This window comes from Acanthochromis polyacanthus, chromosome 6, assembly GCF_021347895.1.
Source record: "Acanthochromis polyacanthus isolate Apoly-LR-REF ecotype Palm Island chromosome 6, KAUST_Apoly_ChrSc, whole genome shotgun sequence".
NCBI lineage: Eukaryota > Metazoa > Chordata > Actinopteri > Pomacentridae > Acanthochromis > Acanthochromis polyacanthus.
In genome coordinates this window covers 1,341,758-1,460,494 of record NC_067118.1, presented here as the reverse complement: position 1 = coordinate 1,460,494, position 118,737 = coordinate 1,341,758, and the positions used below count along the sequence as shown (strand labels likewise).

General features: G+C 39.6%; 3 protein-coding genes and 1 long non-coding RNA gene across 16 annotated transcripts; 1 reads left to right on the top strand and 3 right to left on the bottom strand.

Moving 5' to 3' along the window:
* Positions 1–2,840: 2,840 nt before the first annotated feature.
* LOC127534458 (uncharacterized) lies at positions 2,841–3,775 on the bottom strand. The gene is made up of 3 exons (XR_007942646.1): positions 3,668–3,775; positions 3,440–3,469; positions 2,841–3,208 (listed from the first exon to the last, which is right to left on the bottom strand). It is a non-coding gene; the product is annotated as an uncharacterized LOC127534458 (long non-coding RNA).
* A 17,589-nt stretch (positions 3,776–21,364) lies between these two features.
* LOC127534455 (NACHT, LRR and PYD domains-containing protein 12-like) lies at positions 21,365–103,361 on the bottom strand. Of its 10 annotated transcripts, XM_051949666.1 has the most exons (13): positions 103,241–103,361; positions 101,338–101,444; positions 101,110–101,139; positions 100,735–100,878; positions 97,166–97,238; positions 96,780–97,005; positions 94,832–96,626; positions 79,223–79,396; positions 75,552–75,725; positions 73,905–74,078; positions 24,230–24,403; positions 23,450–23,623; positions 21,365–22,352 (listed from the first exon to the last, which is right to left on the bottom strand). In XM_051949666.1, the coding sequence occupies exons 3-13, from the start codon at positions 101,115–101,117 to the stop codon at positions 22,343–22,345; spliced, it is 3,126 nt and encodes a 1,041-aa protein (XP_051805626.1). In that variant the 5' UTR covers positions 101,118–101,139; positions 101,338–101,444; positions 103,241–103,361; the 3' UTR covers positions 21,365–22,342. The 10 variants fall into 10 exon arrangements, with proteins under 10 accessions (XP_051805626.1, XP_051805630.1, XP_051805627.1 ...); XM_051949670.1 differs by lacking the exons at positions 23,450–23,623; positions 24,230–24,403 and adding an exon at positions 73,138–73,311; XM_051949667.1 differs by lacking the exons at positions 24,230–24,403; positions 73,905–74,078; positions 75,552–75,725 and adding exons at positions 25,695–25,868; positions 30,759–30,932.
* On the top strand, positions 37,630–43,763 carry LOC127534457 (uncharacterized). Of its 3 annotated transcripts, XR_007942645.1 has the most exons (9): positions 37,827–38,254; positions 39,138–39,756; positions 39,977–40,377; positions 40,446–40,522; positions 40,596–40,773; positions 40,882–40,955; positions 41,491–41,606; positions 41,908–42,032; positions 42,705–43,763. XR_007942645.1 is itself a non-coding variant. In XM_051949678.1 (8 exons), the coding sequence occupies exons 6-8, from the start codon at positions 41,497–41,499 to the stop codon at positions 43,646–43,648; spliced, it is 1,179 nt and encodes a 392-aa protein (XP_051805638.1). In that variant the 5' UTR covers positions 37,630–38,254; positions 39,138–39,756; positions 39,977–40,522; positions 40,596–40,773; positions 40,882–40,955; positions 41,491–41,496; the 3' UTR covers positions 43,649–43,763. The 3 variants fall into 3 exon arrangements, 2 of the variants coding, with proteins under 2 accessions (XP_051805638.1, XP_051805639.1); XM_051949678.1 differs by having other exon boundaries at positions 37,630–38,254; positions 39,977–40,522; XM_051949679.1 differs by lacking the exons at positions 39,138–39,756; positions 39,977–40,377 and having other exon boundaries at positions 37,630–38,254.
* Positions 43,811–46,461, bottom strand: LOC127534456 (probable ATP-dependent DNA helicase RecS). Of its 2 annotated transcripts, XM_051949676.1 has the most exons (3): positions 45,812–46,461; positions 45,434–45,513; positions 43,811–45,088 (listed from the first exon to the last, which is right to left on the bottom strand). In XM_051949676.1, the coding sequence occupies exons 1-3, from the start codon at positions 46,273–46,275 to the stop codon at positions 43,878–43,880; spliced, it is 1,755 nt and encodes a 584-aa protein (XP_051805636.1). In that variant the 5' UTR covers positions 46,276–46,461; the 3' UTR covers positions 43,811–43,877. The 2 variants fall into 2 exon arrangements, with proteins under 2 accessions (XP_051805636.1, XP_051805637.1); XM_051949677.1 differs by lacking the exon at positions 45,812–46,461 and having other exon boundaries at positions 45,434–45,750.
* Positions 103,362–118,737: the final 15,376 nt, after the last annotated feature.

The following is a 118,737-nucleotide window of genomic DNA, read 5'->3' as shown; positions in this document are numbered from 1 at the left end:
AAATAACCTGAGTTGAGCACAGTGATCTACATGGTGACAGATAGGCAGAAAACAACTATGTGTAGAAAGACAATATAAAATATAATAGACAATATAAATGTATAGACAATATAAAACTAGTGAAGCAGCTGGGTGTGCGGTGCTCAGACGGGTGTTTGACCAAAAATGACCTTGAAAAGAGTAAACTAGGTGTTCTAATGTCAGATTTGTCCGAGATGAAAACCAGTGATGTTTTTCTACATGCATTCTTTTCTATGAGCAGCACATGTTGTTGTGCTCTGCATTTCACGAGAGGATCACAGTAAATCATGTTCATGCAATGATGAGAAGTTAAAATAATTTTCCTGTTTAATTTTCATTTCATTTTGAGGCCTTACTTCTACTTCAGCCATTTAATTGAAATAAATTGCTTTTTCCTTCTCGGTCCAGTATCTTCCTGCCTCCACCTGAACTCTGATTCATCAGGTTTTCTGTGTCTCTCTTTGTCCATCTCCTCTTTTCTCTTTTCTTTTAAATAATCAGCTACAGACCACTTCATTTTTTCAAACACACATCAACTAACAGCTTGTTTAATGCAACCAGGCATGGACAGACTGACCAGCAATTAAAGTTATATAAAGTATTACAGCAACACAAACACAGCTTCATGATCATCATTCACTTGCCCAATGCAACTGTTGAAATTTCAAATTCACACTTTAAAATAAATGTTTGTCACATTTTGGTCTTAGTCTGAGCCCTGGATTTACTTGACAGGATTTTATAGATACCTCCAACTCCCTCATTATTCTGATAAAAATGTTGAAGGATAAGAAATCTATGAGGATAACACAAATGTTCACCAGAACCAACAATACAAAACTTTCCACTGAGATTCTTGGACAACAATACAGGTAGACAGTGGAACTAAGAGGCCACTCAACCAGTGATGTAAAGGCTAAATGGAAAAATAATTGAGGATTGTGATCGCCCCTGAAAAGTGGACAAATAGGATTAAAAGAAAAATCACAACTACTGCTTCACATACATGAAAGGATTTCTCATGGAAAAACTGCATCAGATATTTTATAACTCCTAATCAAAAGTCCAACCAGACTGGCACTCAACCCAAATGCTGGAGAGGATGTGTCCTCTGTGAAGCAGACCAGACACATATTCTGATGCTCAGTTCTTAAACCCTTCTGGGACAGTGTTCATGTCTCTGTCTGACAAGTCCTCTGTCACCAGATTCAGTTCACTTGCATGTCATTTTATTTATGGAACATGAACCTGAATTCATCTAAAAGTGACAAATATCTTCTCCAGCTCTTTATGGCAGCGAGTAAAAAGGCTGTAACAAGGCGATGGCTCTGTAGGGAACCTTCTACTATCAACCAATGGGCAGATAGGATCACAAATATCCAGAGTACAGAACATATGACTTTCAGTTTAAGACTTCAGAAAGACAAATACGATGATCTGTGGGAAAAATGGGACACGTAGCTCACAATGAGGAGATAATCTGCTTTGTTTTGATAAATGATCTCTGAAAACAATATTCTCATGTTATAGTTTGTAGTGTTATGCTCTGATCCTCTCAACTGTTTCTGTCAATAATACTGTTATATGCTTTATAAATGTGTGTATTTGTGTTTTCTGTTGCAAATTTCTGAAAAAAAATTCTTTGAAAAAAATAGAAAAACAAAGTTTAAAAAAAACAGCACAATAAAGTGAAGTCTTTGCTGCTTTTCTTTCATCAGAAACTGAACATTGTGATGCTTTTGGTCAAACAGAACATGGACATATTGAAGTTTCACAGACTTATTAATGCACTAAATCAATCATCTGATCAATGGATAATGAAAATGTTTCTGATCTGTCACACTGCATGTGATGACATCAGCTCCTAGTGACCTCATTAACATGTGACTGGAGAGAGAACCAATCAGAGTGAGCTACACTCCAAACAATATGTTTCACTTTGACAAGAGAAAAGTCTTTAAGGACGACGACTGCAGCTGAACCATTAAAAGATTTCTGATTAAAATCGTAATTTGAAATCACAGTTAGCAAATCATGAATACTGCATTTTAGGATCTGAGTTTAAACTGTGTGTCAGTGGTTTTACAGATTCCTGCTGCTGTTACAGTCACAGTTTGATGCTGTCTCATGATGGAGCTTCATCACTTGTTTGAAATCTTTTACACACTAAACATTAAACTGAAGCTTGAATTCAACAATTGCATCACAAATCAAATCAATCAAACAAATGTCCACCAGAAAAAAATGAAAAAGACATTTACCACAAACCCTACAGCCCTAATGAGGACTAATCAATAAGTTAATCAATCTTATCTCAGAGAAACTGCCCCAAAACTAATCAGATCAGAGCTGCTGATGTGAAGCAGCATCATCCAGGACCAACTCCCCCACACTGGGTATGAATTAATGACCATAGAATCAGTTACTGGATGAAAACCTGGAAATAACAGCAGGTTCCTGTTAGCAGCTAATGATGAGCTGCTAATCCTGCATCAGAACACACCAACATGTGCAGCAGCTGAGCTTCAACTTCCAGCCTCTGAGCTGCTGCACAGACGGCCTGGAACTGAGGCCTCCTCTGAAACACAACACCAGTTTACAGAGAAATAAAGTCCAAACTTCTTCCCTCTGGCTTTAAGTTCACTGACCACAGCACAACTTCTTCACTTTGTCAATGCAACAATCCCTAACCAGCATCCACAAACCTCCATGAAGACAAATGTCTCTCCAGGACATCACAGCAGCGTTCACTGTTTGGTATTTGTCCTCCTCCATCCAGCAGCACCTGAAACCTGAGTACAGCTTCCTGTCTACTCTGTTTGAGCCAAAGCACAAAGACGCCACCTGCTGGATCAGCTGGTGTCCTGCAGCTGCTTCACCACAGAACCACAGCATCCATTCTTTCCTCTCTGACAGGAACATTTCCATGGATGTGACAAAGACTCAGCATGTGTTTGAGGATCCATTCATGAAGACAATAAAACTGATTCACTGACATTTTATACAGTTACAGCATTTATATATCAATTACCTCTGAGCAGCAGGAGCTCCATCTCCTTTAAAGTGAATTAAAAAACCCTTTGAGTCATCGCTCTTAAAGGACACACAGCTGGGTGCAGGTCCAGGTCCAGGTCCTGGTCCTGGTCCTGGTCCTGGTTCTGGTCCTGGTCCTGGGTTCTGATGGATCCTGGTACACAGACATGAAAACCAGCAGCTCAGTAAGTGCAGCACAAACCAGCAGCTTGACAACAACCAACACAGCTGGAAGTTGAAGCAGCACCAACACCAAGTCATAAATCAGAGTCCAGACTAGCATCCTGCTGGAGCTGCTGTCAGGATGCAGCTTCATCATTAAATCTCTTTATTGGACTCCATCCAGAGTTCACACACAACTGTGAGGCTCAGCTGACTGTCATACCTTTCCATGTTGGTGAAAACCTGCAGCCACCTGAGGACACAAACACACAAAGTTCAGCCGTCAGTCTTCAGTCTCAGTCAAACACACAGCTGACTGGATCTGAACATTTCATTCTGCTTCTCAATCAACTCATCCCAGACCAGCGACCCACCAGCTGATTGTGGACGTCCACAGCAGCAGACAAACGGCAGCTTGTTGCTGACAAACACAAATCAAAGGTCCACTTACTCAACTTGTTGCAGTCCAACAGCTTTCTGCTCCTCTCCTGAGCTCCACCGTCGTCCTTCTTCAGCTCTGCAGGAACCAAACAGCTCAAAGCACAAACCAGTCTGAACCTGCACAGATCAGAGGTCAGCTCTTTATCCTTCTCATATCAGACACACAATCAACCCTCCCAGTCAGATCAGCTTTATTTCAATACAAGTACAGTCAGACTCAATAATCATCTTGATAATGAACCTGAAAGCTGAACTTAAAACTCGTTTCAAAGCCTCACTTTGAGTCTCTCACACCCAACTGGAAAACACAAAAACCAGTTGTGTTGGTTGTTGTATTCTGAGTTTTTATCTGAGTTCTCAGAGTTCTCAGCTGATTGACTTCAGATAAAGTCCTGACTTTAACATCCATGTAGACTCTGAGAATGAAGCCTCAACTCTGCATTCAGTTCACTGTTAGACTCTAAATCTAATCTTTTAATCACAGCCTCCATCTTGTTCTGACATCCAAACTCAACATCTCATCGTTTTTCCCCAAAACCCTCTTTTGTCTCATCCTATTTTTATTAAGGTCTGAATTTACAGTGATGGACTTCTGGGTCCAAACAGAATCAGAATACTAGAAGTTTGTCAGTGAAAAGAAAACTTGGAATTGAAATATGTCTCATAAAACAACTTGTGTTGGCAGTGAAAGAAAAATGTTTGTGAGAAAAGTTCAACTGAAAGATAAAACACAGATATTCACAATTATTTCTGTTTTTTTATTCTGATGATTTTCAATGAGAATTTTCTGATTTATTCCTTCAAATCTGTGTTTTATTGTTGTTTTATCTTGATGCCAGTGTTGTCTGTTATCAGTTGTGTTTTCTTTTTCAATATTAAATTTGATCTGAAACAACAAACTATAACGTCTCTGTTGTGGCTCCAGACTACAGAACATTTGGTAAGAAGTTTCATTACAGTAAAAGTGTTTATCTGATCATGTAGAAACTACATTGAAGGAAATATTCCATTAATATTTACTTCAGAGCCAGTTTCTCTGTATAAATTCACCTCATTATGTAAAGTGTGAACATAAAACTGAATAAAATGTCTGTAAATAAAACTGAATGAATGTTGCTGGTGGAGGTAGAAAGTCTGAAGAACTGTGAGCTGACAGGTTGCTTTGCATTAGAACAAAACTCCCACATCATCAGAACTGCTCACATCTTTGGATTTATGACAAGTTCTAGGAATATTTTAAAGGAAATGTCTCCCAGTTTCTATCCATCTGCAGCTGCTTTTATCTGGTCAAACACACAACTGAATGTCTGTACTGACAGCAAAGGTTTGTCTTTGAGGAATTTAATGTTTCTTAGAACTCAGTAACTGTGACCAAAGACGTGTTTGTAATTTATAGAGTAATTAGCCCTGACATCATCATTAGAAGCTTTTAAACAGGATGTTTATGATGGTTAGGCTGCATGTTTTTAGCATGTCTGATATCTGAGTTTAGACTCTAATTAAAATCAATATTTTTATGTTTCTGTAATGGTTAATCCACCAGTATGTCCAAGTTCTTTCATCAAAATGACATCTTTGATGCTAAATATAACTATTGTTGTTAGCCATGAATTTTCAGATTTAATGCTTTAAAAAAGAAGTAGTAAAGCACATTATTATTCTGTGATTAAGATGCCAAATTATAGATATTTTCTTGCATTCCTGAACAGAAAAACTAGATTTAGTGGTTGTATCTTATTTTGCAGTCATTTCTGACTTCTGACTGAAATTTGGTCATAAAAACGTGAATTCAGTTTGAAATTCCTCCCTTCTGTTCAACATGGTGAAGTGTAAAGTGAATTATTCAAGTAAATTATGAATATTACACATAGAATACTGCAGTAAATAATGAATGTTACAGGTCAATACTGCAGTAAATCCATAGGTAAACTATGCACATGTACTATGGATAAAATACTGCAATGAAAACAGAATACTACAGGTAGAATACTGCAGAAAATGATGAATCCTAAAAGTAAAATACTGCAGTAGATGATGGATACTACAGGTAAAATACAACAGTAAATAATGATTTTTAAGGTAAATACTGCAGTAAATCAGGAATACTACAGAAATAATCCTGCAGTAAAAGATGACTTTTACAGGTGGAAATTTACAGAACATGATGTGGATTACAGGTTGAATTTAGCAGAAAATGATGAATATCACAGGCAGAAAATTGTTGAGAATGATGAACAATACAGGTAGAAAGTGCAGAAAATGATGAATATAACAGGTGGAATAATGAAGAAAAGGAAGAATTTTACAGGTAAAATTCTGCAGTGTAAGATGGAAAATACAGGTAATTACTGCAGTAAACTATGAAATTTTCATTTAGAATACTGCAGTCAGTGATAAATATTACAGGTAGAATACTGCAGTAAATGAATAATTCAGGTGAAAATTTGAGGAAAATCATGAATATTACAGGTTGATATTCTGTAGAAAATAGTGACTTTTACAGGTGAATAGTGCAGAAAATGAAGAATAATAGAGGTGAGAATTCTGCAGAAAATAATGTCTATTACAAATAAATTCTGCAGAAAATTATGAATATTACAGGTAAATACTGCAGAAAATGATGAATAGTACAAGTGGAATAGTGCAGAAAATGAATGTTAAAGGTTAAATTATGCAGATAATGATGAATATTGGAGGTAGAATTCTGAAGAAAATGATGAACGCTACAAGTAAAATTCCACAGTAAGAGACAGAAAATACTGGTAAATACTGGAGCAAATGGTGGATACTGTAGGTACAATACTGCAGTAAATGAAGAACATTATACATTATGCAGAAAAAAGTGAGGAAGACTTTCATGTTGAGGCTCTGATGCTTTAATGCTGCTTCTCTTCTTTCTTCTCTGACAAACCAGGAACTGCTCACTTCTCTTAATGATGGTCCCTCCTACAAACTCAGCTCTACACTCCTCCCCTCTTCTTTAACCTCTTTATTCTAGCGCAGAGTCAAAGTTCAGCTGTCCGTCTATACACACCACTTTCTATAGAGCTCATTAATGGGAAGAAAAGCTGATAAGAAGCCATTATTGTGGCCTGCAAACATTCACAAACACCTAAAATGTGCCACAAACACTGGAGGGTAGATGACTGGAGGAAGGTACTCTGGACAGAAGTTTGAACTCTTCGGTCAGCATCATGGTGTTTATGTTCACAGAAAAGCTGGAGAATGTTTTGATGCTGGAAGCACTGACCCACAGTGAAACACAGTGGAGATTCATTGTGGTATGGAGTTCCTTTTGTGGGCGAATTAGTTCAAATGGATGATTATTATGAACAAGAAGGTCGACTACAACATCTTGGTGCATCATGGAATCCTTTCTGGATTGAACCTGATTGATTGTGAATGCAAATACGAGGAAGACAACGACCCCAAGAAGACTTCAAAGCTGAGCAGAGACTACTGGACCAAGAAAAGGAAACTGGTGTTCTGGAAGTGATGGACCAGCCAAGTAATCGTCTAGACTGGAATCCTACTGAACAGATCTGGGATTTATTGAATTATAAAATAGATCACACAAAAGTTTCATGCAAGCAAGTCTCTGGGAACAGACAGAAACTATCTGGAACTCAGTAACAAAAGAGAGTGTGGAAAAGTCCTTAAAAACAATGGAAGCAAGAATGTAAGCTGTTATCAGGGCCAAAGGAAGTTATTGAAAATATGAAGATTTAAGATTACCATAAGGACTGTTTAGTTGATCCATTTTGTTACTTGCCTAATAAATAACAATATAATTTTCAGTTTGAAACAAGTTTTTGACAGATTTCTAAATATTTATGTATTTTCTTGTGTTAATGACAGATGGTCTAATAAACTTGTTGAGTGCTGTTTATCACGTCAGTCTGGAGTTTACAGTGAATCCTAAAAATGTAAATCTGCCAGGAGTGCTGTATCACTACATGAACAACAGCCAGATTTAAATCAGGTTCAATCAGTTTGCTTGTTTTTACCTTGTATTCGTATATTCATATCATAAATCAGTGTCTATAGGACTCCTGATAATCTGTCCGTGAACAATGTTACAGCTGCTGTATTGAGCTGAATGAAAGCTCCTAAATCTGGACTCATTTTTCAACTACAAGCTACAAAAGACTTCATAGTGATTTCAGAAAAGATGCAACAAAACCTCAGAATTATCTGGAGCAGTTCATCATTTCACATGTGACAGCTGGAAGACTGTAAAGGAAGAACAGCCAGAATCCCAAACAGCAGCAGCACACACTCATTTTTCTTTATGACTGAAGATGAACAAAGACAAAGTCAAAAATAAAAGATCACATTCAGTCACAACAGTGTGATAAAACACCACATGATTATATTTAGGGTTCATGTGGATTTAAAAGTACTGAATGTTTGAACTGTTTGGTTTAAAACTCCATTTTCTAAACAACCTCAGTGTCCGATCAACAATAATAAAGTTGAAGCTTCTGCTGTCTTCTGCTGCTGCAGTCAGTCAGCTCATTTAGTTCAAATATCACTGATTTCTACTAAAAGTCATCATCATACTCACTCTGTGTAGAAATTCAGTGACTCAAATCATTTCTGCATAAACACTTCAAACTCAAATGTCAGAGCCTTGATTTGAATTCAGTCCGTTGATTTTCCTGAGACACAGATCAAGAGCTGAAAGCAGCAACAATGATCAGCAAGAAAACCACGACTCAGCAATCTTCCAGTGTGCTTAAAAAGAATCATTATTTCTGGACACTTTGTTTTAGTTTGTGATAGAAAAGTAGCAGCAGCTTACCTTTAATGAGTCAGAAGATTTGAATGAATATATTCCTCAGATCACAAGACTTTCATCAGATGGACTAAACCGTTTGGTGCAATAAAGATGTTTTCCTGAACTGTGCACTAAATGTTTATTACAGGTCAAAGTCCTGCTCTATAAAGCTGTAAAACAATTCAGAGTGATGATACGTGACTCAGTCTGAAACTGGAATCATTCAAGGGAACCAGAAAAACATTTATTTATATGAATGCTGCAGTAATGTGTCTCTGGCTGTGGAAATGATAAACCTTGTGTCGTCCTGCTGGTCAAAATTAACCTGTTTTAAAGTTTGAAAATGTGAAGAAAAAAAACATATAAAAAAGTTTTAGTGGAAAAAAAGAAATGTTAAAAAGGTTTCTTTAGAACATTCATAAAAAAAAATCAACCAAAATCCAGCGAATTTCGCTGGATTTTGGTTGATTTTTTTGTGAATGTTCTGAAAGCAAATATTAGAAATTTTACTGATATTGATATAATCCCCTTAGATATTTTGAGGATTTTTTGGAAGATTTTTTTTTTGCCATATTTGGGGTATTTTTTTTAAAAAACAAACTTTTAAGGAATTATTGGAATTTTCTTCCTGAAGGTTTTGCAAAGTTTCAGAAATTTGAATGATTTTTTTGCTGAATTTTTGATTTTTTTTTTTCAGACAGGAAACAGTATTTTTTGGTGCCTGTAAATGAGGACAACAGGAGGGTTAAACCAAGGGTGAACTGTGATTATCATGTGTCCAATAAAGCTGTTCTCAATCACATATTTTCTGTTTCTGTTGTCAGAACAAGTATGAGACTAAAATGCAGCTCATTAAAACTCCATGTTAAGCAGCAGTCAGGTCAGAGTCAGTTCAAGCTGGAGCTCTGCTAAAATACTGATTTTATAACCACAGTTAACATAGTTTGGTAAAATCTTTTGCCATCAGTGGTCTTGACATGCGGTGATGTTTCTGTTGATGCATGTTAGGGCTGGATCAGACACACTGGGTCCTTCTTTCCAGAGAAAATGTGTCCTGTGATGTAGATGAAGTCCTGTGCCCTGACTCAGTACGGAAAAATGATGCTGTGGCAGCGTAATGCACTTCTTTTCTTTGGACTTCATTTGTAAATTTTTGTGCTTTTCAGTTTTTCTCCATTGCTAAGACACATTCCTGGAAAGCTGCTCTCCTTTTCCCTAAACTGTGAACACAAAACCCAATTTTCAAGCTACATTCACAAAACCTCTGACTCTTCTTGCAAAACCAAACTTTCACCCCAAAACAGTTCAATCTGTGCTCAAAACTGAACTTTTCTGTCAAATCATGCCTCAAGTCAATCTAAATTAAATACTCTACTGAGTAGTCACTAAACACTACTTAGAAAAAAGGAAAACACAACGCTCAGGACATGAAGCTGTAGAAATAAATGTTTATTTAGGCTAAATGCATGTTGCAAAACTAAATACCTGGGCATTTGTAACACTTGTACATAGAAAAAAGAATTTGCAAAAAAACAGAAATCCTGTGCATTTACATGTAGCACTTGTATGTAAAAATAAAGCACAAAAATTTACAAATGAAGTACAAAGAACAGAAGTGCATTACTCTGCCACAGCATCATTTCTCTGTACTGGGTCAGGCCACAGGACTTCATCTACATCACAGGACACATTTTCTCTGGACAGGCAACGGAGGAAAAACCCCTGTCATGCCGTATCCATGCTCCTCTTCTTAGATTTCTATCCATTGTAGTGCCTCACAAACCAGTGCTCTGGCTTATATGTACCCTCACATCATTAGCCACAAGTGTGATCAGTTTTGAGTTGTTGTGTTCAACCGGTGACGCCTGAGCTTTAACTGTGTTTGACTTTTGCCACCTGTGCTCACCATTATGCAACACAGGTGCATCACAATGACAATGTGTTGACAAGGTGTGTCTAAACAGGTGAAAAGGGCTTATGGTTTAGCCAAAAGAGTGACTGATTCAATAAGTGGGTTCAGGCAACTGAGAATTTGGTTCAGACAATAGAGTTTAGTGTTTTAGCAATTGAGAAAAATTGTATTTTTACGTACAAGTGCTACATGTAAATGCAAAGCATTTCTGTTTTTTGCAAATTCTTTTTCTATGTACAAGTGTTACAAATGCCCAGGTATTTAGTTTTGCAACATGCATTTAGCCTAAATAACCATTTATTTCTACCGCTTCATGTCCTGAGCGTTGTGTTTTCCTTTTTTCTATGTCGTGTTTAGTGACTGCTCAGTATTTAATTTCGATTGACTTGAGGCATGATTTGACAGCAAAGTTCAGTTTTGAGCACAGATTGAACTGTTTTGGGGTGAAAGTTTGGTTTTGCAAGAAGAGTCAGAGGTTTTGTGAATGAAGCTTGAAAACTGGATTTTGTGTTCACAGTTTAGGGAAAAGGAGAGCAGCTGTCCAGGAATGTGTCTTAGCAATGGAGAAAAACTGTAAAGATGTTTTCCTGAACTGTGCACTAAATGTTTATTACAGGTCAAAGTCCTGCTCTATAAAGCTGTAAAACAATTCAGAGTGATGATACGTGACTCAGTCTGAAACTGGAATCATTCAAGAGAACCAGAAAAACATTTATTTATATGAATGCTGCAGTAATGTGTCTCTAGCTGTGTAAAGATGAAACCTTGAGTTGTCCTGCAGGTCAAAATTAACTCATTTTAAAGCTTGAAAATGTGGGGGGGAACACATTTTCACAGTGAAACTTCTGATGTCCACATTTTCAACATTTTTGGGAAATCTTTGAACATTTTTTGGTGAAAAAAATTGTTAAAAATGTTTCTTAGAACATTCACATAAAAATCAAATGAATTTCGCTGGATTTTGTTTGATTTTTTAGTGAATGTTCTAAAAGAAAATATTATATATGGAATCATTTTAGATATTTTTAGGATTTTTTTGGACATTTTTTTTGCCATATTTGGGGGATTTTTTAAAAATAAAACTTTTAAGGAATTATTGGAATTTTGTTCCTGAAGGTTTTGCATGTGTTCAGAAATATTGGATGAATTTTATTGCTGAATTTTTGGATTTTTTTTTCAGACAGGAAACAATATTTTTTGGTGCCTGTAAATGAGGACAACAGGAGGGTTAAACCAAGGGTGAACTGTGATTATCATGTGTCCAATAAAGCTGTTCTCAGTCACATATTTTCTGTTTCTGTTGTCAGAACAAGTATGAGACTAAAATGCAGCTCATTAAAACTCCATGTTAAGCAGCAGTCAGGTCAGAGTCAGTTCAAGCTGGAGCTCTGCTAAAATACTGATTTTATAACCACAGCGTCTGAAACTCACAGTACACATTAGTTCAAGTTCTCTCTGTTAGACATGCTCCCAGAAACACATTGAACAGATAAACCAACTAACATTTCACAAAACTGAAGCAAATATGGCCACAAACATCCAAACAGACTTTAAAATCAAACAAACTCAATAAAATCTACCCAGTCAAACAGAAAAAGACGACTGAGCTCTGAATAAACACAAATCAGTAAAACTCACTGTCAGAACAAGATGGAGGCTGTGATTAAAAGATTAGATTTAGAGTCTAACAGTGAACTGAATGCAGAGTTGAGGCTTCATTCTCAGAGTCTACATGGATGTTAAAGTCAGGACTTTATCTGAAGTCAATCAGCTGAGAACTCTGAGAACTCAGATAAAAACTCAGAATACAACAACCAACACAACTGGTTTTTGTGTTTTCCAGTTGGGTGTGAGAGACTCAAAGTGAGGCTTTGAAACGAGTTCTAAGTTCAGCTTTCAGGTTAATTATTAAGATGATTATTGAGTCTGACTGTACTTGTATTGAAATAAAGCTGATCTGACTGGGAGGGTTGATTGTGTGTCTGATATGAGAAGGATAAAGAGCTGACCTCTGATCTGTGCATCACAAACCCCTACAAGGCCTCCTTCAGGGACCAAAACTGGAGAAAGAGCTCAGTAAATATGAACTTCATTAGTGTTTGTGAAAGCAGCTGATTGAACAAACTAAACTCCTCCTCTTCATCTTCATCTTCTTCATGAAGTGCAGTCAAGTGTCTGAGATCAGAGAGGACAGACAGATCAGTTCTCCTCCTGTGGAAACATCTTCACTTCACTCCTCCTTTAACACTGAAACATGAAAACGCTGCACTTTCCCTGTAGAAACTCCTGCATTCAAACTAGAGCACAGACGACAGCCACAACACTGTCTGGGATCAAAGTGTTCAACAACAAGAATGGCAGAAAAAACAGCTGGACTCTGTTTAACTTGGTGTTATTATGAATGAAGCCTGCAGGGGGCAGAGTAGGACTGAAATCAGACACAAAGCCACAATAAAAACAACTCATCCACATGCTGATCACATATTTAGCAGGTTTTCTACATATTTATGGAACATTTTCTATCACTGATAATAAATGATGCTGGAATCAGATGTGAACTGATGTTAAAACAAGGATCAGTTTTCCATGAATTCTAGATGGAACCAGAAGAACAACAAGCTGCCACTGCTGCACATGGACTCACTTCTGAACTCTCACATTCATCATTGACCTTTTTCTGGGCTTTTGTGGAGAAATCAGTCCAGCACATCTTCTAGAATTAAACATTTGTTAGTGAAGTTGTTGCACGTCATTAAACCTGTGAACTCCAAGCAGCAGTTTGTGTCTAGTTTTTGGTCCCGTCATGTTTTTCTTCACTGTGGTTCATTTTTCAATCTAAAGTCCTGCAGCTCTTTGGAAACAGAACAACATGAAGAAGGAGAGAGAACTCAGAAATGTTATCTTTGCAGAATGACAGTTATGATAGAAAATCATTAAAAAGACAAAAATGAAAGTTGAATTTATTTATTTTCAAAAAAAATGAGAAGAAAACAGGAACCAAACATTTTCCACGTGTCCACAGGTGTTACCAACACCAGAGAAAAAGTGGTGACTCTACATAGCAGACATATTGAACCATTTACATGTTGAATTTCCATATTCCTGACATTTAAATGTCACAGTTTTAATCTCACATTTGGTTCATTTTCCCCACAGATGTTCACATCACACATGATCAGTTCTCAGACTGTTTAAAGTCTAGAATTCAGCTTCAGTCTGTTTTCTACCGTTGTGTGGCTCTGAAATGGTGACATTTTGTTGACTTTTATTTCTACATTTTCTTCAAATAGAACACGTCTTTCTGAGCTGCTGACAGGTTTTGGAGTCCTGATAGTAAAAAAGGTTTTTGTCTGCAGAACTGCTCATGTTTAAACCTGCAGTGGAACCTTTGCCTCCCCCTTCTGGCAGTGACAGTAATTACACCAACACTTCACTTTCTTGCACATTTGAGGCACTTCAGCTTCAGGGAGGAATGAACATTTGTGCATTTTTCTTTCGTGTTTATACTGATGTTACAGAAGCCTGTGTTGTCCTGTACATGTTTAAAGTTGTAAAACATGAGGTGAATATCTGTAAAACGCCCCCTGCAGGTTAAAAGCTCAAACTGCTGCCTGCTCTGTGACTGTAAATCTACTTCATTGTCCTTGTTTGACCTTAAACGGCTGAATAAACCTTGTTGTTGCTGTTTCTCAGTTTAAAACTGATGCATTCTTTGGGATCTCCAAGCGTCTCCGTCACAGGAGTGTGGTTCTCCTCTTCCGTTCTCATATATATAAAACCAGATTATACAGTGTGCAGGAAAACATGCAGTATGTATGCATACTATAAGAATTAGTACCTACTGTATACTGCAGTATGCACTTAAAGTAAACAGAACAAGGATGTAATTGATCCTACAATCTAAATAAACACCAACTCATCATTTCATTCATTCAACACTGGAAACTCATTCAATTCTATTTTATTTTATTTTATTTGTATAGCACTAATTACAGATCAAATTGTCTCAAGACGCTTTACAGAACCCATATGCCTGAACCCCCAGAGCAAACTCTAAGGCGACAGTGGTCAGAAAAAATTCCCTTTGAACAGGAAACCTTGAAAGCAGAACCCAGCTCTTTATATGGGAGGACCCATCTGCTGCTGTCCAGCAGGTTGAGAGGACAGAAGAGGTAGAGAGGTAGAAGGAAGGGGAGATGGAGGGACGGAGAAGAGGAAGGTGGAGAACAAGGAACATATAACACACAATGGGACACATGCATGATCAGATAGATCAGTGGTTCCCAACCTGGGGTCCACGTCCCCATAAGGAGGACGCCAGAGATCTTTGTCTGCTCTGAGGCTGTGAGCTTAGAAACATTAGATTTTCACATTCTGGATCCAATCAGAGGAACACAATCACAAGTCCACCTATAAAACATTGTTCAAACACTTTTTTTGTTGCTCTTTCCTCAAAAATCCTTTGCTCCTTCGATGGCCACATCCAGACCTCCTTTGTCCACGCTTTCTTCAGGTTGGCTCGCTGCCTCATCCTGATTCATTATTTTTGTGTGCAGTGAGAAAATTACTGACGGGAACGACGTCTGAAAAACGCAAAACTGGTGAAGATTGATCAGTACCTAAAAACAACTCCGGCTACACCTCCAGAGTTCCCTTAAATTTGGTTTAGTGAAGGACAAGACAGAATTGTGTTATTTATGGTGAAATGCTTGCAAATGACAGCATGAAGCCAAGAAATGACAGCGACATCAGGAAACAAAACACAGTTTGGTAAAGTTGGAAAGATATTCATGGTGGGGGGGTGTTGGTTCCACAGGAGAAGCAACTGATGACTGAAGGCTCTGCCTGCCATTCTACTTTTAGAAATTCTGGGAACAACAAGTAAGCCTGCAGTCTGAGAGTTCTGCTGGGATAATATGCTGCTATCAGCTCTTTGAGAGAAATGCTCAGTTTATACAACAATTTAAAAAAGGAAATATTGTTACATAAAAAAGATACATCTAGCAGAAAAAAAGGTAATCCACTTTAATACTATTCAGTTCAAACAACAATGCCTACTCAACTTACCAATAACTTCTATAAAGAAGAACACAATCACTTAGCATTTGTTTGAAGGAAAGAAAGTCTATACAGCTGAAGATAAATAAGAAAAACAACAAACACAACTAACACAGCGGTCCAGCTATTTAACAGTTACCACTCTAGACACTATACATCCAGCTAAGGACTTTAACAAGCAAGACAAATGAAATCCTCTTCTGCTGGTGGGCCTTGAACACACATTTAGTGGAAGCACCTCAAACAAACATCACACTGAATGTGAAAGACACAGAATGTAGGTTTGAAAAAAGACGTCTTTAAGAAGCTCTACATCGTTATTGTTGTGTTATTGTTGTCATCAATTCAACAATTATTACTTCAAGTGGAGCCAAGGTAGAAATCCAACAGTAGTCCTAGGTATAAGAGAAGAATCTAACATCAGCATTAAAGACAATTCCCATGATCAAAAGAGTATTCCATTTCAGATTTAGAGATGACTGTTACTGACTCATGTTCCTGTTCCCCACAAAAGTGACATCTGTCTGTCAGCTCATCTGGTAAAAAACAAAGAGGACAGAAAAAATAAGAGCATGTGTGATGTTGTCATGCATCCAAACTTTCTTCATATTTAGGTAGTATTTACTAGAACTGTAACATTTGACAGGATTTTTATGGACAAGTCTATGAAATACCAAAATATCTCCGCGCAGTTTCCAGGAGAAGAGTAACAGTGATTTCCACTCTGTGTCTGTTTATCACCTCTTTTGTGGCAGAAAAACTTGTGTCTTCCTTTTGCAAGAGACATTGTGCAAACAGAAAAAGACATTTGAACAGAACGTTAAGCTGTGCCTCTTAGTAATTATGAGCTTATCTGTCACCATATAGAGATATTAACCTGCTGGAAGTTCACAACTTCTGACTTTTAGACATCTGAAAAAAGTGCAATATTATTTGTCTTGGTTCAAAAAAGGACAGTCGTGTTCCAGTTTCTAAATGTGAGGATGATGACATTGCTCTGCAAAGCAAACATACTTTCAGTGCAAAGACTCCACACCATGTACTGTCACATTGTTTTGTGTGTTGTACAGTACCGCATGTCCACCTTGAACAATTACAGCCTTTTTTTCTCATGAAAGCCCAACAGAAATAAAAGAATCATTTCTACATTGATCTTCCATAAATGTGTAGCAGTTTTGCAGCGATAGTTGACATGTCTGTTAGCATGCTTTTAAAACAAGGAGCCTCACCTTGTTGTGTCCAAACATTTTTTAATGGCTTCCTTCAACTCCCCCAGAGAATCCAAGTACAAGGATTGTTTTCTTGTGGGTAGATGACCTACAAGTATGTTTCCATGAAAAAAACAATCAGACATTATTTCTTCACCTGCTCTATTTTATACCAAGTACTGCATTAGTAGATTGACTCTTTATGTTTTATTGATATTTTTAACTGAAAGTGTCCAGTGATTTTCCAGAATAATGTCATACTCCAGGGGTTTAATCTAACATTGAATGGAATAATAAAATAGAATCATTTGATCCAATTATGAATTGCACATTAAAAATCAATTAGAAATATGGATTCCTACAACGAAACAGTTTCAAGCACAATATCTCCTGACATATGAAACATAAAGATTTACAATACATGGATTTGAAATACTGAAAGCATTAGCTTTCCTTTTAGCTTTGACATTTCAAATCTATTGAAATGTGAGTGAAAATCCATAACATTCATCATACCAATGCATACCTTGATTCTTTGAGTCCTTTTCTGCCACATTGCAGTCACAGCTAATGAATCAATGAATGCTGCTTTTGCAGGATTCTGCTGATTGTGTTCACACACTATGACAGCCAAATATGCACTGATTACCTGGAAGAACAATTCAAGCACATAAGATCAGACTTTTTGACTCTAAAAATACATTGACTGTTTCAAAGATGACTTGTAAAGCTGTAAAACCGATCTATCTATAGAGCAAAAATAAAGTTCAATAATATTAGAGCTGCTTTTCCAGCTCCATGTCAGGACCAACTCTGTTAATGTCCCAGTAATATCATTTGGATGCCCCAGTTTTGGAGAGGAGGGCATGGACTTCTTTTCCTGCCCAAGCATCCTTAACATCTATCAGAATAATAAGAAAATGATGAAGAAAATTAAGTGAGGGGAAAAAAGCAAGTGACAGAGAAAATGTTCCATTTGTCTGTCAGAGCTTGGGTATATGTTGGTGTTTCTGCTGGCTGTAATGGCCGTATGGAATTTGGGTGGACTGTGGCTGCTGGGACAGCTGCTGGGGCAACTTATCATTTTATTCAACAAACTGCATGAATGAATACTGCCTTGTATGTTGATTTAGAAGAACATTGAGGACTAACTACTTGTGATACAAAAAATGCACTCACAGCATCTTTTCTGTCATTTTTGTACTGAGATAAATATTTCTGAGGTTTCTATGGATTTAAAAACATTTTTGCCTTCTTGGACTGAACTCACCTTGATGGAATGAATTCTGTGCTTTTTAATAGAGTCACTGCTTACCTGAACACTGGGAAACCTGATGATGACATATTATGCTTGAGTAGCGCTTTTTAAAAAAGCACATGTACACTTAATACCATGAGGATTTTTTATTATAGAATTTGAGCAAAATAAAAAAAGAACTTAGGAGAAACTGTTTTTTCTTCCATGACCCTATTCCATAGTAATTCCATGTGGTTTCAGTTTAGGGCTGACTTACCCACTTGTTGATATCCACTGACATCCCCGCTCAATAAAACCTTTTGGAGATAGCATCTCTCATTTCTGTCTGGACACAGTCTGCCCCAGTGGGACTTGCATGAAAATCCACAAAGGTTTCATTGGCCTCATTAGCCCCACACACCACTTTGGTTTTCAGTGCTTTTGCAGTACCCTTGTGTCGCCAATAATAAAGCTCTCTTCCTAAATAATGAGAGGAAAAGGAGCAGTATTTCACAAACTGCTGCTCTTAAATGCATGATCCATACTGGATGGTATGCGTTATTATATGATACGCTTTCAGATAATGCTTGAAAAAAAGCCTTCATGTCAGTCTGACTGCAGAGATTACAAAGGTTTGATCTTGCAAAACATACCAACAACTTTAAGATTTCAATATTATTTGTAAAATATGATGAGACATAGAGTCCTGTATAATTTAATCATGACAGACAGAAACTGCTTCAGATGTGATTTTAGACAATTTTATTTGTTCCGTGTTTATTCTGTCACATTTGTGAAATGGTGATGACGTCATCGGTCTTACCTTCAGTGTCATACAGATGAAACTTTCCTTGAAGTAATAAGTTTTCCGTCTTGGTGAACTTTGAGGGGTTACTCTTTTTTAGCTTCATATTGGACAATGAGTTTGTAATCTGTAGGATTCATTGCTAACTCTTTTTAATTGACAAAATCAAGGTTGATGATGCCGATCCTCGACCTGCTCCAAAATGCTGAAGGCTGACCTTGTGTCATTTGCAGAATTGATTGAAGAATCACGTGTTCTACACATGTAGACACCTGAGAAACTTTCATTATAGAGGAGGGATACATTTTCTGGCAGGCACAGTCAATCAGGCTGAAATAATGTGTATCCCCCTATAACTTTAGCTGTGATTCATGAAACTAGTCCTAAGTCACAAGTTTTGTTGTGCATGACCACAAATGTCTGCAGAATAAACCACATGATGTTGGTACATCACCTGAGGAATATAGAGGGGGGTACATTTTCTAGCAGACACAGTCAATCAGGCTGTAATTATGTGTCTCCCCCTCAAAAAATGTTCTGCTAGATCCTCCTGTATCATCATTTGTCTGTGTGGAGAATTTCTGAATAAATGCTATGAAGTTCTGATGATCAACAGAGGGGGAATTAAAAAAATATCTGAAGATAAGACACCCTGTGGAAAGGAAAGTGAGTTACAGCAACAACTGTTGTTGGCAGTGCTGCAGTAAATTCATCAGAGTCTATAATTCCAGTGAAAAAGGTGGAATTGAGTGTGGCGGTGTGTTCAAATGCTCACAGTGGTGTTGGTTTTACTGGATCAGAAGTTGGACAGATTGATCCTAACCAATGAATTGCAGCACATTTGAATCTAGCACCCAGAGAGTATTGAGCCTACGTTTAGTTAGCAGGCTGATCGCCCAGCAACATGACGCTTTCCTACAAAAGGAGAAGGAAAAGACATTGTTAGGCAGCGCTGGGAATATTATTCATTGGGCAACACGCAATGTACAGCAAAAGCATTTATTTAGGTAGAAATGTCACGTGCTGCATTAGCAAACATCTTTGAACAATCCACATTTTGTTTTATTCATAATCTACGCTGATATCTAAACATGGGATTATAGCTCCACCCTTCCAAATGCATGCGCGCTCCTGCAGCAAGAGATACACTTTCTATGGGGGGGAACTACTTTGGCACCATACCGGCGTCATTCCTGGTTGCTGCAGCCGTGCTTCCCCAGTTGCAGAGCGCCGGCACATGCCTCCACTCTGGCTGTCGTCCCCTCAATCCTGCCTTCCCCCCTCCCTCTCCGGTTGGGAGTTTCTGCTCATAGTTGGCATTTTAGTTTGTTAGTTTTTGTGAATAAAACCTGTTTAATTGTCGCTCTGCCTGCCGTCTGCTCTGTGCGACTCTCATTTGGGTTTGTTCTCGCCCCAAACCGTAACACCTGCTGTAAAACCTTCCTGTTTGTGGAACAAAGAGAAAAATTCCTCCAAAGAGGAAGCACAAGTTTAAGAGCAGCAGCTGATAAAAAGTCTGATAAGTGACAAAGAGCTGCAGGACCTGATGAAGGCAGCAAATAAAGTCTGACAACACTCAACAACAAGCTCTTCATGTGTGGAACAAAGCAGAGTTGTGGGAGTCTGATGGGCTGATGAGACTAAAGTGGACTGTTTGGGCAGAACGTCTGGAGGCAGAAGGACCAGAAGAACAGCATCAACAGTCCTGTTGGTGGCTTTGAAGCTGCTAAACTGGAGCGTGTGAGCAGCATCATGGATTCTCTCCAACACCAGGACACTTAGAAGAACAATGTGAGGAAACTGAAGCTCACTGGACTTTCAGCAGGACCAGCATCCAAAGCAAACGTCCACCAAAGCCTGCTTCAGGAATCCTTCCTGGAAAGTCCTGGAGGGGCGTCTCAGTCCTGGATTTCAGTCCAGATGAAAATCATCACTGGGATTTCAAGGAAGCAGCAGCAGCTCAGAAGACAAAGAATATTATTGATCTGGAAGCTTCTACACACCAGGAACCAGCTGAAGGTGAAGAAGAGAGAAAGTAGCAGAAACATTTAGTGGAGCTCAGAAAGGTCAAAGGATGTTGACATTAAATATGAACTCTGAGCTCAACAAGCTGCTTCTGGACCTTTGAGGACTAAACTGGATTTCTACGTGATGCTGTAAAAATCCTTCACATGTGCTTCATTAAACTCTCTCTGGACACCAAGGCTTCAGCTGACATGTTTCCAGGACACTTTGTTCTCATCAGCTCAATGTGCTGCAGGTAGAGAAGATCAACAAGTTTGACTGCAGCTGGAAATAGAAAGAAAAGTCAAATCTAATCCTGCACTGAAACAAACATCCTGAAACTTACTGCACACTCTGCAACCTGACATCAACCTCCACACTGGAAAAAATATGTGGAAAGGAACGGTGAACATCTGGCAGCAAGGAGGCCAGAGGAAATGTTTGAAGAGAGAAACACAACATTTAAGAAGTGGAGAAAGTGAGAAAATGACAGAAAACATCTGTCACTTATTGGAATAGTTGTTGTTGAGGTGAAAACAGGAAAACAGTCATTTTTATTGGTCACACATTGTACAACAACAATTTACTAGTTGGAAAAAGAAAGATTCTAAAATTGTACAAATTAACACTTTTTTTAATCATTTTACACAGATTATCTGTAATTGAACTAAATCCTGCAAAACTGTCAAATCAAACAGTGGAATGCTTTGGAATCATTTCTGCCTTTAATAGAATTAATATATATCGTTTACATATACAGAGTTTGTCCTTCAGATTCTGTAAAAATGATATTTTTTGCTGATTTAAAGTCAATAAACAAGAGTGTGAGAGTTAAATGGTATAAAAGAACAAATGAACATTTATTAAAATAGTGAATTTTAATGTTCACATTATTCTACAGTTTTTTACAGCAAACATTCTGAATAAATGAACATTTTTTCTGTGATTTTATTCCAGATTATCTGTAATTTAACAAAACACAGCAAAAATGTCAATTAAGTGTTAAAATATTTCTCATTTTCAATCTTTAATAAACAGAAATAGTCTTTAAAATGAGGATAAATATCTGTAAAATAATCTGATTTGTTGCTGATTAAAATAAAGTAAAAATGTTGTTAAAGAACAAATGAGTATTTATTAAAATACCTAACCCTATTGATGTGGACATTATTTACAGTTGAACATGGAAGTTAATACTTTTCTGGGATTTTACTAGATATTGTTTGTAATTGAACAAAACAAACAGAACTGGTTGTAAAATAATGATCATTTTTTACAGTCATGGTATCATGTGAACATTAACGGGGAAATCTGTGTTTGTTTTGTTTCTTGTGAACTTAATTTAATGAGTTGAGTGAACTCTGAGCTGTTCATTCATTCAACTCAATATTGGAAGAAAAAATGCCTCAAGTTCTACAAATTCATGTTTTTTAGTTCTAAAGTGGTTTGAAAAGAAAAATGAGACATTTTAAGTTCAAATAATTAGTAATTAGTAAAACTCCTGTATTTCTCTAAAGTAAACTAGAACAGATGAGTTGATGTGACTGAATGAATTCCTGATGTTTTACAGTGCAGTAACATGGTCCAGTCAGAGTCTCTACACACCAGCTGCTGCTGCTTCAACATCTGGATCATCAGGACACACTTCATCCTCTCAGCACAAACACCGTCCTGATCAGCATCACTTCCATCTGCAGAGAGAAGAAGAAAGAGCAGAGGAGATCAATGAGTTTGATCAGCAGCTCATCAGGACTTCAGTCGTGTTCAGAGCAGCAGCTTCATGTTAACGTGTTGGAGTGAACACACTGAGCTCCAAGCTCACACACTGCATGAAAAGCCAGACTATCAGTCCTGTGAATTACAGAAAACCTACCAAGTTCATGGCAGTTATCAGCAGTTCACAGGCTGTGAACTCCAGGTTTGTCTGTGCTGGAAATTGCTGTAAACAGATCCTGATGTGGGGTTGGGGGGTGGGTGTGTGGGGCAAGAGGGGCATGAGACTTCACACCTAGAGCATTACAGAGGTGTGAAAAACTAATTAGCATCTGGCCTGTCTGTCTAGTGTTACTCAGGACACCCACTGGATGAAACGAGACAAATCATGACAGACAAAAAAACATGTCATGATTGGTTGATAGATCTGTTGCTATTGGTCAGCCCCTGGACCATGAAACCTAAAGGTGAGTGTCCACTAGATGTGATTTTCCTGCATGTAAACACGACGCATCTGAAAATCACTCGCATGGTGGGCGGTCAGTAGCAGAGCACAACATTGTCACATGACAGCACTCGAGCAACAGCTGATCACTACGTGGTCATGTGACCGAGCTTTCAGCTTGATGGTCCAGCAGATGAATCGGTTAAACACAGCGGCTTGGTGGCAAACTTTGTCTTTTATGATAAAAATCTTCAGCAAAAAGTATTTCTGAAAGCATCTGAGGTGAGAAATAAGCTGTGCAGCAGCTGTTCACTGAAGCTCAAACATTGTCACGTGACAATTTTGTGGCTCTCTAGTGACGTCCACCATGAGTGTGATTTTCAGATGCAGTTCGTTTACATGCAAGAAAATCACATCTAGTGGACATGTGGCTAAACACACCATGACAACAAGCTTGTGGCTCCTCTGATTGGCTGACTGCTGTCTCTGTGTTTCTGTCTCCATTCTGCTCTCACAGCTTCACTGAGAAGCTGCAGGTTTACAGGAGACACTGGATCTTTGCTTTGATACTGACTGTGTTTAGTAGAAAACTGCTGGAAGCAGCAGAGACTGATGGAACCTTCTACTGACCTCAGAGTCTGCAGGCTGCAGTCTGGACTCTCCACAAGATCTAACAGATGTTTCACTGATGAATCCTTCAGGTTGTTTCCACTCAGGTCCAGATGTTCCAGATGGGAGGGGTTGGACTTCAGAGCTGAGACCAGAGAATCACAGCTGATCTCTGACAACCTGCAGCCAATCAATCTGAATAAAGAATAAAAGATGTGTATAAAATCATTGATGATCCATCAGATGTGTTCAGGTTCTGAATGTGCAGATCAACATTACTTTGTCCTCATCAATCAGCTTTTCTCTAAAAGCAGCAGAGTGACTTTGTCCTTCTGTTATTGTGGATCATCATCATGTCAGCCTTCTACACACATCATCCACATGTCAGCACAACATTCATCCACCTATTCATGTCCACACATCAATAACATGCTGCATCATCAACAGGATCAGGATCAGTCAAATAAAACTGAACTCAACACAAGCCAAAGAAATATTTCTACTTCAGTCAGTAAACTTTGTATAAACTGATCTGAGTTCAGAGGATCTTCTGGATCCAGATGTGACTCTTTAGTGCAAATTACAAACATTCATTTATTTTAACAACTAACACTGAATATTTTCTAATTTTTTCTGCAGAAAGGACGGAACTTTTGTCACAAGAAACTGATTTATCATAGAAAATATGAACCAGAGCAGATTTACAGCTTCATGGATGGAAGTTCTGTTGAACATAAATGAGCTTCAGTTGTCATTAAACACATCAGATCTACAACAGTAACAGACAGACAGTGAACTGACCCCAGAGTCTTCAGGATGCAGTCTGGACTCTCCAGAAAACCTCTCAGATGTTTCACTCCTGAATCCTGCAGGTTGTTGTTACTCAGGTCCAGATGTTCCAGATGGGAGGGGTTGGACTTCAGAGCTGAGACCAGAGAATCACAGCTGATCTCTGACAAACTGCAGCTCCACAAACTGAATAAAGAATAAAAGATGTGTATAAAATCATTGATGATCCATCAGATGTGTTCAGGTTCTGAATGTGCAGATCAACATTACTTTGTCCTCATCAATCAGCTTTTCTCTAAAAGCAGCAGAGTGACTTTGTCCTTCTGTTATTGTGGATCATCATCATGTCAGCCTTCTACACACATCATCCACATGTCAGCACAACATTCATCCACCTATTCATGTCCACACATCAAGCTGTAATGCAGGCACGTGCAGAGGTGGGGGGTGGGGGGGCTGAAGCACATGCCCCTTTTGCCTCGATGCTCAAAGTGCCCTTTTTGTCAAAGTTGTATTTTTTAAATTCTATTTAATTTTAATTTAGTTTTTTATTAATAACTCAGATCTCCCCTCCATAGTCACATGATCTACGTCTCTCTCTGACGTGTCCTGAGCTCAGCGCTGCTCGTCAAGAAACCAGAGACCCGAGGGAGGACTTCAACAACTGATGGTCCTGATGGTCCAGTGAGGAGGTTCTGCAGCGTTATTCCTTTGAGTACGGTGTATTTTAGCAAGATGACTGATGAAGTGAAGTGAGCATCCTGTGTGTGTGTCTGACTCTAACACACCTCTCATCAGTTCTAGCTGCTAGTTAACCACACAGTGCTGAGAGGATAAAGTATGCCAGGCTTCTTTTTCTTTCTCTATGTTTCTGTTGTCATAGCTAACGTTAGCTCTGGTGCTAACAGCAACATGTTTTACATTGAAGTGATCTGTCGACTTTAAGTGCTGCAGTGATCAGAAAACTAAAACTACGCTTTTATCCAAGCTGCCATCGGTAAGATTTTTAAAAGAACATTTTCCAGCCAACAAGCTCAATGAGGTCTGGTCTTCCATCACTGTTCACCAAACTTTCTTGTGGCTGATTCACTCTGCTTCCTGTGCATCTTGTTCACGACTGGAAAACAGACTTTAGGTTCATTAGGTTCAGTGTTTCTGGTGTGACAGAAATTATGGAACTGAGAAAGGTGGGATTAAATTAAATGCATTATTTTTTTATGTGTTATTTTTTATGTAACTAATTAATCAAAGTTATTGCATTAAAATCCAAGTAAAATCAACATAACGCTACAGAACTCTACTCTCCACGCCACCGGTCTCCACACTGACAGTGACCCAAAAACGAAGGATTCACTTCATGAGATCAGCTCACACTAACATCAGCTTCAGCTTCTGACTGACACTAATCAAGTCAAAGTCCACCAAAGTTCCATATAGTTGAATATATAGAAAAAGCATCAACAGACAGTGAACTGACCTGAGAGTCTCCAGTTTACAGTTTGGACTCTGCAGTCCATCACAAAGATGCTTCACTCCTGAATCCTGCAGGTTGTTCCAGCTCAGGTCCAGTTCTATCAGATGGGAGGGGTTGGACTTCAGAGCTGAGGCCACGACTTCACAGTGACTCTCTGAGAGTCCACAGTTATAAAGTCTGTTATGAGACATAAATGACAAAACATGTTATTATGAAAAACACTTTAGATTTCCTTCATGCATTTGAAGCAGAACATTTGGACACATCAGTGGTTCAGCTGATCTTCTCTGTGTTTGACATGAAACTGAATTCTCATCAGCCTCTCTCACACCTGCACACTTTGAATCTGGAATCATTTGATATAAATCTATAGAATGTAAATGTTGAATCTGCAGATGGAGGACAGAAGATGGAGTTCCATTCAGGCTTCCATACTGTCCACAGTCTGTCAGTGTGATCTGATCCCACATCTGACTCCACAAAGTTCTCAGGAGAACATCTGGATCAGGAGAACATTTTCTGTCCTGTTTTTACTGGATTCAGGATTTTGTGACTGAGTTGAGCTCAGTGAACATTTGAAGTAGAAAGATGATGATGTCTCTGCTGTGGACCTGCTGCTGTCAGCTTCACCTCCATCACTCAACATTTACAGTCTGCTGTCAAACGCTACACAAACCAAACTGATCACTGGACAACATCACACCTGAACATCATTAATATGAACATCAGGAAACATTCTGATGTGATGACAGACCACTGAGTCAACTTTTGTCCTCAACGTTCTTTTATGAACTTCTGAAAAACTTGTTCAGCAAAAACACAAAGAACAAACCAGTAAAGTTGAATCATTTCCACCATAAAGTCTCACAAACATGTTATCAGGGTTTGGAGCATTAAAACACAACTCTGAGTAGGGCTGCACGATTATGGCCAAAATGATAATCATGATTATTTTGATCAATATTGTAATCACGATTATTAATCACTGTTGTTCATCATGTTACAGAAAATATCTGTATTTTTATTGCTCTACTTTTAAGAGAACAATATATGAAGCGTTTTCAGTGCAAAATGAAACTTTAAATAAGAATAAATGATAAATAACAGTAAAATAAAATTTGCTCAAGAATTTAAAATTTACCAAGAGATAACTGAAAAAAAGTGCTCTTCAGAGTGCAATCACAAAGTGCAACTCAATGGAAACAATTACACTTTGGAGAAATAATTGCGTGAGGGGATCACATATTTATTGTTCTGTGTTTTGACTATTTTTCTGAAGCCCTCGTTGCTCACTGTATTTATTGGACACATGTCTTTGGCCAAATAAAACCATATTGCGTCCGTTATCTCTGTGTGTGTTTGGGAGGTAGCTGATACGGTGTTGCCCGATGCAGGGTCGCTGTAATGGTTGTCTGGGTTGCCGCTGGACACGGACGGGGATTTTGTGAATCAACGTTAGCTTTAGCCTTCATGCATTCCTCGTATTTGCGTTTGTGATGTTTTTTCAGATGGTTAAATAGATTAGTTGTGTTACTGTGCGGGGCAGACACAACTCTGCTACACTCTTTACATATGACTTGTTCTTGTTTAACGTCACTTGCCCTGAATCCGAAACAAGTCCAGACGATGGATGCTGATCCGTTTGGAGGCACTAGCTCCTCACCATGATGCTCCTCATCTCCAAATGCTGCTGTACTTTCTTCTCGAGACATGACTCACTCTCATCAGCCCAGTCCACTGAGTGATTTGAGGCTGCCGCTGCCTGCAGGGGGCGCTCGCTTGTTATTTAGGCAGCTTAATGAAGCCTTAACCATGTGTTCGCCTCCTGGTGGTTGGCTGACTACTGGTTGACAAGGCGCTTGATAAGATATGCACCAGAGCCCACATTATAAATGTAAATATCACCAACGATCAGGTTAATTTAATTGTGGCAGCCAAAATCGTGATCGCGATCAAAATGCAATTAATTGTGCAGCCCTAACTCTGAGCTTTGTGTGAATCAGATCTCTGGAAACAGTCTGACTTCTACCATTCTGCTCTGATATATTCACACCTCTGAGCATTTCCTGATACCACTCTTCTCTGCAGCAACAAGACACAAAACACCAGAGTTTCTCTCTGAGGAACTGAACATCAGGAAAGATGTCACATCTGGATTCTGGAACACCACTTCCCTCTAGAAGATCAACAGCTGAGTTCAGGTCAATAAAATGCTCCATGATTCAGTTCAACACATTTTGCGGTCTGTCAACAGACAAAATTTACAAAGAGAAGAAATACAGAGAAATTCAAGAAAACTTCATAAACAGCTGATAATATTTAACATCAGAGATAATACAGATGCTATTCTAAACTCTAAAGAAGAGTGAGAATAATCAGCTAAAAGCTGTTTGTCTGATCATATAAAACCACTTTCAGAAGCTCCTCATGTAAAAAGAACTTCAGTGAAAACTGTCAAAGACTCAACATGTTGTGATGAAATGATGCTGTGATAAAACCTGGACCAGAACCTCTACAGTATATTCTGAAATAAACAGTACAGACTATTACTCACATCTGTTATCTGACTGTCAGTATTATTTGTCATTAATAGAGAGACAAATGTTAAGTAGTGAATTATGTTGATGTTTATTTCTGATAATTAGAGATGTTAACTGAATAGTCGGGGATGTCTTATCTAGATGTACTTTGACTTCAATAATGTTCTCAATGTCAAACAGAGTCATCTCTCTAAAACAAACCTCAGTCTGCCTGAGTCAGTTCAAAATCAAATACAGACTAAAACATGTCACTCTAGAGAAACTTTCTGCTGATGGATTTCAGTCTGACAGGTTGGAAACAGGACATTCACATTCCTGCTGCTAGAACTACTTTCTTCTGTGCATCCAGCAAATCCTCCTTTTGAAACACTTTAAAAAGTCCCAGTGGGACCATGAGCTCTACTGACTTCACCTTAATCGTCGCATCCAGCCTGAGCCTCCACCTCCTCTAATACACCTGCTGTCTGCATCCAGCTGCTGCACAACAACTGCATCCTTTCATCACCATCATTGTATTCACGTTGTTTTGAGTTTATGTTACAGAAATGAACAGGAAGCAACACTGATATTATGTCTATAATTTATGGAAAAGGGGGTGGGATTAAATAAGTTTGCTTCTTCCCACTCCCTTTCAGGCATTCTATGTGTGTAATGTGAGCACATGTATTACCTGTCCAGTTACTGTTGTGTAAATGATACCTGCATTGAAATCATGTTGTCTGAAAATCATTGCCTGAAATAAACTATTAACTAATTTATTTATAACATTTGTATATATAGACAAATTAAATATAATATGCAGAAATATAAAATATAGAACTTTTATATCTTTGCTGTCTTGTGCAAAGTGGATAGTCAAACTGAATAAAAGCACAAACACATTTAAATACATGATTTATGTTTCTTTTTTAACTTTATTATTAGCTCTATGAATAATAAAGGGCAGATTATAAATCAGCATCATGGAGCAAATCCATGTCTATACAGTAAATGTCTGGAAAAGGTATGAAATTTAAAAGCAAGGACTCCAGGAAGAGTAGCCACAGTTAAACAGGCCAGTGTCTAATGGGGATCTAAATTCAACTTTAAAATAACAATTTGAAGGACTTGATGGTGGCCATATGAGGGTTTGAACTACTGACCTTCCAATCAGCAGTCCAGAGACTTAACCATTGTTCCACTGCTTCCATGTTATATTCTACATGAATATGGGTTCCTACAATTCAGCCAGAATTATCAGGTATGTTTCTGTACGGTGTTTCACATTCATGCTCCATGTGCCCCCTTTAAACTTGGAGCACCTGCCCCTCCAAAGGCCTCTGCACGGCCCTGCTGTAATGAGCAGCAAAAGTCAAAACAGAACTCTGGTTCACGTCACTTGACAAACAAAAATAGTCCTGATTTATGAACAAAATGCAATAAGATTTGGTTTGCAAACACTTTAAACAAATAAGGTACTTTTTAACAGCAGTATTTCCTTTACACAGCAGCAGTTCAAATATTTATTTTAAACCTCAACTTAAACAATAATGGAGTCAAATTAGTGGTGGGACGACAATAAGACAGTTAATTAATTAGAGGCTTTGTGATTGTTTAATCTCCATTTATGGCATTTTTGTCAAATAACTATCTGACACAATAAGTAAAGTTAAAATTAAATTTTACTAAATTTCACATAAATTTTGGTTGACAATTGAACAGATGAATAGACATATACGTGAACTTAAAAAACTAAAATGTTTGTTTCATTTACATTTATCTACATTTTTCATCTGTCTGCTACATTCACAGATTACTGCAAACTCAAAGTGACATTAGAGCAATTACATTTATCATTAGAAGATTTTTTGTTCACTCAAGCTCTTTCAATGTCTTGAAAAGTGTTCTATTATGGGATGGCTACACTGTTTGCCGGTACCAGGACTGTCATAGCTAACGTTAGCTCTGGTGCTAACAGCAACATGTTTTACATTGAAGTGATCTGTCGACTTTAAGTGCTGCAGTGATCAGAAAACTAAAACTACGCTTTTATCCAAGCTGCCATCGGTAAGATTTTTAAAAGAACATTTTCCAGCCAACAAGCTCAATGAGGTCTGGTCTTCCATCACTGTTCACCAAACTTTCTTGTGGCTGATTCACTCTGCTTCCTGTGCATCTTGTTCACGACTGGAAAACAGACTTTAGGTTCATTAGGTTCAGTGTTTCTGGTGTGACAGAAATTATGGAACTCAGAAAGGTGGGATTAAATTAAATGCATTATTTTTTTAACGTGGTATTTTTTCTGGAACTAATTAATCAAAGTTATTGCATTAAAATCCAAGTAAAATCAACATAACGCTACAGAACTCTACTCTCCACGCCACCGGTCTCCACACTGACAGTGACCCAAAAACGAAGGATTCACTTCATGAGATCAGCTCACACTAACATCAGCTTCAGCTTCTGACTGACACTAATCAAGTCAAAGTCCACCAAAGTTCCATATAGTTGAATATATAGAAAAAGCATCAACAGACAGTGAACTGACCTGAGAGTCTCCAGTTTACAGTTTGGACTCTGCAGTCCATCACAAAGATGCTTCACTCCTGAATCCTGCAGCTTGTTCCAGCTCAGGTTCAGTTCTGTCAGATGGGAGGGGTTGGACTTCAGAGCTGAGGCCACGACTTCACAGTGACTCTCTGAGAGTCCACAGTCAGAAAGTCTGTTATGAGACATAAATGACAAAACATGTTATTATGAAAAACACTTTAGATTTCCTTCATGCATTTGAAGCAGAACATTTGGACACATCAGTGGTTCAGCTGATCTTCTCTGTGTTTGACATGAAACTGAATTCTCATCAGCCTCTCTCACACCTGCACACTTTGAATCTGGAATCATTTGATATAAATCTATAGAATGTAAATGTTGAATCTGCAGATGGAGGACAGAAGATGGAGTTCCATTCAGGCTTCCATACTGTCCACAGTCTGTCAGTGTGATCTGATCCCACATCTGACTCCACAAAGTTCTCAGGAGAACATCTGGATCAGGAGAACATTTTCTGTCCTGTTTTTACTGGATTCAGGATATTGTGACTGAGTTGAGCTCAGTGAACATTTGAAGTAGAAAGATGATGATGTCTCTGCTGTGGACCTGCTGCTGTCAGCTTCACCTCCATCACTCAACATTTACAGTCTGCTGTCAAACGCTACACAAACCAAACTGATCACTGGACAACATCACACCTGAACATCATTAATATGAACATCAGGAAACATTCTGATGTGATGACAGACCACTGAGTCAACTTTTGTCCTCAACGTTCTTTTATGAACTTCTGAAAAACTTGTTCAGCAAAAACACAAAGAACAAACCAGTAAAGTTGAATCATTTCCACCATAAAGTCTCACAAACATGTTATCAGGGTTTGGAGCATTAAAAACACAACTCTGAGTAGGGCTGCACGATTATGGCCAAAATGATAATCATGATTATTTTGATCAATATTGTAATCACGATTATTAATCACTGTTGTTCATCATGTTACAGAAAATATCTGTATTTTTATTGCACTACTTTTAAGAGAACAATATATGAAGCGTTTTCAGTGCAAAATGAAACTTTAAATAAGAATAAATGATAAATAACAGTAAAATAAAATTTGCTCAAGAATTTAAAATTTACCAAGAGATAACTGAAAAAAAGTGCTCTTCAGAGTGCAATCACAAAGTGCAACTCAATGGAAACAATTACACTTTGGAGAAATAATTGCGTGAGGGGATCACATATTTATTGTTCTGTGTTTTGACTATTTTTCTGAAGCCCTCGTTGCTCGCTGTATTTATTGGACACATGTCTTTGGCCAAATAAAACCATATTGCGTCCGTTATCTCTGTGTGTGTTTGGGAGGTAGCTGATACGGTGTTGCCCGATGCAGGGTCGCTGTAATGGTTGTCTGGGTTGCCGCTGGACACGGACGGGGATTTTGAGAATCAACGTTAGCTTTAGCCTTCATGCATTCCTCGTATTTGCGTTTGTGATGTTTTTTCAGATGGTTAAATAGATTAGTTGTGTTACTGTGCGGGGCAGACACAACTCTGCTACACTCTTTACATATGACTTGTTCTTGTTTAACGTCACTTGCCCTGAATCCGAAACAAGTCCAGACGATGGATGCTGATCCGTTTGGAGGCACTAGCTCCTCACCATGATGCTCCTCATCTCCAAATGCTGCTGTACTTTCTTCTCGAGACATGACTCGCTCTCATCAGCCCAGTCCACTGAGTGATTTGAGGCTGCCGCTGCCTGCAGGGGGCGCTCGCTTGTTCTTTAGGCAGCTTAATGAAGCCTTAACCATGTGTTCGCCTCCTGGTGGTTGGCTGACTACTGGTTGACAAGGCGCTTGATAAGATATGCACCAGAGCCCACATTTTAAATGTAAATATCACCAACGATCAGGTTAATTTAATTGTGGCAGCCAAAATCGTGATCGCGATCAAAATTCGATTAATTGTGCAGCCCTAACTCTGAGCTTTGTGTGAATCAGATCTCTAGAAACAGTCTGACTTCTACCATTCTGCTCTGATATATTCACACCTCTGAGCATTTCCTGATACCACTCTTCTCTGCAGCAACAAGACACAAAACACCAGAGTTTCTCTCGCGGTCTGTCAACAGACAAAATTTACAAAGAGAAGAAATACAGAGAAATTCAAGAAAACTTCATAAACAGCTGATAATATTTAACATCAGAGATAATACAGATGCTATTCTAAACTCTAAAGAAGAGTGAGAATAATCAGCTAAAAGCTGTTTGTCTGATAATATAAAATCACTTTCAGAAGCTCCTCATGTAAAAAGAACTTCAGTGAAAACTGTCAAAGACTCAACATGTTGTGATAAAATGATGCTGTGATAAAACCTGGACCAGAACCTCTACAGTATATTCTGAAATAAACAGTACAGACTATTACTCACATCTGTTATCTGACTGTCAGTATTATTTGTCATTAATAGAGAGACAAATGTTAAGTAGTGAATTATGTTGATGTTTACTTCTGATAATTAGAGATGTTAACTGAATGTCTTATCGAGATGTGCTTTGACTTCAATAATGTCCTCGATGTCAAACAGTGTCATCTCTCTGAAACAAACCTCAGTCTGCCTGAGTCAGTTCAAAATCAAATACAGACTAAAACATGTCACTCTCGAGGAACTTTCTGCTGATGGATTTCAGTCTGACAGGTTGTAAACAGGACATTCACATTCCTGCTGCTAGAACTACTTTCTTCTGTGCATCCAGCAAATCCTCCTTTTGAAACACTTTAAAAAGTCCCAGTGGGACCATGAGCTCTACTGACTTCACCTTAATCGTCGCATCCAGCCTGAGCCTCCACCTCCTCTAATACACCTGCTGCCTGGATCCAGCTGCTGCACAACAACTGCATCCTTTCATCATCATCATTTAGACCCCAAAGCAGTTGATGCTGTCAGCAAAATGGCAGAATGACTTAGTGACTTCATAGGCTGTATTGGGACCATGGAAAAAGTGCCTCGAAAGTGAATTTCGTTCCACTCATGTAGATCTACATGAACTCTGCTTTATAAGATATATCTATTGCTAATTAGTACCCCAAAAAAGTTTCTACCCACCGTTTCCAGTCATTTTTTAATAATTAGCGTTTTTGTGTCAGTCTTTTTTATACTGTGGCGTCGTGATATTTACACGGGCGGACGAGGATTTGCAGTACGTGCAGCGCTTTTTGGTCACGTGGACCAATAGGAGCCGAGTTCTGTTGCTGTGGTATCAGATCAAAACAACATGGCGTCGACTGCATCTACCACAGATACAAGGAAAGATGACGAAAAGAAAAGAAAGACAAGGAAACCGCCTTCAAAAGTTACTACAAAAGGATCGAAACGATGCTATATACATAGGTGTCAGTTTAGGGGGGGACGCGGGGGACGGGGGGGACGTGTCCCCCCCCCACTTTTTGTCAGGAGTCATTTTGTCTCCAACACATTCAAATTCTTCACATGTAAGTCGTTGTAAACCCAGTTATTTTCAGTAGTATAGAAAATTCCGACGCTCCTGAACGCACCACCCGCACTCGGCCGAGAGTTGCACAGACAGTCAGCACACCTTCGTGAGGTTTAAAAAAAACAAACAAAAAAAACACGCAGATGCTAAATTTGCGCCTGTGCCAAGTGGAAGCTCCGACCAGAGGCGTGCAGGGGCAAAATTTCGGCCCGGGAGAATTAGTACTATAGCGGCCCACAGACCCCTTCACCTGCATGTACCGATAGGTCAACAGGATGAGCCCTTGCCCTTGGCGCGGCGGCCGCGAGTTCGAGCCTAGCCTGTGGCATTTTACCACCGTTCTTCGACATTTTCTCAAAGTGCTGTGGTCTCCGTCCCCCCACTTTTAAAAACAAACTGACGCCCTTGGCTATATGCATCTCACAGATGTCCAGGGCGAAGACGTGCAGGACTTTACACGGAAACGGTGGGAAACTTACACAACCTGCGTTAGACAGTGGCTTTCTCCGGTTGCAGAAGGCTGTTGAGCTGAAGGAGGACACCAGTGTGCTTTTGCACATTAAAGAAAAAGACTATGTGGCCCTGGAGGTGTGGTACCACAGGACCTGTTACGCACAGTACACAAAGTTTTTGTCAAGGCCTATGGAAACAAGTACTGCAACCCCAGATGAAGCGTGAGTTATTACGATGGATTAACATTTTATCAAACATTGTACATTTCAAAATGAGGCATTGACAAACAACATAGTCTTTAGTTTGTTTAACTATAGTTCCAAAAACCTATTTGATAATTTTGTTCAGGAAAAATTGGCGGAATAGACAGGCTTAGATAATCTTGATTGGATGATTATGTAAATATGACATGGCTGCAACAGTTTACACATGGTTTGTGTGTGTGTGTGTGTGTTTTTCAGAACTGAAACACCATTCACTGACAGCTACAATTTCTTCTGTGAGACTGTCATCCGTCAAAGGATTATAGTTGACCAGGAAGTGCTGCGAATGGACAAGCGAAGAAAGACATTTGTGGACATAGGGAAGAATCAAGAGGGTCTTGATGCTTCAGAATACAGGTAACCGAAATATCATGTGTCTCTCTCACGATTCTTGTAAACAAAAAAAGTAAATACTACAAGGTTAATTGTTATTGACTTATTCTCACAAAAAAGGGTATGTGCGTATGTTTATGTAAACACACACGTGCATGCTCACACACATACTCATCTTTCCCCATATTTTTTGTGTTTCAGGCAGGATCTACTGAAGAGGCGGCTGACCGTGACTTCCCGCAGCTCACTTTCCAAAGCCCTGCCAAGAGAAACATCAGTGAACTTGTTTTTGTTGAGACACTGTCAGCTGATAGACTATTACAAAAGATACCTCCACAGTCAGGTACATCTACTGAGTCCACTGAGGTAAGCCAAGCTGAAAGCCAAACTGAAAGTGACAGTGAACACATGGCTAGCACAACATCTGGACAGAATACTCCTGATGTCACAAGGACACTGTACAGTGCAGGCTTGATCTTAAAGAGGGTTCTCAGTGACTCTCCAGGTATGACGTGCCCCTGGCCTCCCATCGCTGACAATTTAAATGTGTCTGATGCTCAATCTGTTGTGCCAGAAGAACTATATAATCTAATTGCATGGATTATAGGGGCATCAGATGAGGCAACAGGAGTGGGTTATGTCGATATTCCCGATGATGTTAGGCTAAAAGTTCTATCTGTTTGTCAAGACATTGTTTACCTTGCATCTAAAGGTCGAAAGCAGACACCAAAGTCATTGTGCCTTGGGCGAACTGTACACCATTTAACAGGATCATCTAATCTTTTGTCATTGCTGAATAGACTAGGACATTGTGCTTCATGGAACACAGTACTCAGTCTAGACACTAGCCTAGCTGAACTACAACTGCTAGAGAATAGAGACAAAATCCCAAAGGGTTTCTCAAAGAAGGTGCCTACAATACTGGTGTGGGACAACATTGATTTTGGGGAGGAGACACTGTCTGGTGGTGGAACCACTCACCATACAAATGTCATTATCCTACAAAGTTCTGTCACTGAAATGAGTCAGGATCAGACAGACTGCCGCTACAGAAGGCAGTTTACACATTCAAAGCACCCCCTAGCATCCCTGTAGAACACTACCAACAGTCTAAAAGACAAGGGCCACAGAGCTTCTCACAAGGAAAGTGTTCCATTGCAGGCAGAAACATACAGGTTGAATACTGTGTTGGCTGCCAGAAGTGAACTGGCATATGTTTTATTGAAGTATGCAGATGCTGAAGCATGCACAGTGCCAATCTGGACAGGTTTCCATACAATGATTCATTGTAATGCGACTTTGCAAAAGTCAGCATTGTATTATCTTCCAGTCATTGAAGCTTCACCGACAGAGATGTCAACTGTGAACACAATTCTGAAGAGAAGTGTTGCAGTTGCTGATCAGCTCGAACTGGACCAGGTATTAGTTTTTGACCAAGCTATATATGCCAAAGCTCAACAAATCCGCTGGAAAAATGACGATTTCATGACGCGGTTAGTGATTCGACTAGGTGAGTTTCATACATGCATGTCTTTCCTAGGTATTTTAGGAAAAAGGTTTGGTGATGCAGGATTGCAAGATATACTCATTGAGTCAGAAGTTGATGCCCCAGGATCCATCACTGGGGTGATCAGTGGTCATCAGTACAACTGCAGCATGAGGGCACACAAACTTATGTATGAGAGTCTGCAACGTATTTGTATGTGTATTAATCTATATTTTCATATTCAGAGACACTATCGTATTTGAATAAATGTTTTATACCATACTTGTGAATGACTCTGACCTTTTGTGCATTTATTTTTTTGTCTTATTCCATTTTTGCCATTATTCCGATTTAGCAAAAACAGCAGCACCAGATTTTCGTTTTTTGGGTATTCTCATAAAGATACATTTCTGGCTGGTGACAAAGTTCGGACAAATGGAACTGTTAACCCAGAGTCTCGAAGGGTATTGTCTATGAAAAAAATGCATTGAACACGTAGATCCAGCATAGTGGAGCGAAATTCACTTTCTTGGCACTTTTTCCATGGTCCCAATACAGCCTAAATGCAGGTTGTGCAAGTTTCCCACCATTTCCGTGTAAAGTCCTGCACGTCTTCGCCCTGGACATTTGTGAGATGCATATAGCATCGTTTCGATCCTTTTTTTTTTAGTAACTTTTGAAGGCGGTTTCCTTGTCTTTCTTTTCTTTTCGTCTTCTTTCCTCGTATCTGTGGTAGATACAGTCGACGCCATGTTGTTTTGATCTGATACCACAGCAACAGAACTCGGCTCCTATTGGTCCACGTGACCAAAAAGCGCTGCACGTACTGCAAATCCTTAGGCTGGCTACCACCAGCCTGAATCTCAAGTGAGATACAGGCTGGGTACCTGCTATTCATTTTCTTGTAGGGGTGGAGCAGTTTAAAATTTTCCACAGCCGTTGATTGGGCGCTGCATATGTCAGTCAGTCTGGGGCAGTTGAAGCTCACAGCCAATCGTGTCACTGCTAGCCGCTGACGTAAATGCAGAGCGACGGCAGCACCACGAAAAAGAATCATTGCTGTGTTTGCTCATGTGTTTGCTTCTTTCGCCATGTCGCCGGACGATTCTTGCCGTTTATGTAAAGTAAACATGAGGGAAAGTGGACCCCGTGTTTATGCACACTCCACAGATATGTTTGTGTCAAAAACAACGCCGACCATATCAGATAGGTTAGCGATGATGGACCTGATAGTCACCCCGGAGCCGGAGCAGTCAAACAGATGCTGCCAGCGCTGCACCTCCACACTCGGTCGGCTTGAAAAAGACTTTCCTTTATTCAGGCAATGGGAAGAGAACGTCCGGTTAAGCAGCGTATCGAAAAGACAACGTGAACCCACCCCGTCCAAGACACCGAGGACTTTGAAAAAGACCTGCCCAAACCCACCGAGTCCACTAGCTTGTTCCTTCGGAAACACGACAACAAAGGTAACGCTTCTTCTCAATTGTTCTCGTGTCTTTGATTAGATGCATGTTAAGTACATTAACTTAACCGCGCTACAATCTCACGATGAACAATGTAACGTTAGCAGTTGTTTAAGTCACTTTACTTGACTTATATGCCAATAAGAAATAACAAAGATAACGATTTGCAGTTTATATTGTTGTCTGAGACAATCTGGAGAGGGGAGGACATTTGAATCCACCCCCACAGTTGTCTGTTGCGGTAGATTCCAGCGCTTCACTCTTTTATTTGACCATAATGTCAACAATCCATCCCAAACCTGGTTGGGCCATAAAGTACACGTGTTTATTAATACATTACGTTTATTTATTCAATGATATAAACAGTCAATTTCTTCAAGACAATGCATTATCAATATCATGCCTATTTAAGTGCACTAAAACCTAATTGAGGTTTAAAATATTCAATACAATTAAAATGTAACCAATCCCAGAAGTGTTTGTTTTTGACAGCAAACAAGAATTGCTCACTAATACTTTGACTTTGTTAAAGTAGCCCTTGTAATTATATTGTTATTTGATAAGTTGACCTAGAGCACGCTCTTAATATTATTACTGTGACTTGAGTTGTGATAAACGGACCACTTATAATAAACAATATTTATCATCTATAGGCTGGCAAAAGGATTGAGTCCCTGAACTATGCCTACACTCTCTGCGCATGCTTTTTGTAATATGCACTGATCAAAAGAGTCAATTAGAAACTACTGTTAATCTCCCCAGTCATAAAAAAACATAGCTTGATGACAACCATTTCTAAAATGACAAAAGCACTTCAACCATAACACTAATGTGTATGATGACACTAAGTGTATACTTTGTGTATAACTAAGAATATTTCTTTCAGGTTTCTATCAATTATCCAACTCAAACACTGACGAGGGAGTGCCATCCTGAGGAAGATCCCATAATTAAATCCATAGCTCTGAAGAGATGGAAAGAGGCTGCCAGTCATGCACTGAAGCATCGTCACCTGCAAGACGAAATCAAAGATGAAGTCATCAAGTTAATAAGAAAAGAATGCGATGTACTGTGCTCTCGCAAGTATGACTTCATTCTGTGGAAGTCTAAACCGGCAGACCTCAAGTCATTCTCCTTCAAATGTTTAAGAGATGACCTCCATCGGCTTGCTCCCTTTCTACTTTCATTTTTCAACTGTGTCACAAACAACAACGACTTAGCTAGCTGTACTGCTGCAGCCATTGCAATAAGAGGCAGAAAACCGCAGCTAGCAGCATTATCGTATTGGATCAACACAGTTCTCCAGTATGGCGGAGCAAAAAAGTCTGTCTTCAATCGCCTCTCAAAATTGTCGATCACCACATCCCATAGGAAAGCAGTTAAAAAGCAACACGAGTTGGCACTTGGCTGTGGGGCTGATTTTGTAGAATTTAAAAGTGGCTTGAAAGCTACAGACACTGAACTGTCAGAGGGATCAGAAAGCCTTGAGGACTTTCATCTCACAGGTGAGGGAGAACTGTACCCCACATGAAACACATTTACCTTGTCAGTTATATTTTGCTCCATTACTAATTTATAAATACATGTGTTGTGCATGGATAGAGAGTCTGATAGTCATTTTAACTATCTTGAATGAAATTCCAGAATAGGTGTATTTGTATATGTTTATCAATATGTACATGTGTTAATCTAATGTTCTTTAATACCAATTATGCTTTTAAACAGATGAAAACCTCACAACAGCCCCCAGACATGAAGAGAGTCCTGTGACCTGCCCACCATCATACCAAATAATTATGGACAACCTGGATTTTTTTGTACACACTCACAGCCAGTCCATCAACAACACCAACAAGAGTATACACTGGATACACCATCTTGCAGTCAAAGACCGTGTACCTACACATCACTTCTCTAACATCAAACCAACAACAGACATTCAACAGTACAATCTGAAATCCTCACTTCCTCAGCGGAGCACTCAGGCTTTAATGCGCAGGGAATTTATTGTTCTTGCCACTAGAATGCTGACAAAGTACATGTCAGTATTCGAAAGCTTTGGAGAGTCAGTGGTTAATCACATTCCTCATCAGTATTCCAGTGAAATGTCAGCAAGATCAACTGATGTAAGTTGGAACATATTGTATTTTTTCAACACTGCATACATCTCTGATGTACTCTTTCCTCTCTAAAGTTCCCCTTAGGCCTCTTTTTTAAAAATGAGAACCAGAGAGGTGACTTAGTGGAAGTCTTGAGAGAAATTCAGCAAGAGTAAGTAAAAAAGTAAATTAAGATCCGATCTGTATTGTATATGTATCTATTAATCTGTCCATCTATCCACCAGGCACATGCTCAAAGACGCTGATTGTGTGCAACACTTACTAATTGGAGGGGACCGTCTCACAGAGGCTAACTGTCGCAATGTGCAGTGGGGATTTTCAGACGCAGATACTAAGGAGGAAAGAATGGAGGGAATGCATTTTAAATTTGAGGACTGGCATGCTATCAGAGTTCTGTTTGAGGTGAACGACCATATCATAAACTATTTGGTTAATTGAAATTATATTTAAAGACAAACACAAGTAACAGTCCATATAACTACACATATGTGTTGCATGTTGACTTTGTAGATCCATCACAAGATCTTTTTCAAAGAGTCCACCACAGACCATGGCACACTATTTGCGAACATGACCAAGTTGAGGTAAGACTACAGACGTTGGCAATGCTGTATAAAGTACTTCTGGGAAAAGTTAAAATCACCAACTGAAAAGTAAATTAAGTAAATGTTCATTGTAATGTATTTTTCTAGAATTTTAAAAGCAGGAAAAGTAATTCAAAATATCACATCACATCCATGTACCTTGGCCACTTTTTTTTTTTAAAGTAGACATCACAAATATGAGATGAAAAATATGAGGTAACATAAGGTCAACTCAAGAAACATCAGTTTAAAAACTTAAACCAGAAGATGCAAGGTCTACTGTGTTGTTGTAATGAGGAAGTACTCTGCAATAGTGTGCATTTTACTCTGGGAATATTATGAACTTAATGTGTAAGTTATGATTGTAGAATGTGTCTAAAATAATACTTAAGCTCAGTATTGAAGTATTTTTAAACTCATAACTACACCACATTGCTTCCTTATTATTGTGATCACTTACACATCGACAATTACATACAAACATTTGAAACTTTAAATTTTTTTGTGTATTAACAGTCTTTAATGCTTCCCACAGTTTCTGATGACTCAATCAACTGTGAACATGGCTGTTCTTTGTTCTGGGATGGGAAATGCAGACATCATGAATTCAGCTCTGCTGTTCCCGGGGATGTTGGTTGTGACATTGGCAGGGTATTGTGTTTTCAACTATGAATTGTATGAATGTGATGTTTGCTTGCTTACTTACATTATAAGTAATGTTATGATATTTAGTTTGAGAATGTGAGAGTCGAGTGCAGTAAGGGAGTGAGTGCATTGAGTGACTGAGTGCACTGACATAAGGTGCAGATGGGCAACAGAGAAAATTAACTGTTGCGCAGTGAGAAAATGAATGAGAAGTTTCCCTTACAAAGAATGTTCTTCAACTGCAGAAAGAAACACAAGACATTGATATATGTGACCTACACTACATTGACATAGTATGTCATCCCAGGTGCAGCGCTGCCAAGAGTGGACCTCATTCAGCATTCAATGCTTACAGGGACTTTGTGATCAAGGACACAACAGCCCTATTCCTAGCAGCTGTGATTGAGCATCTTGGTTTTCTTCATGTCACAGGTAAATCTGCAATTACCAGAAATTAAGCGGATGTTCATCCATTATTTTTTCAGTGATGCATGACAAAACTATGTCCCACATTAGTACAAACATGTTAGCATTGGTTTGGAATACTCCTGATTACCTGGTCATATAATTAGAATGTCAACAAAAAGTTATTTTATGTCATTGAAAGCAAAATGAAACATGTATAAAGTATGCATTCATTCAACACAAATATATTTGTTATTTATTTAATTTTAATGATTTTAACCAACAAGTAAGTAAAATCATAATTCAGTCTGTTAAAAAAGATAGAACATTGCTTTGAAATTTACCAATAAAAAGTAGGATATTTAGAAATGTTGACCCACTATATGAACATAAAAAAATGAGCTCTTACAGCACTAAGTATATATGTTGTACATGATCATATTGTTCTTGTTCACAAGTTTTACTTGTCAGTCCTTTAAAAAAATAATTATATATATATATATATATTGCATTTAGTAATATTCTAATTATTGGACATGCCTATTTTTTAAAATAGTTTTCATTTTTTTCCAATTTAGATGATTAAACTATTATTTGAAATATATCTGTGTGGAATCAATGTTTAATTTACAAGTTTATCTTGAATGCCATTATGTAAATAAAATCAGGATATTTTCTATACTTTGTTTATCCTGTTAGATTGTCCTGAGTCCCTCATACCACAGCACATCAAGGAGGCCTCTCCAGAAGCAAGAAGATCATGGTTCAACAAATTAACAGCTGAAATTGTGGACAAATATGTTCTTCTTCCTGGCATCACAGAAGCTGCAGAGTCTGCTAGAAAAGCATCTGCAACACCGGTTCTAAAGAATCAGTTCCCATGTCGAATGGAGGGTTGTTCACGCACATTCACATATTACAAAAGCAGACTAACCCATGAACAGAAAATGCACAACCTGGTTATTCCAACTGACACCACCCCAGCCATCAGCTCAGATCGCGATCACAAGTATGAACACACTGTTGCCAGATTGGGTTTCAGCTTCATTCTTTTGGACTTTATGGATGCAGTAAAGGAAGGAGACGGCGAAAGGCTGATGCGTCTCTACACAGTTGCTCTGTTGTTTTACAAAGCATATGGACATACAAGCTATGCTTACAGTACGTTCATGCTTACTGTACAACTGAATGCCACGTTGTCTCCACAGGTTGCTCACAGTCTCATGTGGAACAGATTCTGGAGCACCAGGGGAGGCAAGGGACGAAACATTCCACTAGATTTGCATCTGGAGCACTTAAATGGATTTTTGAAATCTTTCCTGAAGGGCCTTGGGCCTAACCTAAATGAGACTTCAGCAGCCAGAATAAGCAGGTCCATTGCTGTCTTCAAAGAAATGATGGCCGGCACCGATTTGGAAATGGGAATATCGAGGCAAACTGGTGCTCATCATGTGGACATGACCAAAGACATCCTCACCTTGGTAGACACACTGCAAGAGGCAGAGCTTTTTAAACAAAAAGCAGGTCGTGTCTATGCTGCCTTCCCTGGTTTCCAAAGAAACCTACTGTCAAAACTGGATCCAAAGGCACTTTGGAAGTGGATGATGAGCAAGCTCAGTGAATGGCGTAGTGTCCCTTTGTAAAGCTTTTGAGACATTTCAATCATTATTGTTGGCATTGTAAATAGCTATATATTTAAACAAGCGATTTCTGTTTTAAATTTATTAACATTTTATTAAAACTATTTTTTCCTTCAAACCTTGATTTGGTTATTTGAGTTTTCAAGTGACACAATAAAGCATATATTGAGTTTAACAATAGAATTTTTATTCAAGGTGACATGGACAACAGTTATTTACATTAGTTCAGAAATTAATCTGAGAGGGGGAGCAAAGACAAGCCTGATGCAATGCTGCTTAATGACTTGGTAGTGTCTTCATCCTCATCCTGAAAATCAAAGTATCCGGTGAAGTCTATATCAGGTGGCAAATACAGTTCTTCACAAGTGTCTGGGAAGTCACACAAATCAAAGTCTTTAAACACTTTGTGAACGATCCGGAGAATTTCCTGGCCATGTTTTATGTCAAATACAGGAAGATTGCTCATAATGTCAGTTATGTTAAATATTTCAGGAAGGCTTTCAATAACTGTTTCAATTAGCACATTGCTGAAACCAGTGCAGAGTGAGACATTTGTGTACAGGTGTTCATCTGGTGGAATTAGACTGTCCCTATACTTCTCCAACAGCTCTTTGACCTGTCCCTGTTCATGCAATGTGACTTTTCTGCATCTGACAGGTGATAGATTCTTTTTTGACATTTCAAAACTGGGTGTAGCTACAGAGCAACAGTCAGAGTTACATTTGCATACTGTATGGCAAAAAGTACAGCAAGAATGTCCCGGCTTAATACTAGATACCTCTTCCTCAAAATGTGAATATAGGGCCTTCCTAAAACACCCATTTAGGCTTTCTTGAAGAACCGTCTTTGCTGCATTGTCAGTGTTGGCAACCTGTTTGTTTGCGTAAAGAACAGCATGAGCAGGAGAGCCATCTCTGCCTGCTCTTCCAACCTGCTGGAGAATGGCCTCTGGGTCCTCTGGTAAGCCATACATGATCACATGGGAGACCTTGGGGAAATTTAGGCCAACTCCAAGTGCTGTAGTTGCCACAGCCACTCTGCAGTTCCCTTCTCCGTTAATTGAAGACAGTACCCTACTCTTGTTTACAGGTAGAGTGTGGCTGTGAAACATCCCAATAAGGAGATTGTCACCTTTTTTCTCTTCGCCTACCCAGGCACTGTCCCCAAGTTCAGACTTCAGGTGGAGGAATACTCTTGTCACAGTGTTTATTGTACGGCAGTATATAATGACTGGTAACATATCCAGTCTTCTCTCTTTCAAGTTCTTCACCAGCCAGTCGAAGCAGTCTAGAGAGTCTGTCACAAGCCGCCTTACAGCAAGTCTAATGTTGGGTCTGTTGGGGCTAACAATAATGTTGACTGCATTCTGGAAGTGTAGCCGTCTTCTCACAATGTCTCTTGAGTGCAAATCAGCTGATGCAGTCAAAGCCAATACAGGTGTTCCTGAAGAAAAACATACACACATTCAATACCTCAATAACACTGAAATAATTTTCAGGGCAGGCAGATCACCACATTTTTGCAATATTTAATTACAGTGTATACATAGTATGATATTTAAGCAGTACTTTGAAAAGAGCTACTTTAAAATAAATAGAAGACAATACTTAATCACTGCTATATATATTGTAATGTCTTACTATAAGACATGGTTTTTAATGTGATACATCATTGAAAGGTTAAAACCTGTATATTTAGAGTATATATATATGTATATCTAGAGATTAAGTCATCAGACTTTCATCTGTAGTACAAAATCACAGGTAGATAGTGTTACAGATTACCAACCTGGTTTGACGATTGCTCGAAGTTCCCCCAACCTTGCAAAGCTTTCTCTGAAGGCCTTTTGTCCTCTCCCCGCATTCCCCCTGTTTGAAAAGAGAAAAACACAGGTATAGCTTAGAAATGTTCAATATGTCCTAAGGAAGTATTTGGCGTGTGTATTTCACATTTTGTCACAATTCTGACTGGAGCTTCAACTACTTTAAATAAGTGGTTTGGATGTGCTCAGCAGAAGTTTAGACAGTAGATTTAAAGTGAAAAGTAAAACGCTATCTCTGCCACAGTAGGTACAGGTATAACGATATAAGTATTAAACACACCTCATCTTTCTACATACACACGCTCCCCTTCTGACACTAATTAGTTTATATTAATAACACTTACCACTTGTATGTAAGATGGACTTCATCCACGACGATGCCTATAAGGTTGGTCTTGTATGCTTCGGTGGATAGCATGTTCTCCCACTTGGCGCTTAGCCATGCCTCGGGGCTGCCAAACACCACCTGGTACCGGCAACTCTTTATGTCTTTTTCTTCCCCGAGGCCCAACTGAGTCGCAGAAATCCCGAGGTCGGCTGCTTCCTTTATCTGATCCTCTATCAAGGCAATCAATGGCGACACTACCACAACAACAGGGGTCTTGATAGATCCGATTTCCTTCGCAACTAACGGAGCTAACTGGTAAATTAGACTCTTGCCAAATCCCGTGGGCAGTAAAGCTAATACATCTTTCTTTTTGTTGACAAAAGCTTCTAAGGCCAAACGCTGTTCTTGTTTTAAAATAAACGGTCTTTCTAAACTATTCAGAACTCTGTCCAATGCTTGGTCGAACGCAGCCGCCGCCATCTTTTTTTGTTATGAACAACCCATCATGCATTGCGCGTAGTCGCTTAGTGTGCGTCATCGTCTAACTGTCCCTCCCCGTCCTGTGATTGGATCCCTGACTCAGGGACAAATTCAACCCCAGGTCGCCAGACTGCCTAGTAAACGAAATGACAATGAGTGCACAGGCAGTCTGGGTATTCCCAGACTAGCAAATCCTAGTCCGCCCGTGTAAATATCACGACGCCACAGTAAAAAAAAAAGACCGACACAAAAACGCTAATTATTAAACAATGACTGGAAACAGTCAGTAGAAACTTTTTTTGGGTACTAATTAGCAATAGATATATCTTATAAAGCAGAGTTCATGTAGATCCACGTGAGTGGAACGAACCAAAACAATCTTGTTCACCCAATACAGCTTATCATCTGACCTTAGAAAACTGACCTGCACCACTGCATGGACAGACTTCTGCTGTTTTAAAGTACTTTGCCTTCAGATTAGCAGAGCTCTGCATAGATTAGCTCATCCAAAGATGTTGTTGTGATGAACGTTACTGATAGAGTGTGACGTGAGTCAGTACGATGGAACGTCGACTTCATTTACATGAAGTTAACGTCAAACCCTCTTTCAATGTTCTTTCCATACGGCCAGCTTCATCAGTGACATCCATTCATTTATTTTACATTTCAGGACCTAAATGTCAGAACCAAATCAAAAATCCTCCAACAGAAAAAGCTGATGTCTTTAGCTCAGTGATCTCACCTCTAACTGTATGTAAAGGATGAAGGAGAAAATTTGTGACTGACATTTTCACAGCGTTTGAAACGGCTCAAGAACATCTGAGACTAAACACAGCTGACATGTTATGTTTGGAATAAATAAATGGAACATTCAGAATAATGAGATGTTCTAATGAGAAGATCTGAAGAACTGAACAACTGATCTACACTCACTGATCATGTTCATTACATCTGGACTCACCGAAACTTTCTGCAGTTCCTCACAGCTGGAATCAATCTCCGTTTTCCCTCCTTTGTTGTTCTGTACATGTTCAGGTCCAACTCATCCAGAACCTCCTCTGACATTTGCAGCATGTAGGCCAGAGCTGAGCAGTGGATCTCAGAGAGTTCCTCCTCTGATCTGTTCTTTGACTGAAGGAACTCTTGGATCTCCTGATGTACTGAGAGATCCTTCATCTCCATCAGACAGTGGAAGATGTTGATGCTCCTGTCTGGAGACATTTCATCACTGTTCATCTTCTTCAGGTTGTCGATGACTCTCTGGATCATTTCTGGATGGTTCTCTGTCTGATCCAGCAGACCTCCTAAGAGTCTCTGGTTGGACTCCAGACAGAGGCCATGAAGGAAGCGAACAAACAGGTCCAGGTGACCATTTTTACTTCTCAGGGATTTCTCCATGACTCTGTTCAGGAACACATCCAGAGTGTCTCTCCCCTCATCTTTCCAGTCTTTTCCCAGGAAGTCTTCCAGAACCTTCTCCTTCCTGTTGGTGTAACAGTGGAACATGTAGACTGCAGCCAGAAACTCCTGAACGCTCAGATGGATGAAGCAGAACACCTTGCCCTGGTACAGTCCTCTCTCCTCTTTAAAGATCTGTGTGAACACTCCTGAGTACACTGAGGCTGCTTCCATATCGATGCCACACTCTGTCAGGTCGGACTCATAGAAGATCAGGTTTCCTTTCTGCAGCTGCTCAAAAGCCAGTTTTCCCAGAGACTCAATCATCCTCCTGCTGTCTGGACTCCAGTGTGGATCTGTCTCAGCTCCTCCATCATACTTGACCTTCTTGACTTTGGTCTGAACCACCAGGTGGTAGATGTACATCTCAGTCAGGGTTCTGGGCAGATCTCCTCCCTTTCTGGTTCTCAGCAGCTCCTCCAGAACTGTAGCAGTGATCCAGCAGAACACCGGGATGTGGCACATGATGTGGAGGCTTTGTGCTGCTTTAATGTGGGAGATGATGCTGCTGGCCTGTTCCTCATCTCTGGATCTCTTCCTGAAGTACTCCTCCTTCTGTGGGTCAGTGAACCCTCTGACATCTGTCACCATGTCCACACAGTCAGGAGGGATCTGACTGGCTGCTGCAGGTCGTGTGGTTATCCAGAGGCGAGCAGAGGGAAGCAGCTTCCCCCTGATCAGGTTTGTCAGCAGCACATCCACTGAGGTAGACTCTGTAACATCAGTCAGGACCTCATTGTTGTGGAAGTCCAGAGGAAGGCGACACTCATCCAGACCGTCAAAGATCAACACAACCTGGAAGTCTTCAAACCTGAACATTCCTGCTGCTTTGGTTTCACTGAAGAAGTGATGAACAAGTTCCACCAAGCTGAACTTTCTCTCTTTCAGCACATTCAGCTCTCTGAAAGTCAATGGAAACATGAAGTGGATGTCCTGGTTGCTTTTGTCTTCAGCCCAGTCCAGAGTCAACTTCTGTGTTAACACTGTTTTCCCGATGCCAGCCACTCCCATTGTCATCACTGTTCTGATTGGTCCATCTCTTCCAGGTGAGCCTTTAAAGATGTCTTCTGGTCTGATGCTTGTTTCTGCTCTGTCTGCTTTCCTGGATGCTGCTTCAATCTGTCTGACCTCATGTTCATCATTGACCTCTGCAGTCCCTCCCTCTGTGATGTACAGCTCTGTGTAGATCTCATTCAGGAGGGTCGACTGTCCTGCTTTAGCGATGCCCTCAAACACTCTCTGGAACTTTTTCTTTAGACCACATTTAAGTTTACGTCTACAAACTGCAGCGGCAAGTTCTGAATGAAAAAACAACATGAGATCAATGAATAAATGACAGTAAACATTACAGCAGTTCATCCTCCTAAAGAATGATTCTGTGAAGATATTCTGAGACTTTAGTAAATGTTCTGTTGATCAGCAGCTTCAGTCTTTACACAAATCCTCTTACTGCTCTGCAGACGGTCAGCCAGCTTCTCCTGCTTCATCCTCCTCAGGAACAACACTGTGATCTGCTGAAGCATCTCTCTGCTGCTCCTCTGATCTTCATCATCACCCTCCAACTCCCCCTCATCCTCCCTCTGACTCTCTGAGCATTCTGGGTAATCTGGACTCACAACCTTCTGCATCTTCTTCAGCTCCTTCTTCACAAAAGTCACCATGTTGTCCTCCAGCAGCTGGAACAGAGAAATGTGTGAATGAGTCCATCAGAGTGAAATCATGGAGCCAAACATCAGATCCATGTTGGACACACTGACAGTCCACTGGTCTACAAAGAGCAGCATGGAGACGCCTGAACACAACAGATGGAGAACAACTTGTTGTCCATGAACTCACCATGAATATGGAGTCCAGGTGATGCTGCTGGTCAGACTGAACTCTGGGAACCTCTGAGTTCTGCTGGTCCACTCTGTGGATCAACATCAACAGTTAGATCTCAGTACATCTGTCCACACAGACAAATTACATCAGATGAAATGCATTTATACAGCACATTTCTGACAGATAGGTAGAAAAAACATATGCAGACAGACAGAACAAATTATAATAGACAATATAAAACTAGTAAAATCAATGAGTAAAACAAAATAAAATGCGATAAAATACTAGAACAGGCAGAAGAGGATAGTAACTTGTAAGATCAAATTTTAAAATAAATATGAAATCTTTTTACCATTGAGAGCAGCCAAAAGCCATTGAAAACACGAACATCAAGGTTTTGATGTGAAAATATTATCAGACTGAAAGAGGAAGGCTGCTCCAAAGCTTTGGACTCTGACCCGACTGTAAAGGTTGGACCTCCCAGCAGCCTCAGTCATGAACAGTTATTAGCAGTTGTTCTGATCAAGCTGATATGAGGCTTTGAGGTGGAGGAGGAGCAAAGAGGTTCAGAAATGTCCCCAGGCTCCAACCCTTGCATGGTTTCATACATAGTTCAAGAGGACAGGTTTAAAGCTTTCCTTGTTATGGTCCTGCTCCTGTCCCTGTTCTTCTCAGTGCTTCTCTCTTCTTTCTCCCTCCTTTTTCCTGTCTGTCATCTGTCTCTCCCTATTCTCACTCTCTCTGGTCTCTCTCTCCTACATCTCTCCCTCACTCGTCCCATGTCATCTCTCTGTCCTTGTCTCGTACCTCTGTCTCTCCCTCTGTCTGCATCTGTTGGTCTCTGTCTTTCTGCCTGTCTCACTCTCTCTCACCTGCCTGCACTCCTGATTACTGCTCTGTGATTCACCTGCACTGATCAGTCCATTTACCTCACCTGTCTTCAATTACACCACCACTATATAAACCCAGCTCAGTCACTGACTCCCTGCTGGACCATAGACTCTTTCATTCTGCATCATCTCCATGCTTCATGGACACAGTTCTACCCCTGTACTCCCACTGGTTCCTGTTTATTTCCTCCACCTGGACTTACCTTCCCTGTTTGGATTCCCACCTGTTTCTATTCTGTCTCCAACCTGCTGAAACTCTGTTTTGTGTTCCACCTTTTCCTGGATTTCCCGAGTCTGCTCACCTTCCCCTTCAGTTTTGTTCCTTCTTGTTTTAACTACCCAGTTTTGTTGGAGTAGTTTAGTTTATTCATTTGTGGTTTACTTAGATTTTCCCCTCTGTTGTTAGTCCAGAGTTTTGTTGATTTTGGTCGTCTTGCCTTTTTTTCCAATTAGATTTAGTCAGTTTTCAGTCCTTCATCTCTGCCTATCCATAGTTCCTCCCTAGCTTGCATCCCTAGGTTTTGGTTCATTCTAAATAAAGTTCCATTTTCTGCTACAACCAGCTTGTCTGCTTTTGTGCCTGCATCTGGGTTCTCAGACTTCCCCACGTAATAATCCTTTGTTTTGGTGTCAGTTAAAAATAATTAATTATTTATAATTAATTGAATTTCCCCTCAGGGATTAATAAAGTTACTGTATTTAAAGTCTGGCAGCAGAATTCTGAAGCAGCTGCAGACCAGACAGTGAGGATGGACCAATACCAGGTACAGTAAGTTACAGCAGTCTAACCATGAGGAAAGGTTGTGGCTATCAACCTGCTATTGGACCATTATCTCCGTTTGAATTCTTCCCATTTCCACTATCAGTGTGTTCATGTTTTCTTTGTTACAGGAAACAACAGCAACCTCCAGGCAGCAAACGACTGCACTTAAAATCTAACGGAAACACAAGTTTAGCTGCTGGATCACACAATATTGCAGCGCTAATAGTTTTTTTTTGCAGGGAATTATCATTTTAATCACAGTGGTTGTCTCTCTGCATGCTAATGTTCCACCACAACAAGTCCAGCTGTCACTATGTTCAATAATAATGAATTCATTTGAAGAATAACAAGTCAGAGCGTTTTTCACCATAACAGAATGATGGTGTTTAGTAGCCTGTATGTTCCACAGAGTGGGCTGGAAAAGCCAGAGGATTAAGATAAGATCAACTGTATTTATCCCTCACCAGAGAAATTCACACATAACAGCTGGATATAGATAAGGCAGAAAGAAGCACTAGAACTACAAAGAAATTTGATTTTATTTAATTTTCATTTCTCCAGATAATCTCAATGAGAGACCTGTCCTAAAACAACAAAATAAAACAAAACTGATTCACTGACAAACAACACTAATGGACCTGTACTAGACAATACAACAATACAACACTGAGTTACAGACTGACAGGGTCATGACAAAACACAACATGGACATTAAAATGGATGTGCAAAAGTGCCAAGCAGTAAAGTTTAAGAGTAAAAGGGCTAAGAATGGAGACAAAAAACACAACAAAAACCCATCATGATAAAATGAAGTATTTGCTGCTTTTGTTTTTCTTTACAAACAGAACATTGTGATGCTTTTGGTCAAACAGAACATGGACATATTGAAGTTTCACAGACTTATTAATGCACTAAATCAATCATCTGATCAATCGATAATGAAAATGTTTCTGATCTGTCACTCTGCATGTGATGACATCAGCTCCTAGTGACCTCATTAACATGTGACTGGAGAGAGAACCAATCAGAGTGAGCTACACTCCAAACAACATGTTTCACTTTGACAAGAGAAAAGTCTTTAAGGACGACGACTGCAGCTGAAACATTAAAAGATTTCTGATCAAAATGGTAGTTTGAAATAAAGCCGTTAGCAAATCATGAATGCTGCATTTTAGGATCTGAGTTCAACAACACAGAGTTTAAACTGTGTGTCAGTGGTTTTACAGATTCCTGCTGCTGTTACAGTCACAGTTTGATGCTGTCTCATGATGGAGCTTCATTACTTGTTTAAATCTTTTACACACTAAACATTAAACTGAAGCTTGACTCAAACAATAACATCACAAATCAAATCAATCAAACAAATGTCCATCAGAAAAAAATGGAAAAAGACATTTACCACAAACCCTACAGCCCTAATGAGGACTAATCAATAAGTTAATCAATCTTAACTCAGAGAAACTGCCCCAAAACTAACCAGATAAGAAACACAACACCAGTTTACAGAGAAACAAAGTCCAAACTTCTTCCCTCTGGCTTTAAGTTCACTGACCACAGCACAACTTCTTCACTTTGTCAATGCAACAATCCCTAACCAGCATCCACAAACCTGCATGAAGCCAAATGTCTCTCCAGGACATCACAGCAGTGTTCACTGTTTGCTATTTGTCCTCCTCCATCCAGCAGCACCTGAAACCTGAGTGCAGCTTCCTGTCTACTCTGTTTGAGCCAAAGCACAAAGACGCCACCTGCTGGATCAGCTGGTGTCCTGCAGCTGCTTCACCACAGAACCACAGCATCCATTCTTTCCTCTCTGACAGGAACATTTCCATGGATGTGACAAAGACTCAGCATGTGTTTGAGGATCCATTCATGAAGACAATAAAACTGATTCACTGACATTTTATACAGTTACAGCATTTATATATCAATTACCTCTGAGCAGCAGGAGCTCCATCTCCTTTGAAGTGAATTTAAAAACCTATTGAATCATCGCTCTTAAAGGGTTAGGATTAAACCTCTGTGTTCTTGTTTTGTTCATGTTGTGTGTCTTTGTGAGGATGAACTACAGAATCTTACTTCTGTCCAGCAGAACGTTGTTGTCTTTTGAAGTTAATGATGTCATCCTTTGATTGATCACTCTTCATAGACACACAGCTGGGTTCTGGTTCTGGTCCTGGTCCTGGTCCTGGGATCTGATGGATTCTGGTAGACAGAGAGGAAAACCATCAGCTCAGTAAGTGCAGAAAAATGAGCCGAGTCTCTTTGTGTTTATGTTGTGTGTCTTTGTGAGGATGAACTACAGAATCTTACTTCTGTCCAGCAGAACGTTGTTGTCTTTTAAAGTTAATGATGTCATCCTTTGATTGATCACTCTTCATAGACACACAGCTGGGTTCTGGTCCTGGTCCTGGTCCTGGTCCTGGTCCTGGTCCTGGGATCTGATGGATTCTGGTAGACAGAGAGGAAAACCATCAGCTCAGTAAGTGCAGAAAAATGAGCCGAGTCTCTTTGTGTTTATGTTGTGTGTCTTTGTGAGGATGAACTACAGAATCTTACTTCTGTCCAGCAGAACGTTGTTGTCTTTTAAAGTTAATGATGTCATCCTTTGATTGATCACTCTTCATAGACACACAGCTGGGTTCTGGTTCTGGTCCTGGTCGTGGTCCTGGTCCTGGTTCTGGTCCTAGTCCTGGGATCTGATGGATCCTGACAGACAGAGAGAAAATCCAGCTCAATAAGTGCAGAAGAAATTAGTCGAGTCTCGTTGTGTTCATGTTGTGTGTCTTTGTGAGGGTGAACTACAGTGTCAGTGTCTTACTTCTCCCCAGCAGCACGTTGTTGTCTTTCAAAGAACATGGCGGCGCCCCTTGAGCGAGAACTCTTCATGGAGCGAAGACTGAGTTCTGGTCCTGGTTCTGGTTCTGGTCCTGGGTTCTGATGGATCCTGGTAGACAGACATGAAAACCAGCAGCTCAGTAAGTGCAGCACAAACCAGCAGCTTGACAACAACCAACACAGCTGGAAGTTGAAGCAGCACCAACACCAAGTCATAAATCAGAGTCCAGACTAGCATCCTGCTGGAGCTGCTGTCAGGATGCAGCTTCATCATTAAATCTCTTTATTGGACTCCATCCAGAGTTCACACACAACTGTGAGGCTCAGCTGACTGTCATACCTTTCCATGTTGGTGAAAACCTGCAGCCACCTGAGGACACAAACACACAAAGTTCAGCCGTCAGTCTTCAGTCTCAGTCAAACACACAGCTGACTGGATCTGAACATTTCATTCTGTTTCTCAATCAACTCATCCCAGACCAGCGACCCACCAGCTGATTGTGGACGTCCACAGCAGCAGACAAACGGCAGCTTGTTGCCGACAAACACAAATCAAAGGTCCACTTACTCAACTTGTTGCAGTCCAACAGCTTTCTGCTCCTCTCCTGAGCTCCACCGTCGTCCTTCTTCAGCTCTGCAGGAACCAAACAGCTCAAAGCACAAACCAGTCTGAACCTGCACAGATCAGAGGTCAGCTCTTTATCCTTCTCATATCAGACACACAATCAACCCTCCCAGTCAGATCAGCTTTATTTCAATACAAGTACAGTCAGACTCAATATTCATCTTGATAATGAACCTGAAAGCTGAACTTAGAACTCGTTTCAAAGCCTCACTTTGAGTCTCTCACACCCAACTGGAAAACACAAAAACCAGTTGTGTTGGTTGTTGTATTCTGAGTTTTTATCTGAGTTCTCAGAGTTCTCAGCTGATTGACTTCAGATAAAGTCCTGACTTTAACATCCATGTAGACTCTGAGAATGAAGCCTCAACTCTGCATTCAGTTCACTGTTAGACTCTAAATCTAATCTTTTAATCACAGCCTCCATCTTGTTCTGACATCCAAACTCAACATCTCATCGTTTTTCCCCAAAACCCTCTTTTGTCTCATCGTATTTTTATTAAGGTCTGAATTTACAGTGATGGACTTCTGGGTCCAAACAGAATCAGAATACGAGAAGTTTGTCAGTGAAAAGAAAACTTGGAATTGAAATATGTCTCATAAAACAACTTGTGTTGGCAGTGAAAGAAAAATGTTTGTGAGAAAAGTTCAACTGAAAGATAAAACACAGATATTCACAATTATTTCTATTTTTATATTCTGATGACTTTCAGTGAGAGTTTTCTGATTTATTCCTTCAAATCTGTGTTTTATTGTTGTTTTATCTTGATACCAGTGTTGTCTGTTATCAGTTGTGTTTTCTTTTTCAATATTAAATTTGATCTGAAACAACAAACTATAACGTCTCTGTTGTGGCTCCAGACTACAGAACATTTGGTAAGAAGTTTCATTACAGTAAAAGTGTTTATCTGATCATGCAGAAACTACATTTAAGGAAATATTCCATTAATATTTACTTCAGAGCCAGTTTCTCTGTATAAATTCACCTCATTATGTAAAGTGTGAACATAAAACTGAATCAAATGTCTGTAAATAAAACTGAATGAATGTTGCTGGTGGAGGTAGAAAGTCTGAAGAACTGTGAGCTGACAGGTTGCTTTGCATTAGAACAAAACTCGCACATCATCAGAACTGCTCACATCTTTGGATTTATGACAAGTTCTAGGAATATTTTAAAGGAAATGTCTCCCAGTTTCTATCCATCTGCAGCTGCTTTTATCTGGTCAAACACACAACTGAATGTCTGTACTGACAGCAAAGGTTTGTCTTTGAGGAATTTAATGTTTCTTAGAACTCAGTAACTGTGACCAAAGATGTTTGTAATTTATAGTGTAATTAGCCCTGACATCATCATTAGAAGCTTTTAAACAGGATGTTTATGATGGTTAGGCTGCATGTTTTTAACATGTCTGATATCTGAGTTTAGACTCTAATTAACATCAATATTTTTATGTTTCTGTAATGGTTAATCCACCAGTATGTCCAAGTTCTTTCATCAAAATGACATCTTTAATGCTAAATATAACTATTGTTGTTTGCCATGAATTTTCAGATTTAATGCTTTAAAAAAGAAGTAGAAAGCACATTATTATTCTGTGATTAAGATGCCAAATTACAGTTATTTTCTTGCATTCCTGAACAGAAAAGCTAGATTTAGTGGTTGTATCTTATTTTGCATTCATTTCTAACTTCTGGCTGAAATTTGGTCATAAAAACGTGAATTCAGTTTGAAATTCCTCCCTTCTGTTCAACATGGTGAAGTGTAAAGTGAATTATTCAAGTAAATTATAAATATTACACATAGAATACTGCAGTAAATAATGAATGTTACAGGTAAATACTGCGGTAAATCCATAGGTAAACTCTGCACATGTACTATGGATAAAACACTGTAATGAAAACAGAATACTACAGGTAGAATACTGCAGAAAATGATGAATCCTAAAAGTAAAATACTGCAGTAGATGATGGATACTACAGGTAAAATACAACAGTAAATAATGATTTTTAAGGTAAATACTGCAGTAAATCAGGAATAATCCTGCAGTAAAAGATGACTTTACAGGTGGAAATTTAGAGAACATGATGACGATTACAGGTTGAATTTTGCAGAAAATGATGAATATCACAGGCAGAAAATTGTTTAGAATTATGAACAATCCAGGTAGAAAGTGCAGAAAATGATGAATATAACAGGTGGAATAATGAAGAAAAGGAAGAATTTTACAGGTAAAATTCTGCAGTGTAAGATGGAAAATACAGGTAATTACTGCAGTAAACTATGAAATTTTCATTTAGAATACTGCAGTCAGTGATAAATATTACAGGTAGAATACTGCAGTAAATGAATAATTCAGGTGAAAATTTGAGGAAAATCATGAATATTACAGGTTGATATTCTGTAGAAAATAGTGACTTTTACAGGTGAATAGTGCAGAAAATGAAGAATAATAGAGGTAAGAATTCTGCAGAAAATAATGTCTATTACAAATAAATTCTGCAGAAAATTATGAATATTACAAATAAATACTGCAGAAAATGATGAATAGTACAAGTGGAATAGTGCAGAAAATGAATGTTAAAGGTTAAATTATGCAGATAATGATGAATATTGGAGGTAGAATTCTGAAGAAAATGATGAACGCTACAAGTAAAATTCCACAGTAAGAGACAGAAAATACTGGTAAATACTGGAGCAAATGGTGGATACTGTAGGTACAATACTGCAGTAAATGAAGAACATTATACATTATGCAGAAAAAAGTGTGGAAGACTTTCATGTTGAGGCTCTGATGCTTTAATGCTGCTTCTCTTCTTTCTTCTCTGACAAACCAGGAACTGCTCACTTCTCTTAATGATGGTCCCTCCTACAAACTCAGCTCTACACTCCTCCCCTCTTCTTTAACCTCTTTATTCAAGCGCAGAGTCAAAGTTCAGCTGTCCGTCTATACACACCACTTTCTATAGAGCTCATTAATGGGAAGAAAAGCTGATAAGAAGTCATTATTGGGGCCTGCAAACATTCACAAACACCTAAAATGTGCCACAAACACTGGAGCATAAATGACTGGAGGAAGGTACTCTGGGCAGAAGTTTGAACTCTTTGGTCAGCATCATGGTGTTTATGTCCACAGAAAAACTGGAGAATGTTTTGATGCTGGAAGCACTGACCCACAGTGAAACACAGTGGAGATTCATTGTGGTATGGAGTTCCTTTTGTGGGCGAATTAGTTCAAATGGATGATTATTGTGAACAAGAAGGTGGACCACAACATCTTGGTGCATCATGGAATCCTTTCTGGATTGAACCTGATTGATTGTGAATGCAAATACGAGGAAGACAACGACCCCAAGAAGACTTCAAAGCTGTGCAGAGACTACTGGACCAAGAAAAAGGAAACTGGAGTTCTGGAAGTGATGGACCAGCCAAGTAATCGTCTAGACTGGAATCCTACTGAACAGATCTGGGATTTATTGAATTATAAAATAGATCACACAAAAGTTTCATCCAAAGCAAGTCTCTGGGAACAGCTAGAAACTATTTAGAACTCATTAACAAAAGAGAGTGTGGAAAAGTCCTTAAAAACAATGGAAGCAAGAATGTAAGCTGTTATCAGGGCCAAAGGAAGTTATTGAAAATATGAAGATTTAAGATTACCATAAGGACTGTTTAGTTGATCCATTTTGTTATTTGCCTGATAAATAACAATATAATTTTTAGTTTAAGACAGGTTTTTGACAGATTTCTAAAATATTTGTGTTTTCTCATTTAATGACAGATGGTTTAATAAACTTGTTGAGTGCTGTTTATCATGTCAGTCTGGAGTTTACAGTGAATCCTAAAAATGTAAATCTGCCAGGAGTGCTGTATCACTACATGAACAACAGCCAGATTTAAATCAGGTTCAATCAGTTTGCTTGTTTTTACCTTGTATTCGTATATTCATATTATAAATCAGTGTCTATAGGACTCCTGATAATCTGTCCATGAACAATGTTACAGCTGCTGTATTGAGCTGAATGAAAGCTCCTAAATCTGGACTCATTTTTCAACTACAAGCTACAAAAGACTTCATAGTGATTTCAGAAAAGATGCAACAAAACATCTAAATTATCTGGAGCAGTTCATCATTTCACATGTGACAGCTGGAAGACTGTAAAGGAAGAACAGCCAGAATCCCAAACAGCAGCAGCACACACTCATTTTTCTTTATGACTGAAGATGAACAAAGACAAAGTCAAAAATAAAAGATCACATTCAGTCACAACAGTGTGATAAAACACCACATGATTATATTTAGGGTTCATGTGGATTTAAAAGTACTGAATGTTTGAACTGTTTGGTTTAAAACTCCATTTTCTAAACAACCTCAGTGTCCGATCAACAATAATAAAGTTGAAGCTTCTACTGTCTTCTGCTGCTGCAGTCAGTCAGCTCATTTAGTTCAAATATCACTGATTTCTACTAAAAGTCATCATCATACTCACTCTGTGTAGAAATTCAGTGACTCAAATCATTTCTGCATCAACACTTCAAACTCAAATGTCAGAGCCTTGATTTGAATTCAGTCCGTTGATTTTCCTGAGACACAGATCAAGAGCTGAAAGCAGCAACAATGATCAGCAAGAAAACCACGACTCAGCAATCTTCCAGTGTGCTTAAAAAGAATCATTATTTCTGGACACTTTGTTTTAGTTTGTGATAGAAAAGTAGCAGCAGCTTACCTTTAATGAGTCAGAAGATTTGAATGAATATATTCCTCAGATCACAAGACTTTCATCAGATGGACTAAACCGTTTGGTGCAATAAAGATGTTTTCCTGAACTGTGCACTAAATGTTTATTACAGGTCAAAGTCCTGCTCTATAAAGCTGTAAAACAATTCAGAGTGATGATACGTGACTCAGTCTGAACCTGGAATCATTCAAGAGAACCAGAAAAACATTTATTTATATGAATGCTGCAGTAATGTGTCTCTAGCTGTGGAAATGATAAACCTTGTGTCGTCCTGCAGGTCAAAATTAACCTGTTTTAAAGTTTGAAAATGTGAAGAAAAAAAACATATAAAAAAGTTTTAGTGGAAAAAAAGAAATGTTAAAAAGGTTTCTTTAGAACATTCATAAAAAAAATCAACCAAAATCCAGCGAATTTCGCTGGATTTTGGTTGATTTTTTTGTGAATGTTCTGAAAGCAAATATTAGAAATTTTACTGATATTGATATGATCCCCTTAGATATTTTGAGGATTTTTTGGAAGATTTTTTTTTGCCATATTTGGGGTATTTTTTTTAAAACAAACTTTTAAGGAATTATTGGAATTTTCTTCCTGAAGGTTTTGCAAAGTTTCAGAAATTTGAATGATTTTTTTGCTGAATTTTTGATTTTTTTTTTTTTCAGACAGGAAACAGTATTTTTTGGTGCCTGTAAATGAGGACAACAGGAGGGTTAAACCAAGGGTGAACTGTGATTATCATGTGTCCAATAAAGCTGTTCTCAATCACATATTTTCTGTTTCTGTTGTCAGAACAAGTATGAGACTAAAATGCAGCTCATTAAAACTCCATGTTAAGCAGCAGTCAGGTCAGAGTCAGTTCAAGCTGGAGCTCTGCTAAAATACTGATTTTATAACCACAGTTAACATAGTTTGGTAAAATCTTTTGCCATCAGTGGTCTTGACATGTGGTGATGTTTCTGTTGATGCATGTTAGGGCTGGATCAGACACACTGGGTCCTTCTTTCCAGAGAAAATGTGTCCTGTGATGTAGATGAAGTCCTGTGCCCTGACTCAGTACGGAAAAATGATGCTGTGGCAGAGTAATGCACTTCTTTTCTTTGGACTTCATTTGTAAATTTTTGTGCTTTTCAGTTTTTCTCCATTGCTCAGACACATTCCTGGAAAGCTGCTCTCCTTTTCCCTAAACTGTGAACACAAAACCCAATTTTCAAGCTACATTCACAAAACCTCTGACTCTTCTTGCAAAACCAAACTTTCACCCCAAAACAGTTCAATCTGTGCTCAAAACTGAACTTTTCTGTCAAATCATGCCTCAAGTCAATCTAAATTAAATACTGAGCAGTCACTAAACACTACATAGAAAAAAGGAAAACACAACGCTCAGGACATGAAGCGGTAGAAATAAATGTTTATTTAGGCTAAATGCATGTTGCAAAACTAAATACCTGGGCATTTGTAACACTTGTACATAGAAAAAAGAATTTGCAAAAAAACAGAAATGCTGTGCATTTACATGTAGCACTTGTATGTAAAAATAAAGCACAAAAATTTACAAATGAAGTACAAAGAACAGAAGTGCATTACTCTGCCACAGCATCATTTCTCTGTACTGGGTCAGGCCACAGGACTTCATCTACATCACAGGACACATTTTCTCTGGACAGGCAACGGAGGAAAAACCCCTGTCATGCCGTATCCATGCTCCTCTTCTTAGATTTCTATCCATTGTAGTGCCTCACAAACCAGTGCTCTGGCTTATATGTACCCTCACGTCATTAGCCACAAGTGTGATCAGTTTTGAGTTGTTGTGTTCAACCGGTGACGCCTGAGCTTTAACTGTGTTTGACTTTTGCCACCTGTGCTCACCATTATGCAACACAGTCGCATCACAATGACAATGTGTTGACAAGGTGTGTCTAAACAGGTGAAAAGGGCTTATGGTTTAGCCAAAAGAGTGACTGATTCAATAAGTGGGTTCAGACAACTGAGAATTTGGTTCAGACAATAGAGTTTAGTGTTTTAGCAATTGAGAAAAACTGTATTTTTACGTACAAGTGCTACATGTAAATGCAAAGCATTTCTGTTTTTTGCAAATTCTTTTTTCTATGTAGAAGTGTTACAAATGCCCAGGTATTTTATTTTGTAACATGCATTTAGCCTAAATAACCATTTATTTCTACCGCTTCATGTCCTGAGCGTTGTGTTTTCATTTTTTCTATGTAGTGTTTAGTGACTGCTCAGTATTTAATTTCGATTGACTTGAGGCATGATTTGACAGAAAAGTTCAGTTTTGAGCACAGATTGAACTGTTTTGGGGCGAAAGTTTGGTTTTGCAAGAAGAGTCAGAGGTTTTGTGAATGTAGCTTGAAAACTGGGTTTTGTGTTCACAGTTTAGGGAAAAGGAGAGCAGCTTTCCAGGAATGTGTCTTAGCAATGGAGAAAAACTGTAAAGATGTTTTCCTGAACTGTGCTGTGCACTAAATGTTTATTACAGGTCAAAGTCCTGCTCTATAAAGCTGTAAAACAATTCAGAGTGATGATACGTGACTCAGTCTGAAACTGGAATCATTCAAGAGAACCAGAAAAACATTTATTTATATGAATGCTGCAGTAATGTGTCTCTAGCTGTGTAAAGATGAAACCTTGAGTTGTCCTGCAGGTCAAAATTAACTCATTTTAAAGCTTGAAAATGTGGGGGGGAACACATTTTCACAGTGAAACTTCTGATGTCCACATTTTCAACATTTTTGGGAAATCTTTGAACATTTTTTGGTGAAAAAAAGAAATGTTAAAAATGTTTCTTAGAACATTCACAGAAAAAATCAAATGAATTTCGCTGGATTTTGTTTGATTTTTTAGTGAATGTTCTAAAAGAAAATATTATATATGGAATCATTTTAGATATTTTTAGGATTTTTTGGAAATTTTTTTTGCCATATTTGGGGGATTTTTTAAAAATAAAACTTTTAAGGAATTATTGGAATTTTGTTCCTGAAGGTTTTGCATGTGTTCAGAAATTTGAATGATTTTTTTTGCTGAATTTTTGATTTTTTTTTTCAGACAGGAAACAGTATTTTTTGGTGCCTGTAAATGAGGACAACAGGAGGGTTAAACCAAGGGTGAACTGTGATTATCATGTGTCCAATAAAGCTGTTCTCAATCATATATTTTCTGTTTCTGTTGTCAGAACAAGTATGAGACTAAAATGCAGCTCATTAAAACTCCATGTTAAGCAGCAGTCAGGTCAGAGTCAGTTCAAGCTGGAGCTCTGCTAAAATACTGATTTTATAACCACAGCGTCTGAAACTCACAGTACACATTAGTTCAAGTTCTCTCTGTTAGACATGCTCCCAGAAACACATTTAACAGATAAACCAACTAACATTTCACAAAACTGAAGCAAATATGGCCACAAACATCCAAACAGACTTTAAAATCAAACAAACTCAATAAAATCTACCCAGTCAAACAGAAAAAGACGACTGAGCTCTGAATAAACACAAATCAGTGAAACTCACTGTCAGAACAAGATGGAGGCTGTGATTAAAAGATTAGATTTAGAGTCTAACAGTGAACTGAATGCAGAGTTGAGGCTTCATTCTCAGAGTCTACATGGATGTTAAAGTCAGGACTTTATCTGAAGTCAATCAGCTGAGAACTCTGAGAACTCAGATAAAAACTCAGAATACAACAACCAACACAACTGGTTTTTGTGTTTTCCAGTTGGGTGTGAGAGACTCAAAGTGAGGCTTTGAAACGAGTTCTAAGTTCAGCTTTCAGGTTAATTATTAAGATGATTATTGAGTCTGACTGTACTTGTATTGAAATAAAGCTGATCTGACTGGGAGGGTTGATTGTGTGTCTGATATGAGAAGGATAAAGAGCTGACCTCTGATCTGTGCATCACAAACCCCTACAAGGCCTCCTTCAGGGACCAAAACTGGAGAAAGAGCTCAGTAAATATGAACTTCATTAGTGTTTGTGAAAGCAGCTGATTGAACAAACTAAACTCCTCCTCTTCATCTTCATCTTCTTCCTGAAGTGCAGTCAAGTGTCTGAGATCAGAGAGGACAGACAGATCAGTTCTCCTCCTGTGGAAACATTTTCACTTCACTCCTCCTTTAACACTGAAACATGAAAACGCTGCACTTTCCCTGTAGAAACTCCTGCATTCAAACTAGAGCACAGACGACATCCACAACACTGTCTGGGATCAAAGTGTTCAACAACAAGAATGGCAGAAAAAACAGCTGGACTCTGTTTAACTTGGTGTTATTATGAATGAAGCCTGCAGGGGGCAGAGTAGGACTGAAATCAGACACAAAGCCACAATAAAAACAACTCATCCACATGCTGATCACATATTTAGCAGGTTTTCTACATATTTATGGAACATTTTCTATCACTGATAATAAATGATGCTGGAATCAGATGTGAACTGATGTTAAAACAAGGATCAGTTTTCCATGAATTCTAGATGGAACCAGAAGAACAACAAGCTGCCACTGCTGCACATGGACTCACTTCTGAACTCTCACATTCATCATTGACCTTTTTCTGGGCTTTTGTGGAGAAATCAGTCCAGCAGATCTTCTAGAATTAAACATTTGTTAGTGAAGTTGTTGCACGTCATTAAACCTGTGAACTCCAAGCAGCAGTTTGTGTCTAGTTTTTGGTCCCGTCATGTTTTTCTTCACTGTGCTTCATTTTTCAATCTAAAGTCCTGCAGCTCTTTGGAAACAGAACAACATGAAGAAGGAGAGAGAACTCAGAAATGTTATCTTTGCAGAATGACAGTTATGATAGAAAATCATTAAAAAGACAAAAATGAATTGAATTTCTTTATTTCACAAAAATGAAAAGAAAACTTGAACCAAACATTTTCCACGTGTCCACAGGTGTTACCAACACCAGAGAAAAAGTGGTGACTCTACATAGCAGACATATTGAACCATTTACATGTTGAATTTCCATATTCCTGACATTTAAATGTCACAGTTTTAATCTCACATTTGGTTCATTTTCCCCACAGATGTTCACATCACACATGATCAGTTCTCAGACTGTTTAAAGTCTAGAATTCAGCTTCAGTCTGTTTTCTACCGTTGTGTGGCTCTGAAATGGTGACATTTTGTTGACTTTTATTTCTACATTTTCTTCAAATAGAACACGTCTTTCTGAGCTGCTGACAGGTTTTGGAGTCCTGATAGTAAAAAAGGTTTTTGTCTGCAGAACTGCTCATGTTTAAACCTGCAGTGGAACCTTTGCCTCCCCCTTCTGGCAGTGACAGTAATTACACCAACACTTCACTTTCTTGCACATTTGAGGCACTTCAGCTTCAGGGAGGAATGAACATTTGTGCATTTTTCTTTCGTGTTTATACTGATGTTACAGAAGCCTGTGTTGTCCTGTACATGTTTAAAGTTGTAAAACATGAGGTGAATATCTGTAAAACGCCCCCTGCAGGTTAAAAGCTCAAACTGCTGCCTGCTCTGTGACTGTAAATCTACTTCATTGTCCTTGTTTGACCTTAAACGGCTGAATAAACCTTGTTGTTGCTGTTTCTCAGTTTAAAACTGATGCATTCTTTGGGATCTCCAAGCGTCTCCGTCACAGGAGTGTGGTTCTCCTCTTCCGTTCTCATATTTATAAAACCAGATTATACAGTGTGCAGGAAAACATGCAGTATGTATGCATACTATAAGAATTAGTACCTACTGTATACTGCAGTATGCACTTAAAGTAAACAGAACAAGTATGTAATTGATCCTACAATCTAAATAAACACCAACTCATCATTTCATTCATTCAACACTGGAAACTCATTCAATTCTATTTTATTTTATTTTATTTGTATAGCACTAATTACAGATTAAATTGTCTGAAGACGCTTTACAGAACCCATATGCCTGAACCCCCAGAGCAAACCCTAAGGCGACAGTGGTCAGAAAAAATTCCCTTTTAACAGGAAACCTTGAAAGCAGAACCCAGCTCTTTATATGGGAGGACCCATCTGCTGCTGTCCAGCAGGTTGAGAGGACAGAAGAGGTAGAGAGGTAGAAGGAAGGGGAGATGGAGGGACGGAGAAGAGGAAGGTGGAGAACAAGGAACATATAACACACAATGGGACACATGCATGATCAGATAGATCAGTGGTTCCCAACCTGGGGTCCACGTCCCCATAAGGAGGACGCCAGAGATCTTTGTCTGCTCTGAGGCTGTGAGCTTAGAAACATTAGATTTTCACATTCTGGATCAAATCAGAGGAACACAATCACAAGTCCACCTATAAAACATTGTTAAAACACTTTTTTTTGCTCTTTCCTCAGAAATCCTTTGCTCCTTCGATGGCCACATCCAGACCTCCTTTGTCCACGCTTTCTTCAGGTTGGCTCGCTGCCTCATCCTGATTCATTATTTTTGTGTGCAGTGAGAAAATTACTGACGGGAACGACGTCTGAAAAACGCTAAACTGGTGAAGATTGATCAGTACCTAAAAACAACTCCGGCTACACCTCCAGAGTTCCCTTAAATTTGGTTTAGTGAAGGACAAGACAGAATTGTGTTATTTATGGTGAAATGCTTGCAAATGACAGCATGAAGCCAAGAAATGACAGCGACATCAGGAAACAAAACACAGTTTGGTAAAGTTGGAAAGATATTCATGGTGGGGGGGTGTTGGTTCCACAGGAGAAGCAACTGATGACTGAAGGCTCTGCCTGCCATTCTACTTTTAGAAATTCTGGGAACAACAAGTAAGCCTGCAGTCTGAGAGTTCTGCTGGGATAATATGCTGCTATCAGCTCTTTGAGAGAAATGCTCAGTTTATACAACAATTTAAAAAAGGAAGTATTGTTACATAAAAAAGATACATCTAGCAGAAAAAAGGTAATCCACTTTAATACTATTCAGTTCAAACAACAATGCCTACTCAACTTACCAATAACTTCTATAAAGAAGAACACAATCACTTAGCATTTGTTTGAAGGAAAGAAAGTCTATACAGCTGAAGATAAATAAGAAAAACAACAAACACAACTAACACAGCGGTCCAGCTATTTAACAGTTACCACTCTAGACACTATACATCCAGCTAAGGACTTTAACAAGCAAGACAAATGAAATCCTCTTCTGCTGGTGGGCCTTGAACACACATTTAGTGGAAGCACCTCAAACAAACATCACACTGAATGTGAAAGACACAGAATGTAGGTTTGAAAAAAGACGTCTTTAAGAAGCTCTACATTGTTATTGTTGTGTTATTGTTGGAATCAATTCAACAATTATTACTTCAAGTGGAGCCAAGGTAGAAATCAAACAGTAGTCCTAGGTATAAGAGAAGAATCTAACATCAGCATTAAAGACAATTCCCATGATCAAAAGAGTATTCCATTTCAGATTTAGAGATGACTGTTACTGACTCATGTTCCTGTTCCCCACAAAAGTGACATCTGTCTGTCAGCTCATCTGGTAAAAAAACAAAGAGGACAGAAAAAATAAGAGCATGTGTGATGTTGTCATGCATCCAAACTTTCTTCATATTTAGGTAGTATTTACTAGAACTGTAACATTTGACAGGATTTTTATGGACAAGTCTATGAAATACCAAAATATCTCCTAGCAGTTTCCAGGAGAAGAGTAACAGTGATTTCCACTCTGTGTCTGTTTATCACCTCTTTTGTGGCAGAAAAACTTGTGTCTTCCTTTTGCAAGAGACATTGTGCAAACAGAAAAAGACATTTGAACGGAACGTTAAGCTGTGCCTCTTAGTAATTATGAGCTTATCTGTCACCATATAGAGATATTAACCTGCTGGAAGTTCACAACTTCTGACTTTTAGACATCTGAAAAAAGTGCAATGTTATTTGTCTTGGTTCAAAAAAGGACAGTCGTGTTCCAGTTTCTAAATGTGAGGATGATGACATTGCTCTGCAAAGCAAACATACTTTCAGTGCAAAGACTCCACACCATGTACTGTCACATTGTTTTGTGTGTTGTACAGTACCGCATGTCCACCTTGAACAATTACAGCCTTTTTTTCTCATGAAAGCCCAACAGAAATAAAAGAATCATTTCTACATTGATCTTCCATAAATGTGTAGCAGTTTTGCAGCGATAGTTGACATGTCTGTTAGCATGCTTTTAAAACAAGGAGCCTCACCTTGTTGTGTCCAAACATTTTTTAATGGCTTCCTTCAACTCCCCCAGAGAATCCAAGTACAAGGATTGTTTTCTTGTGGGTAGATGACCTACAAGTATGTTTCCATGAAAAAACAATCAGACATTATTTCTTCACCTGCTCTATTTTATACCAAGTACTGCATTAGTAGATTGACTCTTTTTATGTTTTATTGATATTTTAACTGAAAGTGTCCAGTGATTTTCCAGAATAATGTCATACTCCAGGGGTTTAATCTAACATTGAATGGAATAATAAAATAGAATCATTTGATCCAAATATGAATTGCACATTAAAAATCAATTAGAAATATGGATTCCTACAACTAAACAGTTTCAAGCACAATATCTCCTGACATATGAAACATAAAGATTTACAACACATGGATTTGAAATATTGAAAGCATTAGCTTTCCTTTTAGCTTTGACATTTCAAATCTATTGAAATGTGAGTGAAAATCCATAACATTCATCATACCAATGCATACCTTGATTCTTTGAGTCCTTTTCTGCCACATTGCAGTCACAGCTAATGAATCAGTGAATGCTGCTTTTGCAGGATTCTGCTGATTGTGTTCACACACTATGACAGCCAAATATGCACTGATTACCTGGAAGAACAATTCAAGCACATAAGATCAGACTTTTTGACTCTAAAAATACATTGACTGTTTCAAAGATGACTTGTAAAGCTGTAAAACCGATCTATCTATAGAGCAAAAATAAAGTTCAATAATATTAGAGCTGCTTTTCCAGCTCCATGTCAGGACCAACTCTGTTAATGTCCCAGTAATATCATTTGGATGCCCCAGTTTTGGAGAGGAGGGCATGGACTTCTTTTCCTGCCCAAGCATCCTTAACATCTATCAGAATAATAAGAAAATGATGAAGAAAATTAACTTAGGGAAAAAAGCAAGTGACAGAGAAAATGTTCCATTTGTCTGTCAGAGCTTGGGTATATGTTGGTGTTTCTGCTGGCTGTAATGGCCGTATGGAATTTGGGTGGACTGTGGCTGCTGGGACAGCTGCTGGGGCAACTTATCATTTTATTCAACAAACTGCATGAATGAATACTGCCTTGTATGTTGATTTAGAAGAACATTGAGGACTAACTACTTGTGATACAAAAAATGCACTCAGAGCATCTTTTCTGTCATTTTTGTACTGAGATAAATATTTCTGAGGTTTCTATGGATTTAAAAACATTTTTGCCTTCTTGGACTGAACTCACCTTGATGGAATGAATTCTGTGCTTTTTTAATAGAGTCACTGCTTACCTGAACACTGGGAAACCTGATGATGACATATTATGCTTGAGTAGCGCTTTTTAAAAAAGCACATGTACACTTAATACCATGAGGATTTTTTATGATAGAATCTGAGCAAAATAAAAAAAGAACTTAGGAGAAACTGTTTTTTTTTCCATGACCCTATTCCATAGTAATTCCATGTGGTTTCAGTTTAGGGCTGACTTACCCACTTGTTGATATCCACTGACATCCCCGCTCAATAAAACCTTTTGGAGATAGCATCTCTCATTTCTGTCTGGACACAGTCTGCCCCAGTGGGACTTGCATGAAAATCCACAAAGGTTTCATTGGCCTCATTAGCCCCACACACCACTTTGGTTTTCAGTGCTTTTGCAGTACCCTTGTGTCGCCAATAATAAAGCTCCCTTCCTAAATAATGAGAGGAAAAGGAGCAGTATTTCACAAACTGCTGCTCTTAAATGCATGATCCATACTGGATGGTATGCGTTATTATATGATACGCTTTCAGATAATGCTTGAAAAAAAGCCTTCATGTCAGTCTGACTGCAGAGATTACAAAGGTTTGATCTTGCAAAACATACCAACAACTTTAACATTTCAATATTATTTGTAAAATATGATGAGACATAGAGTCCTGTATAATTTAATCATGACAGACAGAAACTGCTTCAGATGTGATTTTAGACAATTTTATTTGTTCCGTGTTCATTCTGTCACATTTGTGAAATGGTTATGACGTCGTTGGTCTTACCTTCAGTGTCATACAGATGAAACTTTCCTTGAAGTAATAAGTTTTCCGTCTTGGTGAACTTTGAGGGGTTACTCTTTTTTAGCTTCATATTGGACAATGAGTTTGTAATCTGTAGGATTCATTGCTAACTCTTTTTAATTGACAAAATCAAGGTTGATGATGCCGATCCTCGACCTGCTCCAGAATGCTGAAGGCTGACCTTGTGTCATTTGCAGAATTGATTGAAGAATCACGTGTTCTACACATGTAGACACCTGAGAAACTTTCATTATAGAGGAGGGATACATTTTCTGGCAGGCGCAGTCAATCAGGCTGAAATAATGTGTATCCCCCTATAACTTTAGCTGTGATTCATGAAACTAGTCCTAAGTCACAAGTTTTGTTGTGCATGACCACAAATGTCTGCAGAATAAACCACATGATGTTGGTACATCACCTGAGGAATATAGAGGGGGGTACATTTTCTAGCAGACGCAGTCAATCAGGCTGTAATTATGTGTCTCCCCCTCAAAAAATGTTCTGCTAGATCCTCCTGTATCATCATTTGTCTGTGTGGAGAATTTCTGAATAAATGCTATGAAGTTCTGATGATCAACAGAGGGGGAATTAAAAAAATATCTGAAGATAAGACACCCTGTGGAAAGGAAAGTGAGTTACAGCAACAACTGTTGTTGGCAGTGCTGCAGTAAATCCATCAGAGTCTATAATTCCAGTGAAAAAGGTGGAATTGAGTGTGGCAGTGTGTTCAAATGCTCACAGTGGTGTTGGTTTTACTGGATCAGAAGTTGGACAGATTGATCCTGACCAATGAATTACAGCACATTTGAATCTAGCACCCAGAGAGTATTGAGCCTACGTTTAGTTAGCAGGCTGATCGCCCAGCAACATGACGCTAAACTGGATTTCTACGTGATGCTGTAAAAATCCTTCACATGTGCTTCATTAAACTCTCTCTGGACACCAAGGCTTCAGCTGACATGTTTCCAGGACACTTTGTTCTCATCAGCTCAATGTGCTGCAGGTAGAGAAGATCAACAAGTTTGACTGCAGCTGGAAATAGAAAGAAAAGTCAAATCTAATCCTGCACTGAAACAAACATCCTGAAACTTACTGCACACTCTGCAACCTGACATCAACCTCCACACTGGAAAAAATATGTGGAAAGGAACGGTGAACATCTGGCAGCAAGGAGGCCAGAGGAAATGTTTGAAGAGAGAAACACAACATTTAAGAAGTGGAGAAAGTGAGAAAATGACAGAAAACATCTGTCACTTATTGGAATAGTTGTTGTTGAGGTGAAAACAGGAAAACAGTCATTTTTATTGGTCACACGTTGTACAACAACAATTTACTAGTTGGAAAAAGAAAGATTCTAAAATTGTAGAAATTAACACTTTTTTATCATTTTACACAGATTATCTGTAATTGAACTAAATCCTGCAAAACTGTCAAATAAAACAGTGGAATGCTTTGGAATCATTTCTGCCTTTAATAGAATTAATATATATCGTATACATATACAGAGTTTGTCCTTCAGATTCTGTAAAAATGATATTTTTTGCTGATTTAAAGTCAATAAACAAGAGTGTGACAGTTAAATGGTACAAAAGAACAAATGAACATTTATTAAAATAGTGAATTTTAATGTTCACATTATTCATCAGTTTTTTACAGCAAACATTCTGAATAAATGAACATTTTTTCTGTGATTTTATTCCAGATTATCTGTAATTTAACAAAACACAGCAAAAATGTCAATTAAGTGTTAAAATATTTCTCATTTTCAATCTTTAATAAACATAAATAGTCTTTAAAATGAGGACAAATATCTGTAAAATAATCTGACTTGTTGCTGATTAAAATAAAGTAAAAATGTTGTTAAAGAACAAATGACTATTTATTAAAATACCTAACCCTATTGATGTGGACATTATTTACAGTTGAACATGGAAGTTAATACTTTTCTGGGATTTTACTAGATATTGTTTGTAATTGAACAAAACAAACAGAACTGGTTGTAAAATAATGATCATTTTTTACAGTCATGGTATCATGTGAACATTAACGGGGAAATCTGTGTTTGTTTTGTTTCTTGTGAACTTAATTTAATGAGTTGAGTGAACTCTGAGCTGCTCATTCATTCAACTCAAAAAATGCCTCAAGTTCTACAAATTCATGTTTTTAGTTCTAAAGCGGTTTGAAAAGAAAAATGAGACATTTTAAGTTCAAATATTTAGTAATTAGTAAAACTCCTGTATTTCTCTAAAGTAAACTAGAACAGATGAGTTGATGTGACTGAATGAATTCCTGATGTTTTACAGTGCAGTAACATGGTCCAGTCAGAGTCTCTACACACCAGCTGCTGCTGCTTCAACATCTGGATCATCAGGACACACTTCATCCTCTCAGCACAAACACCGTCCTGATCAGCATCACTTCCATCTGCAGAGAGAAGAAGAAAGAGCAGAGATCAATGAGTTTGATCAGCAGCTCATCAGGACTTCAGTCGTGTTCAGAGCAGCAGCTTCATGTTAACGTGTTGGAGTGAACACACTGAGCTCCAAGCTCACACACTGCATGAAAAGCCAGACTATCAGTCCTGTGAATTACAGAAAACCTACCAAGTTCATGGCAGTTATCAGCAGTTCACAGGCTGTGAACTCCAGGTTTGTCTGGGCTGTAAATTGCTGTAAACAGATCCTGATGTGGGGTTGGGGGGTGGGTGTGTGGGGCAAGAGGGGCATGAGACTTCACACCTAGAGCATTACAGAGGTGTGAAAAACTAATTAGCATCTGGCCTGTCTGTCTCGTGTTACTCAGGACACCCACTGGATGAAACGAGACAAATCATGACAGACAAAAAAACATGTCATGATTGGTTGATAGATCTGTTGCTATTGGTCAGCCCCTGGACCATGAAACCTAAAGGTGAGTGTCCAGTAGATGTGATTTTCCTGCATGTAAACACGACACATCTGAAAATCACTCTCATGGTGGGCGGTCAGTAGCAGAGCACAACATTGTCACATGACAGCACTCGAGCAACAGCTGATCACTACGTGGTCATGTGACCGAGCTTTCAGCTTGATGGTCCGGCAGACAAGTCGGAAAAACACAGCGGCTTGGTGGCAAACTTTCTCTTTTATTTTAAAAATCTTCAGCAAAAAGTATTTCTGAAAGCATCTGAGGTGAGAAATAAGCTGTGCAGCAGCTGTTCACTGAAGCTCAAACATTGTCATGTGACAATTTTGTGGCTCTCTAGTGACGTCCACCATGAGTGTGATTTTCAGATGCAGTTCGTTTACATGCAAGAAAATCACATCTAGTGGACATGTGGCTAAACACACCATGACAACAAGCTTGTGGCTCCTCTGATTGGCTGACTGCTGTCTCTGTGTTTCTGTCTCCATTCTGCTCTCACAGCTTCACTGAGAAGCTGCAGGTTTACAGGAGACACTGGATCTTTGCTTTGATACTGACTGTGTTTAGTAGAAAACTGCTGGAAGCAGCAGAGACTGATGGAACCTTCTACTGACCTCAGAGCCTTCAGGCTGCAGTCTGGACTCTTCACATGATCGAACAGATGTTTCACTGATGAATCCTTCAGCTTGTTGTAGCTCAGGTCCAGATGTTCCAGATGGGAGGGGTTGGACTTCAGAGCTGAGACCAGAGAATCACAGCTGATCTCTGACAACCTGCAGCTCTGTAATCTGAATAAAGAATAAAAGATGTGTATAAAATCATTGATGATCCATCAGATGTGTTCAGGTTCTGAATGTGCAGATCAACATTACTTTGTCCTCATCAATCAGCTTTTCTCTAAAAGCAGCAGAGTGACTTTGTCCTTCTGTTATTGTGGATCATCATCATGTCAGCCTTCTACACACATCATCCACATGTCAGCACAACATTCATCCACCTATTCATGTCCACACATCAATAACATGCTGCATCATCAACAGGATCAGGATCAGTCAAAGAAAACTCAACTCAACACAAACCAAAGAAATATTTCTACTTCAGTCAGTAAACTTTGTATAAACTGATCTGAGTTCAGAGGATCATCTGGATCCAGATGTGACTCTTTAGTGCAAACTACAAACATTCATTTAATTAAAAATTATCACTCAACATTTCATACATTTTCTGGTACAAATACTCAACCTTTCCTTCAAAAAACAGAAAATATGAACCAGAGCAGATTTACAGCTTCATGGATGGAAGTTCTGTTGAACATAAATGAGCTTCAGTTGTCATTAAACACATCAGATCTACAACAGTAACACACAGACAGTGAACTGACATCAGAGTCTTCAGGATGCAGTCTGGACTCTCCAGAAAACCACTCAGATGTTTCACTCCAGAATCCTTCAGGTTGTTTCCACTCAGGTCCAGATATTCCAGATGGGAGGGGTTGGACTTCAGAGCTGAGACCAGAGAATCACAGCTGATCGTTGACAAACTGCAGCTCATCAATCTGAATAAAGAATAAAAGATGTGAGTTGAGGAGACAAAGTTCCTGCTTGAAATCATTCAGAGTTTCATCATGAGTTCAGAGCTGAAGAAGCTTCAGAATGTCCAAGTTTACAAAATGGAAACTCCAAACAGCTGAAGCCAACAGGATGCAGCTTCAAACAGTCCAACAGAAGCAGTGAAGAAGAGCTCTCATTAATATTAATGACAACATGCTGCTGCTTCAATAAAGACGGAGTGACTTCAGCTCTGAAACTCTGCAGCTCCACCAGTGGCTCCATCCACACAAACTCATGCTGAGCAACAAACACAAGGAAAAACACTCTGACATTTATTTCACTTTCTGCTCACAGTCACACAAACACACAAGAAGGAAACGTGGACAAAATGAGGCTCCAGACTCTAAAATATCTTCATGTTCTGGAACCATGGAGACGTTTCCTTCAGGACTCTACATTCACATCATTTCATTCTTCATCCATCTGTCACTGATAGTGGAAAGTGTCCATCACAGTTTTCAGAGGACCAGGTGACGTCTTCAAACTCTTTTCTCAAACACAAACATCTTCACTTTTAATGACTCAAACCAGAGAAAAGAAGAAAATCAGCAGAAAGTGAAGCAGGAAATGTTCCCATTGCTCCTGATAAATGACTTCAACTCTTCATCAACTGTCACAACTTTTGCTGCTGGATTTTCTGCTCATTCAACAACTGATGGATCAGCTTCATGTTTCATCAGCAGATAAATCAAACGGCTGCATCTTGGATTTCAACATTTCACTTTCTCAAACATCACATGGCTTCATCCAAGTGTTGAACCAGCAGATGCTGAATATTAGTTTCTGTCTCTCAGGATGAAAAACTGCTTCAATTACAGCTCAAACTATCAGTCCACTGTTTGATGAGTCCATGAACAAAAGCTTTCAAACATTTACATCATGGTTTCACTCATTTATCCAGTAAAAACATCAAACTGCTTCCACTTTGTCCACTGTCAACACTCTCTGTTTTCTGTCACATTAAACTGAATATTTGTGCTTCTGGACTGTTGCTGGAACAAAACCAGACATTTGAAGACGTCACCTTCAACTCTGACAAACTGTTTACAACATTTGATAAACTAAACCAGTGAAACACCTGAAAGCTTCATCAGGAATAAAAACAGCTGCTAGTTGCTGCTGTCACTTTGAATGAAAGAGAAACATGAGGTCAGATATGAGCTGAAGATCACGTGTGTCAGAGTTTCACAGTCAGTTATTCACTGGAGGATTTTTCTGCTTTTATTCAGCTTTGAAATGTGCAGCTCAACATTTCTCTGCCACAGTCCAAGGACTAAAGCAGAGAAGAAGAAAACAGACGTTACCATGAAGATCCTCAGTGTGGATCAGTAGAACATCAGCCTGATGGCTGCAGTTTAGAGTCACCACAACTTTACATCACATTCATCTCAGCACACAAAGAAAACATGATGTCTGACCTCAGAGTCTTCAGGCTGCAGTCTGGACTCTCCAGAAAACCACTCAGATGTTTCACTCCTGAATCCTGCAGGTTGTTTCCACTCAGGTCCAGATGTTCCAGATGGGAGGGGTTGGACTTCAGAGCTGAGACCAGAGAATCACAGCTGATCTTTGACAAACTGCAGAACTCCAATCTGAATAAAGAATAAAAGATGTGTATAAAATCATTGATGATCCATCAGATGTGTTCAGGTTCTGAATGTGCAGATCAACATTACTTTGTCCTCATCAATCAGCTTTTCTCTAAAAGCAGCAGAGTGACTTTGTCCTTCTGTTATTGTGGATCATCATCATGTCAGCCTTCTACACATATCATCCACATGTCAGCACAACATTCATCCACCTATTCATGTCCACACATCAAGCTGTAATGCAGGCACGTGCAGAGGTGGGGGGTGGGGGGGCTGAAGCACCTGCCCCTTTTGCCTTGATGCTCAAAGTGCCCTTTTTGTCAAAGTTGTATTTTTTAAATTCTATTTAATTTTATTTAATTTAGTTTTTTATTTGTAAGTGTGTGTGTGTGTGCAAAAGCATTTGAGGCCCAAAATAATAAATAAAACAAAAATACTAATAACTCAGATCTCCCCTCCATAGTCACATGATCTACGTCTCTCTCTGACGTGTCCTGAGCTCAGCGCTGCTCGTCTAGAAACCAGAGACCCGAGGGAGGACTTCAACAACTGATGGTCCTGATGGTCCAGTGAGGAGGTTCTGCAGCGTTATTCCTTTGAGTACGGTGTATTTTAGCAAGATGACTGATGAAGTGAAGTGAGCATCCTGTGTGTGTGTCTGACTCTAACACACCTCTCATCAGTTCTAGCTGCTAGTTAACCACACAGTGCTGAGAGGATAAAGTATGCCAGGCTTCTTTTTCTTTCTCTATGTTTCTGTTGTCATGGGCAAAGTGCATCAGAGAGATGTATTATTTTACTGTCAGTGAGCTGCAGTGTGTTTCCTGTTTCTAGAGGTAATGAGGCAGAGGTTATTTATTTCACTAAAACTATGGACATGCATTTTCACATCATTTTGGACTATTGCAGTATAAATACAATAACAATAATAATTAGAAGAATCTGAATTGTGATTTTGTCAACCTCTCATTTAAAGATATCAGTACTTGTTTATGACATTTGTACATATAGGGGTCATTCCAGGTGAAATGACCAGATATTCCTTGGGGGTGTTGCTGCACCATTTTCAAATTAGTCCTAAATTTGCATGCCATTAGATAGTTACAAAAGTACTTTCTATGAAAAATTGTAGGCCTGTAGCTCAAATAGTTTCTGAGTTGTAGGGGTCTGAAATTTTCAGAATTTGGGCTATAAACAGCCTCGCCAGCGTTTTTTGCATCTTTAAGTGGTTATTTCTCAGCCTCTAGACATACCAGAGAGCTGTGAGTTGGTAAACAAGGCCTCTGCATGTAGCTAGTGCCCCACTAACATCCCCAGGTGTTTCCCTACACTCTGCAGGCCATGGGGGCTTGCTAAAAATGCTAAAAAATTAAGAGACACCTACTCACGAGTGGAGTTAGGGACCTTAAAAGTACTAGAAATACTGCACAGAAGTGTTCTAACACCCCTGGGTTCCATTCTACACAAACTTGTGTGATAACTTAGCAAACCGGAGCTTTCTAGGTACCTCAGTTTGGAAAATATGAGCTCCCAAAGTTGGACGAGATTTTAAATTGGCTATTTTGGGGGGCAAAAATCTCAGTGTGGGACAGGTACCAGAGACCCCAAATTTTTCTACAAGACAGTTCCATCTGTCTTCTATCACTGCATAGAAAGTACTTTTGTGACTATCTAATGGCATACAAATTTAGGACTAATTTGAAGATGGTGCGGCAACCACCATCTGGTGAAACCACACGGAATGACCCATAGAGAAATTAAATATAATATGCATAAATATAAAATATAGAACTTTTATACCTTTGCTGTCTTGTGCAAAGTGGATAGTCAAACTGAATAAAAGCACAAACACATTTAAATACATGATTTATGTTTCTTTTTTAAACTTTATTATTATCACTATGAATAATAAAGGGCAGATTATAAATCAGCATCATGGAGCAAATCCATGTCTATACAGTAAATGTCTGGAAAAGGAATGAAATTTAAAAGCAAGGACTCCAGGAAGAGTAGCCACAGTTAAACAGTCCAGTGTCTAATGGGGATCTAAATTCAACTTTAAAATAACAATTTGAAGGACTTGATGGTGGCCATATGAGGGTTTGAACTACTGACCTTCCAATCAGCAGTCCAGAGACTTAACCATTGTTCCACTGCTTCCATGTTATATTCTACATGAATATGGGTTCCTACAATTCAGCCAGAATTATCAGGTATGTTTCTGTACGGTGTTTCACATTCATGCTCCATGTGCCCCCTTTAAACTTGGAGCACCTGCCCCTCCAAAGGCCTCTGCACGGCCCTGCTGTAATGAGCAGCAAAAGTCAAAACAGTACTCTGGTTCACGTCACTTGACAAACAAAAATAGTCCTGCTTTATGAACAAAATGCAATAAGATTTGATTTGCAAACACTTTAAACAAATAAGGTACTTTTTAACAGCAGTATTTCCTTTACACAGCAGCAGTTAAAATATTTCTTTTAAACCTCAACTTAAACAATAATGGAGTCAAATTAGTGGTGGGACGACAATAAGACAGTTAATTAATTAGAGGCTTTGTGATTGTTTAATCTCCATTTATGGCATTTTTGTCAAATAACTATCTGACACAATAAGTAAAGTTAAAATTAAATTTTACTAAATTTCAAATAAATTCTGGTTGACAATTGAATAGATGAATAGACATATACGGGAACTTAAAAAACTAAAATGTTTGTTTCATTTACATTTATCCACATTTTTCATCTGTCTGCTACATTCACAGATTACTGCAAACTCAAAGTGACATTAGAGCAATTACATTTAACATCAGAAGATTTTTTGTTCACTCAAGCTCTTTCAATGTCTTGAAAAGTGGTCTATTATGGGATGGCTACACTGTTTGCCGGTACCAGGACTGTCATAGCTAACGTTAGCTCTGGTGCTAACAGCAACATGTTTTACATTGAAGTGATCTGTTGACTTTAAGAGCTGCAGTGATCAGAAAACTAAAACTACGCTTTTATCCAAGCTGCCATCGGTAAGATTTTTAAAAGAACATTTTCCAGCCAACAAGCTCAATGAGGTCTGGTCTTCCATCACTGTTCACCAAACTTTCTTGTGGCTGATTCACTCTGCTTCCTGTGCATCTTGTTCACGACTGGAAAACAGACTTTAGGTTCATTAGGTTCAGTGTTTCTGGTGTGACAGAAATTATGGAACTCAGAAAGGTGGGATTAAATTAAATGCATTATTTTTTTAATGTGGTATTTTTTCTGTAATGAATTTATCAAAGTTATTGCATTAAAATCCAAGTAAAATCAACATAACGCTACAGAACTCTACTCTCCACGCCACCGGTCTCCACACTGACAGTGACCCAAAAACGAAGGATTCACTTCATGAGATCAGCTCACACTAACATCAGCTTCAGCTTCTGACTGACACTAATCAAGTCAAAGTCCACCAAAGTTCCATATAGCTGAATATATAGAAAAAGCATCAACAGACAGTGAACTGACCTGAGAGTCTCCAGTTTACAGTTTGGACTCTGCAGTCCATCACAAAGATGCTTCACTCCTGAATCCTGCAGCTTGTTCCAGCTCAGGTCCAGTTCTATCAGATAGGAGGGGTTGGACTTCAGAGCTGAGGCCACAACTTCACAGTGACTCTCTGAGAGTCCACAGTCAGAAAGTCTGTTATGAGACATAAATGACAAAACATGTTATTATGAAAAACACTTTAGATTTCCTTCATGCATTTGAAGCAGAACATTTGGACACATCAGTGGTTCAGCTGATCTTCTCTGTGTTTGACATGAAACTGAACGCGCGAAAAATTTTCGGGCCCCCCCCCTTTTCAGGGGTTTTTCGTGGGTCAGGGGGCTTTCTGTGCTTCAAACTCAGTTAAACAGATATTCTGAATTCCCCAGAAAAGAACACTTTACCTGGATATACAGAAAAATAGCCCAAAACACTCACAAACAGTTGCTTTATGAATAATATATTTATTCATTTAAAGCAATTCTCCTAAACAATATAATCAGTCACATACAAATATGGCATGCTCTAGTCTTTAATAGTCATTGACAAGTTGTGTAGGAACACATGTATTCACATGTTTAACAAAATAAGAAATAACCATCTCTCTTAAGGCTGACACTTACACCTTAGTTAGGAAAAGTGAGGTAGAGTACCATTCTTCAAAATAACCTCCCAATTATCAATTATGTAAAAATAGAAATAATGCCTCAAAATATTAAACAAAAAGAAAAAAGAGAGTTAGCCCATTCTTCAAAATAATGTGTCTAATGGCAACTGAAAAAAATATGGGAAATGCCAGCGTGTCGTCATTTGCTATGGTCACGTGGTACAAGACTGCTACGAGTTGGCAAGAACCGGTGTTCAAGATTAACTGGTGATCCGATCAACTGGTGATTTTCAGTTCGCGAGACAGATGTTACACTGGCAATACATAGAATGATGTCTCTGTGTAAAACTTTGCGTGGAATGATTATTGTTTTGGAATGCATACATCCATTTAGCTACATGTTTGCAGTTAGCTTGAATGTTTAAGGGAAAGATCATTTTTAAGCTTCGATTTCTATTTTCTTCACCTATGGGTGACTGTGTTAATGCCTGTTCAAAACACACAGATGTCAATAAACTGTTCCGAAATGCTCTTGCTGTCAGCTTTAACATTGGCTCCAAAAATCGTTATTGTTCTTTTTTGACTCACGGCTGGTCAGTCTACCAATAAAATACGCGGTTTTATGAGGACTTCCACCTAACGGAGTGGAAATATCGCTTCGCTGCGGCAGAGTGTGATGATCTACACCAGATTAACTGGTGACAGTCTGAGGCTTCAGTCCGACGGTCAGGCAGAAACAACACGAGAAATACTGCTACTGTTTTCAAAGATTACTGCAATTAAGCTGGTGGATCTGCGTTGCTTTACTTTTATACACCTTTTAAGTAAAACAACGAAATTATATAAACCATCTGACCACATTTTAACCAACGATTTCTCATTCCTGCTTTCAGAAGCTGCTGTTTCAAACAAGCAACACAATCTCGCAATTCAAGACATGCAAACAATAAAATGAGAAATAATAAAAACAGACCAAATAAGATTATCTCACTGCATTGTTTGACAGTAAGTTTAATCTGCAGAATCTCTCTCAGTCCTAAAAAAAGACTAAAAACCACTTCTTCACCGAATACCTTTGTACTTCACTTGCTGAAAAAAAGGAATAACAATCCTGTTACCTTCTGCACCTTCTGCAGACACCAAGGTCCTATTTAAACATTTTAACTTTTTAAATGGCATTTATCCAGGTTGTTTTCTCCTGACTAGATCCTTGCTTGTGTTGTATGTATTCTCAGATGAATGTCACTTTGGATAAAAGCATCTGCTAAATGAAACTGTACAACTGTAGAAATATACAAAGCAGAAGTCCAGACATTAAAAAAATACAAACAAAATTAACAATTGTACACACATAAAAGCAAAACGTATCTCTCACAGGTACATATTCTTATGTAGCTACATGTATGGAACCCTACAGAGGTAAATACTTATCACAACAAAATTTGACACGATCAAAAAAATTCAAATGATTTAATTAGACAGGTGCTCAAGTAGCACTTGCACACAGTTAACCAATTTGCTCAAACTGGGCACACAGGTGGGCACACCTCAAACTGGGCACAGGCACACCTGTGTGGCCACATTTGGCTACACAGGTGGAGAGATTTGGGGAGTACATCTCTCTCTCTGTATAAGGTTGGTTAACCCAATACAACCTTGAGGGTTTAGTGAGGAGAAAGTTTAGACAAGGCAGGAATTTCATCACGTGAGTTATAGTAGTTGTAGAGTGGCTGATAGTGTGATTGCAGTTTGATTGTGACAGAGTGAGTGGCTGTTTGAAAGTGAGAGTGTCTGAGGTAAGGTGTGTTGAGAGTCTGGTGTTATTGTCTTTTTGTGACTGTAACTGTTTTGTATGTCTGTTCTGTAATTTGTCTGTCTGTGTATCTGTTAAGCGTTTGTGGCATCTATAGTTAAGTGTGAAGGTAGTTTCATAGTTAAGTCTGAAGGTAGATATTTAGTAGATAGGATAGCATAGGATTTAGGTTAGTTTACGTTAGTTAGGTGTTAGTGTAGCCAGTGGTAAGAAAGGGCAACACAGGAAAATCTCTCTTAAAAAATGGACCCCAAAATGGCACAAGAGGTCCTTGACCTGAAAATTAACAACCGCCTGAAGTGATCACTGCAAAACAAATACGTGATCAGAAGAAGAGCTGAAACCTTCATGGTAAAGGGTAAGGTGTATAATAGGGATTTGTAGTTTGTCAACTACACTTTCTAAACTATGTAATTTCATGTTAAATGTGCTTCACATTCACACACTAGATGGTGAGCTACACTACATATGTAGGCGGAAAAAAACTCAGCCTGATCCCCTGGCAAAAGTTGTTTGCTCTGCTAAAGAGGCAAATGACATCTTTTATGAATTTCATGAAAGCCATTTTGGGGGTCACTGTGGCTGGGAGAAAACACACAGCGCTATAATCAGCTGCTGTTACTGGCCTGGCATGGAGAGTGACATTAAGAAGTGGGTATGTTGATATCTTCATAATGACTTTTAAAATGCACATGTAAGTTCATTGTTAGTGTACATTTGTATCTAGATAGAATGCCAATCTAAGGTTTAAATACTAACTAATGCTCTGCAGGTGTAAGCACTTATTTTACTTCTCTGTCTTGGTGATTCTCAAAATTGTACTTTTAATTTTCAACATTTCTCATAATTCTGTGCTCTTTGTGTGACATTTTGGTCATTATACATCATTTGTGTAATACTTTGGCCATTTTATGTCTTTATGAGTTAATTTTTTATCTTATTTTGCTTATTTTATGTCCTTTAGTGGTAGTATAGCGTCTCATTTTGGCATTTTGGCTAAAATACCACTAAAGAATATAAAACAACCAGAATGAGACGCTAAACTACCACTAAAGGATATAAAACAGCCAACATGTGATGCTGAACAACCACTAAAGGACATTTTACCACACGGTTTGAACTTATTAAAAGACGTGCGCACCGTGTCCTGGTCTTCTGTCTGCTCCTTTAACGGGTTTTGACAGTAAACAGTGATCACAGCTGCACTAGTTCCAACCACGGTTACGTAGTTTTCTTTCTTGTTGCCTGACAGCGCATGACTCCTACAATGAGAACGCGACTTATTTCCAGATATTTTGTCAGGACCAAAATGAATAAAACAGCAGAAATCTCATTTTTAGAAGCAAAGTTGTTCCATTGTTTATTTCCTGGTTAGTCGGTAAGGGGTCCTGAAAAGCCACGCCTACGAAACATCTGTCTCAGAAACGCTGGAATCACCAGTTGATCGGATCACCAGTTAATCTTGAACACCGGCAGTAACACAACGGCTTGCTACGAGAACGGTATCGGGTTTGAAACAAATACGTAAAGTTATCGCTTTTCATGAATGAAATTGCACATGTATTTACCACAGTGGTAATAGCGTGTGTAGTTGTTGGTTGTACGAAGCGTTTTGAGAAGGGATCAGGCTTGAAATTTCACCGAATACTGATGTCAGGAGAGAGAAGATGGCGGTGGCTTCAGCCATCAACAGGAAAATTGTACCCCAGTAAGCAGCAGAGATCATGTTTGTGGCTCCCACTTTTCTTCAGGTAAACTATTCAACAGTTTAGCATGTTTAGTATGTCCAACTTTGAGCTTATTTACCAAAAGATATTGATTTAGTGTTGCATCCTTCACGTGAAGCGATCTCTACACTTTCAGTTTGGTTCAATGTTGTCATGTTTTACCGATCGCTTTTTAGGCTATGAAAGTATACTAAAGTCGAATGAAGTATATTCAATAACATCTCCTTAAGGCAGCAGCCTCCTATTTGTAACCATATTTGTTTCTGTATGCGTCTAGCGATTGTTTTTTAGAATTGTCCTATTTTCGATCACCAATGCTGTGGGTCTGTTACTGTTACATAGAAGCCATACTGCAGACAAAAAATACAGCAACTTCTTGACGTTTCTTTGACATCTTGTTGAAGATTAACAGAAGATATATTATTTTTAATTCATAATTATATATTTTTGGGTGGGTGAACTGCCCAGCAGTGTCAATCAATTAAAAATAAATGTCAGTGAAGGAAATGTCCGGTCACAATGAAGGATCGTCAACCCACCCAGTCTTCAAATTGTAGGGATCTGGCAAGGTTTTACCGTTTCCCTGATATCTCAGCTTACTCACGTATATTTGTCGGGCCTCAGGTGATAAGGATTGAGCATAATCGGACAATTTCACGGAAGGATAGTTCGCATTGCTATCATCAGCCATTGTTCCTCTGGTTCCTCTTGCCAACCAGCGCGGTAATCACGTGACTTAGTGACGTCACTGTTTGTAAACACTGGCGTCTCCCATAGAAATAATGCCTCAAGTCAACAGTCCTTTTTTCCTTCTCTTATTAGCGACAGAGACATAAGTCCCAGCTTTGCAGACTGTACATTCTGCCTCCCATTTGACACGACCCGGACGAAAACAGGGGTACTTTTTTCGCATTTCATCAGTGAAATGACATTTGTGTTTCGGCATTTTCTTTCGGTTCGAGTGTTCTCTCGCAGTGTGCCTACCTGCCTGTCAGCCTGCGAGGAGTGAGTGAGTGTGGAGCGTTCCGGGGTTCGGCTCAAACTCCGCCTCTCAGAGCGTGTTTCCAAAGGAACCATTCAACGTGAATGATAAATACACTGGTCTGTGACGCGCTCAAGCTCGGCAAGATCAAAAACCCGGACATTTGAAGGACTTTATAAACGCCGGCTGGACAGGCCGGACAGCCTCTCAAAAGAGGACATGTCCGGGCAAAAGAGGACGTATGGTCACCCTATTCTAGCAGTCTGGTCTGATATATTCACACCTCTGAGCATTTCCTGATACCACTCTTCTTGTTGTAACCTCAAGAAAGAAAGTACACACTCTCGGTAGAAGTTTAACTTGGTTTATCTTAAACTCTTTGGAATGAAAGAACAGAGCGGCTGGAGACCGGGCCGGTGCGCCATTGAACCACACAAAACCCAGGCCGGGCGGGGACAAGTGTCCAACACAAAGGTTCCGGGGCGCAGCACTAACAGCTCCACTTTAACACAATCACTCTATACCACTTCTCCCCCCTAAAATCCAAACATATAACATTACTCAAAGTGCACGACCTATTTCTGTTTAGTCTGTTTCAAAAGTGCAAAATAAAACTTTGTCTCTGTTACGTCTTTCTTTTTTTTTCAACACTTTACAAAAAATACACATCACCATTAACATAACATTTTTTTGTTTTACAAAAACACGTTATTTTGCATCAACATTGTTTTTCTTTTCTTGTAAACACAAATCAAGTTTTGTTTTGTTTTTTAAATCAAGCATTGCTTAACTCAACAATTCACAAATTCAGTCTATCAGGAGGCTTGTGCTGCCTCGTGGACCTTCTCAGACCTGCTGTGGTTTCAGGAGCAGGCTGTGGTCCTCTGGAAGAACTTGGGATTGGGGACAGAAGACCAGTTTGCACAGGCAGTTCGTCATTGTTTTCGAGGGTAACTGGTACCATCGAACAGTCCATCGACCTGTCCACACTGTCATCAAGGGGAGCCCTCTGAGGCCCCTTTTCCTCTCCATCAGTGCGGGCTCGCACATGATCCACATGCCTGCGAACCAGCTTGCCATCACACAAATCCACAATAACAGACACAGGACCAGAATAATGGTGAATGGTACCTGGCAGCCAGGGTGAACCTCTGCCAAAGTTTTTCACATAAACTCTGTCCCCTGGCTGAAACAAACGCTCTCTAGCATGCAGGTCCCGTCGAGCTCTCTGCTGCTCCTGGGAGTGGGCTACCCTGGCTCCCACATCTGGACGAAGAAGGTCAAGATGAGATTTGGGTTTTCTCCCCATAAGCATCTCAGCGGGGGCCAAACTAGTGGTTGAGTGAGGAGTCAGCCTGTACTGAAAAAGGAAGCGTGACAGCTTCACTTCAAGCCTGTGAATGAGTGACCTGACATCTTCCGCAGACCAGCTTTCAGAGTTTCAACTGCACGCTCTGCTAAGCCATTGGAGGCTGGGTGATAAGGTGCAGCGCGAATGTGATGGATTCCATTTCGTTTCACAAACTGTTTAAACTCCTCACTGGTGAAAGTGGGCCCATTGTCAGTGACAATAGTGTCTGGCAGACCGTGTGTAGCAAAAATGCTTCTGAGTGTATCAGTGGTAACTGAAGCTGTGATGTTTGACATGATGTGTGCTTCTAACAACACTTGGAATGTGCGTCCACTAACACTAGAAACATGCGACCCATAAATGGACCAGCAAAATCTAGGTGAAGCCTGGACCATGGGTGGTTAGGCCATTCCCATGGGTGGAGCGGCGCCACTGCTGGCTTCTTTTGGTTTCCCTGACATTGTGAACATGCTTTTACCTTCTCTTCTAAGGCAGCGTCCAGCCCTGGCCACCACACAAAAGACCTGGTGAGGCTTTTCATCCAGGAGACCCCTGGATGGGCTTCGTGCAGCACTTCCATGATCTGTGCTCTACCTGGAGGCGGGACAATAACTCTGGATCCCCAGAGGATGCAGCCATCCTGCACACTGAGCTCCTGCTGACGCCTAGAATAAGGCTGAAGCTCTTCCTGCTCCACTACTGCTGGCCAACCCTGCAATAACCAGCACTTAACCTGTGACAACACTGGATCCCTGTCAGTCCACATTTTGATGTCTTTCACTGTCACTGGGAAAGTAGCTAGTCTCTCTAACAAAAACACAGTCTCAGGGGGTAAGCTGTCCAGACTAGGAGTGTCAGGGAGGGGGAGACGGCTAAAAGCGTCTGCGTTTGCATTGTCACGCCCTGCCTTGTACACAATGCAATATTGGTATGCTGACAATGCCAATGCCCAGCGCTGTACGCGTGCTGAGGCCATGGGTGAGATCCCTGTAGTTTCACTAAACAGACCCATCTGTGGCTTATGATCTGTGAAGATGGTAAATTGACGGCCGTACAGGTACTGATGAAACCGTTTCACCGCAAAAACTACAGCTAGTCCTTCCTTCTCAAGCTGGGAATATCCCTTCTCAGCTACTGTCAGTGTGCGTGACACGTAACCAATAGGCCTTTCTGTGCCATCCTCCATACGGTGGGAAAGAACTGCACCCACACCATACGGGGAGGCGTCACAGGACAAAATTACGTCCTTGTCAGGGTCAAAATGAACAAGAAGAGGTGCTGAGTGTAGGAGTTCTTTAACCTGCTGGAACGCTTTCTCTTGCATTTGCTGCCACTGCTACGGACTGCCTTTGCATAACAACTGGTAGAGGGGGGGCAAGCACAGCTGAGAGATCAGGCAAACACTTTCCGTAATAATTCACTAAGCCCAAAAATGACCTGAGGTCGGCAACATTCTTTGGACTTGGAGCCTCCTTGATCGCTCTCACTTTCTCCTCCAGTGGAGACAAGCCCTGAGCCATGATCTGATGACCCAGGTAGGAGACACTTGGAGCTTGGAAAACACATTTACTGCGTTTCAGGCACAGCCCAGCTTCTGCCATTCTGTGCAACACTTGATCCAAATTTTTTACATGTTCCTCTTCTGTTCTGCCGGTCACCAGCCAAGTAGACGGCTACATGAGGAATGTTTTGCAACAGATTGTCCATTGTGCACTGAAAAATAGCTGGGCTAGAAGCTACGCCGAACACTAAGCGGTTGTACTTGAACAGTCATTTATGTGTGTTGATGGTCACATATTTCTTGGACTCCTCATCCAGCAGCAACTGCTGGTAGGTGTGGCTCATGTTCAGCTTTGTGAATGTTTGCCCGCCTGCCAGCATGGCAAACAGGTCCTCCACTCGTGGCAAGGGATAGGTGTCCAGCTGCGAGGCTTGATTTACTGTCAGTTTGTAATCACCACAAACTCGTACTTCCCCATCACTGGAACAATCGGGGCTACCCAGTCAGAGAAATCAATAGGCTCAATAACACCTAGCTGCTGCAGTCTCTCCAACTCTGCTTCCACTTTGGCTTTCATAGCATAAGGCAATGTGCGTGGTTTGAAAAAGCGTGGCTGGGCATTTGGATCCACACACAGTTTGACTGTTGTACCGCGGAGGGTGTCCAGCTCATCTTTAAACACGTCAGCATACTTCTCAAGTATGTCTTCCATCACTGTAACATACTTAATTTCTCTCCAATTCAGGCAGATCTTCTGTAGGATGTCACGTCCCAGTAAACTAGGTCCCTCACCAGTAACCTTGCTGCTGCTTTCTGGCCTTGGTATGCTACATTTACTTCTATAGCTCCCAGAAGCGGAATGCACTCACCCGTGTACTGTCTCAGTCTGATGTTAGTCTCTTTGAGTGCAGGCGCCCTTCCTGAGCGCCACAACCTGCGGTAGGTGTCTTGACTTATCACTGAAGCTGAAGCTCCGGTGTCCACCTCCATCTTCAGTTCAGCCTCATTCACCTGTAGAGTTGCATAGATGGGCTCTGCCCGCGATTCGCTGAGGTTGAACATGTTGAAGGCACAGTCCTCCTCTTCAGGTGCATCGCTCTGCAGGTGATGCGTGTTCCCTTTGGGCTTGGATTTCCACTCCTTTTTCTGTTTATCTTTAGCGCAACCTCTGCACTTCTTGGCTATTTGTCCCTTCTTTTTACAATTATGGCACACACTGTCTTTAAAACCACAGTCATTGGCAAAATGTGCTCCCCCACACCGGTAACACTCAACTGACTTTTGTGGCTGGCCTTTGCTCACCTTGGACACATGATGAACGGTGTTTGGCTGTACACTTCCGGCACTGTTCTGGATGTCTTTCGTGTTATTAGCTGCAGTTTCCATGGCCTGAGCAATGCCCAGCGCCTTTTTGAATGTAAGCGCGGTCTCTCCCAACAAGCGGCGCTGCATGCCGTCGTCATTAATGCCGCAGACCAACCTGTCGCGCAGCATATCATTCAGCACACTTCCAAACTCACAGTGCTCGGATAATTGTCTTAGCTCAGCCACAAACGCAGCTACTGAAACTCCCATCTTCCGTGAATGAGTGTGGAATTTAAAACGTTGAACAATCACCAGGGTTTCGGACAGTGATGATTCTGAACCAACGTCACCAGTTCCTTGAAACTCAGATCTCCGGGCTTCCGAGGTGTTGCCAAGTTGCGTATCAGCTTATACGTCTTCGCTCCGCACACACTGAGGAGAATGGACCTCTGCTTCCCCTCGTCAACAATGTCGTTCACCAGGAAAAAGTGCTCCAGCCTTTCGACATATTCAATCCAGTCGCCGTCCCTGTCGGCGAATTCAGTGAGCGAGCCGACTGTAGCCATGCTTCTTCTGCGACCTAACTACGCAGAAAAAAAAAAAAAACTTTCGGCTTTTAATCCTCGTCGCCAAAAAGGTGTTGTAACCTCAAGAAAGAAAGTACACACTCTCGGTAGAAGTTTAACTTGGTTTATCTTAAACTCTTTGGAATGAAAGAACAGAGCGGCCGGAGACCGGGCCGGTGCGCCATTGAACCACACAAAGGTTCCGGGGCGCAGCACTAACAGCTCCACTTTAACAAAATCACTCTATAACACTTCTCTGCAGCAACAAGACAGAAAACAGCAGAGTTTCTCTCTGAGGAACTGAACATCAGGAAAGATGTCACATCTGGATTCTGGAACACCACTTCCCTCTAGAAAATCAACAGCTGAGTTCAGGTCAATAAAATGCTCCATGATTCAGTTCAACACATTTTGCGGTCTGTCAACAGACAAAATTTACAAAGAGAAGAAATACAGAGAAATTCAAGAAAACTTCATAAACGGCTGATAATATTTAACATCAGAGATAATACAGATGCTATTCTAAACTCTAAAGAAGAGTGAGAATAATCAGTTAAAAGATGTTTGATCATATAAAATCACTTTCAGAAGCTCCTCATGTAAAAAGAACTTCAGTGTAAACTGTCAAATACTCAACATGTTGTGATGAAATGATGCTGTGATAAAACCTGGACCAGAACCTCTACAGTATATTCTGAAATAAACAATAAAGACTATTACTCACATCTGTTATCTGACTGTCAGTATTATTTGTCATTAATAGAGAGACAAATGTTAAGTAGTGAATTATGTTGATGTTTATTTCTGATAATTAGAGATGTTAACTGAATAGTCGGGGATGTCTTATCTAGATGTACTTTGACTTCAGTAATGTTCTCAATGTCAAACAGAGTCATCTCTCTAAAACAAACCTCAGTCTGCCTGAGTCAGTTCAAAATCAAATACAGACTAAAACATGTCACTCTAGAGGAACTTTCTGCTGATGGATTTCAGTCTGACAGGTTGGAAACAGGAGATTCACATTCCTGCTGCTAGAACTACTTTCTTCTGTGCATCCAGCAAATCCTCCTTTTGAAACACTTTAAAAAGTTCCAGTGGGACCATGAGCTCTACTGACTTCACCTTAATTGTAGCATCCAGCCTGAGCCTCCACCACCTCTAATACACCTGCTGCCTGGATCCAGCTGCTGCACAACAACTGCATCCTTTCATCATCATCATTTAGACCCCAAAGCAGTTGATGCTGTTAGCAAAACAGCAGGATGACTTACTAAGTGACTTCATAGGCTGTATTGGGACCATGGAAAAAGTGCCTAGAAAGTGAATTTCATTCCACTCACGTAGATCTACATGAACTCTGCTTTATAAGATATACCATTCTAATTAGTACCCCAAAAAAGTTTCTACTCACCGTTTCCAGTCATTTTTTAATAATTAGCGTTTATGTGTCGGTCTTTTTTTTTTACTGTGGCGAAGTGATATTTACACGGGCGGACTAGTATTTGCAGTGCGTGCAGCGCTTTTTGGTCACGTGGACCAATAGGAGCCGAGTTCTGTTACTGTGGTATCAGATCAAAACAACATGGCGTCGACTGTATCTACCACAGATACGAGGAAAGATGACGAAAAGAAAAGAAAGACAAGGAAACCGCCTTCAAAAGTTAATAAAAAAAGGATCGAAACGATGCTATATGCATCTCACAGATGTCCAGGGCGAAGAAGTGCAGGACTTTACACGGAAACGGTGGGAAACTTACACAACCTGCGTTAGACAGTGGCTTTCTCCGGTTGCAGAAGGCTGTTGAGCTGAAGGACACCAGCGTGCTTTTGCACATTAAAGAAAAAGACTGTGTGGCCCTGGAGGTGCGGTACCACAGGACCTGTTACGCACAGTACACAAAGTTTTTGTCAAGGCCTATGGAAACAAGTACTGCAACCCCAGATGAAGCGTGAGTTATTACGATGCATTAACATTTTATTACACATTGTACATTTCAAAATGAGGCATTGACAAACAACATAGTCTTTAGTTTGTTTAACTGTAGTTCCAAAAACCTGTTAGATAATTTTATTCAGGAAAAATTGGCGGAATAGACAGGCTTAGATAATCTTGATTGGATGATTATGTAAATATGACATGGCTGCAACAGTTTACACATGGTTTGTGTGTGTGTGCGTGTGTTTTTCAGAACTGAAACACCATTCACTGACAGCTACAATTTCTTCTGTGAAACTATCATCCGTCAAAGGATTATAGTTGACCAGGAAGTGCTGCGAATGGACAAGCTAAGAAAGACATTTGTGGACATAGTGAAGAATCAAGAGGGTCTTGATGATTCAGAATACAGGTAACCGAAATATCGTGTGTCTCTCTCACGATTCTTGTAAACAAAAAAAGTAAATACTACAAGGTTAATTGTTATTGACTTATTCTCACAAAAAAGGGTATGTGCGTATGTTTATGTAAACACACACGTGCATGCTCACACACATACTCATCTTTCCCCATATTTTTTGTGTTTCAGGCAGGATCTACTGAAGAGGCGGCTGACCGTGACTTCCCGCAGCTCACTTTCCAAAGCCCTGCCAAGAGAAACATCAGTGAACTTGTTTTTGTTGAGACACTGTCAGCTGATAGACTATTACAAAAGATACCTCCACAGTCAGGTACATCTACTGAGTCCACTGAGGTAAGCCAAGCTGAAAGCCAAACTGAAAGTGACAGTGAACACATGGCTAGCACAACATCTGGACAGAATACTCCTGATGTCACAAGGACACTGTACAGTGCAGGCTTGATCTTAAAGAGGGTTCTCAGTGACTCTCCAGGTATGACGTGCCCCTGGCCTCCCATCGCTGACAATTTAAATGTGTCTGATGCTCAATCTGTTGTGCCAGAAGAACTATATAATCTAATTGCATGGATTATAGGGACATCAGAAGAGGCAACAGGAGTGGGTTATGTTGATATTCCCGATGATGTTAGGCTAAAAGTTCCATCCGTTTGTCAAGACATTGTTTACCTTGCATCTAAAGGTCGAAAGCAGACACCAAAGTCATTGTGCCTTGGGCTAACTGTACGCCATTTAACAGGATCATCTAATCTTTTGTCATTGCTGAGTAGACTAGGACATTGTGCTTCATGGAACACAGTACTCAGTCTAGACACTAGCCTAGCTGAACTACAACTGCGAGAGAATAGAGACAAAATCCCAAAGGGTTTCTCAAAGAAGGTGCCTACAATACTGGTGTGGGACAACATTGATTTTGGGGAGGAGACACTGTCTGGTGGTGGAACCACTCAGCATACAAATGGCATTATGCTCCAAAGTTCTGTCACTGAAATGAGTCAGGATCAGACAGACCGCCGCTACAGAAGGCAGTTTACACATTCAAAGCACCTCCGAGCATCCCTGTAGAACACTACCAACAGTCTAAAAGACAAGGGCCACAGAGCTTCTCACAAGGAAAGTGTTCCATTGCAGGCAGAAACATACAGGTTGAATACTGTGTTGGCTGCCAGAAGTGAACTGGCATATGTTTTATTGAAGCATGCAGATGCTGAAGCATGCACAGTGCCAAGCTGGACAGGTTTCCATACAATGCTTCAGTGTAATGCGACTTTGCAAAAGTCAGCATTGTATTATCTTCCAGTCATTGAGGCTTCACCGACAGAGATGTCAACTGTTAACACAATTCTGAAGAGAAGTGTTGCAGTTGCTGATCAGCTAGAACTGGACCAGGTAGTATTAGTTTTTGACCAAGCTATATATGCCAAAGCTCAACAAATCCGCTGGAAAAATGACGATTTCATGAAGCGGCTAGTGATTCGACTAGGTGAGTTTCATACATGCATGTCTTTCCGAGGTATTTTAGGAAAAAGGTTTGGTGATGCAGGATTGCAAGATTTACTCATTGAGTCAGAAGTTGTTGCCCCAGGATCCGTCACTGGGGTGATCAGTGGTCATCAGTACAACCGCAGCATGAGGGCACACAAACTTATGTATGAGATTTTTATGTGTATTAATCTATATTTTCATATTCAGAGACAATGTCAGATTTGAATAAATGTTTTATACCATACTTGTGAATGACTCTGACCTTTTGTGCATTTATTTTTTTGTCTTATTCCATTTTTGCCATTATTCCGATTTAGGAGGGCGTGGTAGCAATTCGGTTGATTTTCAGCCATTTATGGCCATGGTGTGCATTTTTTATTTTATATCTTTCATTACACAGTTGGTTGTGATATTTTTAATATATGACACATAAGCTTTTAGCTAAATTTACTATATATTTCATTGTGCTGGGTGCAAATCATTTAAGTTGAAGCGTTTCCTTCAAGAAATTAGCTACAATTCTCACTCTGAATTCACCTATGTGTACACTAAGGCACCAATACTTGTTTCAAATGTTTGGTAGATGTGTTGATGACATTTGATAAAGATTTTGTGTTGCCAGAATTAACATAGCACTTAAAACAAGCAAAAACAGCAGCACCAGATTTTCGTATTTTTGGGTATTCTCATAAAGATACATTTCTGGCTGGTGACAAAGTTCAGACAAATATTCTGCGTAGAACTTTCAACCCAGAGTCGAGAAGGGTATTGTCTATGAAAAAATGCATTGAACACGTAGATCCAGCGTAGTGGAGCGAAATTCAGTTTCTCGGCACTTTTTCCATGGTCCCAATACAGCCTAAACGCAGGTTGTGTAAGTTTCCCACCGTTTCCGTGTAAAGTCCTGCACGTCTTCACCCTGGACATCTGTGAGATGCATATAGCATCGTTTCGATCCTTTTTCTATTAACTTTTGAAGGCGGTTTCCTTGTCTTTCTTTTCTTTTCGTCATCTTTCCTTGTATCTGTGGTAGATACAGTCAACGCCATGTTGTTTTTATCTGATACCACAGCAACAGAACTCGGCTCCTATTAGTCCACGTGACCAAAAAGCGCTGCACGCACTGCAAATACTAGTCCGCCCGTGTAAATATCACTACGCCACAGTAAAAAAGAAAGATGGACACAAAAACGCTAATTATTAAAAAATGACTGGAAACGGTGAGTAGAAACTTTTTTGGGGTACTAATTAGCAATAGATATATCTTATAAAGCAGAGTTCATGTAGATCCACGAGTGGAACGAACCAAAACAATCTCGTTCACCCAATACAGCCTATCATCTGACCTTAGAAAACTGACCTGCACCACTGCATGGACAGACTTCTGCTGTTTTAAAGTACTTTGCCTTCAGATTAGCAGAGCTCTGTATAGATCAGCTCATCCAAAGATGTTGTTGTGATGAACGCTACTGATAGAGTGTGACGTGAGTCAGTACGATGGAACGTCAACTTCATTTGCATGAAGTTAACATCAAACCCTCTTTAAATGTTCTTTCCATACGGCCAGCTTCATCAGTGACATCCATTCATTTATTTTACATTTCAGGACCTAAATGTCAGAACCAAATAAAAAGTCCTTCAACAGATAAAGCTGATGTCTTTAGCTCAGGGATCTCACCTCTAACTGCATGTAAAGGATGAAGGAGAAAATTTGTGACTGACATTTTCACAGCGTTTGAAACGGCTCAAGAACATCTGAGACTAAACACAGCTGACATGTTATGTTTGGTATAAATAGGTGGAACATTCAGAATAATGAGATGTTCTAATGAGAAGATCTGAAGAACTGAACAACTGATCTACACTGACTGATCATGTTCATCACATCTGGACTCACCGAGCCTTTCTGCAGTTCCTCACAGCTGGAATCAGCCTCCGTTTTCCCTCATCTGATGTTCTGTACATGTTCAGGTCCAACTTATCCAGAACCTCCTCTGACATTTGCAGCATGTAGGCCAGAGCTGAGCAGTGGATCTCAGAGAGTTCCTCCTCTGATCTGTTCTTTGACTGAAGGAACTCTTGGATCTCATGATGTACTGAGAGATCCTTCATCTCCATCAGACAGTGGAAGATGTTGATGCTCCTGTCTGGAGACATTTCATCACTGTTCATCTTCTTCAGGTTGTTGATGACTCTCTGGATCATTTCTGGATGGTTCTCTGTCTGATCCAGCCGACCTCCTAAGAGTCTCTGGTTGGACTCCAGACAGAGGCCATGAAGGAAGCGAACAAACAGGTCCAGGTGACCATTTTTACTTCTCAGGGATTTCTCCATGACTCTGTTCAGGAACACATCCAGAGTGTCTCTCCCCTCATCTTTCCAGTCTTTTCCCAGGAAGTCTTCCAGAACCTTCTCCTTCCTGTTGGTGTAACAGTGGAACATGTAGACTGCAGCCAGAAACTCCTGAACGCTCAGATGGATGAAGCAGAACACCTTGTCCTGGTACAGTCCTCTCTCCTCTTTAAAGATCTGTGTGAACACTCCTGAGTACACTGAGGCTGCTTCCATATTGATGCCACACTCTTTCAGGTCGGACTCATAGAAGATCAGGTTTCCTTTCTGCAACTGCTCAAAAGCCAGTTTTCCCAGAGACTCAATCATCCTCCTGCTGTCTGGACTCCAGTGTGGATCTGTCTCAGCTCCTCCGTCATACTTGACCTTCTTGACTTTGGTCTGAACCACCAGGTGGTAGATGTACATCTCAGTCAGGGTTCTGGGCAGATCTCCTCCCTCTCTGGTTCTCAGCAGCTCCTCCAGAACTGTAGCAGTGATCCAGCAGAACACTGGGATGTGGCACATGATGTGGAGACTTTGTGCTGCTTTAATGTGGGAGATGATGCTGCTGGCCTGCTCCTCATCTTTGGATCTCTTCTTGAAGTACTCCTCCTTCTGTGGGTCAGTGAACCCTCTGACATCTGTCACCATGTCCACACAGTCAGGAGGGATCTGATTGGCTGCTGCAGGTCGTGTGGTTATCCAGAGGCGAGCAGAGGGAAGCAGATTCCCCCTGATCAGGTTTGTCAGCAGCACATCCACTGAGGTAGACTCTGTAACATCAGTCAGGACCTCATTGTTGTGGAAGTCCAGAGGAAGGCGACACTCATCCAGACCGTCAAAGATCAACACAACCTGGAAGTCTTCAAACCTGCACATTCCTGCTGCTTTGGTTTCACTGAAGAAGTGATGAACAAGTTCCACCAAGCTGAACTTTCTCTCTTTCAGCACATTCAGCTCTCTGAAAGTCAATGGAAACATGAAGTGGATGTCCTGGTTGCTTTTGTCTTCAGCCCAGTCCAGAGTCAACTTCTGTGTTAACACTGTTTTCCCAATGCCAGCCACTCCCTGTGTCATCACTGTTCTGATTGGTCCATCTCTTCCAGGTGAGCCTTTAAAGATGTCTTCTGGTCTGATGCTTCTTTCTGCTCTGTCTGCTTTCCTGGATGCTGCTTCAATCTGTCTGACCTCATGTTCATCATTGACCTCTGCAGTCCCTCCCTCTGTGATGTACAGCTCTGTGTAGATCTCATTCAGGAGGGTCGACTGTCCTGCTTTAGCGATGCCCTCAAACACTCTCTGGAACTTCTTCTTCAGACCACATTTAAGTTTACGTCTACAAACTGGAGCAGCAAATTCTGAATGAAAAAAACAACATGAGAACAATGAATAAATGACAGTAAATATTACAGCAGTTCATCCTCCTAAAGAATGATTCTGTGAAGATATTCTGAGACTTTAGTAAATGTTCTATTGATCAGCAGCTTCAGTCTTTACACAAATCCTCTTACTGCTCTGCAGACGGTCAGCCAGCTTCTCCTGCTTCATCCTCCTCAGGAACAACACTGTGATCTGCTGAAACATCTCTCTGCTGCTCCTCTGATCTTCATCATCACTCTCCAACTCCTCCTCATCCTCCCTCTGACTCTCTGAGCATTCTGGGTAATCTGGACTCACAACCTTCTGCATCTTCTTCAGCTCTTTCTTCACAAAAGTCACCATGTTGTCCTCCAGCAGCTGGAACAGAGAAATGTGTGAATGAGTCCATCAGAGTGAAATCATGGAGCCAAACATCAGATCCATGTTGGACACACTGACAGTCCACTGGTCTACAAAGAGCAGCATGGAGACGCCTGAACACAACAGATGGAGAACAACTTGTTGTCCATGAACTCACCATGAATATGGAGTCCAGGTGAAGCTGCTGGTCAGACTGAACTCTGGGAACCTCTGAGTTCTGCTGGTCCACTCTGTGGATCAACATCAACAGTTAGATCTCAGTACATCTATCCACACAGACAAATTAAATCAAATGAAATGTATTTATATAGCACATTTCTGACAGATAGGTAGAAAAAAATATATGCAGATGGACAGAACAAATTAAAATAGACAATATAAAATTGGTAAAATCAATGACTAAAACAAAATAAAATGCGATAAAATACTATAACAGGCAGAAGAGGATAATAACTTGTAAGATCAAATTTTAAAATAAATATGAAATCTTTTTACCATTGAGAGCAGCCAAAAGCCATTGAAAACATGAACATCAAGGTTTTTCTTGAAATATTATCAGACTGAAAGAGGAAGGCTTCTCCAAAGCTTTGGACTCTGACCCGACTGTAAAGGTTGGACCTCCCAGCAGCCTCAGTCATGAACAGTTATTAGCAGTTGGTCTGATCAAGCTGATATGAGGCTTTGAGGTGGAGGAGGAGCAAAGAGGTTCAGAAATGTCACCAGGTGGCTATCCTTGCATGGTTTCATACATAGTTCAAGAGGACAGGTTTAAAGCTTTCCTTGTTATGGTCCTGCTCCTGTCCCTGTTCTTCTCAGTGCTTCTCTCTTCTTTTTCCTTCCTTTTTCCTGTCTGCCATCTCTTTCCCTATTCTCACTCTCTCTGGTCTCTCTCTCCTATATCTCTCCCTCACTGTCCCATGTCATCTCTCTGTCCTTGTCTTATACCTCTGTCTCTCCCTCTGTCTCAATCTGTTGGTCTCTGTCTTTCTGCCTGTCTCACTCTCTTTCACCTACCTGCACTCCTGATTACTGCTCTGTGATTCACCTGCACTGATCAGCTCATTTACCTCACCTGTCTTCAATTACACCACCACTATATAAACCCAGCTCAGTCACTGACTCCCTGCTGGACCATAGACTCTTTCATTCTGCATCATCTCCACGCTTCATGGACACAGTTCTACCCCTGTACTCCCACTGGTTCCTGTTTATTTCCTCCACCTGGACTTACCTTCCCTGTTTGGATTCCCACCTGTTTCTATTCTGTCTCCAACCTGCTGAAACTCTGTTTTGTGTTCCACCTTTTCCCGGATTTCCTGAACCTGCTCACCTTCCCCTTCAGTTTTGTTCCTTCTTGTTTTAACTACCCAGTTTTGTTGGAGTGGTTTAGTTTATTCATTTGTGGTTTACTTAGATTTTCCTCTCTGTTGTTAGTCCAGAGTTTTGTTGATTTTGGTAATCTTGCCTTTTTTTCCAATTAGATTTAGTCAGTTTTCAGTCCTTCATCTCTGCCTATCCCTAGTTCCTCCCCAGCTTGCATCCATAGGTTTGTGTTCATTCTAAATAAAGTTCCATTTTCTGCTACAACCAGCTTGTCTGCTTTTGTGTCTGCATCTGGGTTCTCCGACTTCCCCACGTAATAAACCTTTGTTTTGGTGTCAGTTAAAAATAATTAATTATTTATAATTAATTGAATTTCCCCTCAGGGATTAATAAAGTTACTGTATTTAAAGTCTGGCAGCAGAATTCTGCAGCAGCTGCAGACCAGACAGTGAGGATGGACCAATACCAGGTACAGTAAGTTACAGCAGTCTAACCATGAGGAAAGGTTGTGGCTATCGGCCTGTTATTGGACCATTATCTCTGTTCGAATTCTTCCCATTTCCACTATCAGTGTGTTCATGTTTTCTTTGTTACAGGAAACAAGAGCAACCTCCAGGCAGCAAACTACTGCATGTAGAATCAAACTGAAACAAGTTTAGCTGCTGGATCACACAATATTGCAGCGCTAATAGTTTTTTTTGCAGGGATTTATCATTTTAATCACAGTGGTTGTCTCTCTGCATGCTAATGTTCCACCACAACAAGTCCAGCTGTCACTATGTTCAATAATAATGGATTCATTTGAAGAATAACAAGTCAGAGCGTTTTCCCCATAACAGAATGATGGTGTTTAGTAGCCTGTATGTTCCACAGAGTGGGCTGGAAAAGCCAGAGGATTAAGATAAGATCAACTTTACTGATCCCTCACCAGAGAAATTCACACATAACAGCTGGATATAGATAAGGCAGAAAGAAGCAATAAAATTACAAAGAGATTTAATTTTATTTAACTTTCATTTCTCCAGATAATCTCAATGAGAGACCTGTCCTAAAACAACAAAATAAAAGAACACTGAGTCACTGACAAACAACACTAATGGACCTGTACTAGACAATACAACAATACAACACTGAGTTACAGACTGACAGGGTCATGACAAAACACAACATGGACATTAAAATGGATGTGCAAAAGTGCCAAGCAGTAAAGTTTAAGAGTAAAAGGGCTAAGAATGGAGACAAAAAACACAACAAAAACCCATCATGATAAAATGAAGTATTTGCTGCTTTTCTTTCTTTACAAACAGAACATTGTGATGCTTTTGGTCAAACAGAACATGGACATATTGAAGTTTCACAGACTTATTAATGCACTAAATCAATCATCTGATCAATCGATAATGAAAATGTTTCTGATCTGTCACACTGCATGTGATGACATCAGCTCCTAGTGACCTCATCAACATGTGACTGGAGAGAGAACCAATCAGAGTGAGCTACACTCCAAACAACATGTTTCACTTTGACAAGAGAAAAGTCTTTAAGGACGACGACTGCAGCTGAAACATTAAAAGATTTCTGATCAAAATGGTAGTTTGAAATAAAGCCTTTAGCAAATCATGAATGCTGCATTTTAGGATCTGAGTTCAACAACATGTCTCAGAGTTTAAACTGTGTGTCAGTGGTTTTACAGATTCCTGCTGCTGTTACAGTCACAGTTTGATGCTGTCTCATGATGGAGCTTCATCACTTGTTTTAAACCTTTTACACACTAAACATTAAACTGAAGCTTGACTCAAACAATTACATCACAAATCAAATCAATCAAACAAATGTCCACCAGAAAAAAATGGAAAAAGACATTTACCACAAACCCTACAGCCCTAATGAGGACTAATCAATAAGTTAATCAATCTTAACTCAGAGAAACTGCCCCAAAACTAACCAGATAAGAAACACAACACCAGTTTACAGAGAAATAAAGTCCAAACTTCTTCCCTCTGGCTTTAAGTTCACTGACCACAGCACAACTTCTTCACTTTGTCAATGCAACAATCCCTAACCAGCATCCACAAACCTCCATGAAGCCAAATGTCTCTCCAGGACATCACAGCAGTGTTCACTGTTTGCTATTTGTCCTCCTCCATCCAGCAGCACCTGAAACCTGAGTGCAGCTTCCTGTCTACTCTGTTTGAGCCAAAGCACAAAGACGCCACCTGCTGGATCAGCTGGTGTCCTGCAGCTGCTTCACCACAGAACCACAGCATCCATTCTTTCCTCTCTGACAGGAACATTTCCATGGATGTGACAAAGACTCAGCATGTGTTTGAGGATTCATTCATGAAGACAATAAAACTGATTCACTGACATTTTATACAGTTACAGCATTTATATATCAATTACCTCTGAGCAGCAGGAGCTCCATCTCCTTTAAAGTCAATAAAAAAATCCTTTGAGTCATCGCTCTTAAAGGACACACAGCTGGGTGCAGGTCCTGGTCCTGGTCCTGGTTCTGGTTCAGGTCCTGGTCCTGGGTTCTGATGGATCCTGGTACACAGACATGAAAACCAGCAGCTCAGTAAGTGCAGCACAAACCAGCAGCTTGACAACAATCAACACAGCTGGAAGTTGAAGCAGCACCAACACCAAGTCATAAATCAGAGTCCAGACTAGCATCCTGCTGGAGCTGCTGTCAGGATGCAGCTTCATCATTAAATCTCTTTATTGGACTCCATCCAGAGTTCACACACAACTGTGAGGCTCAGCTGACTGTCATACCTTTCCATGTTGGTGAAAACCTGCAGCCACCTGAGGACACAAACACACAAAGTTCAGCCGTCAGTCTTCAGTCTCAGTCAAACACACAGCTGACTGGATCTGAACATTTCATTCTGTTTCTCAATCAACTCATCCCAGACCAGTGACCCACCAGCTGATTGTGGACGTCCACAGCAGCAGACAAACGGCAGCTTGTTGCTGACAAACACAAATCAAAGGTCCACTTACTCAACTTGTTGCAGTCCAACAGCTTTCTGCTCCTCTCCTGAGCTCCACCGTCGTCCTTCTTCAGCTCTGCAGGAACCAAACAGCTCAAAGCACAAACCAGTCTGAACCTGCACAGATCAGAGGTCAGCTCTTTATCCTTCTCATATCAGACACACAATCAACCCTCCCAGTCAGATCAGCTTTATTTCAATACAAGTACAGTCAGACTCAATATTCATCTTCATAATGAACCTGAAAGCTGAACTTAGAACTCGTTTCAAAGCCTCACTTTGAGTCTCTCACACCCAACTGGAAAACACAAAAACCAGTTGTGTTGGTTGTTGTATTCTGAGTTTTTATCTGAGTTCTCAGAGTTCTCAGCTGATTGACTTCAGATAAAGTCCTGACTTTAACATCCATGTAGACTCTGAGAATGAAGCCTCAACTCTGCATTCAGTTCACTGTTAGACTCTAAATCTAATCTTTTAATCACAGCCTCCATCTTGTTCTGACATCCAAACTCAACATCTCATCGTTTTTCCCCAAAACCCTCTTTTGTCTCATCCTATTTTTATTAAGGTCTGAATTTACAGTGATGGACTTCTGGGTCCAAACAGAATCAGAATACTAGAAGTTTGTCAGTGAAAAGAAAACTTGGAATTGAAATATGTCTCATAAAACAACTTGTGTTGGCAGTGAAAGAAAAATGTTTGTGAGAAAAGTTCAACTGAAAGATAAAACACAGACATTCACAATTATTTCTGTTTTTGTATTCTGATGTGATTTTCAATGACAGTTTTCTGATTTATTTCTTCAAATCTGTGTTTTATTGTTGCTTGATCTTTAAGCCAATGCTGTTTGTTATCAGTTGTGTTTTCTTTTCCAAAACCAAATTTGGTCAAAAATGTTCATCATGTTTTCTTGTTAATACATTAGTTTTCAGTTCTTTTGCTCAGAAATAGCATGATTACACAGATGTTATATATATATATATATATATATATATATATATATATATATATACGGTATATATACATTTTCTTTTGGTCTTTATTGAACTTCCCTTTGGGACTAATAAAGTTATTGTATTGTATTATATTGTACTTTCTTGTTCAACATGGTGAAGTGTAGGGAGCTCACTGTGAAAGACAGAGTCTGCATTAAAGCCCTTCATGAGGCTGGATGCTCTTTTTGGACATAAAGTGTTCTCACAGTGAGGTCAAGGCTTAAAGGGAAGCAGAGCTGCTAAGAAGCACGTATTGAGGCCTGTAAACATCACATTTTTCTTCACTGTGGGTTTCATTTTTCACTACAGTTTAAAGTCCTGCATCTCTATTGTTTCCATGGAAACAGAACTTTTGTTGAATTAGTCTTCTTCTGTAGTTACTGATTTTAACTTTTATATTTTCAGTTAATTGACATTTATTATGGCTGTGGTTGTCAAAAGTTTGTTTAAATCCTTGAATGTCCTCACAGGTTTATATTTTAAGATGTTAACTTCCAACAAACTGCATGTTCAAGTGACTCATGTCCAGCTGTTAACTTCATGGTAAAAGAAGGGAGGAGGAGTGTAGAGCTGAGATTGTAGGAGGGACCATCATTAAGAGAAGTGAGCAGTTCCTGTTTTTGTCCAGTAACTTTTCTTTCACAAGTTTGACCTGATAAAACTGCAGCGCTGCCAATAAATAAACATTAACTGTAATTTAATGAGCTCTATAGAAAGTGGTGTGTATAGACGGACAGCTGAACTTTGACTCTGTGCTAGAATAAAGAGGTTAACTACACAAACCAACAACATGGAACAGAGTTCTCACTTAAAACTGTTCAATGAGGTGCAAAACTTCCTGATCAACTCTAAAGAAATGAAGAAAAATAAGTGTGAGAAGATCAGCAATGAACAGAAATCAGAAGTGACTGAACTCACCGATGAAGAGGAAACAGAAAAAAGTGTGGAAGACTTTCATGTTGAGGCTCTGATGCTTTAATGCTGCTTCTCTTCTTTCTTCTCTGACAAACCAGGAACTGCTCACTTCTCTTAATGATGGTCCCTCCTATAAACTCAGCTCTACACTCCTCCACTCTTCTTTAACCTCTTTATTCTAGCGCCAGATATGAGTCACTTGAACAAGCAGTTTGTTGGAAGTTAACGTCTTAAAATATAAACCTGTGAGGACATTAAAGGGTTCAAACAAACTTTTTGTTTTCTTTTCAGCAGTTTTCATTAGGTTTGGATCTTTTCCCTCCAGAATTCATCAAAAATATGAGTTTGTCTTTGACTTTTGTTGTATGTCGACTGTATATTTGTGTTGCTTTGTCACAAACGCAGCAAACTCAGGAAACTGTAACCATCAGATAGACTGAGAAAAATATGTTTAGAGTCACAGAAGTCAAACATGTTTAAATCTACACAGAGCCAGTCTGAAACGTTTTAAAATCTAAACGTGTGAGGACATTAAAGGGTTCAAGCATGTCAGTCTGCAAATTCCCATTTTTGGTTAGTTTCACTTCATTTTTTCTTCCAGAATAATCTACATTTTTTAGTGCTGTTGGCTGACAAGGCAGTGGTGTAGTTGATAGCACTTTCGCCTTGCAGCAAGAAGATTCCCGGTGTATAGAGAATGGATGTTGACAAGGTTTTTCACACCATGTTCTAAAGAACCCGGAGAAAACCCACGCATGCACAGGGAGAACATGCAAACTCCATGCAGAAAGATCCCAGGCCCACCCCAGGATTTGAACCGGGATCTTCTTGCTGCAAAGCGAAAGTGCTAACCACTACTCCAAGCACAAGCAGTTATTAAAGCAAAACATTAATTTGAAAAATAATTAATTTGAAAAGACAATATGACATTTATCTGACATGATGGATGATTGTACCCATAATTTAAATACACACGAGGTATACTTGAAGAGAAAACCTTAAAAAATGTTTTTAATTTAATTCACAGAAATAAATCATCTTCAGACTGCAGCATGTTTCAGGATGATGTTAGTAACTATTGATTATTTATCTTTTTAACAGCACTGCAGGATGGAAACACTGGATTTGTGAATGAAGAAAACAAACTCTTCAGAAGACTGGAAGGAGAAGACATCACAGTCAGATGTTCATTTTCTGTCTCTGGACACACAAAGTTCTTCTGTAGGGAAACCTGTGAAGAAGGAAACATTCTCATTAAAACAACAGAAAACACAGCTGAGAATGGCAGATACAGCATTAGATATGAAGACAAACCTTTTCCATCAGATGATATTCTGTATGTGAGCATCAAACATCTGAAGAAGTCTGACTCTGGTTGGTACAGATGTACTTTGGGAAGATCTTGGCGTCCAGATTCATTTCAAGATTTTCAGATTGTTGTCTCAGAAGGTGAGTTTTAAAGTTTCTTTCTATGTTTCTGAACTTGTAGAGAAAGTGTTACTGTATTGCTAAATATTTCATTTTTCTCCATCAGTTCTGCTGTAAAACACATAGAAACCTCCAACTGTTCCTCCTGCAGACTCTCTGAATATTCATATATTCTATTTATCTGAGTGTTAATGAACCTGTCAGTTCAGCTTCCAGCAGTATAGTCAGGATTCTGATTATTTCACTGTTTACAGCTTCAACCACTTCACAACCAAAGTCCACTCTTCTAACTTTTCCACAGTCATCATTTCTCCCATCATCCTCCACGGCAACAACACCAACAGAAGAGAGTTTGAGCTCCACTTCAGGAACATCTAAACCTCCATCAGTTTCCACTGAATCCTCCGAGCAGCTCGACTCATCTCCACCACGTTCAGGTACGTCTTAGAAATAATCCCCCAGATTAATACAGATAAAGTATTTTGATGGGACTTTTTGACAGCACAAATCAAACTTCTGTAGTTTACATATGAATATATACATAAAATACCACCATCACTGTGGTGGTTTGTCTCTATGAAGCCATGAGGAGCATTAAAGTGTCTGAATGACAGAATGAACAGATTAATGAAGCAGCCATGTTTCATATCTCATTCAGTCCAATCCAACTTTATGTCTAAAGCACTTTAAAAACAACACTGTCGACCAAAGTGCTGTACACATCAAAAAATAAAATCAATAAGTAAATCATTAAAATACAAATAAAATAGTGCAAGTGTAACAATAAGACATAAGACACAGGTTGTACAGTAGAAGTCAGCGCTAAGCTGAGCCATAGGCCAAGTTTAAAAAAAAGTGTTTTTAAAAGAGATTTAAAAGTAGGGAGAGAATGAGGTGTTTAGTGGGAGCTCATTCCACAGTTTAGGAGCAGCCACAGAAAAAGCACGATCACCTCTCAGTTTCATTTTGGTCTTTGGCACCAGTAAAGCTTGATCTGCCCTCAGTGAGTGAGACGGATTGTAGGGGACCAGACCACACAGGTACAAGGGGGGCAAACCATGAAGGCATTTAAAAAACCAATAAAAGAAGTTTAAAATCAATATGGAGGTGCACAGGGAGCCAGTGGAGGGACTGGAGGATGGGAGTTATGCGATTAAATTTTGACGATCCTGTTAAAAGGCGAGCGGCAGCGTTCTGAACCAGCTGTAGTCTGGACAGTGAGGTTTTGCTGAGTCCAGAGTAAAGCACGTTGCAATAATCTGAACGAGTGGTAATAAAAGTGTGGATCAAAAATTCAAAGTTGTGACGGGATAAAAAAGGCTTCACTTTGGCAAGTTGTCTAATGCAGGTCTGCAAGCGGAATTAAAACCAGCGCAAAAATCATCAATGGATCTGTTTAAACAGAGAGAGTCATTCATGTTCAGAACAGAGCAAAAGTCTGCAGCGGTGGAGGGGTTAACCATACGGCCACGACACACAGGACAGAGAATCAGAATCAGAATCAGAATCACTTTGATTTGCAAAGTATGTGAGCACATACAAGGAATTTGACTCCGGTATTTTACAGTACCCTCTTGTACTAGACAAATCGAAAATTAAATAATGAACATACATTAGTTTGAAGTGATCAGTGGAAATGGTGCATTTCTAGTTATAATTTTATTGTTTATAGGACTGTTTGTTGAGGTTATGGATGTTTATGTTCACGATTCAGACTGTGACTGGTTTCAAATGTTCATCAGAGCAACAGCCTGTGGAAAGAAACTGTTCATGTGTCTGGTGGTTTTGGCATACGGAGCTCTGTAGCGCCTGCCGGAGGGGAGGAGGTGAAACAGGTTATGTCCAGGGTGTGACGGATCTGCAGTGATGTTGCCTGCCCTTTTCCTGACTCTGGACATGTACAAGTCCTGAATGGAGGGCAGGCTGGCACCGAGGATTTTTTCTGCAGTCCTGACTGTCCGTTGCAGTCTGTGCCTGTCCTGCTTGGTGGCTGATCCAAACCACACAGTGATGGAAGTGCAGAGGACCGACTGGATGATGGCGGTGTACAACTGGATCAGCAGCTCCTGCAGGTTGAACTTCCTCAGTTGGTGCAGGAAGTACATCCTCTGCTGGGCCTTTTTCCTGATGGTGTCGATGTTGGACTTCCACTTCAGGTCCTGGGAGATTGTGGAACCCAGGAACCTGAAACTTTCCACAGCAGACACCGTGTTGTGAATGGAGAGGGGGGGCAGCACAGGGGGGCTCCTTCTGAAGTCCACTGTCATCTCCACAGTCTTGAGCGTGTTCAGCTCCAGGTTGTTCTGACCACACCAGAGGACCAGCTGTTCCACTTCTCATCTGTACGCAGACTCATCACCGTCCCGGATGAGGCCGATGACAGTTGTGTCGTCTACAGACTTTAAGAGCTTCACGCTTGGGTCACCTGAGGTGCAGTCATTGGTGTAGAGGGAGAAGAGCAGTGGGGAGAGCACACACCCCTGGGGGGCGCCAGTGCTGATTGTCCGGGTGCTGGATGTGATGCTCCCCAATCTCACGTTTCCAGGACGTTCAAATAAAACAGGCAGATGATCAAAGAAAACTGCATCACAAATCTCAACATTAGAAACAGTAAGAACAAGATGGAGAGTGTGTCCATGTTCATGTGTGGGGCCAACAACACGCTGTGCAAGATTAAAACATTCCATCAAATTTGAAAGGTCTTTCACCAGTGGCTTTTCAGGGCAGCTCACATGGATATTAAATTCCTCAATCATGAGAATGCAGTCATACACCGGTTATTCAGCCAGCAAATGTGAAAAGTCAATAAAGAAGTTTTTGTTGTATTTGGGTGGCCTGTAAATGACAGCGCACAACACCGGGGGTGCAGAGCTCAGTTCAAACACGTTCATTCCAAAACTGACATATGATGCCGTGGGTACGAGTTGGTTGCACTTAAAGATACTTTTAAAGACTGTTTCAGTCTGAAAATGGTTTTATATGAGTGACTGCTGCAGTAAAAACATGTGATGCAGAGGGAAGTTTAAGCCGTTAATCAGGTAAACATGTGTTTAGTCTGCAGATGATCATGTTCCAGAACATATATTTACATCTTCTGTATCTCTGCAGGTCCATGAATGTGGAGCTTGTATGTATAAAACTTGTGGCTCCACATTTACTAAAGTGTCAGAGTAAAACCAACCTGTTCTCCTGTTAACACTCCTGCAGATCTGCAGCTTTACATGGGTCTGATTCTGGTGGTCAAGATCTTCATTTTATCGATGCCTTTGATGATTTACTGTAAGAAGAGAAGATCCACCAAACCTAAAGGTGAAGCTGCAGAAACACACACAGCTTCCATCACTTCATCACTGATCACTGACTCACATTCATCTCCTGGAAACTGACACAAACCTGAACCTGAACTTACATCATCTAACCAGCAGGTTATCTCACATTCTTCGGATCTTTTTTAAAAATCATTCTGTCACACTAAAGTCAAACCTCACAGTCAGGCAGAAGTACATAAAAAGCAGAAGGACTGTGTGGTTTTGTGTTTTTTTCATCTCTAGTCTAATCTTTACAGTCACAGCTCCTCGTCTTTCTTTTGACTTTAGTTCCTCCATTTCTTGTTCCTGTAATGAATCTGTCTCATGGTCTGTTTATTTGTTTGTTTGTTTTCAGCAACATCTTGCAGAAGATTTGAGATACATGTCTAAGTTTTTTCCGATAAAAAATGATCACAAAAAAATCCAACTTCATTATCTGAGTGTGAAGAAGTTTCAATAAAAATTTGAATCTCAGGTTTATTCTCTTTCTTCATATTTTCACTTCTCATGTCGTTCAAAGTTTCATAATTTCATCCATTTCTTTCCTCCTGAAGGTTAAACCACTTCAGCAGATGCTGGTCACAGGTTGTTTTTTAATATAGAAATTCATCTGTTAATGACATTCAAACTAGAGCACAGACGACATCCACAACACTGTCTGGGATCAAAGTGTTCAACAACAAGAATGGCAGAAAAAACAGCTGGACTCTGTTTAACTTGGTGTTATTATGAATGAAGCCTGCAGGGGGCAGAGTAGGACTGAAATCAGACACAAAGCCACAATAAAAACAACTCATCCACATGCTGATCACATATTTAGCAGGTTTTCTACATATTTATGGAACATTTTCTATCACTGATAATAAATGATGCTGGAATCAGATGTGAACTGATGTTAAAACAAGGATCAGTTTTCCATGAATTCTAGATGGAACCAGAAGAACAACAAGCTGCCACTGCTGCACATGGACTCACTTCTGAACTCTCACATTCATCATTGACCTTTTTCTGGGCTTTTGTGGAGAAATCAGTCCAGCAGATCTTCTAGAATTAAACATTTGTTAGTGAAGTTGTTGCACGTCATTAAACCTGTGAACTCCAAGCAGCAGTTTGTGTCTAGTTTTTGGTCCCGTCATGTTTTTCTTCACTGTAGTTCATTTTTCAATCTAAAGTCCTGCAGCTCTTTGGAAACAGAACAACATGAAGAAGGAGAGAGAACTCAGAAATGTTATCTTTGCAGAATGACAGTTATGATAGAAAATCATTAAAAGAAAAAAAATGAAAGTTGAGTTTCTTTATTTTCCAAAAAAAGTGAGGAGAAAACTGGAACCAAACATTTTCCACGTGTCCACAGGTGTTACCAACACCAGAGAAAAAGTGGTGACTCTACATACCAGACATATTGAACCATTTACATGTTGAATTTCCATATTCCTGACATTTAAATGTCACAGTTTTAATCTCACATTTGGTTCATTTTCCCCACAGATGTTCACATCACACATGATCAGTTCTCAGACTGTTTAAAGTCTAGAATTCAGCTTCAGTCTGTTTTCTACCGTTGTGTGGCTCTGAAATGGTGACATTTTGTTGACTTTTATTTCTACATTTTCTTCAAATAGAACACGTCTTTCTGAGCTGCTGACAGGTTTTGGAGTCCTGATAGTAAAAAAGGTTTTTGTCTGCAGAACTGCTCATGTTTAAACCTGCAGTGGAACCTTTGCCTCCCCCTTCTGGCAGTGACAGTAATTACACCAACACTCCACTTTCTTGCACATTTGAGGCACTTCAGCTTCAGGGAGGAATGAACATTTGTGCATTTTTCTTTCGTGTTTATACTGATGTTACAGAAGCCTGTGTTGTCCTGTACATGTTTAAAGTTGTAAAACATGAGGTGAATATCTGTAAAACGCCCCCTGCAGGTTAAAAGCTCAAACTGCTGCCTGCTCTGTGACTGTAAATCTACTTCATTGTCCTTGTTTGACCTTAAACGGCTGAATAAACCTTGTTGTTGCTGTTTCTCAGTTTAAAACTGATGCATTCTTTGGGATCTCCAAGCGTCTCCGTCACAGGAGTGTGGTTCTCCTCTTCCATTCTCATTTATATAAAACCAGATTATACAGTGTGCAGGAAAACATGCAGTATGTTTGCATACTATAAGAATTAGTACCTACTGTATACTGCAGTATGCACTTAAAGTAAACAGAACAAGGATGGAATTGATCCTACAATCTAAATAAACACCAACTCATCATTTCATTCATTCAACACTGGAAACTCATTCAATTCTATTTTATTTTATTTTATTTGTATAGCACTAATTACAGATTAAATTGTCTGAAGACGCTTTACAGAACCCATATGCCTGAACCCCCAGAGCAAACCCTAAGGCGACAGTGGTCAGAAAAAATTCCCTTTTAACAGGAAACCTTGAAAGCAGAACCCAGCTCTTTATATGGGAGGACCCATCTGCTGCTGTCCAGCAGGTTGAGAGGGACAGAAGAGGTAGAGAGGTAGAAGGAAGGGGAGATGGAGGGACGGGAGAAGAGGAAGGTGGAGAACAAGGAACATATAACACACAATGGGACACATGCATGATCAGATAGATCAGTGGTTCCCAACCTGGGGTCCACGTCCCCATAAGGAGGACGCCAGAGATCTTTGTCTGCTCTGAGGCTGTGAGCTTAGAAACATTAGATTTTCACATTCTGGATCCAATCAGAGGAACACAATCACAAGTCCACCTATAAAACATTGTTAAAACACTTTTTTTGCTCTTTCCTCAGAAATCCTTTGCTCCTTCGATGGCCACATCCAGACCTCCTTTGTCCACGCTTTCTTCAGGTTGGCTCGCTGCCTCATCCTGATTCATTATTTTTGTGTGCAGTGAGAAAATTACTGACGGGAACGACGTCTGAAAAACGCAAAACTGGTGAAGATTGATCAGTACCTAAAAACAACTCCGGCTACACCTCCAGAGTTCCCTTAAATTTGGTTTAGTGAAGGACAAGACAGAATTGTGTTATTTATGGTGAAATGCTTGCAAATGACAGCATGAAGCCAAGAAATGACAGCGACATCAGGAAACAAAACACAGTTTGGTAAAGTTGGAAAGATATGCATGGTGGGGGGGTGTTGGTTCCACAGGAGAAGCAACTGATGACTGAAGGCTCTGCCTGCCATTCTACTTTTAGAAATTCTGGGAACAACAAGTAAGCCTGCAGTCTGAGAGTTCTGCTGGGATAATATGCTGCTATCAGCTCTTTGAGAGAAATGCTCAGTTTATACAACAATTTAAAAAAGGAAGTATTGTTACATAAAAAAGATACATCTAGCAGAAAAAAAGGTAATCCACTTTAATACTATTCAGTTCAAACAACAATGCCTACTCAACTTACCAATAACTTCTATAAAGAAGAACACAATCACTTAGCATTTGTTTGAAGGAAAGAAAGTCTATACAGCTGAAGATAAATAAGAAAAACAACAAACACAACTAACACAGCGGTCCAGCTATTTAACAGTTACCACTCTAGACACTATACATCCAGCTAAGGACTTTAACAAGCAAGACAAATGAAATCCTCTTCTGCTGGTGGGCCTTGAACACACATTTAGTGGAAGCACCTCAAACAAACATCACACTGAATGTGAAAGACACAGAATGTAGGTTTGAAAAAAGACGTCTTTAAGAAGCTCTACATTGTTATTGTTGTGTTATTGTTGGAATCAATTCAACAATTATTACTTCAAGTGGAGCCAAGGTAGAAATCAAACAGTAGTCCTAGGTATAAGAGAAGAATCTAACATCAGCATTAAAGACAATTCCCATGATCAAAAGAGTATTCCATTTCAGATTTAGAGATGACTGTTACTGACTCATGTTCCTGTTCCCCACAAAAGTGACATCTGTCTGTCAGCTCATCTGGTAAAAAAACAAAGAGGACAGAAAAAATAAGAGCATGTGTGATGTTGTCATGCATCCAAACTTTCTTCATATTTAGGTAGTATTTACTAGAACTGTAACATTTGACAGGATTTTTATGGACAAGTCTATGAAATACCAAAATATCTCCTAGCAGTTTCCAGGAGAAGAGTAACAGTGATTTCCACTCTGTGTCTGTTTATCACCTCTTTTGTGGCAGAAAAACTTGTGTCTTTCTTTTGCAAGAGACATTGTGCAAACAGAAAAAGACATTTGAACAGAACGTTAAGCTGTGCCTCTTAGTAATTATGAGCTTATCTGTCACCATATAGAGATATTAACCTGCTGGAAGTTCACAACTTCTGACTTTTAGACATCTGAAAAAAGTGCAATATTATTTGTCTTGGTTCAAAAAAGGACAGTCGTGTTCCAGTTTCTAAATGTGAGGATGATGACATTGCTCTGCAAAGCAAACATACTTTCAGTGCAAAGACTCCACACCATGTACTGTCACATTGTTTTGTGTGTTGTACAGTACCGCATGTCCACCTTGAACAATTACAGCCTTTTTTTCTCATGAAAGCCCAACAGAAATAAAAGAATCATTTCTACATTGATCTTCCATAAATGTGTAGCAGTTTTGCAGCGATAGTTGACATGTCTGTTAGCATGCTTTTAAAACAAGGAGCCTCACCTTGTTGTGTCCAAACATTTTTTAATGGCTTCCTTCAACTCCCCCAGAGAATCCAAGTACAAGGATTGTTTTCTTGTGGGTAGATGACCTACAAGTATGTTTCCATGAAAAAAACAATCAGACATTATTTCTTCACCTGCTCTATTTTATACCAAGTACTGCATTAGTAGATTGACTCTTTTTATGTTTTATTGATATTTTAACTGAAAGTGTCCAGTGATTTTCCAGAATAATGTCATACTCCAGGGGTTTAATCTAACATTGAATGGAATAATAAAATAGAATCATTTGATCCAAATATGAATTGCACATTAAAAACCAATTAGAAATATGGATTCCTACAACTAAACAGTTTCAAGCACAATATCTCCTGACATATGAAACATAAAGATTTACAACACATGGATTTGAAATATTGAAAGCATTAGCTTTCCTTTTAGCTTTGACATTTCAAATCTATTGAAATGTGAGTGAAAATCCATAACATTCATCATACCAATGCATACCTTGATTCTTTGAGTCCTTTTCTGCCACATTGCAGTCACAGCTAATGAATCAATGAATGCTGCTTTTGCAGGATTCTGCTGATTGTGTTCACACACTATGACAGCCAAATATGCACTGATTACCTGGAAGAACAATTCAAGCACATAAGATCAGACTTTTTGACTCTAAAAATACATTGACTGTTTCAAAGATGACTTGTAAAGCTGTAAAACCGATCTATCTATAGAGCAAAAATAAAGTTCAATAATATTAGAGCTGCTTTTCCAGCTCCATGTCAGGACCAACTCTGTTAATGTCCCAGTAATATCATTTGGATGCCCCAGTTTTGGAGAGGAGGGCATGGACTTCTTTTCCTGCCCAAGCATCCTGAACATCTATCAGAATAATAAGAAAATGATGAAGAAAATTAAGTGAGGGGAAAAAAGCAAGTGACAGAGAAAATGTTCCATTTGTCTGTCAGAGCTTGGGTATATGTTGGTGTTTCTGCTGGCTGTAATGGCCGTATGGAATTTGGGTGGACTGTGGCTGCTGGGACAGCTGCTGGGGCAACTTATCATTTTATTCAACAAACTGCATGAATGAATACTGCCTTGTATGTTGATTTAGAAGAACATTGAGGACTAACTACTTGTGATACAAAAAATGCACTCAGAGCATCTTTTCTGTCATTTTTGTACACTGAGATAAATATTTCTGAGGTTTCTATGGATTTAAAAACATTTTTGCCTTCTTGGACTGAACTCACCTTGATGGAATGAATTCTGTGCTTTTTAATAGAGTCACTGCTTACCTGAACACTGGGAAACCTGATGATGACATATTATGCTTGAGTAGCACTTTTTAAAAAAGCACATGTACACTTAATACCATGAGGATTATTTATTATGGAATTTGAGAAAAATAAAAAAAGAACTTAGGAGAAACTGTTTTTTCTTCCATGACCCTATTCCATAGTAATTCCATGTGGTTTCAGTTTAGGGCTGACTTACCCACTTGTTGATATCCACTGACATCCCCGCTCAATAAAACCTTTTGGAGATAGCATCTCTCATTTCTGTCTGGACACAGTCTGCCCCAGTGGGACTTGCATGAAAATCCACAAAGGTTTCATTGGCCTCATTAGCCCCACACACCACTTTGGTTTTCAGTGCTTTTGCAGTACCCTTGTGTCGCCAATAATAAAGCTCCCTTCCTAAATAATGAGAGGAAAAGGAGCAGTATTTCACAAACTGCTGCTCTTAAATGCATGATCCATACTGGATGGTCTGCGTTATTATATGATACGCTTTCAGATAATGCTTGAAAAAAAGCCTTCATGTCAGTCTGACTGCAGAGATTACAAAGGTTTGATCTTGCAAAACATACCAACAACTTTAAGATTTCAATATTATTTGTAAAATATGATGAGACATAGAGTCCTGTATAATTTAATCATGACAGACAGAAACTGCTTCAGATGTGATTTTAGACAATTTTATTTGTTCCGTGTTTATTCTGTCACATTTGTGAAATGGTGATGACGTCATCGGTCTTACCTTCAGTGTCATACAGATGAAAGTTTTGTTGAAGTAATATGTAACACCTCTGTTGTCCGCGGGTCCACTCAATACACACACACACTGTCAGTTTGTCGGGGAAACACAGTTTATTACTCAACCACTCAGTCCACAGCAGCTCAGTAAGCAGCCTACACTGTCTCTCAGTAACTTCTCTCGTCCGACCTCCTCTCTTCTCTGTCCACCCGTCTTTTATGCTCTGCTCCAGACTGCTGCTGCGGAGGTAATCAGGTCAGCCTAACTGATACCACCTGTGTTAATTAACCTGACGCTGCTTCCACGCACTCCTCCACACCTCTCTCCCCTGCAGCTGAGCTCTCCCATGCCCGTCGCCACATAATAAGTTTTCCGTCTTGGTGAACTTTGAGGGGTTACTCTTTTTTAGCTTCATATTGGACAATGAGTTTGTAATCTGTAGGATTCATTGCTAACTCTTTTTAATTGACAAAATCAAGGTTGATGATGCCGATCCTCGACCTGCTCCAAAATGCTGAAGGCTGACCTTGTGCCATTTGCAGAATTGATTGAAGAATCACGTGTTCTACACATGTAGACACCTGAGAAACTTTCATTATAGAGGAGGGATACATTTTCTGGCAGGCACAGTCAATCAGGCTGAAATAATGTGTATCCCCCTATAACTTTAGCTGTGATTCATGAAACTAGTCCTAAGTCACAAGTTTTGTTGTGCATGACCACAAATGTCTGCAGAATAAACCACATGATGTTGGTACATCACCTGAGGAATATAGAGGGGGGTACATTTTCTAGCAGACGCAGTCAATCAGGCTGTAATTATGTGTCTCCCCCTCAAAAAATGTTCTGCTAGATCCTCCTGTATCATCATTTGTCTGTGTGGATAATTTCTGAATAAATGCTATGAAGTTCTGATGATCAACAGAGGGGGAATTAAAAAATATCTGAAGATAAGACACCCTGTGGAAAGGAAAGTGAGTTACAGCAACAAGTGTTGTTGGCAGTGCTGCAGTAAATTCATCAGAGTCTATAATTCCAGTGTAAAAGGTGGAATTGAGTGTGGCGGTGTGTTCAAATGCTCACAGTGGTGTTGGTTTTACTGGATCAGAAGTTGGACAGATTGATCCTAACCAATGAATTACAGCACATTTGAATCTAGCACCCAGAGAGTATTGAGCCTACGTTTAGTTAGCAGGCTGATCGCCCAGCAACATGACGCTTTCCTACAAAAGGAGAAGGAAAAGACATTGTTAGGCAGCGCTGGGAATATTATTCATTGGGCAACACGCAATGTACAGCAAAAGCATTTATTTAGGTAGAAATGTCACGTGCTGCATTAGCAAACATCTTTGAACAATCCACGTTTTGTTTTATTACTAATCTACGCTGATATCTAAACATGGGATTATAGCTCCACCCTTCCAAATGCATGCGCGCTCCTGCAGCAAGAGATACACTTTCTATGGGGGGAACTACTTTGGCACCACACCGGCGTCATTCCTGGTTGCTGCAGCCGTGCTTCCCCAGTTGCAGAGCGCCGGCACATGCCTCCACTCTGGCTGTCGTCCCCTCAATCCTGCCTTCCCCCCTCCCTCTCCGGTTGGGAGTTTCTGCTCATAGTTGGCATTTTAGTTTGTTAGTTTTTGTGAATAAAACCTGTTTAATTGTCGCTCTGCCTGCCGTCTGCTCTGTGCGACTCTCATTTGGGTTTGTTCTCGCCCCAAACCGTAACACCTGCTGTAAAACCTTCCTGTTTGTGGAACAAAGAGAAAAATTCCTCCAAAGAGGAAGCACAAGTTTAAGAGCAGCAGCTGATAAAAAGTCTGATAAGTGACAAAGAGCTGCAGGACCTGATGAAGGCAGCAAATAAAGTCTGACAACACTCAACAACAAGCTCTTCATGTGTGGAACAAAGCAGAGTTGTGGGAGTCTGATGGGCTGATGAGACTAAAGTGGACTGTTTGGGCAGAACGTCTGGAGGCAGAAGGACCAGAAGAACAGCATCAACAGTCCTGTTGGTGGCTTTGAAGCTGCTAAACTGGAGCGTGTGAGCAGCATCATGGATTCTCTCCAACACCAGGACACTTAGAAGAACAATGTGAGGAAACTGAAGCTCACTGGACTTTCAGCAGGACCAGCATCCAAAGCAAACGTCACCAAAGCCTGCTTCAGGAATCCTTCCTGGAAAGTCCTGGAGGGGCGTCTCAGTCCTGGATTTCAGTCCAGATGAAAATCATCACTGGGATTTCAAGGAAGCAGCAGCAGCTCAGAAGACAAAGAATATTATTGATCTGGAAGCTTCTACACACCAGGAACCAGCTGAAGGTGAAGAAGAGAGAAAGTAGCAGAAACATTTAGTGGAGCTCAGAAAGGTCAAAGGATGTTGACATTAAATATGAACTCTGAGCTCAACAAGCTGCTTCTGGACCTTTGAGGACTAAACTGGATTTCTACGTGATGCTGTAAAAATCCTTCACATGTGCTTCATTAAACTCTCTCTGGACACCAAGGCTTCAGCTGACATGTTTCCAGGACACTTTGTTCTCATCAGCTCAATGTGCTGCAGGTAGAGAAGATCAACAAGTTTGACTGCAGCTGGAAATAGAAAGAAAAGTCAAATCTAATCCTGCACTGAAACAAACATCCTGAAACTTACTGCACACTCTGCAACCTGACATCAACCTCCACACTGGAAAAATATGTGGAAAGGAACGGTGAACATCTGGCAGCAAGGAGGCCAGAGGAAATGTTTGAAGAGAGAAACACAACATTTAAGAAGTGGAGAAAGTGAGAAAATGACAGAAAACATCTGTCACTTATTGGAATAGTTGTTGTTGAGGTGAAAACAGGAAAACAGTCATTTTTATTGGTCACACATTGTTACAACAACAATTTACTAGTTGGAAAAAGAAAGATTCTAAAATTGTAGAAATTAACACTTTTTTTTATCATTTTACACAGATTATCTGTAATTGAACTAAATCCTGCAAAACTGTCAAATAAAACAGTGGAATGATTTGGAATCATTTCTGCCTTTAATAGAATTAATATATATCGTATACATATACATAGTTTGTCCTTCAGATTCTGGAAAAATGATATTTTTTGCTGATTTAAAGTCAATAAACAAGAGTGTGAGAGTTAAATGGTATAAAAGAACAAATGAACATTTATTAAAATAGTGAATTTTAAATGTTCACATTATTCTACAGTTTTTTACAGCAAACATTCTGAATAAATGAACATTTTTTCTGTGATTTTATTCCAGATTATCTGTAATTTAAACAAAACACAGCAAAAATGTCAATTAAGTGTCAAAATATTTCTCATTTTCAATCTTTAATAAACAGAAATAGTCTTTAAAAATGAGGACAATATCTGTAAAATAATCTGACTTGTTGCTGATTGAAATAAAGTAAAAATGTTGTTAAAGAACAAATGACTATTTATTAAAATACCTAACCCTATTGATTGTGGACATTATTTACAGTTGAACTGGAGTTAATACTTTTCTGGGATTTTACTAGATATTGTTTGTAATTGAATCAAAACAATACAGAACTGGTTGTAATATTAATTGATCATTTTTTACCAGTCATGGTATCAGTGAAACATAACGGGGAAAATCTGTGTTTGTTTGGTTTCTTGTGAACTAATTTAATGAGTTGAGTGAACTCTGAGCTGTTCATTCATTCAACTCAATATTTGAAGAAAAAATGCCTCAAGTTCTACAAATTCATGTTTTTAAGTTCTAAAGTGGTTTGAAAAGAAAAATGAAACATTTTAAGTTCAAATAATTAGTAATTAGTAAAACTGCTGTATTTCTCTAAAGTAAACTAGAACAGATGAGTTGATGTGACTGAATGAATTCCTGATGTTTTACAGTGCAGTAACATGGTCCAGTCAGAGTCTCTACACACCAGCTGCTGCTGCTTCAACATCTGGATCATCAGGACACACTTCATCCTCTCAGCACAAACACCGTCCTGATCAGCATACTTCCATCTGCAGAGAGAAGAAGAAAGAGCAGAGGAGATCAATGAGTTTGATCAGCAGCTCATCAGGACTTCAGTCGTGTTCAGAGCAGCAGCTTCATGTTAACGTGT

What these genes read in the sequence shown, in the direction of transcription:
- LOC127534457 (XM_051949679.1), top strand. Translation starts at nt 41,497, where the DNA reads ATGACTCAATCAACTGTGAACATGGCTGTTCTTTGTTCTGGGATGGGA. An exon ending in TTGGTTGTGACATTGGCAGG is followed by an intron (nt 41,607 to 41,907) that starts GTATTGTGTTTT and finishes ATGTCATCCCAG; the next exon opens with GTGCAGCGCTGCCAAGAGTG. An exon ending in TGGTTTTCTTCATGTCACAG is followed by an intron (nt 42,033 to 42,704) that starts GTAAATCTGCAA and finishes TTATCCTGTTAG; the next exon opens with ATTGTCCTGAGTCCCTCATA.
- LOC127534456 (XM_051949676.1), bottom strand. Translation starts at nt 46,275, where the DNA reads ATGGCGGCGGCTGCGTTCGACCAAGCATTGGACAGAGTTCTGAATAGT. An exon ending in GTCCATCTTACATACAAGTG is followed by an intron (nt 45,514 to 45,811) that starts GTAAGTGTTATT and finishes CTTTTCAAACAG; the next exon opens with GGGGAATGCGGGGAGAGGAC. An exon ending in TCGAGCAATCGTCAAACCAG is followed by an intron (nt 45,089 to 45,433) that starts GTTGGTAATCTG and finishes GTTTTTCTTCAG; the next exon opens with GAACACCTGTATTGGCTTTG.
- LOC127534455 (XM_051949666.1), bottom strand. An exon ending in GGCTGACCGTCTGCAGAGCA is followed by an intron (nt 96,627 to 96,779) that starts GTAAGAGGATTT and finishes TTTTTCATTCAG; the next exon opens with AATTTGCTGCTCCAGTTTGT. An exon ending in AGGAACTGCAGAAAGGCTCG is followed by an intron (nt 79,397 to 94,831) that starts GTGAGTCCAGAT and finishes GTCTCATAACAG; the next exon opens with ACTTTCTGACTGTGGACTCT.